Source organism: Coenobita brevimanus, chromosome 61 (assembly GCF_032717465.1).
Source record: "Coenobita brevimanus isolate Jiangsu-jjx chromosome 61, ASM3271746v2, whole genome shotgun sequence".
Taxonomy (NCBI): Eukaryota; Metazoa; Arthropoda; class Malacostraca; order Decapoda; family Coenobitidae; genus Coenobita; species Coenobita brevimanus.
Genome location: NC_137014.1, coordinates 26,719,225 through 26,863,403, shown reverse-complemented (window position 1 = coordinate 26,863,403; position 144,179 = coordinate 26,719,225). Strand labels below are relative to the sequence as shown.

The following is a 144,179-nucleotide window of genomic DNA, read 5'->3' as shown; positions in this document are numbered from 1 at the left end:
GCACACCTTGGCTGTAGCTGTGAACTTGCCCGGCGTACGGGGTACACCTATGGGGTGATCGGTGTCGCCCTTTCGCCGTGGCAAGGTACCGCCAGCGTGGTGTTCCTCCCGTAGTAGGAGACAAGCCGGAGTGAGGGGCACAGAGGCCGCACTCTCTCCAATACGGACTGATCCTACCTGCAGGGAATTCTCTACCCTGGTACGTGCCCCGGCCGGAGCCGAGTGTCTGCCCATACGGAAGACGACTAACGGGCGAACTGGTTCGCCCGTCCATTGTGGCTGGGTACCGACCCCGGGACGCCGCTTCCGTAATAGGGTAGTGCTACACGTATGGTAGCAGGGGCTCTTTACCCTGGTCCGTATTCTGGCCGTAGCCGAAGAACAGTAGGAGAGGGATGCACTAGGGCAACTCTCTCTCCCTGGTGTGTTTAGGCCGGAGCCTGGGGTCGCCTTCCCCTTTGCACACTCTGTTAGGCCGTAGCCTAGGTTTCTCTGTCTCTTTTTACTTTTGTTTAGGCCATAGCCTTGGGCCTCCTGCCCTTGGGCCTCCTGCCCTAGAGGGTGTAACAAAGCCGTCAATACGGTGTTACCTGGGACTGATTTAGTTTCAGTCCCACCCCTATTCTGTCGATCACTGCTCCGCCCGCACAGTAGTTCAATTCCCCTGATCACCTGGGGTTGGGGCACTTGCGGGGAATAGGGGCTCAGGGCCGTGATGCCCTGATGAACCTCTTGCCCGGGGTCACTAACCTCACCAATGTGTCCTCCTGGGGTGGTGGTGGGGTGGCGGCTCGGTGGTGGTGTGGGGGGTAGTGAGGTGGGAGGTCCTGCGGCGGGCACGGCGGGCATTTTAATTGTGCTATTCACTTTGACCCAGAACTATTGTCCAAACAGTATCTGAGTGATACTACTACCCATGATCTCAATACATGTCATAGAATTGTCTAGATTTCTGTTTTGTGACGTCTGCCTGTTCCACATCTAGAATTTGTCAATATATGTGTAAGGTTGTTGCCCTGAGTTTTTGTGGCCTGGCTCTCTCTTATTTGTTTAAGTTCCTGTCTAGAAAGGGAACCCCGCTGCACACTAGGCGTTCAAGGGACGGGAAGCGGACCCTTAAACACCTAGCATAACAAAGTTAATTACGAGTATATATCCTTCCTCCAATTTTTACTTAACGGAACCTTTACATTGCGATACCTCATTATCAATTTTATTGCTATCAGACGAATTTCTTCAGCTTAAGCTGGCCTTATAGTTATGAAGAATCTAATGAAAGCTATTTCCAATCCCTTCAGCTCAAAATATCTCTTCTCAGCTGAATAAAATCACCTGATGAGAGGGTTTACTAAAGTGGCATATGTTCGACTAGCAATAGCAAAATGATAGAGACTGATGATCAAAATGGCTTTACTTCTCATTATATTATTCTTCATATCTTTTAATATTATATTGTTCACGTGAATTTAATGTTTACCTGTCCATAGTTAACTGTTTATAAACACTTATTTATGCTGTGTTATGGGTTTGTCGACACCCCAGCTCTGATGTGAATACATTACCCATTTGGACGCACACATTGGCAACAGTCAAAAGATCTTGACAGTAGCCTTACAAATATAGCAAATTATTTACTAAAATTTATTATAAGACACCTGTACAAATACACAAAATATGACTAGATTTTCTGGAGTCCTTGTTTCCAGCCTCGAGATCTTCATAAGTAATCTTACTTGCGATATCAATGCAACGTCAAGCAACACAGGTTATGGAACAATGAAGGCAAACAATAAAATTATATACTATTTACATTAGTCATGCCCCAGAGGCCAGTTACGAGTGGATGACCGACCAAGAAATAGTTCAGATTTCTTCATATAACAGACTGGCTGTGTAATGGAGTACACTATAGGCATAGGTAGACTTGAAAATTATAAGCAGCAGTATATGCTTACAAGTGTTTAAAATGTTTCACTATTTCTTCTTAATAGTGTTACAATCCTATTTATGCATTTTTCTAAAAGGAATATCGTGTAATTCTTTCTGCTTGAGAGAAATTCTGGTTCAAAAATATTTTCATCTAAATATTGGAACGTTAATGTCTTATATGGTAGTTCTGGCGCTCAGTCCTACAGTGTGGTAGAGGTGGAAAAGAAGAACTTCTTTGAAAATCCAACATAATCAAGGCGAGGTGTGGCAGAGGGCACCAGACTGGTGTAGTGGGTGAAGAAGTGGCGGTACAGGTCACCAAACTCTTGATGGCCATGCTGCGCCAGAGTGTAACACAGGGACTTGGTAAAGGGAGTGCCATCCTTGCTGGGGTTGTACCATGTTAGTTCTCCGCTGTTGGAGTACAGACACACTGTATCTCTCAATGGTTCCTCCACCCTGCTGTCTTTACTTCTAGTGCATTTTGCTTCATCTTGTCTGTAGTAGCCGCAACAAAGGTCGAAGATAAACAACTTGGGCTTATTTCTGAGGCGTGAACACTGTGAATCTCTGAAGAGATTACAGAGCCAGTGTGAGTCCAACAGGCGGCCATCAGAGGTGAGAAACTGGTGGTCTGGGGTGCCATGACTGGCCACAATAAAGATGGCACAGCCGACACCATCTAGTTCCTCCATGTCCCTCACCTGGGACACCACCTGTCTGGTCTGTTGCTCTGTCAGATCCTGGTGGATGTGGCCACTGAACCCCATCTTTTTGAAGACGTTGGCTAGGTTGTGAGTCCCTGTCTGTGAACTGGGAAGGTGCAGGTCTGGCCGATCCGAAAAGGAAGTGTAGCTCAAGATGGTTACATAGCCACCACTCCCACCATAGATATCATCACCAACACTGTGCTTAACCACTGCTTCAGAGGATGGTTTCACTTGTAGCCGTAGTGACCCCACCTGCCGGAAACAGCCATTGCTACTGATGCTCCAGTAACTGTAACTTACACTGTTATCCTCTACAGTTTATGAGGAAGCTACTTATTGGCTAACTAAAGAGAGGCATATCATTCACTTAACACTTATGTTACTTACAAATTGTTACATTGGTACTGAAAAGCAATCAGTTGAACTTACATGGTGCCAGTAGAAGATTATTGAATTATTATGTGGTAGGACTGTGGCTCAATTTAAGTCACACTACTTACAGGCAACTGACTGAAGTGGCTTGTGTGTCCTTTGACAGTGGACGTTGTGGAGGGATTACTGGTTGTTGCCTGTGACTGCTGGTGAGACGGTGTCTTGGTGATGGACTGAAGGATATGCTCCCTGTGGAGAGTTGAGGCCAGTTGGCGGGCGGTGGTGACTCGCAGTTCCCTCACAAGTGCCCCTCCCACCACACGCCCACCATCCAAGTCAGGGTCAGCACCCACCTCCGCTAACTGCAACAACTTCTTCCTGTCCCACCGCAAAACAGCCTCAAACAGTGGCACACACAGCTTCACCAGAGAGTGACAAAAAAAAAAAAAAAAAAAAAAAAAGTCAGGCAAAGTGAAGAATGCAGTAACAATAAGCAGTCGTATGTGATCAAACTGTGCACCCAGGAATTTCTGGTACACTTGCACCCATAAAACAATATTCACATCCATAATAATATATAGTCAATGACCACCATACAATTAATTATTAAGATTGATTAATAATGTTTAATATGATGCGGCCAGTGGTGGTAGGTGTTGCCGGCTGGGTGGATATGAGTGGATGATAGTGTATGATGTCACGTACCCAGTGGTGGTAGGTGTTGCCGGCTGGGTCACGGGCCAAGGGGTCATTGTGGGGGTCGGCCAGCAAGACCCTCAGCACTTGTGTGTGGCCCCTCATGGCCGCCAGGTGGGCCGGGGTCAGGCCCGCCTTGTTTACGAGGTTGGGACTCAGCACCTGCAGCAGCCACTCCACTACCTCTGGCTGGTTGTTGGCTGCTGCCACATGTAGCAGTGTGCAGCCACTGCTGCCCCGGGTCACAGCCGGCCCTGTGTCCTGAACCAGCTGAGCCACCCTCTGCACATCACCCGCCTCCACTGATGCCCACAGTTCCACCTACCAAAACAACAACACTGTCACTGTGTGCCAACAGTGTTATCACACATATACACTGTATTTCTTGTACTGACATATGACAATATTGTGGCCTCTTTGTAACCCACATTCTGTATTTGTAGTTGCGTTAACACTTCTGTCAATGGCTCCTCAAATATCAAGAGTCATACGTCATACAATTATATTCGACCTGCTGTAATATTACTGCAGTGATGCAAGTACCATCACCGTCAATGTCGTTCGTCAGAGTAAGATAAGTTAATGTACGTTTTATGACATAATTTCATACCAATTGTTTGGCCAGATGAGAAGCAGCATGTCTGGCAGGGGAGGCTCTTGGAGGTGTGGAACGATTGGAGCTTCTTTGGGGCGTGGAACAGAGTCTTGGTGGAGTTTTGCGTCGCACTCCTCCACTGGATGTCAGGTCTGTGGCCAGTGCAATTGCTTGTACGGCAGGGCAGATGCGCGGGGTCATGATGCCACCTGATGAACCTGTCAGAAAACAAAGTCGTTAATTTCATAATCGTTGAATCATCAACAGAGACGATAAAAGCGCAATGGTATGCCACCAGATAAATGTTGTGTGTGTGTGTGTGTGTGTGTGTGTGTATGTGTGTGTGTGTGTGTGTATTAAAGTTAAGCACTGAAATAATTTCTCAGGTTGCTAGTTTCTTTACAGGAGCAAACATACCTTTGGGTGGTGATATCCTATATCGTTTATCGATGGTAAGTCGCGGTCTGGTGTGGGAAGAACTCGTGAAAGATCTGCTGACTTCAGTTGCTGAGCTGCCGACGTGGCTGAGTAATGTGTAGCAACACTGGCGTGTGGTCTGTGGGTCGTGGCTTCACTGACGAACAGCCGAGTACCTGTAGGATGCTTGACGAAAAAGTTTATGGCAAGGCTAATGGGTGAGCACGTCCCTCGCTGCAGCTGCTGTTGAGAGCGAGTGTGTGGAAGGAGGCGGCGGCCTTGCTTATATTGACACCACCACCACTACCACCACCACCAACCCGCTGCGTGATGTCACTATGACGTAGCCCGTGCGACACACACACACACACACACACACACACACACACACACACCCTCCTCGCCCGCTCCAACTTGTCGATTGTGACGTCACAAGATAAACAGACGCACGAACTCACTGCAGAGTACAGACCTGCTGCAGCTTGTATCCTGGCAGGGCGGAGCACATTATAAATTATTTGTGTGCTTAACTGCTTATGTGGATAATGCAAAGTTAATAGCCCTTAGAACGGCTCTACTTTTGATAGTTGACAGGAGGTGCCGATTGCCGATTCGCTGGTATAAACAAAAAAAGAAATTGGGGACGGAGATTTAGATCGTGAAAAGATGAAGGAAGTACCGATTAAGGAAAGACTGGTGACTGCGTTGTTGTTTTTCTTATGCTTCTCTTCTAGTTTCAAGCTGGCTCGTCTCCCACTTGTTGGTCTGTAGCCAATAGATCATACCAAGAGATCTGGTGGTGTCTGATTCTTCATGTCGTTACTTTGGTTTAAAATTATAAGAGTCTACACTCCGGGTTACCAGAAATCTATGAGAAAGAAATGATTTTTTAAGAAGCAGAAGAGACAGTCTTATATACTATATATATGAGAGAACGAATGCTGGACCAAGATGTAAGAATTTTCACTATGCTGACAAGACAACGCAAATTGTGACGTATCAAGGCAAATCTATAGGAATGATGGTAAGGAAAGTGGCAAACGAAATAACGGCTGCCTGCAGTCAATTTGAATAAAGCGGAAAATAAAAGTTAACATTAATTTACAGTAATTCCTAGCAGTGAGGTAAACTGAAGATATCGTTGATGGAAAAGTAACTGACTACACGACAGAAGGTACCATACTTGGACAGAAAATTAATGCTACAGGTGTATTAAATCACATATATACCATACAGAATACAGAAAGCAAGAGATGCTCTATCAAAGCTCCATATTGTTAAAGAATTACCCAAAATAAGTAAGTGTTATCTAATAAAATCATTAGTTGTGCCTGTACTGCATTACCCACCAGTACCACTGCATAAAGTAAAAAATTAAATAAATAAATAAATAGATAAATAAAGCTGCAAAGAATGCAAAATAAAGCCATAAGATTTGCTTTTAATGATCACTACCCACTTACTTGGACGACTTAAGAAATGCATATAGAAGGAAATATAAAAGCTATTAGTATTTTACTTCATGAGAGTCCAGTTAAAACAGCGATGGGATTACAAATAATAGACCCTGAACTTTGCCATATGATTCAGTTCGAAGGTCCATTAAAGCATACTTGATTTCCCAGATTTGTGACTGACAAAAGAGGAAACACCTCAACCTAAATGATTTTTATGGTGCAGGATAGCATGTTCAGAGATGAGTTTTAAGAGTAACTGAATGTGTGAATGTGAATCAGATGATTCTGAAGAGTGTGAGAAGACTGAATGATTTTAAGTGTGGAAGATGCAAGTACGTAAACAACGTAAATTACGTTGAGAGTATGAATGCGTGTCGGTGGGGCGTGACATACTAAAAAGATAACTGAAGTAATTCACCGGGTCGGTCAGGATCACTTCATGGTCGTGATCGTCAGCATTTTACCCTCCCGGAAGGGAGCTGAGAGCTCATATAGTCCGATCTAAGGGCAAGGCTGTGACCTTCACACACCCATACACCCGTCCCCTTACTCCAGGGTGACAGTAACCACCCACTTCGTCAGTGAAACTTTTCGCAACCTGAGCGAGGGACGAACTCCCGTCTACCAGATGGCAAGCGAGAACGTTCCCACTGCGCCAGCGAGCGGTGTACGTGAGTGCATGCTTAAACAATAAAGTGAATGGTGAGATATGGAGGAATGAAAGTGAGTAGTTGGTAAAAGGAAGGTGAATAAAAATGTATGTTGAATGACTAGAGACATTTTAAATTAAAAAAAGTAAATTAAGATGAAAAACAAAAATAAAAATAAAAGTAAAATAAAAAATCTGTCAATGTATATACAATGAAAATAATCAATATGTAAAACTCAAACCTGCAGTCAACATGCGTTAAGCCAGCCGGGAATGGTGATCCTCCTGCGGGTGTAATCAGTGTTAAAAATGCCTGAGCCTGATAGAGCGGCATTACATCGCAAATGCAGTTAAAGGGCGAGTGGGCAGTAAGGAAACATGGTTCAATGGTGAACAAACTGAGCAAAATGGTAAGGCCACCATCTTTTAAGACTTTGACTCTTCCACTTCTAACCATTTTTCATCCAATTAGTCTTCTTTCTCGCTGGTGAGGTGTGTTTAATCATCTCACCGATTTAGATTTTTTAGCGTGTGTATAGGTGTGCCACTGGGTCCAAGGGCCATTAAACTGGACGGAACTAGGCATGTTCAAAAGGTATTAAAGAGGAGAATCCCTGGGTTCGAACCTCTGATTTCTGTGACTATGAGTCGATAGGCAGAGGTCGGTACGCTAAATACTCCTCCAGGAAAACACCACGCACAGCAACCGTGGGATCTTGTTGTTTAAATATAATATTTACGGTATTGTAATTCGTAAATGTACGTCCTCCATTTTTTTACCATCTTCTTTACTGTAGCACATTGATATTTATTTTATTCCTGCTGCTTGCAGACGATTTTATTTTCCTGGTAGTGCAGGATTTATAAGTCTCTCCCATGCTGAATAAACTCATGTGTTCATACCAACAGGGCAAATTAAAAGACCTCATTTCAGCATCACCGTTCCCTTCTTTTAGACCCTCATATTCTGTATGTCTTCCTTCCACTTGATACCTCTAAACACATTGACTATGAGACATCGTCGTTCTTGTAAGCTTCCTATTATTTTATTTAGAGTACGAGATATTTTTCGAACTGAATAGTTAGAGGTATCCTTCTTTACCCCATTTCACTACTAGGAGGACTGTTCTTACTAAAGATGTCTGACGTTAACTAAGCCTACATAAGGCATTCCTGGGGTGAAGGGGTTAATTACATACCCTTCCTTCCCTTTTTACTTAATATAACCTTTTCATTACGATTCCTCATTATTAGTTTTGTTGCTGTCAGACGAATTTCTTCGGCTTAGGCTGGCCTTATAGTTGTGAAGAATCTACAGTAATAAAGGCTATTTCCAATCCCTTCAGTTCAAAATATCTCTCCTCAGCTGAATAAAATCACCTGATGCCACCAAAGTGGCATATATTCGACTGGCAGTAGCAAAAGGATATATCATTGTACTGATGTCAATGATGAGACGGATGATCCAAATGGCTTCACCTCTCGCTTTATCGTTCCTCAAGTCTTTTCAAATTATCTTAGTCACGTGAATTTAATGTCTACCTGTCCATATTTTACTATGTATATGAACTCATTATTGTTGTGTCATGGTTGTCAACATATCTGTGATGTGAATACATGATCCATTTGGACACACATATTGGCAACAGTCAAAAGATCTTGACAGCTGGCCTAAAAATATAGCAAATTATTTACTAGAATTTATTACAAGACATCTGTACAAATACACAAAATAAATATGACTAGATTTTCTGGAGTCCTCCAACACCTCCAGCCAGTTCACCACACCAGCAACACCAAAGTCTATCACCTCCAGTCACGGGGTCGTGACTTTTTCCCCGATGACGGTGGTAAAATGCTGGAATTAGTAACAGAGGGCACCACAACCCTAGGAGGAGCCTACGAAGGGGCGGACAGAGCGCGGCCTGACTCAGGGTGACAAGGACATAAGTCCACCCGGGCCGCGCACCCCTATGACCCAGAACTCGCCTACCGCCACCATAGCAGGAAACGGAGACTACCTTGCAGGCGAGCTGACCCTCGACAGGATCAGGGTGGAGCTATATCCTCAGCTCCAAGCAGCACCCCAGTGACGGCCAGCAGCCACACCCTTTGTGAGACAGCCAGTAGCCACTCAGCCCTTCAGGAGACGGCCAGTAGCCGCTCCCCTCTAAGAGCCACAGCCTATAGCCAGGTTCAGACAATGGCTTGTAGCCGTGCCCTTAAAAGGCCACGACCTGTAGCCAGGCCACACGGTAGGAGACGACCGGTAGCTGCTCCCCCGTCAGGTACTACTATACTCCTCTACAGGAACCAGCGATGGCTGGTAGCCACGCTGGGGAGAGAAGGGTAAGTCTCCTCTCCTCCTGTAGTTGCCTCAGAGGACAAGACACAGGCAATGACCGGTAGCCGCGCCTGTCGGCAGGAGATGGCCGGCAGCTGCTCCTCGTCGGCACGTCAGCCTCCACACAGGACTTCGGCGATGGCCAGTAGCCGGGCCGACAGGCAAGTGACAGCCAGTAGCCTGCATCCCCATCAGGGAGTCGGGCCCAGGCAATGGCCGGTAGCCGCACCTATGATGAAGGGACAGCCAGCAGCCGCCCTTGTTTCGTTGCCCATGGAAACCCAGCAACGGCCAGTAGCCACGCCAGGGAGGAGCACCAAAGCCACTCGCCCCCTGTGACTCCACTACGAGAGGGCGTTCTGCCATCAGACCAGCTGACAAGTGGGGGCGCAGATGACCCTGCTGTCCACCATGAACGAGGCAACCCTAAGGAGGAAGGTTTCAGCCCCGAGGACCCTTGGAGAGGCTCTGTTCTATCCCAAGAGTTATTCTCCACCCAGCTGGCTCTGAAGGGACCCTAACTGACGGACTCCGATGGAGGCTGACGCCACAGGCCACACCTGACGGGTTCCCTGACAACAGGACACCGCAGCCGATGGGCCCCTGAGGACGCCCCCAGGACCTCTGGGCGAGACCTCTCCCCACCGAGACGCAGGAGACACTCGTCCTCCGTCAGGCACCTGAGTGAGTGCTTTAGGAAACTCTTTGGCCCCAGTGCCGAGGGCCGTATTTCAGTTCCCAACCCCGACAGTGCAGGGCCCTTCGCTGCACGCAGCCCCAGACAAGAAAGGACACCTCTGTGAGTGATCCCGTGGCCGCGGGACACAGAGACCCCTGATGAAGCTCACCCCCTATCAGGAGTCTGGCTGTGAGCTCTCCCGCTGCCCACTGTCAATGCCGCCACCCTACCCAGTCCCGACAGTGAGTGATAATGAAAGTGCAGTGACAGTGAAAGAGTGACATAGCAGCGTGTTAAGATGTTTAGAGGGAAATTAAGTCAAAGATCTGCCAGTGATATAGTCACGGAAGTGTAGACCACCAGTGAAACAGTGACAGAGAGGAAAAGCCGAGCAGTGATTACAGGGACCTCAGTGAATGTGTACCTCGGCTCTAGTAATATAGTTCTTCCGCGATATTAGACCTAAAACCGAGCCACCCATCCTAATAACAGTGCAGATTTCCCCTAATGTGTCAGTGACTAATAGACGAGCTGTCGGTTCTGGGTAAACATGGCCAGTGCACTCTGCCATGTACTTAAAAACTTACGGTATATGTATCTTTTAATTTAATTTATCATTTGCACTGAACAAGACGTGATAACTTTAATTCCTTGCAGCTGGAGGGAAGGAGCCGCCATGTTGGCGATGACGTCAGCATTCACACTGCAGACGACGCTCCAATCCATCACACATTACTTTACCAGTAACAGAGATGATAGTTGTAACTACATGGCCACCATAGATCCAAACTACCCCCTTCAGGAATGTTGTGAAGGAATATTTTTCATGGTGTAAATGGGTGGTACCTGTTAGGTAAGTAAATTGTGGTGAAATCGACCAGAAGTAGCATACAGCTACACCATTCCCGAGCGGTGCTCGTACCTCATGAGGTGGGAAGTGTTAAATGTATGCCGTACATTATCAGTTGTATGAGTTTATGATGGTATTATGCTCATATTTAATATTTGACCTCTTCATTATTAGTTTTCTGAAGGAAAAAAAAAAAAACAGTTGCAGTGACTCAATTACAGTACTTCAGGAGAATGTGACGAAATACCGAATCGGCGGTCATTTACCGAATCAACACCGAATTGGCACTTTTTAATTGGTAAGTGTTATAAATTTGATCACCATAGAGGTTCATACTCACCTAATTATTTGAAATCTGGTCAAATTTTTATATTTAATTTTACTTTTTAAAAAATCCGAATTCACAGCGAAAACGAGCTAAAATTAGCGGAAGTGTTTCTCCTTTAGCTGAACATCTTGCCTTGGCAGACTTCTGCTTTGTATAAATATTAATTTAACATGCAAATGAATTTATTTGCACTTTAAATCAGTATCTGTGCAAAAATAGAAGTCTGTCAAGGCATGTTGGCGATCTAACCTTAGCACGTTTTCGCTCTGACTCCTAATATTCTATTAATAATTAAAGCACAGTTTTTTTTTACTGAATTTCAGATAATTAGGTGTGTATGAACCTATATGGTGAAGAATATAATATTTTCACAACAGTAAAGACTGCATTCCAGCACGGGGAACTTCCGACGAGCAGCCAGCCACCACTGTTTTCGTTTATTGTTATTGGCTAGTATACAGAGGAATAATTTCCCTACTGTGCTTTTGTCAGTGCATTTACACATTGGAACGAAACATTAGCAATTATTCCTCTTGTCACTGGACATTCTTAGAGGTCAGAAATAACCACTGTATCCTGGCTAAACGTTAACAAAGCAGACTATGCTGCTCCCTTCGTGTGAGTAGTGACGTTACGACCAATCACAGGCCGTTTCAGTGTCACGTGATTTTTCGGCTACTTTATTATTTTTTCATGTTTCTGCACATTTTTGTTAGAAATAATGGTTGACATAGTTATTTTCTGAGTATCTTTTACCCATACTTCTAACTTCAAAAAAATTTTGATCGGAAACTCGTCTATTCTCCTGCCCACCATCATAAGTGCTGTTCATTGGTTTAATGCTGTGTTTTTAAGGCGACTTCTCGTCGTAAAAACACTAGCTACTGAAGCGGGGTCCTCTTTCTAAACCGGACGTAAAGCACTAACAAAGGAACAGGACATAAAAACCAAGCAGTATACCGTATCACATCTATTACCTAGGTCCTACTCATAACAGTACACATAGAATGATATTTAGGATACAGAGACACAGAGATACAGAATTAACACTTGGCTTCGCAGAATAATCATATGCATTATCATTATTACACAGGGAGATTGCGAGTGTTCTTTAATAGGGTTCTCATGTCACTTGGAGGTAATATATAAATGGGGTTGTTCACTTTATGTTCTTTAATGGGATTCTTATGTCACTGGGAGGTAATATATAAATGGGGTTGTTCACTGTAAGAATACCGAGATTGAGAGTCTGGTTCAAGGATATTACTATAAAAGAGGTAGGGTGCGGATAGCGACACTCGACACTGTCACCTGGTCACGGAGACACGTACGCTTATCTTTCGACTCGCCCGCGCTCTAGACTCACAGAAAACTCCCTGGTTCCTTAATGTGGGGTGGGACTAAACCAATTTACAAAAATACACTTTCTGCCCTGATAGCACTAGATCCTAGTGGGCCACTGTTTAATATATTCTCCTGTGTAGGCACTGGCACTGTTCTCCTGGTTACTGTCACTGTCACTGTTTCCCCTTGTTTCCTGGGTATAGTACTGTCACTGTTGCACTTAGGATACAGGGAGGCTCTCCCGTCTGGGGACCTCGACCTGAGAGGCGGCCCTCGTGTTAGGACCGCGCCGGTGGGGTGCAGGGAGGCCCTGTGGTCTGGGGGCCTCGACCTGATAGGTGGCCCTCAGCACTGGGGCCGAACAACTGGAGCAGTTGGGCCTGTTTCCTCCGACTCCGGGGAGTGAGGGAGCCTGGATCGCCTTCGTCATGGGTTGTGGAGTCGGGCCTGGGCGTCCTGGGACTGCGGTTACCAAGGGGAAGAGGCGCCGTCAGGACTGGACTGCGGCAGCGTGTCCTTTGGGGCTCTGGCAGGAACAAGGAACTCCCGGGTGTGGGCGGTAGGTCCGATATCGGGCCTTGCCACCACTCTAATGTCTCATCTGGGACTATATTCTCGGATGGCGACAAAGAGCTCCCCGAAGGGAAAGAGGCTAGAGGAGGACTCACGTTGCCCGTGGTCTCTCAAGTGTGTCTGAAGGCCTGAGCCGGGGATCTCCTTCCCCTATTGCACACCTTGGCCGTAGCCGTGAACTTGCCCTGCGTACGGGGTACACCTATAGGGTGATCGGTGTCGCCCTTTCGCCGTGGCAAGGTACCGCCGGCGTGGTGTTCCTCCCGAGTAGGAGACAAGCCGGAGGGAGGGGCACAGAGGCCGCACTCTCTCCAGTACGGACTGATCCTACCTGCAGGGAATTCTCTACCCTGGTACGTGCCCCGGCCGGAGCCGAGTGTCTGCCGGTATGGAAGACGACTAACGGGCGAACTGGTTCGCCCGTCCGTTGCAGCTGGGTACCGACCCCGGGACGCCGCTTCCGTAATAGGGTAGTGCTACACGTACGGTAGCAGGGGCTCTTTACCCTGGTCCGTATTCTGGCCGTAGCCGAAGAACAGTAGGAGAGGGATGCACTAGGGCAACTCTCTCTCCCTGGTATGTTTAGGCCGGAGCCTGGGGTCGCCTTCCCCTTTGCACACTCTGTTAGGCCGTAGCCTAGGTTTGTCTGTCTCTTTTTACTTTTGTTTAGGCCTTAGCCTTGGGCCTCCTGCCCTTGGGCCTCCTGCCCTAGAGGGTGTAACAAAGCCGTTATTACGGTGTTACCTGGGACTGATTTAGTTTCAGTCCCACCCCTATTCTGTCGATCACTGCTCTGCCCGCACAGTAGTTCAGTTCCCCTTATCACCTGGGGTTGGGGCACTTGCGGGGAATAGGGGCTCAGGGCCGTGATGTCCTGATGACCCTCTTGCCCGGGGTCACTAACCTCACCAGTGTGTCCTCCTGGGGTGGTGGTGGGGTGGCGGCTCGGTGGTGGTGTGGGGGGTGGTGAGGTGGGAGGTCCTGCGGCGGGCACGGCGGGCATTTTACCACCCTCCGCGTTGTTGAAGTCACGGCCCCGTGACTGGAGGTGGTAGGTGGTGGAGGTAGCTGTCTGGTAGGCTGGGGTCAGGTGTTGGGTGAGACTGACCCAGTGAGTGGTGAACGGGTTGGGCTCCTGATGGGGGTTGAGCGTGAAGTGGAGGGAGGACGGATGGTTGGTCCAGCGTAGGAGGCGTAGCAGGTGGTCAGTGCCCTTGACTCTGGCTGGTGGGCGGCTGTATGGGTGCCAGCGGACTTTCGTCACCTTCATCTCGGGGAATGGTGCCTGGTGGGGAGATGAAATTTGAATGCTCGAGAGTGACGGGAGGTTGGTGGTTTTATTGGGGCTAATTTGGTGGAAGGAGCGTCGTCCTTTGGGGAATTAAGAATTGGGAAAGTTCCAACGTGCTTGGTGGAGGGGTAGGGTTATGGGGGAGGTGTTTGGGGGGGTATGTGGGGAGGGTGGGTTTTGGGGTGGATGTGTGATGGGTGGAGGTGTCGGTGTGTATCTTGCGGGCGGGCGTGAGAGGCGTCCTGATCTGGTGGTGGTAGTGGTTATGGTGGGTGTGGATGGTGAGGCTGGTTGTGTGCGTGGTGGTGGTGAGGGTGTGTGGGGGTGAGGGGGGGAATGGTTGGGGGTGCGGTGTGGCGCGTATAATGGGAGTGGTCATGAGGAAGGGTGGTGGTGGGTGTGGGGGTGGTGGAGTGGCGAGTGGTGTGGTTTTCGGGGGTGGGCGGTTGTGGTGATGTGGGCGGCATGGGTGAAGTGGGTTGGGAGGTGGTGGGTGGATGGGTGTTAGGTGGGTGAATTTCAGGTTGTGATGTAGTGGTGGTTTCAGCCTGTGGTGGTGGTGTGTCGGGGGGTGGGCTGGTTGCTGGTGAGTTTGAGGAAGGGGGTGAGAAGGAGTAGGAGTAGGAGCCTGGGGGGTGATTCTGAGAAAGGTAGGGGTGGCCAGGTGTGTGGGCCGGGGTGCAGGTAGGCTTAGTGCGGGGGTGGGCGGTGTCGGGTGGGTGGAAGGGGCGCACGTGGCGATTTCTGTATGTGCGGTGTTGTCCTTGTTGATCCACAGTGACTTGGTATGGGTTGGGTACTCGCACAATTTTGTAAAGTCCGTTGAATCGGGGGGAGGTCTTGGGTGGGGTAGGCAGGTTTGCGACAACAACAGACTGGCCAGGTGTGTGTGGGTTGGAATGGGTTGCGTTAGGTGCTAAGTCTTGTTGTGAATGCAGATGGTGGAGGCGGCGTTTGAGGTGGTGGAGAGGGTCGGTGGTGGAGGGTGGGGTGGGCGGTTGTAGGTGGTGGCGGAGTGGTAGGAGTAGGGGCGATTCTCCGAAAACTCTCTCGTGTGGAGTTATTCCATCTTCTTGTGGGCACGTATTTAAACCCCATTGTATGATCTTGACGTGTGCAGGCCAGTCTTCGTTTCCCGTTTGCATAATGCGTGTGCGGACCTGGTTCATAAGGGAGCGATGGCTTCTCTCGCAGATGCTGTTGCCCTGGGGCCAGTAGGGGGATGAGTGAGAGATGTTGTATCCGAATATGCTAGCTAGTTCTTCCCAGATTTTTCCCATAAATTCTGGAGGATTATCCGAATGAAGGGCCTGTGGGATCCCAAAATAAGGGAATACATGTCGGGTGAGGGCATCGGCGACTGATAGTGCGGTGTGATCCTTGGCGGGGCAGGCGATGATAAACTTAGAATATACATCTACGAAGGTAATTATGTACTTGTAGCCTGTTTTTGGTGTGAGAGGGCCGATGACGTCTAAGGAGAGTAGTTGCCACGGTTTTTGTGCTGTTAACTTTCCTGTAGGGCCTGGTGCTCGGGGGATGTCCTTTCCAAGGGCGCATGCTCGGCATGATTGTATGATCTTCTTTGCGATGGTGGATGGGTTTGGGGTCCAGTACATGTCGTTAAAGACTTGTAGCAGCTTCTTCGTTCCCAGGTGGATGCCGTTGTGGGCATGGAGGTGGAGCATGGTGTCGTGGGCAGTGGCTGGGCTAAGGACAATGTGTCCGTTAGGGTCGAAGAGATGTTCGCCGTGTGGATGGAGTTTAGTGAACGTGGTCTGTGGAATCCAGGTGGGGCATTGTTTGTTGTGCCACATTTGGACTAGGTCTGGTTCTGTCGTGATGGCGCTGATTGGGAGACGAGATAGGGCATCGGCGTTGGTGTGGAGTTTGCCTGATCGGTATGCGATTTCGAAGTCATACTCTTCGAGTGTCTCTCGCCAGCATATCAGTTGGGCATTGTTGGTGTTTGATTGCCGTAGCCATTGCAGGGATTGGTGATCTGTAATGACTATTACATGGGTGCCTGAGATGTAGGACCGAAAGTATTCTAGGGACCAGATGATCCCTAGGCACTCACGTTTGGTGGCCGCATAGTTGCGTTCTGCCGCATTCAGGGTGCGACTGGCACAGGCGAAGATGTGTTCTCTCCCATTTTGTACTTGTGCAAGGACAGCCCCTATGGCGATGAGGGACACGTCAGTATACAGGCGGAATGGGAGGTTGTAGTCTGGGAATGCGACTACTGGGGCGGTGGTTAACTTTGATTTGAGGGTGGTAAATGCTGTTTTCCTTGTTTTGGTCCACACGAAAGGCTCACCTTTTTTGTTAGATCGTGCAGGGGTTTGGCGATATCAGCGAACCCTTTGATGAACCGCCTATAGTATGATGTTAACCCCAGGAAGGCTCTGGTCTCATGTACGTCGCCGGGCAGGGGGATGTCTGAGATGGCTCGAAGTTTATCTGGGTCTGGTGAGATGCCTTCAGCGTTAATTAAGTGTCCCAGGAAAGACAATGATCTCTCTGCCAAGACGCACTTTGTTGGTTTCAATTTTAGCCCTGCTTGGCGTATGCGGTGAAACACTTGCTTGAGGCGATGAAGGTGGTCGGTCCAGGTACGACTAAAAACGATGAGGTCGTCGAGATACGCCAAGCAAGTCTCCCAGGTTAGTCCACTGATGACAGACTCCATCAAACGGGAGAATGTGGCAGGGGCGTTGCAGAGTCCAAAAGGGAGGACGTTGAATTCACAGTGTTTGCCATTCGATGTGGAGAAGGCGGTTTTGTGTTTGTCGTCGGGGTGTACAGGGACTTGCCAATAGCCCAACTGCAGGTCTAGGGTGGAGAACCATGTCGAGCCATGTAATGAGTCCAGTGAGTCGTCGATGCGGGGTAGGGGAGTTGCATCTTTGGCTGTGACATCGTTGACTCGGCGGTAGTCAACACAAAAAGCATTGTCCCATCTTTTTTTCTTACGAGTACCACCGGTGAGGACCATGGGCTAGTAGAGTTGGAGATTACGCCGGCATCTAGCATGTCCTGGACCTGCCGGTCTTCTTCTGCCCGTTGCTTTGGATTCTTTCGTCGTGATGGTTGGCAAATTGGAGGTCCGGTCGTGTGTATCTCATGGCTGAGATAGGTGGTATGGCCAAGGGCGGTTGGGCCAGAGGAGAATAGGTCTTGAAAATCCAGGAGTTGTCATAGGCTGTTGGTTTGGGCAGGGGATAGGTGTGATGGTAGGTCGGGGAGAGTGGGATGGTCTGGAGGTGGTGTTTGGCATGGTTCAGCTTCTTCTGTGTCGCCGATGATGAGTCCTCTGGTTAGGGTTAGTGGGGTAGTGGCGAGGTTGGCGATACGGATTTCGTGGGCATGTGGGGGGAGGAAGGTGGGACTTACTAAACAGGAAGAGAGTGGTCCGGTGGGGATGGATGGTGAGAAGAGGACGGAGGTATGAGAAGGTTTGTTTAGTTTTACCCAAGCTTCATGGTGGGGTGGAATAGTGATTGAGGAGGCGATAGTGGCAGGAAAAGATGGGGAGGGATGCAGATGATGTGTGGTGGGTGGTGGTGATGGGGTAGGGTAGTGTGAGGGGTTGGGTTGAGGTTAGGTGTGTGGGTGATTTGGGACAGGTGAGTGTTTGATGGTAGTGTGTGTTTGTGTAGTGTGTGAGGGGAGGTGTTCCTGATTTTTCTTCGGTGTTTTTTTTTTTCTTCTTCTTCTTTCTTGTTGACTGCTGCTTGGTTGGGATGGGCTGGACTGAAGTGGAGGCGGCGTTGATGGCAGTCAATGGTGGCATGTAGTTTCTGGAGGAGGTCCAGCCCTAAATATCCATCATACTGATTGCATGTCGAGTCGAATATGATGAATGGGTGGCTAGTGGATATTTGTTGGTGGGTGTGGGTTTGAAGGGCCCGAGTTTCCCCACGGATAGGCAGGGGGCCGTCCCCCGCGTCGACGAGGTTGGCTGAGGTGGGGAAAAGAGGGCCGAATGCACCAATGTGGCGGGAGTAGAAGTGGGAGCAGAGACACGATCTGGCTGCTCCCGTATCCACTAGTAGTCGTGCCTTGATCCCATTTAGCCAAATCTTGTTGTAAACTGGGGGTCTGTAGTTCTGTGAGGTGGCCCCCGCTACCGTGGGGAGGTGCGGGGGCGGGCCTAAAAATCCATCTGTTGTGGAGTGGTGTCGTCTTGGTCGTCATCGTCCGTTCCCGAGTAGTGTTGTGGCGGTGCGTCGTCTTCCGGGGCGTCGTCATCTAAGGAGGAGACTTTCTTGCGCCCTTGGTGAAAGGTTCTGTGCCTGCTAGCTTTAAGCTGTTCCCTAATGTCGTGCAGAGGGCAGGTGCGACTGCAAGCTGTGAATTCCCAGGGATTAATTGTGATGAGGTTTCCTTGCTCCCTGGGGTTTGGGCGCTTCTTCTGCGGGTAAGCTCTAGGGACTGTGGGAGACGGCTCAGTAGTTGGCTGGTGAGGCGGCAGCTAAGGTTTGGATGGGGGGTGTTGCTTTGTTGGAAAACGTGTCACCGCGTGGAGTGGCTGTGGTGTGGGGCGGGCGGCGAGCAGATGTCGGACGAGTTGCAGGTCATTTTCCATGTCCCCTGAGGGGTCGTAGATTGAGAAATGCTCCCTGACTATGCTGGGGAGGATCCTCAATAGAGCATTGAATGTATGTATATCCCGGGCATTTGTAGGTGCCTCGGGATAGGCAGCGCTGACGAGGCGCCGAGCCTGGGTGAATGTATCATCCAGGTTTCCGTCGTAGGTAAGGGTTGGGAGAGAGCGACAACTCGGCCTATTGATGGTGTAAAAGCCTGTCTCACGATTTGCAAGAATTGGTCCCATGAGAGTTCTGGGACGATTTTTGGTGCGACAGTAGTGATTATTTTACCCAGGTTAGGTAGTGTGACTGCGATCTTTTCTCTGTCTGAGTCGAACCCTATGTCTAGGAGGGGTTTGACCATGTCTAAATATACCTCTATGTCGCACTGGTCCGGGTTGTACCTCAGCAATTGGATATGTGGTTTGGCTGCCATTGCGTAAGTTTCCTTTCTTCGTTCCTCCGTGCTTTACTCGGATCCAGAACCACCGCTTGCCACCAGTGTAATGCTGTGTTTTTAAGGCGACTTCTCATCGTAAAAACACTAGCTACTGAAGCGGGGTCCTCTTTCTAGACCGGACGTAAAGCACTAACAAAGGAACAGGCCATAAAAACTAGGCAGTATACCGTATCACATCTATTACCTAGGTCCTACTCATAACAGTACACATAGAATGATATTTAGGATACAGAGACACAGAGATACAGAATTAACACTTGGCTTCACAGAATAATCATATGCATTATCATTATTACACAGGGAGATTGCGAGTATTCTTTAATAGGGTTCTCATGTCACTTGTATATAAATGGGGTTGTTCACTTTATGTTCTTTAATGGGATTCTTATGTCACTGGGAGGTAATATATAAATGGGGTTGTTCACAGTAAGAATACCGAGATTGAGAGTCTGGTTCAAGGTTATTACTATAAAAGAGGTAGGGTGCGGATAGCGACACTCGACACTGTCACCTGGTCACGGAGACACGTACGCTTATCTTTCGACTCGCCCGTGCTCTAGACTCACAGAAAACTCCCTGGTTCCTTAATGTGGGGAAGGACTAAACCAATTTACAAAAATACACTTTCTGCCCTGATAGCACTAGATCCTAGTGGGCCACTGTTTAATATATTCTCCTGTGTAGGCACTGGCACTGTTCTCCTGGTTACTGTCACTGTTTCCCCTTATTTCCTGGGTATAGTACTGTCACTGTTGCACTTAGGATACAGGGAGGCTTTCCCGTCTGGGGACCTCAACCTGAGAGGCGGCCCTCGTGTTAGGACCGCGCCGGTGGGGTGCAGGGAGGCCCTGTGGTCTGGGGGCCTCAACCTGATAGGTGGCCCTCAGGACTGGGGCCGAACAACCGGAGCAGTCGGGCCTGTTTCTTCCGACTCCGGGGAGTGAGGGAGCCTGGATCGCCTTCGTCGTGGGTTGTGGAGTCGGGCCTCTCCCAAGGGGGAGAGGCGCCGTCAGGACTGGACTGCGGCAGCGTCTCCTACGGGGCTCCGGCAGGAACAAGGAACTCCCGGGTGTGGGCGGTAGGTCCGATATCGGGCCTTGCCACCACTCTAATGTCTCATCCGGGACTATATTCCCGGATGGCGACGAAGGGCTCCCCGAAGGGAAAGAGGCTAGAGGAGGACTCACGTTGCCCGTGGTCTCTCGAGTGTGTCTGAAGGCCTGAGTCGGGGATCTCCTTCCCCTATTGCACACCTTGGCTGTAGCTGTGAACTTGCCCGGCGTACGGGGTACACCTATGGGGTGATCGGTGTCGCCCTTTCGCCGTGGCAAGGTACCGCCAGCGTGGTGTTCCTCCCGTAGTAGGAGACAAGCCGGAGTGAGGGGCACAGAGGCCGCACTCTCTCCAATACGGACTGATCCTACCTGCAGGGAATTCTCTACCCTGGTACGTGCCCCGGCCAGAGCCGAGTGTCTGCCCATACGGAAGACGACTAACGGGCGAACTGGTTCGCCCGTCCATTGTGGCTGGGTACCGACCCCGGGACGCCGCTTCCGTAATAGGGTAGTGCTACACGTATGGTAGCAGGGGCTCTTTACCCTGGTCCGTATTCTGGCCGTAGCCGAAGAACAGTAGGAGAGGGATGCACTAGGGCAACTCTCTCTCCCTGGTGTGTTTAGGCCGGAGCCTGGGGTCGCCTTCCCCTTTGCACACTCTGTTAGGCCGTAGCCTAGGTTTCTCTGTCTCTTTTTACTTTTGTTTAGGCCATAGCCTTGGGCCTCCTGCCCTTGGGCCTCCTGCCCTGGAGGGTGTAACAAAGCCGTCAATACGGTGTTACCTGGGACTGATTTAGTTTCAGTCCCACCCCTATTCTGTCGATCACTGCTCCGCCCGCACAGTAGTTCAATTCCCCTGATCACCTGGGGTTGGGGCACTTGCGGGGAATAGGGGCTCAGGGCCGTGATGCCCTGATGAACCTCTTGCCCGGGGTCACTAACCTCACCAATGTGTCCTCCTGGGGTGGTGGTGGGGTGGCGGCTCGGTGGTGGTGTGGGGGTAGTGAGGTGGGAGGTCCTGCGGCGGGCACGGCGGGCATTTTAATTGTGCTATTCACTTTGACCCAGAACTATTGTCCAAACAGTATCTGAGTGATACTACTACCCATGATCTCAATACATGTCATAGAATTGTCTAGATTTCTGTTTTGTGACGTCTGCCTGTTCCACATCTAGAATTTGTCAATATATGTGTAAGGTTGTTGCCCTGAGTTTTTGTGGCCTGGCTCTCTCTTATTTGTTTAAGTTCCTGTCTAGAAAGGGAACCCGCTGCACACTAGGCGTTCAAGGGACGGGAAGCGGACCCTTAAACACCTAGCATAACAAAGTTAATTACGAGTATATATCCTTCCTCCAATTTTTACTTAACGGAACCTTTACATTGCGATACCTCATTATCAATTTTATTGCTATCAGACGAATTTCTTCAGCTTAAGCTGGCCTTATAGTTATGAAGAATCTAATGAAAGCTATTTCCAATCCCTTCAGCTCAAAATATCTCTTCTCAGCTGAATAAAATCACCTGATGAGAGGGTTTACTAAAGTGGCATATGTTCGACTAGCAATAGCAAAATGATAGAGACTGATGATCAAAATGGCTTTACTTCTCATTATATTATTCTTCATATCTTTTAATATTATATTGTTCACGTGAATTTAATGTTTACCTGTCCATAGTTAACTGTTTATAAACACTTATTTATGCTGTGTTATGGGTTTGTCGACACCCCAGCTCTGATGTGAATACATTACCCATTTGGACGCACACATTGGCAACAGTCAAAAGATCTTGACAGTAGCCTTACAAATATAGCAAATTATTTACTAAAATTTATTATAAGACACCTGTACAAATACACAAAATATGACTAGATTTTCTGGAGTCCTTGTTTCCAGCCTCGAGATCTTCATAAGTAATCTTACTTGCGATATCAATGCAACGTCAAGCAACACAGGTTATGGAACAATGAAGGCAAACAATAAAATTATATACTATTTACATTAGTCATGCCCCAGAGGCCAGTTACGAGTGGATGACCGACCAAGAAATAGTTCAGATTTCTTCATATAACAGACTGGCTGTGTAATGGAGTACACTATAGGCATAGGTAGACTTGAAAATTATAAGCAGCAGTATATGCTTACAAGTGTTTAAAATGTTTCACTATTTCTTCTTAATAGTGTTACAATCCTATTTATGCATTTTTCTAAAAGGAATATCGTGTAATTCTTTCGCTTGAGAGAAATTCTGGTTCAAAAATATTTTCATCTAAATATTGGAACGTTAATGTCTTATATGGTAGTTCTGGCGCTCAGTCCTACAGTGTGGTAGAGGTGGAAAAGAAGAACTTCTTTGAAAATCCAACATAATCAAGGCGAGGTGTGGCAGAGGGCACCAGACTGGTGTAGTGGGTGAAGAAGTGGCGGTACAGGTCACCAAACTCTTGATGGCCATGCTGCGCCAGAGTGTAACACAGGGACTTGGTAAAGGGAGTGCCATCCTTGCTGGGGTTGTACCATGTTAGTTCTCCGCTGTTGGAGTACAGACACACTGTATCTCTCAATGGTTCCTCCACCCTGCTGTCTTTACCTCTAGTGCATTTTGCTTCATCTTGTCTGTAGTAGCCGCAACAAAGGTCGAAGATAAACAACTTGGGCTTATTTCTGAGGCGTGAACACTGTGAATCTCTGAAGAGATTACAGAGCCAGTGTGAGTCCAACAGGCGGCCATCAGAGGTGAGAAACTGGTGGTCTGGGGTGCCATGACTGGCCACAATAAAGATGGCACAGCCGACACCATCTAGTTCCTCCATGTCCCTCACCTGGGACACCACCTGTCTGGTCTGTTGCTCTGTCAGATCCTGGTGGATGTGGCCACTGAACCCCATCTTTTGAAGACGTTGGCTAGGTTGTGAGTCCCTGTCTGTGAACTGGGAAGGTGCAGGTCTGGCCGATCCGAAAAGGAAGTGTAGCTCAAGATGGTTACATAGCCACCACTCCCACCATAGATATCATCACCAACACTGTGCTTAACCACTGCTTCAGAGGATGGTTTCACTTGTAGCCGTAGTGACCCCACCTGCCGGAAACAGCCATTGCTACTGATGCTCCAGTAACTGTAACTTACACTGTTATCCTCTACAGTTTATGAGGAAGCTACTTATTGGCTAACTAAAGAGAGGCATATCATTCACTTAACACTTATGTTACTTACAAATTGTTACATTGGTACTGAAAAGCAATCAGTTGAACTTACATGGTGCCAGTAGAAGATTATTGAATTATTATGTGGTAGGACTGTGGCTCAATTTAAGTCACACTACTTACAGGCAACTGACTGAAGTGGCTTGTGTGTCCTTTGACAGTGGACGTTGTGGAGGGATTACTGGTTGTTGCCTGTGACTGCTGGTGAGACGGTGTCTTGGTGATGGACTGAAGGATATGCTCCCTGTGGAGAGTTGAGGCCAGTTGGCGGGCGGTGGTGACTCGCAGTTCCCTCACAAGTGCCCCTCCCACCACACGCCCACCATCCAAGTCAGGGTCAGCACCCACCTCCGCTAACTGCAACAACTTCTTCCTGTCCCACCGCAAAACAGCCTCAAACAGTGGCACACACAGCTTCACCAGAGAGTGACAAAAAAAAAAAAAAAAAAAAAAAAAGTCAGGCAAAGTGAAGAATGCAGTAACAATAAGCAGTCGTATGTGATCAAACTGTGCACCCAGGAATTTCTGGTACACTTGCACCCATAAAACAATATTCACATCCATAATAATATATAGTCAATGACCACCATACAATTAATTATTAAGATTGATTAATAATGTTTAATATGATGCGGCCAGTGGTGGTAGGTGTTGCCGGCTGGGTGGATATGAGTGGATGATAGTGTATGATGTCACGTACCCAGTGGTGGTAGGTGTTGCCGGCTGGGTCACGGGCCAAGGGGTCATTGTGGGGGTCGGCCAGCAAGACCCTCAGCACTTGTGTGTGGCCCCTCATGGCCGCCAGGTGGGCCGGGGTCAGGCCCGCCTTGTTTACGAGGTTGGGACTCAGCACCTGCAGCAGCCACTCCACTACCTCTGGCTGGTTGTTGGCTGCTGCCACATGTAGCAGTGTGCAGCCACTGCTGCTCCGGGTCACAGCCGGCCCTGTGTCCTGAACCAGCTGAGCCACCCTCTGCACATCACCCGCCTCCACTGATGCCCACAGTTCCACCTACCAAAACAACAACACTGTCACTGTGTGCCAACAGTGTTATCACACATATACACTGTATTTCTTGTACTGACATATGACAATATTGTGGCCTCTTTGTAACCCACATTCTGTATTTGTAGTTGCGTTAACACTTCTGTCAATGGCTCCTCAAATATCAAGAGTCATACGTCATACAATTATATTCGACCTGCTGTAATATTACTGCAGTGATGCAAGTACCATCACCGTCAATGTCGTTCGTCAGAGTAAGATAAGTTAATGTACGTTTTATGACATAATTTCATACCAATTGTTTGGCCAGATGAGAAGCAGCATGTCTGGCAGGGGAGGCTCTTGGAGGTGTGGAACGATTGGAGCTTCTTTGGGGCGTGGAACAGAGTCTTGGTGGAGTTTTGCGTCGCACTCCTCCACTGGATGTCAGGTCTGTGGCCAGTGCAATTGCTTGTACGGCAGGGCAGATGCGCGGGGTCATGATGCCACCTGATGAACCTGTCAGAAAACAAAGTCGTTAATTTCATAATCGTTGAATCATCAACAGAGACGATAAAAGCGCAATGGTATGCCACCAGATAAATGTTGTGTGTGTGTGTGTGTGTGTGTGTGTGTATGTGTGTGTGTGTGTGTATTAAAGTTAAGCACTGAAATAATTTCTCAGGTTGCTAGTTTCTTTACAGGAGCAAACATACCTTTGGGTGGTGATATCCTATATCGTTTATCGATGGTAAGTCGCGGTCTGGTGTGGGAAGAACTCGTGAAAGATCTGCTGACTTCAGTTGCTGAGCTGCCGACGTGGCTGAGTAATGTGTAGCAACACTGGCGTGTGGTCTGTGGGTCGTGGCTTCACTGACGAACAGCCGAGTACCTGTAGGATGCTTGACGAAAAAGTTTATGGCAAGGCTAATGGGTGAGCACGTCCCTCGCTGCAGCTGCTGTTGAGAGCGAGTGTGTGGAAGGAGGCGGCGGCCTTGCTTATATTGACACCACCACCACTACCACCACCACCAACCCGCTGCGTGATGTCACTATGACGTAGCCCGTGCGACACACACACACACACACACACACACACACACACCCTCCTCGCCCGCTCCAACTTGTCGATTGTGACGTCACAAGATAAACAGACGCACGAACTCACTGCAGAGTACAGACCTGCTGCAGCTTGTATCCTGGCAGGGCGGAGCACATTATAAATTATTTGTGTGCTTAACTGCTTATGTGGATAATGCAAAGTTAATAGCCCTTAGAACGGCTCTACTTTTGATAGTTGACAGGAGGTGCCGATTGCCGATTCGCTGGTATAAACAAAAAAAGAAATTGGGGACGGAGATTTAGATCGTGAAAAGATGAAGGAAGTACCGATTAAGGAAAGACTGGTGACTGCGTTGTTGTTTTTCTTATGCTTCTCTTCTAGTTTCAAGCTGGCTCGTCTCCCACTTGTTGGTCTGTAGCCAATAGATCATACCAAGAGATCTGGTGGTGTCTGATTCTTCATGTCGTTACTTTGGTTTAAAATTATAAGAGTCTACACTCTGGGTTACCAGAAATCTATGAGAAAGAAATGATTTTTTAAGAAGCAGAAGAGACAGTCTTATATACTATATATATGAGAGAACGAATGCTGGACCAAGATGTAAGAATTTTCACTATGCTGACAAGACAACGCAAATTATGACGTATCAAGGCAAATCTATAGGAATGATGGTAAGGAAAGTGGCAAACGAAATAACGGCTGCCTGCAGTCAATTTGAATAAAGCGGAAAATAAAAGTTAACATTAATTTACAGTAATTCCTAGCAGTGAGGTAAACTGAAGATATCGTTGATGGAAAAGTAACTGACTACACGACAGAAGGTACCATACTTGGACAGAAAATTAATGCTACAGGTGTATTAAATCACATATATACCATACAGAATACAGAAAGCAAGAGATGCTCTATCAAAGCTCCATATTGTTAAAGAATTACCCAAAATAAGTAAGTGTTATCTAATAAAATCATTAGTTGTGCCTGTACTGCATTACCCACCAGTACCACTGCATAAAGTAAAAAATTAAATAAATAAATAAATAGATAAATAAAGCTGCAAAGAATGCAAAATAAAGCCATAAGATTTGCTTTTAATGATCACTACCCACTTACTTGGACGACTTAAGAAATGCATATAGAAGGAAATATAAAAGCTATTAGTATTTTACTTCATGAGAGTCCAGTTAAAACAGCGATGGGATTACAAATAATAGACCCTGAACTTTGCCATATGATTCAGTTCGAAGGTCCATTAAAGCATACTTGATTTCCCAGATTTGTGACTGACAAAAGAGGAAACACCTCAACCTAAATGATTTTTATGGTGCAGGATAGCATGTTCAGAGATGAGTTTTAAGAGTAACTGAATGTGTGAATGTGAATCAGATGATTCTGAAGAGTGTGAGAAGACTGAATGATTTTAAGTGTGGAAGATGCAAGTACGTAAACAACGTAAATTACGTTGAAAGTATGAATGCGTGTCGGTGGGGCGTGACATACTAAAAGATAACTGAAGTAATTCACCGGGTCGGTCAGGATCACTTCATGGTCGTGATCGTCAGCATTTTACCCTCCCGGAAGGGAGCTGAGAGCTCATATAGTCCGATCTAAGGGCAAGGCTGTGACCTTCACACACCCATACACCCGTCCCCTTACTCCAGGGTGACAGTAACCACCCACTTCGTCAGTGAAACTTTTCGCAACCTGAGCGAGGGGCGAACTCCCGTCTACCAGATGGCAAGCGAGAACGTTCCCACTGCGCCAGCGAGCGGTGTACGTGAGTGCATGCTTAAACAATAAAGTGAATGGTGAGATATGGAGGAATGAAAGTGAGTAGTTGGTAAAAGGAAGGTGAATAAAAATGTATGTTGAATGACTAGAGACATTTTAAATTAAAAAAGTAAATTAAGATGAAAAACAAAAATAAAAATAAAAGTAAAATAAAAAATCTGTCAATGTATATACAATGAAAATAATCAATATGTAAAACTCAAACCTGCAGTCAACATGCGTTAAGCCAGCCGGGAATGGTGATCCTCCTGCGGGTGTAATCAGTGTTAAAAATGCCTGAGCCTGATAGAGCGGCATTACATCGCAAATGCAGTTAAAGGGCGAGTGGGCAGTAAGGAAACATGGTTCAATGGTGAACAAACTGAGCAAAATGGTAAGGCCACCATCTTTTAAGACTTTGACTCTTCCACTTCTAACCATTTTTCATCCAATTAGTCTTCTTTCTCGCTGGTGAGGTGTGTTTAATCATCTCACCGATTTAGATTTTTTAGCGTGTGTATAGGTGTGCCACTGGGTCCAAGGGCCATTAAACTGGACGGAACTAGGCATGTTCAAAAGGTATTAAAGAGGAGAATCCCTGGGTTCGAACCTCTGATTTCTGTGACTATGAGTCGATAGGCAGAGGTCGGTACGCTAAATACTCCTCCAGGAAAACACCACGCACAGCAACCGTGGGATCTTGTTGTTTAAATATAATATTTACGGTATTGTAATTCGTAAATGTACGTCCTCCATTTTTTTACCATCTTCTTTACTGTAGTACATTGATATTTATTTTATTCCTGCTGCTTGCAGACGATTTTATTTTCCTGGTAGTGCAGGATTTATAAGTCTCTCCCATGCTGAATAAACTCATGTGTTCATACCAACAGGGCAAATTAAAAGACCTCATTTCAGCATCACCGTTCCCTTCTTTTAGACCCTCATATTCTGTATGTCTTCCTTCCACTTGATACCTCTAAACACATTGACTATGAGACATCGTCGTTCTTGTAAGCTTCCTATTATTTTATTTAGAGTACGAGATATTTTTCGAACTGAATAGTTAGAGGTATCCTTCTTTACCCCATTTCACTACTAGGAGGACTGTTCTTACTAAAGATGTCTGACGTTAACTAAGCCTACATAAGGCATTCCTGGGGTGAAGGGGTTAATTACATACCCTTCCTTCCCTTTTTACTTAATATAACCTTTTCATTACGATTCCTCATTATTAGTTTTGTTGCTGTCAGACGAATTTCTTCGGCTTAGGCTGGCCTTATAGTTGTGAAGAATCTACAGTAATAAAGGCTATTTCCAATCCCTTCAGTTCAAAATATCTCTCCTCAGCTGAATAAAATCACCTGATGCCACCAAAGTGGCATATATTCGACTGGCAGTAGCAAAAGGATATATCATTGTACTGATGTCAATGATGAGACTGATGATCCAAATGGCTTCACCTCTCGCTTTATCGTTCCTCAAGTCTTTTCAAATTATCTTAGTCACGTGAATTTAATGTCTACCTGTCCATATTTTACTATGTATATGAACTCATTATTGTTGTGTCATGGTTGTCAACATATCTGTGATGTGAATACATGATCCATTTGGACACACATATTGGCAACAGTCAAAAGATCTTGACAGCTGGCCTAAAAATATAGCAAATTATTTACTAGAATTTATTACAAGACATCTGTACAAATACACAAAATAAATATGACTAGATTTTCTGGAGTCCTCCAACACCTCCAGCCAGTTCACCACACCAGCAACACCAAAGTCTATCACCTCCAGTCACGGGGTCGTGACTTTTTCCCCGATGACGGTGGTAAAATGATGGAATTAGTAACAGAGGGCACCACAACCCTAGGAGGAGCCTACGAAGGGGCGGACAGAGCGCGGCCTGACTCAGGGTGACAAGGACTTAAGTCCACCCGGGCCGCGCGCCCCTATGACCCAGAACTCGCCTACCGCCACCATAGCAGGAAAAGGAGACTACCTTGCAGGCGAGCTGACCCTCGACAGGATCAGGGTGGAGCTATATCCTCAGCTCCAAGCAGCACCCCAGCGACGGCCAGCAGCCGCACCCTTTGTGAGACAGCCAGTAGCCGCCCAGCCCTTCAGGAGACGGCCAGTAGCTGCTCCCCTCTAAGAGCCACAGCCTATAGCCGGGTTCAGACGATGGCTTGTAGCCGTGGCCTTAAAAGTCCACGGCCTGTAGCCAGGCCACACGGCAGGAAACGACCGGTAGCCGCTCCCCAGTCAGGTACTACTATACTCCTCTACAGGAACCAGCGATGGCCAGAACCCACGCCGGGGAGAGAAGGGTAAGTCTCCTCTCCTCCTGTAGTTGCCTCAGAGGACAAGACACAGGCAATGGCCGGTAGCTGTGCCTGTCGGCAGGAGACGGCCGGCAGCTGCTCCTCGTCGGCACGTCATCCTCCACACAGGCCTTCCGCGATGGCCAGTAGCCGCGCCGACAGGCAAGTGACGGCCAGTAGCCTGCATCCCCATCAGGGAGTCGGGCCCAGGCAATGGCCGGTAGCCGTACCTATGATGAAGGGACAGCCAGCAGCCGCCCTTGTTTCGTTGCCCATGGGAACCCAGCAACGGCCAGTAGCCACGCCGGGGAGGAGCACCAAAGCCACTCGCCCCCTGTGACTCCACTACGAGAGGGCGTTCTGCCATCAGACCAGCTGACAAGTGGGGGCGCAGATGACCCTGCTGTCCACCAAGAGCGAGGCAACCCTCAGGAGGAAGGTTTCAGCCCCAAGGACCCTTGGAGAGGCTCTGTTCTATTCCAAGAGTTATTCTCTGCCCAGCTGGCTCTGAAGGGACCCTAACTGACGGACTCCGATGGAGGCTGATGCCACAGGCCACACCTGACGGGTTCCCTGACAGCAGGACACCGCAGCCGATGGGCCTCCGAGGACGCCCCCAGGACCTCTGGGCGAGACCTCTCCCCACCGAGACGCAGGAGACACTCGTCCTCCTTCAGGCACCTGAGTGAGTGCTTTAGGAAACTCTTTGGCCCCAGTCCAGAGGGCCGTACTTCAGTTCCCAACCCCGACAGTGCAGGGCCCTTCGCTGCACGCAGCCCCAGACAAGAAAGGACACCCCTGTGAGTGATCCCATGGCCGCGGGACACAGAGACCCCTGACGAAGCTCAACCCCTATCAGGAGTCTGGCTGTGAGCTTTCCTGCTGCCCACTGCCAATGCCGCCACCCTACCCAGTCCCGACAGTGAGTGATAATGAAAGTGCAGTGACAGTGAAAGAGTGACATAGATACAGGGCAGCGTGTTAAGATGTTTAGAGGGAAATTGAGTCAAAGATCTCCCAGTGATATAGTCACGGAAGTGTAGACCACCAGTGAAACAGTGACAGAGAGGAAAAACCGAGCAGTGATTACAGGGACCTCAGTGAATGTGTACCTCGGCTCTAGTAACATAGTTCTTCTGTGATATTAGACCTAAAACCGAGCCACCCATCCTAATAACAGTGCAGATTTCCCCTAATGTGTCAGTGACTAATAGACGAGCTGTCGGTTCTGGGGAAACATGGCCATTGCACTCTGCCATGTACTTAAAAACTTACGTTATATGTATCTTTTTAATTTAATTTATCATTTGCACTGAACAAGACGTGATAACTTTAATTCCTTGCAGCTGGAGGGAAGGAGCCGCCATGTTGGCGATGACGTCAGCATTCACACTGCAGACGACGCTCCAATCCATCACACATTACTTTACCAGTAACAGAGATGATAGTTGTAACTACATGGCCACCATAGATCCAAACTACCCCCTTCAGGAATGTTGTGAAGGAATATTTTTCATGGTGTAAATGGGTGGTACCTGTTAGGTAAGTAAATTGTGGTGGAATCGACCAGAAGTAGCATACAGCTACACCATTCCCGAGCGGTGCTTGTACCTCATGAGGTGGGAAGTGTTAAATGTATGCCGTACAGTATCAGTTGTATGAGTTTATGATGGTATTATGCTCATATTTAATATTTGACCTCTTCATTATTAGTTTTCTGAAGGAAAAAAAAAAAAACAGTTGCAGTGACTCAACTACAGTACTTCAGGAGAATGTGACGAAATACCGAATCAGCGGTCATTTACCGAATCAACACCGAAATGGCACTTTTTAATTGGTAAGTGTTATAAATTTTATCACCATAGAGGTTCATAGTCACCTAATTATTCGAAATCTGGTCAAATTTTTGTATTTAATTTTACTTTTTAAAAAATCCAGATTCACAGCGAAAGCGACCTAAAATTAGCGAAAGTGTTTCTCCTTTAGCTGAACAGCTTGCCTTGGCAGACTTCTGCTTTGTATAAATATTAATTTAACATACAAATGCATTTATTTGCATTTTAAATCAGTATCTGTGTAATGCTGTGTTTTTAAGGCGACTTCTCGTCGTAAAAACACGAGCACTGGAACGGGGTCCTTTTACTAGACCGGATGTTATGCACTAACAAAGGAACAGGGCATAAAAAGAGACAGTATGCCTTATCACATCTATTGCTTAAGTTCTACTCATTACAGTGTACATACAACAATATTTGGCACATAATAGAACAGAGATACAATATTACACTCGTTTACATAGCCTGATCCAATATATATTAATACGTGGCACAGGGCAGTCGTGGATATGCTTTACTGTTACTTAGATGGAATATCACTTCACTGTGGTTGTCAGTTTGGATTAATTATCGTGTCACTGATGGACAATAATAAATGGGGGAGTCTCTCTTTGGTTCACTGTGATCGGGAGTCTGTGGCGGAGATATTACTATAATAGAGGTAGGGTGCGGATGGCGACATTCGACACTGTCACCAAGTCGCGGGGAAACACTTGACTTGCCTTTCGGCTCACTCACGCACCTACCTCTAGTTCCACAGAAAACTCCCCGTTTCCTCCCTGTAGAGGGGGACTGAACTGTTTAACACTTTGCACACGAATTTCTATGATACCACTGTTTAATATATCTTTTATTAGACACTGCCACTGTGCATTGGATCACTGTCACTGTATTCGGGGTCACTGTCACTGTCACTGTTTTACCCTTGTTTCTTGGGTTGTTAAGTCACTGGTACTTACTGTCAGGGAGGCTCCCTTGTTTGGGGCCTCGACCTGAGGGGCGGCTCCTTCCTAGGGCCGCGCTGGTGGGGTGCAGGGAGGCCCTGTGGTCTGGGGGCCTCGACCTGATCGGGGGCCCTCGGGGCTAGGGCCGAACAGCCGGAGGATTCGGGCCTGCTTCCTCTGCTTCCAGGGAGTGAGGGAGCCTGGGTCTCTGTCGTCGTGGACTGCGGTGCAAGGCCTGGGCGTCCTGGGACTGCGGGTGCTCAGGGGGAGAGGGGCCGTCAGCGCTGGGCTGCGGCAGCATCTCCTGTAGGGCTCCGACAGGGCTAAGGAACTCCTGGGTGTGGGCGGTAAGTCCGCTATCGGGCCTTGCCACCACTCTAACGCCTCCTCTTGGCCAAGAGGCTTGGATGGCGACAAAGGGCTCCCCGAAGGGAAAGAGGCTAAAGGGGGACTCACGCTCTTCGTGGTTCCCTGAGTGTGTTCATAGGGCTGAGTTGGGGCTCTACTTCCCCTAGTGTGGACTTTGGCTGGAGCCGTGACTTGCCCGGCGTGCGAGGGACACCTATAGGGTGATCGAGGTCGCCCTTTCGCCGAGGCAAGAGGCCGTCGACGTGGTGTTCCTCCCGCAGTAGGAGACAAGCCGGAGTGAGGGGCTCAAGAGCCGCACTCTCTCTAATACGGACAGATCCTACCGTCAGGGAATTCTCCACCCTGGTACGTGCCCCAGCCAAAGCTGAGTGTCTGCCCATACGGGAAACGACTAACGGAGAAACAGGATCACCCGTCTGCTCCGGCGAGAGGCCGGCCCCGAGTCGCCGCTTCCGTAATTGGGTAGCGCTACACGTACGGTAGCAGGGTCTCTCTACCTTGGACCGTATTCTGGCCGTAGCCAAAGTACAACTGGAGAGGGATGCACACAGACAATTCTCTCTCCTCAGCGTGTTAAGGCCGGAGCCTGGGGTCACCTTCCCCTTTACACACTCTGTCAGGCCGTAGCCTGTGTCTATTTCTCTTTCTCTCTTATGGCCGTAGCCTTGGGCCTCTTCCTGCTCTTGGGCCTCTTCCTGCCCTAGAGGGTGTAACAAGACCGTCAAGACGGTGTTACCTGGGACTGACCTCTTTTCAGTCCCACCCCTGGTCTGACGGTCACTACCCCGCCTGCACAGTAGTTCAGTTTGCCTGAACGCCTGGGGTTGGGGCACTTACGGGGAATAGGGGCTCAGGGTCGGGATGCCCCGATGACCCTCTTGCCTGAGGTCACTAACCTCACTGGTGTGTCCTCCTGGGGTGGTGGTGGGGTACCGGCTCGGCGGTGGTGTGGGGGGTGGTGAGGTGGGAGGTCCTGTGGCGGGCACGGCGGGCATTTTACCACCCTCCGCGTCGTTGAAGTCACGGCCCCGTGACTGGAGGTGGTAGGTGGTGGAGGTGGCTGTCTGGTAGGCCGGGGTAAGGTGTTGGGTGAAGCTGACCCAGTGCGTGGTGAATTGGTTGGGCTCCTGGTGGGGGCAGAGCGTGAAGTGGAGGGAGGACGGCTGGTTGGTCCGGCGTAGGAGGCGTAGCAGGTGGTCGGTGCCTCTGATTCTGGTTGGTGGGTGGTTGTGAGGTTGCCATCGGACCCTTGTCACCTTCATCTCGGGGAATGGTGCCTGGTGGGGAGATGAAATTTGATTGCTGGAGAGTGATGGGAGGTTGGTGCTTTTATTTGGGCTAATGTGGTGGGAGGAGCGTTGTCCTTTGGGGAATTGGGAGTTGGGAAAGTTCCAACGTGCTTGGTGGAGGGGTAGGGTTATGGGGGAGGTTTTGTGGGTGGGTGGGGATGGTGGATTTTGGGGTAGGTGTGTGCTGGGTGGAGGTGTCGGGGTGTATCTTGTGGGTGGGCATGAGAGTCGTCCCGATCTGGTAGTGGTCGTGGTTATGGTGGGTGTGGGTGGTGAGGCTGGTTGAGTGCGTGGTGGCGGTGAGGGTGTACGGTGGTGAGGTGGGGGGACGGTTGGTGGTGCGGTGTGACGTGTATAATGGGAGTGGTCATGGGGGAGGGCGGTGGTGGGTGTGGGGTTGGCGTGATTCTCGGGGGAGGTGGGCGGCTGTGGTGGAGAGGGCGGCCTGGGTGGGGTGGATTGAGGGGTGGTGGGTAGATGGGTGTTCGGTGGGTAAGTGTCTGGTTGTGAAGTAGGGGTGGTGGTATGTGGTTGCGGTGATGGTGTGTTGGGGGGAGGGCTGGTAGGCAGAGAGTTTGAGGAGGGGGGTGAGAAGGAGTAGTAGTAGGAGTCTGGGGGGTGAAGTTGAGGAAGGTCAGGGTGGCCAGGTGTGCGGGCCGGGGTGGAGGTAGGCTTAGTGCGGTGGTGGGTGGTGTCGGGTGGGTTGAAGGGGCGCACGTGGCGGTTTCTGTATGTGCGGTGTTGCCCCTGTTGATCCACGGTGACTTGATATGGATTAGGCACTCGCACAATTTTGTAAGGTCCATTGAATCGGGGGGAGGTCTTCGGTGGGGTAGGGAGGTTTGCAACCACCACAGATTGGCCAGGTGTGTATGGGTTGGAGTGGATTGTGTCAGGTGCTAGATCTTGCTTTGAGTGTAGGTGGTGGAGGCGCCGTTTGAGGTGGTGGAGAGGGTCGGTGTTGGAGGGTGGAGTGGGCGGTTGTAGGTGGTGGCGGAGGGGTAGGAGTAGGGGTGGTTCCCCGAACACTCTCTCGTGCGGGGTTATTCCATCTTCTCTTGGGCACGTATTTAACCCCCATTGTATGATCTTTACGTGTGCAGGCCAGTCTTCATTTCCCGTTTGCGTAATGCGCGTGCGGACTTGGTTCATCAGGGAGCGATGGCTTCTTTCGCATACGCTGTTGCCTTGGGGCCAGTAGGGAGATGAGTGGGAGATGTTGTATCCAAATATGTTGGCTAGTTCTTCCCAGATTTTCCCCGTAAATTCTGGGGCATTATCCGAATGGATGGCCTGTGGAATCCCAAAATAAGGGAAAACATGTCGGGTGAGGGCGTCGGCGACTGACGGTGCGGTGTGGTCCTTGGCGGGGCAGGCAATGATGAACTTAGAGTACACATCCACGAAGGTAATTATGTACTTGTAGCCTGATTTTGGTGTAAGGGGGCCGACGACGTCTAGGGAGAGTAGTTGCCACGGTTTTTGTGCTGTGACTTTTCCTGTAGGGCCTGGTGTTCGGGTGATGTCTTTGCCAAGAGCGCATGCTCGGCATGATTGTATGATCTTCTTTGCGATGGTGGATGGGTTAGGGGTCCAGTACATATCGTTAAAGATCTGTAGCAGCTTCTTAGTTCCTAGGTGGATGCCGTTGTGGGCATGGAGGTGGAGCATGGTGTCGTGGGCCATGGCTGGGCTGAGGACAATGTGTCCGTTCGAGTCAAAGAGATGTTCGCCATGTGGGTGGAGTTTGTTGAATGTGGTCTGTGGAATCCAAGTTGGGCGTTGTTTGTTAATCCACATTTTAACCAGGTCGGGTTCTTCTTTGATGGCGTTGATTGGGAGACGGGATAGGGCATCGGTGTTGGTGTGTAGCTTGCCTGGTCGGTATGCGATTTCGAAGTCATATTCTTCAAGGGTTTCTCGCCAGCGTATCAGTTGGGCATTGTTTGTATTTGACTGTCGTAGCCACTGTAGGGATTGGTGATCGGTAATGACTACTACGTGGGTGCCCGAGATGTAGGACTTGAAATATTCTAGGGACCAGATGATCCCTAGGCACTCACGCTTTGTGGCCGCGTAGTTCCGCTCTGCCGTGTTAAGGGTGCGACTGGCACAGGCGATGATGTGTTCTCTCCCATTTTGTACCTGCGCAAGGACAGCTCCTATGGCGATAAGGGACACATCGGTATACAGGCGGAATGGGAGATTGTAGTCTGGGAACGCGACTACTGGCGCGGTGGTTAATTTTGATTTGAGGGTGGTAAAGGCTGTTTGTCTTGTCTCAGTCCATAGAAAAGGCTCACCTTTTTTTGTTAGTTCGTGAAGGGGTTTTGCAATGTCAGCGAATCCTTTGACGAATCGCCTGTAATACGATGTTAACCCCAGGAAGGCTCTGACTTCGTGCACGTCGCGGGGGAGTGGGATGTCTGCGATGGCTCGAAGCTTATCTGGGTCTGGTGAGATGCCCTCGGCATTAATTAGATGTCCCAAAAAAGAAACTGATTTCTCTGCTAATACACATTTCGTAGGTTTCAGTTTAAGTCCTGCTTGGCGTATGCGGTGAAACACTTGCTTGAGGCGGTGAAGGTGGTCGGTCCATGTGCGACTGAAAACAATGACGTCGTCGAGGTATGCTAAGCAAGTCTCCCAAGTTAAACCGCTAAGGACGGACTCCATTAAACGGGAGAATGTGGCAGGGGCGTTGCAGAGTCCGAAAGGGAGGACATTGAACTCGTAATGTTTGCCATTGGATGTGGAGAAGGCGGTTTTGTGTTTGTCGTCGGGATGCACAGGGACTTGCCAGTACCCCGACTGCAGGTCTAAGGTGGAGAACCATGTTGAGCCATGTAAGGAGTCCAGTGAGTCGTCGATGCGTGGCAGGGGAGTGGCGTCTTTGATTGTGACATCATTTACTCGGCGGTAGTCAACACAGAAGCGCATTGTCCCGTCTTTTTTCTTACGAGTACCACCGGAGAGGACCATGGGCTAGTAGAGTTGGAGATTACGCCGGCATCTAGCATGTCCTGGACCTGCCGGTCTTCTTCCTCTCGTTGCTTAGGATTTTTCCGTCGTGATGGTTGGCGAATTGGAGGTCCTGTCGTGTGTATCTCATGGCTGAGATAGGTGGTATGGCCAAGGTCGGTCGGGCCTGAGGAGAATAGATCTTGAAAATCCAGGAGGAGTTGTCGGAGGCTGTTGGTTTGGGCTGGGGATAGGTGTGATGGTAGGGTGGGGAGAGTGGGTGGGTCTGGGGGCGGCGTTTGGCATGGTTCGGCTTCTTCAGTGTCGCCGATGATGAGTCCTCTTGGTAAGGTCAGTGGTGTGGTAGTGAGGTTGGCGACACGGATTTCTTGGGCATATGGTGGGAGGAAGGTAGGGCTTACTAGACAGGAAGAGAGTGGTCCGGTGGGGATGGATGGTGAGAAGAGAACGGAGGTATGGGAAGGTTTGTTAAGTTTTACCCAAGCTTCATGGTGTGGTGGAATGGTGATAGAGGAGGCGACAGTGGCTGGAAAAGATGGGGAGGGATGCAGATGATAAGTGGTGGGTGGTGGTGATGGGAGTCTAGTGGTATGAGGGGCTGGGTTGGGTTTAGGTGTGTCTGTGGTATGGGACAGGTGAGTGTCTGATGGTAGTGTGTGGGGGTGGGTGTTCTTGGTGTGCCTTCGATGTTTGTTTGTTTTTTTTTCTTCCTTATTCTTGACTGCTGGTTGGTTGTGGTGGGCTGGATTGAAGTGGAGGCGGCGTTGATGGCAGTCAATGGTGGCAGGTAATTTCTGGAGGAGGTCCAGCCCCAAATATCCATCATATTGACTGCATGTCGAGTCGAATATGATGAATGGGTGGCTAGTGGATATTTGTTGATGGGTGTGGGTCTGAAGGGCCCAAGTTTCCCCACGGATAGGCAGGGGGCCGTCCCCTGCGTCGACGAGGTTGGCTAAGGTGGGGAAGAGGGGGCCGAATGCACCCATGTGGCGGGAGTAGAAGTGGGAGTAGAGGCACGATCTGGCTGCTCCCATATCCACTAGTAGACGTGCCTTGACCCCGTTTAGCCAGATCTTGTCGTAAACAGGGGGTCTGTAGTTGTGTGAGGTGGCCCCCGCCACCGTGGGGAGGTGCGGGGGCGGGCCTAAAAATCCATCTGTTGTGGAGTGGTGTCCTCTTGGTCGTTGTCGTCTGTTCCCGAGAGGGCATGCGTCGGTGTGTCGTCTTCCTGGGCGGCGGCGTCTAAGGAGGAGACTTTCTTGCGCCCTTGTTGAAAGCTTCTGCGCCTGCTAGCTTTGAGCTGTTCCCTAATGTCGTGTAGAGGGCAGGTGCGGCTGCAAGCCGTGAATTCCCAGGGGTTAATGGTGATGAGGTTTCCTTGTTCCCTGGGGTTTGAGCGCTTCTTTTGGGGGTAAGCTCTAGGGACTGTGGGGGGCAGCTCAGCAGCTGGCTGATGAGGCGGCAGTTTAGGTTTGGAAGGGGGTTGTAAGGGGGTTGTGGCCTTGTAGGAAAACGTATCACCGGGAGGAGTGGCTGTGGTGTGGGGCGGGCAGCGAGCAGACGTCGGACGAGTTGTAGGTCATTTTCCATGTCCCCTGATGGGTCGTAGATTGAGAAATGCTCCCTGATTATGCTGGGAAGGATTCTCAATAGTGCATTGAATGAATGGATATCCCGGGCATTTGGTGGTGCCTCAGGATAGGCGGCGCTGACGAGGCGCCTAACCCGGGTGAATGTGTCATCCAGGTTTCCGTCGTAGGTGAGGGCGTCGAGTTGAGAAAGAGCGACAACTCGGCCTATTGATGGCGTGAAAGCCTGTCTCACTATTTGTGAGAATTGGTCCCATGACAGTTCTGGGACGATTTTTGGTGCGACACTAGTGATTATTTTACCCAAGTTAGGTAGAGTGACAGCGATCTTTTCTCTGTCTGAGTCGAACCCTATGTCCAGGAGGGGTTTGACTGTGTCCAAATATACGTCTATGTCGCACTGGTCTGGGTTGAACCTCGGCAATTGGATGTGCGGTTTAGCTGCCATTGTAAGTTCCCTTTCGTGTTCCTCCGTGCGTTACTCGGATCTAGAACCACCGCTTGCCACCAGTGTAATGCTGTGTTTTTAAGGCGACTTCTCGTCGTAAAAACACGAGCACTGGAACGGGGTCCTTTTACTAGACCGGATGTAATGCACTAACAAAGGAACAGGGCATAAAAAGAGATAGTACGGCGTATCACATCTATTGCTTAAGTTCTACTCATTACAGTGTACATACAACAATATTTGGCACATAATAGAACAGAGATACAATATTACACTCGTTTACATAGCCTGATCCAATATATATTAATACGTGGCACAGGGCAGTCGTGGATATGCTTTACTGTTACTTAGATGGAATATCACTTCACTGTGGTTGTCAGTTTGGATTAATTATCGTGTCATTGATGGACAATAATAAATGGGGGAGTCTCACTTTGGTTCACTGTGATCGGGAGTCTGTGGCGGAGATTTTACTATAATAGAGGTAGGGTGTGGATGGCGACATTCGACACTGTCACCAAGTCGCGGGGGATCACTTCACTTGCCTTTCGGCTCACTCACGCACCTACCTCTAGTTCCACAGAAAACTCCCCGTTTCCTCCCTGTAGAGGGGGACTGAACTGTTTAACACTTTGCACACGAATTTCTATGATACCACTGTTTAATATATCTTTTATTAGACACTGCCACTGTGCATTGGATCACTGTCACTGTATTCGGGGTCACTGTCACTGTCACTGTTTTACCCTTGTTTCTTGGGTTGTTAAGTCACTGGTACTTACTGTCAGGGAGGCTCCCTTGTTTGGGGCCTCGACCTGAGGGGCGGCTCCTTCCTAGGGCCGCGCTGGTGGGGTGCAGGGAGGCCCTGTGGTCTGGGGGCCTCGACCTGATCGGGGGCCCTCGGGGCTAGGGCCGAACAGCCGGAGGATTCGGGCCTGCTTCCTCTGCTTCCGGGGAGTGAGGGAGCCTGGGTCTCCATCGTCGTGGACTGCGGTGGAAGGCCTGGGCATCCTGGGACTGTGGGTGCTCAGGGGGAGAGGCGCCGTCAGGGCTGGGCTGCGGCAGCTTCTCCTGTAGGGCTCCGACAGGGCTAAGGAACTCCCGGGTGTGGGCGGTAAGTCCGCTATCGGGCCTTGCCACCACTCTAACGCCTCCTCTTGGCCAAGAGGCCTGGATGGCGACGAAGGGCTCCCCGAAGGGAAAGAGGCTAAAGGGGGACTCACGCTCTTCGTGGTTCCCTGACTGTGTTCATAGGGCTGAGTTGGGGCTCTACTTCCCCTAGTGTGGACTTTGGCTGGACCCGTGAACTTGCCCAGCGTGCGAGGGACACCTATAGGGTGATTGAGGCCACCCTTTCGCCGAGGCAAGAGGCCATCGACGTGGTGTTCCTCCCGCAGTAGGAGACAAGCCGGAGTGAGGGGCTCAAGAGCCGCACTCTCTCCAATACGAACAGATCCTACTGTCAGGGAATTCTCCACCCTGGTACATGCCCCAGCCGAAGCTGAGTCTCTGCCCGTACGGGAAATGACTAACGGAGAAACGGGATCACCCGTCTGCTCCGGCGGGAGGCCGGCCCCGAGTCACCGCTTCCGTAATTGGGTAGCGCTACACGTACGGTAGCAGGGTCTCTCTACCCTGGACCATATTCTGGCCGTAGCCAAAGTACAGCTGAAGAGGGATGCACACAGGCAACTCTCTCTCCTCAGCGTGTTAAGGCCGGAGCCTGGGGTCACCTTCCCCTTTACACACTCTGTCAGGCCGTAGCCTGTGTCTATTTCTCTTTCTCTCTTATGGCCGTAGCCTTGGGCCTCTTCCTGCCCTAGAGGGTGTAACAAGACCGTCAAGACGGTGTTACCTTGGACTGACCTCTTTTCAGTCCCACCCCTGGTCTGACGGTCACTACCCCGCCTGCACAGTAGTTCAGTTTGCCTGAACGCCTGGGGTTGGGGCACTTGCGGGGAATAGGGGCTCAGGGTCGGGATGCCCCGATGACCCTCTTGCCCGAGGTCACTAACCTCACCGGTGTGTCCTCCTGGGGTGGTGGTGGGGTGGCGGCTCGGCGGTGGTGTGGGGGGTGGTGAGGTGGGAGGTCCTGTGGCGGGCACGGCGGGCATATTAATCTGTGCAAAACAGAAGTCTGTCAAGGCATGTTGGCGATCTAAAGTAGAAATACCCGCTAACCTTAGCACGTTTTCGCTCTGACTCCTAATATTCTATTAATAATTAAAGCACAGTTTTTTTTTTTTTTTTTTTACTGAATTTCAGATAATTAGGTGTGTATGAACCTATATGGTGAAGAATATAATATTTTCACAACAGTAAAGACTGCATTCCAGCACGGGGAACTTCCGACGAGCAGCCAGCCACCACTGTTTACGTTTATTGTTATTGGCTAGTATACAGAGGAATAATTTCCCTACTGTGCTTTTGTCAGTGCATTTACACATTGGAACGAAACATTAGCAATTATTCCTCTTGTCACTGGACATTCTTAGAGGTCAGAAATAACCCTGGCTAAACGTTAACAAAGCAGACTATGCTGCTCCCTTAGTGTGAGTAGTGACGTCACGACCAATCACAGGCCGTTTCAGTGTCACATGATTTTTCGGCTACTTTATTATTTTTTCATGTTTCTGCACATTTTTGTTGGGAATAATGGTTGACATAGTTATTTTCTGAGTATCTTTTACCCATACAAGTATCTAACTTCAAAAAAATTTTGATCGGAAACTCGTCTATTCTCCTGCCCACCATCATAAGTGCTGTTCATTGTGCTATTCACTTTGACCCAGAACTATTGTCCAAACAGTATCTGCGTGATACTACTACCCATGATCTCAATACATGTCATAGAATTGTCTAGATTCCTGTTTTGTGACGTCTGCCTGTTCCACATCTAGAATTTGTCAATATATGTGTAAGGTTGTTACCCTGAGTTTTTGTGGCCTGGCTCTCTCTTATTTGTTTAAGTTCCTGTCTAGAAAGGGAACCCCGCTGCACACTAGGCGTTCAAGGGACGGGAAGCGGACCCTTAAACACCTAGCATAACAAAGTTAATTACGAGTATATATCCTTCCTCCAATTTTTACTTAACATAACCTTTACATTGCGATACCTCATTATCAATTTTGTTGCTATCAGACGAATTCTTCAGCTTAAGCTGGCCTTATAGTTATGAAGAATCTAATGAAAGCTATTTCCAATCCCTTCAGCTCAAAATATCTCTTCTCAGCTGAATAAAATCACCTGATGAGAGGGTTTACTAAAGTGGCATATATTCGACTAGCAATAGCAAAATGATAGAGACTGATGATCAAAATGGCTTTACTTCTCATTATATCATTCTTCATATCTTTTAATATTATATTGTTCACGTGAATTTAATGTTTACCTGTCCATAGTTAACTGTTTATAAACACTTATTTATGCTGCGTTATGGTTTTGTCGACACCCCAGCTCTGATGTGAATACATTACCCATTTGGACGCACACATTGGCAACAGTCAAAAGATCTTGACAGTAGGCTTACAAATATAGCAAATTATTTACTAAAATTTATTATAAGACACCTGTACAAATACACAAAATATGACTAGATTTTCTGGAGTCCTTGCTTCCAGCCTCGAGATCTTCATAAGTATTCTTACTTGCGATATCAATGCAACGTCAAGCAACACAGGGTATGGAACAATGAAGGCAAACAATAAAATTATATACTATTTACATTAGTCATGCCCCAGAGGCCAGTCACGAGTGGATGACCGACCAAGAAATAGTTCAGATTTCTTCATATAACAGACTGACTGTGTAATGGAGTACACTATAGGCATAGGTAGAGTTGAAAATTATAAGCAGCAGTATATGCTTACAATTGTTTAAAATGTTTCACTATTTCTTCTTAATAATGTTATAATCCTATTTATGCATTTTTCTAAAAGGAATATCGTGTAATTCTTTCGCTTGAGAGAAATTCTGGTTCAAAAATATTTTCATCTAAATATTGGAACGTTAATGTCTTATATGGTAGCTCTGGCGCTCAGTCCTACAGTGTGGTAGAGGTGGAAAAGAAGAACTTCTTTGAAAATCCAACATAATCAAGGCGAGGTGTGGCAGAGGGCACCAGACTGGTGTAGTGGGTGAAGAAGTGGCGGTACAGGTCACCAAACTCTTGATGGCCATGATGCGCCAAAGTGTAACACAGGGACTTGGTAAAGGGAGTGCCATCCTTGCTGGGGTTGTACCATGTTAGTTCTCCGCTGTTGGAGTACAGACACACTGTATCTCTCAGTGGTTCCTCCACCCTGCTGTCTTTACCTCTAGTGCATTTTGCTTCATCTTGTCTGTAGTAGCCGCAACAAAGGTCGAAGATAAACAACTTGGGCTTATTTCTGAGGCGTGAACACTGTGAATCCCTGAAGAGATTACAGAGCCAGTGTGAGTCCAACAGGCGGCCATCAGAGGTGAGAAACTGGTGGTCTGGGGTGCCATGACTGGCCACAATAAAGATGGCACAGCCGACACCATCTAGTTCCTCCATGTCCCTCACCTGGGACATCACCTGTCTGGTCTGTTGCTCTGTCAGATCCTGGTGGATGTGGCCGCTGAACCCCATCTTTTTGAAGACGTTGGCTAGGTTGTGAGTCCCTGTCTGTGAACTGGGAAGGTGCAGGTCTGGCCGATCCGAGAAGGAGGTGTAGCTCAAGATGGTTACATAGCCACCACTCCCACCATAGATATCATCACCAACACTGTGCTTAACCACTGCTTCAGAGGATGGTTTCACTTGTAGCCGTAGTGACCCCACCTGCCGGAAACAGCCATTGCTACTGATGCTCTAGTAACTGCAACTTTCACTGTTATCCTCTACAGTTTATGAGGAAGCTACTTATTGGCTAACTAAACAGAGGCATATCATTCACTTAACACTTATGTTACTTACAAATTGTTACATTGGTACTGAAAAGCAATCAGTTGAACACTTACATGGTGGCAGTAGAAGATTATTGAATTATTATGTGGTAGGACTGTGGCTCAATTTAAGTCACACTACTTACAGGCAACTGACTGAAGTGGCTTGTGTGTCCTTTGACGGTGGACGTTGTGGAGGGATTACTGGTTGTTGCCTGTGACTGCTGGTGAGACGGTGTCTTGGTGATGGACTGAAGGATATGCTCCCTGTGGAGAGTTGAGGCCAGTTGGCGGGCGGTGGTGACTCGCAGTTCCCTCACAAGTGCCCCTCCCACCACACGCCCACCATCCAAGTCAGGGTCAGCACCCACCTCCGCTAACTGCAACAACTTCTTCCTGTCCCACCGCAAAACAGCCTCAAACAGTGGCACACACAGCTTCACCACAGAGTGACAAAAAAAAAAAAAAAAAAAAAAATGTCAGGCAAAGCGAACAATGCAGTAACAATAAGCAGTCGTATGTGATCAAACTGTGCACCCAGGAATTTCTTGTACACTTGCACCCATAAAACAATATTCACATCCATAATAATATATAGTCAATGACCACCATACAATTAATTATTAAGATTGATTAATAATGTTTAATATGATGCGGCCAGTGGTGGTAGGTGTTGCCGGCTGGGTGGATATGAGTGGATGATAGTGTATGGTGTATTGTACCCAGTGGTAGTAGCTGTTGCCGGCTGGGTGGATATGAGTGGATGATAGTGTATGATGTGTTGTACCCAGTGGTAGTAGCTGTTGCCGGCTGGGTGGATATGAGTGGATGACAGTGTATGATGTGTCGTACCCAGTTATGGTAGGTGTTGCCAGCTGGGTGGATATGAGTGGATGATAGTGTATGGTGTCACATACCCAGTGGTGGTAGGTGTTGCCGGCTGGGTGGATATGAGTGGATGATAGTGTATGATGTCACGTACCCAGTGGTGGTAGGTGTTGCCGGCTGGGTCACGGGCCAAGGGGTCATTGTGGGCGTCGGCCAGCAGGACCCTCAGGACTTGTGTGTGGCCCCTCATGGCCGCCAGGTGGGCCGGGGTCAGGCCCGCCTTGTTTACGAGGTTGGGACTCAGCACCTGCAGCAGCCACTCCACTACCTCTGGCTGGTTGTTGGCTGCTGCCACATGTAGCAGTGTGCAGCCACTGCTGCCCCGGGTCACTGCCGGCCCTGTGTCCTGAACCAGCTGAGCCACCCTCTGCACATCACCCGCCTCCACTGATGCCCACAGTTCCACCTACCAAAACAACAACACTGTCACTGTGTGCCAACAGTGTTATCACACATATACACTGTATTTCTTGTACGGACATATGACAGTATTGTGGCCTCTTTGTAACCCACATTCTGTATTTGTAGTTGCGTTAACACTTCTTTGAATGGCTCCTCAAATATCAAGCAAGACTCATACGTCATACAATTATATTCGACCTGCTGTAATATTACTGCAGTGATGCAAGTACCATCACCGTCAATGTCGTTCGTCAGAGTAAGATAAGTTAATGTACGTTTTATGACATAATTTCTTACCAATTGTTTGGCCAGATGAGAAGCAGCATGTCTGGCAGGGGAGGCTCTTGGAGGTGTGGAACGATTGGAGCTTCTTTGGGGCGTGGAACAGAGTCTTGGTGGAGTTTTGCGTCGCACTCCTCCACTGGATGTCAGGTCTGTGGCCAGTGCAATTGCTTGTACGGCAGGGCAGATGCGCGGGGTCATGATGCCACCTGATGAACCTGTCAGAAAACAAAGTCGTTAATTTCATAATCGTTGAATCATCAACAGAGACGATAAAAGCGCAATGGTATGCCACCAGATAAATGTTGTGTGTGTGTGTGTGTGTGTGTGTGTGTGTGTGTGTGTGTATTAAAGTTAAGCACTGAAATAATTTCTCAGGTTGCTAGTTTCTTTACAGGAGCAAACATACCTTTGGGTGGTGATATCCTATATCGTTTATCGATGGTAAGTCGCGGTCTGGTGTGGGAAGAACTCGTGAAAGATCTGCTGACTTCAGTTGCTAAGCTGCCGACGTGGCTGAGTAATGTGTAGCAACACTGGCGTGTGGTCTGTGGGTCGTGGCTTCACTGACGAACAGCCGAGTAACTGTAGGATCCTTGATGAAAAAGTTTATGGCAAGGCTAATGGGTGAGCACGTCCCTCGCTGCAGCTGCTGTTGAGAGCGAGTGTGTGGAAGGAGGCGGCGGCCTTGCTTATATTGACACCACCACCACTACCAGCACCACCAACCCGCTGCGTGATGTCACTATGACGTAGCCCGTGCGACACACACACACACACACACACACACACACACACACACCCTCCTCGCTCGCTCCAACTTGTCGATTGTGACGTCACAAGATAAACAGACGCACGAACTCACTGCAGAGTACAGACCTGCTGCAGCTTGTATCCTGGCAGGGCGGAGCACATTATAACTTATTTGTGTGCTTAACTGCTTATGTGGATAATGCAAAGTTAATATCCCTTAGAACGGCTCTACTTTTGATAGTTGACAGGAGGTGCCGATTGCCGATTCGCTGGCATAAACAAAAAAAGAAATTGGGGACGGAGATTTAGATCGTGAAACGAAGAAGGAAGTACCGATTAAGGAAAGACTGGTGACTGCGTTGTTGTTTTTCTTATGCTTCTCTTCTAGTTTCAAGCTGGCTCGTCTCCCACTTGTTGGTCTGTAGCCAATAGATCATACCAAGAGATCTGGCGGTGTCTGATTCTTCATGTCGTTACTTTGGTTTAAAATTATAAGAGTCTACACTTTGGGTTACCAGAAATCTATGAGAAACAGATGATTTTTTAACAAGCAGAAGAGACAGTCTTATATACTATATATATGAGAGAACGAATGCTGGACCAGGATGTAAGAATTTTCACTATGCTGACAAGACAACGCAAATTGTGACGTATCAAGGCAAATCTATAGGAATGATGGTAAGGAAAGTGGCAAACGAAATAACGGCTGCCTGCAGTCAATTTGAATAAAGCGGAAAATAAAAGTTAACATTAATTTACAGTAATTCCTAGCAGTGAGGTAAACTGAAGATATCGTTGATGGAAAAGTAACTGACTACACGACAGAAGGTACCATACTTGGACAGAAAATTAATGCTACAGGTGTATTAAATCACATATATACCATACAGAATACAGAAAGCAAGAGATGCTCTATCAAAGCTCCATATTGTTAAAGAATTACCCAAAATAAGTAAGTGTTATCTAATAAAATCATTAGTTGTGCCTGTACTGCATTACCCACCAGTACCACTGCATAAAGTAAAAAATTAAATAAATAAATAAATAGATAAATAAAGCTGCAAAGAATGCAAAATAAAGCCATAAGATTTGCTTTTAATTATCACTACCCACTTACTTGGACGACTTAAGAAATGCATATAGAAGGAAATATAAAAGCTATTAGTATTTTACTTCATGAGAGTCCAGTTAAAACAGCGATGGGATTACAAATAATAGACCCTGAACTTTGCCATATGATTCAGTTCGAAGGTCCATTAAAGCATACTTGATTTCCCAGATTTGTGACTGACAAAAGAGGAAACACCTCAACCTAAATGATTTTTATGGTGCAGGATAGCATGTTCAGAGATGAGTTTTAAGAGTAACTGAATGTGTGAATGTGAATCAGATGATTCTGAAGAGTGTGAGAAGACTGAATGATTTTAAGTGTGGAAGATGCAAGTACGTAAACAACGTAAATTACGTTGAGAGTATGAATGCGTGTCGGTGGGGCGTGACATACTAAAAAGATAACTGAAGTAATTCACCGGGTCGGTCAGGATCACTTCATGGTCGTGATCGTCAGCATTTTACCCTCCCGGAAGGGAGCTGAGAGCTCATATAGTCCGATCTAAGGGCAAGGCTGTGACCTTCACACACCCATACACCCGTCCCCTTACTCCAGGGTGACAGTAACCACCCACTTCGTCAGTGAAACTTTTCGCAACCTGAGCGAGGGGCGAACTCCCGTCTACCAGATGGCAAGCGAGAACGTTCCCACTGCGCCAGCGAGCGGTGTACGTGAGTGCATGCTTAAACAATAAAGTGAATGGTGAGATATGGAGGAATGAAAGTGAGTAGTTGGTAAAAGGAAGGTGAATAAAAATGTATGTTGAATGACTAGAGACATTTTAAATTAAAAAAAGTAAATTAAGATGAAAAACAAAAATAAAAATAAAAGTAAAATAAAAAATCTGTCAATGTATATACAATGAAAATAATCAATATGTAAAACTCAAACCTGCAGTCAACATGCGTTAAGCCAGCCGGGAATGGTGATCCTCCTGCGGGTGTAATCAGTGTTAAAAATGCCTGAGCCTGATAGAGCGGCATTACATCGCAAATGCAGTTAAAGGGCGAGTGGGCAGTAAGGAAACATGGTTCAATGGTGAACAAACTGAGCAAAATGGTAAGGCCACCATCTTTTAAGACTTTGACTCTTCCACTTCTAACCATTTTTAATCTAATTAGTCTTCTTTCTCGCTGGTGAGGTGTGTTTAATCATCTCACCGATTTAGATTTTTTAGCGTGTGTATAGGTGTGCCACTGGGTCCAAGGGCCATTAAACTGGACGGAACTAGGCATGTTCAAAAGGTATTAAAGAGGAGAATCCCTGGGTTCGAACCTCTGATTTCTGTGACTATGAGTCGATAGGCAGAGGTCGGTACGCTAAATACTCCTCCAGGAAAACACCACGCACAGCAACCGTGGGATCTTGTTGTTTAAATATAATATTTACGGTATTGTAATTCGTAAATGTACGTCCTCCATTTTTTTACCATCTTCTTTACTGTAGTACATTGATATTTATTTTATTCCTGCTGCTTGCAGACGATTTTATTTTCCTGGTAGTGCAGGATTTATAAGTCTCTCCCATGCTGAATAAACTCATGTGTTCATACCAACAGGGCAAATTAAAAGACCTCATTTCAGCATCACCGTTCCCTTCTTTTAGACCCTCATATTCTGTATGTCTTCCTTCCACTTGATACCTCTAAACACATTGACTATGAGACATCGTCGTTCTTGTAAGCTTCCTATTATTTTATTTAGAGTACGAGATATTTTTCGAACTGAATAGTTAGAGGTATCCTTCTTTACCCCATTTCACTACTAGGAGGACTGTTCTTACTAAAGATGTCTGACGTTAACTAAGCCTACATAAGGCATTCCTGGGGTGAAGGGGTTAATTACATACCCTTCCTTCCCTTTTTACTTAATATAACCTTTTCATTACGATTCCTCATTATTAGTTTTGTTGCTGTCAGACGAATTTCTTCGGCTTAGGCTGGCCTTATAGTTGTGAAGAATCTACAGTAATAAAGGCTATTTCCAATCCCTTCAGTTCAAAATATCTCTCCTCAGCTGAATAAAATCACCTGATGCCACCAAAGTGGCATATATTCGACTGGCAGTAGCAAAAGGATATATCATTGTACTGATGTCAATGATGAGACTGATGATCCAAATGGCTTCACCTCTCGCTTTATCGTTCCTCAAGTCTTTTCAAATTATCTTAATCACGTGAATTTAATGTCTGCCTGTCCATATTTTACTATGTATATAAACTCATTATTGTTGTGTCATGGTTGTCAACATATCTGTGATGTGAATACATGATCCATTTGGACACACATATTGGCAACAGTCAAAAGATCTTGACAGCTGGCCTAAAAATATAGCAAATTATTTACTAGAATTTATTATAAGACATCTGTACAAATACACAAAATAAATATGACTAGATTTTCTGGAGTCCTCCAACACCTCCAGCCAGTTCACCACACCAGCAACACCAAAGTCTATCACCTCCAGTCACGGGGTCGTGACTTTTTCCCCGATGACGGTGGTAAAATGCTGGAATTAGTAACAGAGGGCACCACAACCCTAGGAGGAGCCTACGAAGGGGCGGACAGAGCGCGGCCTGACTCAGGGTGACAAGGACGTAAGTCCACCCGGGCCGCGCGCACCTATGACCCAGAACTCGCCTACCGCCACCATAGCAGGAAACGGACACTACCTTGCAGGCGAGCTGACCCTCGACAGGATCAGGGTGGAGCTATATCCTCAGCTCCAAGCAGCACCCCAGCGACGGCCAGCAGCTGCACCCTTTGTGAGACAGCCAGTAGCCGCTCAGCCCTTCAGGAGACGGCCAGTAGCCGCTCCCCTCTAAGAGCCACAGCCTATAGCCGGGTTCAGACAATGGCTTGTAGCCGTGCCCTTAAAAGTCCACGGCCTGTAGCCAGGCCACATGGCAGGAGACGATCGGTAGCCGCTCCCCCATCAGGTACTACTATACTCCTCTACAGGAACCAGCGATGGCCGGTAGCCGCGCTGGGGAGAGAAGGGTAAGTCTCCTCTCCTCCTGTAGTTGCCTCAGAGGACAAGACACAGGCAATGGCCGGTAGCCGCGCCTGTCGGCAGGAGACGGCCGGCAGCTGCTCCTCGTCGGCACGTCATCCTCCACACAGGACTTCGGCGATGGCCAGTAGCTGCACCGACAGGCAAGTGACGGCTAGTAGCCTGCATCCCCATCGGGGAGTCGGGCCCAGGCAATGGCCGGTAGCTGCACCTATGATGAAGGGACAGCCAGCAGCCGCCCTTGTTTTGTTGCCCATGGGAACCCAGCGACGGCCAGTAGCCACGCCGGGGAGGAGCACCAAAGCCACTCGCCCCCTGTGACTCCACTACGAGAGGGCGTTCTGCCATCAGACCAGCTGACAAGTGGGGGCGCAGATGACCCTGCTGTCCACCATGAGCGAGGCAACCCTCAGGAGGAAGGTTTCAGCCCCGAGGACCCTTGGAGAGGCCCTATTCTATCCCAAGAGTTATTCTCCGCCCAGCTGGCTCTGAAGGGACCCTAACTGACGGACTCCGATGGAGGCTGACGCCACAGGCCACACCTGACGGGTTCCCTGACAGCAGGACACCACAGCCGATGGGCCCCCAAGGACGCCGCCAGGACCTCTGGGCGAGACCTCTCCCCACCGAGATGCAGGAGAATCGTCCTCCGTCAGGCACCTGAGTGAGTGCTTTAGGAAACTCTTTGGCCCCAGTCCCGAGGGCTGTATTTCAGTTCCCAACCCCGACAGTGCAGGGCCCTTCGCTGCATGCAGTCCCAGACAAGAAAGGACACCCCTGTGAGTGATCCCGTGGCCGCAGGACACAGAGACCCCTGACGAAGCTCACCCCCTATCAGGAATCTGGCTGTGAGCTACCCACTGCCAATGCCGCCACCCTACCCAGTCACGACAGTGAGTGATATTGAAAGTGCAGTGACAGTGAAAGAGTGACATAGATACAGGGCAGCGTGTTAAGATGTTAGAGGGAAATTAAGTCAAAGATCTGCCAGTGATGTAGTCACGGAAGCGTAGACCACCAGTGAAACAGTGACAGAGAGGAAAAGCCGAGCAGTGATTACAGGGACCTCAGTGAATGTGTACCTCGGGTCTAGTAATGTAGTTCTTCCGCGATATTAGACCTAAAACCGAGCCACCCATCCTAATAACAGTGCAGATTTCCCCTAATGTGTCAGTGACTAATAGACGAGCTGTCGGTTCTGGGTAAACATGGCCAGTGCACTCTGCCATGTACTTAAAAACTTACGGTATATGTATCTTTTAATTTCATTTATCATTTGCACTGAACAGGACGTGATAACTTTAATTCTTTGCAACTGAAGGGAAGGAGCCTCCATGTTGGCGATGACGTCAGCATTCACACTGCAGACGACGCTCCAATCCATCACACATTACTTTATCAGTAACAGAGATGATAGTTGTAACTACATGGCCACCATAGATCCAAACTACCCCCTTCAGGAATGTTGTGAAGGAATATTTTTCATGGTGTAAATGGGTGGTACCTGTTAGGTAAGTAAATTGTGGTGAAATCGACCAGAAGTAGCATACAGCTACACCATTCCCGAGCGGTGCTCGTACCTCATGAGGTGGGAAGTGTTAAATGTATGCCGTACAGTATCAGTTGTATGAGTTTATGATGGTATTATGCTCATATTTAATATTTGACCTCTTCATTATTAGTTTTCTGAAGGAAAAAAAAAAAACAGTTTCAGTGACTCAACTACAGTACTTCAGGAGAATGTGACGAAATACCGAATCGGCGGTCATTTACCGAATCAACACCGAATTGGCACTTTTTAATTGGTAAGTGTTATAAATTTTATCACCATAGAGGTTCATACTCACCTAATTATTTGAAATCTGGTCAAATTTTTGTATTTAATTTTACTTTTTAAAAAATCCGGATTCACAGCGAAAGCAAGCTAAAATTAGCGGAAGTGTTTCTCCTTTAGCTGAACAGCTTGCATTGGCAGACTTCTGCTTTGAATAAATATTAATTTAACATACAAATGCATTTATTTGCACTTTAAATCAGTATCTGTGCAAAACAGAAGTCTGTCAAGGCATGTTGGCGATCTAAAGTAGAAATACCCGCTAACCTTAGCACGTTTTCGCTCTGACTCCTAATATTCTATTAATAATTAAAGCACAGTTTTTTTTTTTACTGAATTTCAGATAATTAGGTGTGTATGAATCTATATGGGGAAGAATATAATATTTTCACAACAGAAAAGACTGCATTCCAGCACGGGGAACTTCCGACGAGCAGCCAGCCACCACTGTTTTCGTTTATTGTTATTGGCTAGTATACAGAGGAATAATTTCCCTACTGTGCTTTTGTCAGTGCATTTACACATTGGAACGAAACATTAGCAATTATTCCTCTTGTCACTGGACATTCTTAGTGGTCAGAAATAACCACTGTATCCTGGCTAAACGTTAACAAAGCAGACTATGCTGCTCCCTTAGTGTGAGTAGTGGCGTCACGACCAATCACAGGCCGTTTCAGTGTCACGTGATTTTTCGGCTACTTTATCTATTATTTTTTCATGTTTCTGCACATTTTTGTTGGAAATAATGGTTGACATAGTTATTTTCTGAGTATCTTTTACCCATACAAGTATCTAACTTCAAAAAAATTTTGATCGGAAACTCGTCTATTCTCCTGCCCACCATCATAAGTGCTGTTCATTGTGCTATTCACTTTGACCCAGAACTATTGTCCAAACAGTATCTGCGTGATACTACTACCCATGATCTCAATACATGTCATAGAATTGTCTAGATTCCTGTTTTGTGACGTCTGCCTGTTCCACATCTAGAATTTGTCAATATATGTGTAAGGTTGTTGCCCTGAGTTTTTGTGGCCTGGCTCTCTCTTATTTGTTTAAGTTCCTGTCTAGAAAGGGAACCCCGCTGCACACTAGGCGTTCAAGGGACGGGAAGCAGACCCTTAAACACCTAGCATAACAAAGTTAATTACGAGTATATATCCTTCCTCCAATTTTTACTTAACGGAACCTTTACATTGCGATACCTCATTATCAATTTTATTGCTATCAGACGAATTTCTTCAGCTTAAGCTGGCCTTATAGTTATGAAGAATCTAATGAAAGCTATTTCCAATCCCTTCAGCTCAAAATATCTCTTCTCAGCTGAATAAAATCACCTGATGAGAGGGTTTACTAAAGTGGCATATGTTCGACTAGCAATAGCAAAATGATAGAGACTGATGATCAAAATGGCTTTACTTCTCATTATATTATTCTTCATATCTTTTAATATTATATTGTTCACGTGAATTTAATGTTTACCTGTCCATAGTTAACTGTTTATAAACACTTATTTATGCTGTGTTATGGTTTTGTCGACACCCCAGCTCTGATGTGAATACATTACCCATTTGGACGCACACATTGGCAACAGTCAAAAGATCTTGACAGTAGGCTTACAAATATAGCAAATTATTTACTAAAATTTATTATAAGACACCTGTACAAATACACAAAATATGACTAGATTTTCTGGAGTCCTTGCTTCCAGCCTCGAGATCTTCATAAGTAATCTTACTTGCGATATCAATGCAACGTCAAGCAACACAGGGTATGGAGCAATGAAGGCAAACAATAAAATTATATACTATTTACATTAGTCATGCCCCAGAGGCCAGTCACGAGTGGATGACCGACCAAGAAATAGTTCAGATTTCTTCATATAACAGACTGGCTGTGTAATGGAGTACACTATAGGCATAGGTAGAGTTGAAAATTATAAGCAGCAGTATATGCTTACAAGTGTTTAAAATGTTTCACTATTTCTTCTTAATAGTGTTATAATCCTATTTTTTCATTTTTCTAAAAGGAATATCGTGTAATTCTTTCGCTTGAGAGAAATTCTGGTTCAAAAATATTTTCATCTAAATATTGGAACGTTAATGTCTTATATGGTAGCTCTGGCGCTCAGTCCTGCAGTGTGGTAGAGGTGGAAAAGAAGAACTTCTTTGAAAATCCAACATAATCAAGGCAAGGTGTGGCAGAGGGCATCAGACTGGTGTAGCGGGTGAAGAAGTGGCGGTACAGGTCACCAAACTCTTGATGGCCGTGCTGCGCCAGAGTGTAACACAGGGACTTGGTAAAGGGAGTGCCATCCTTGCTGGGGTTGTGCCACGTTAGTTCTCTGCTGTTGGAGTACAGACACACTGTATCTCCCAGTGGTTCCTCCATCCTGCTGTCTTTACCTCTAGTGCATTTTGCTTCATCTTGTCTGTAGTAGCCGCAACAAAGATCGAAGATAAACAACTTGGGCTTATTTCTGAGGCGTGAACACTGTGAATCCCTGAAGAGATTACAGAGCCAGTGTGAGTCCAACAGGCGGCCATCAGAGATGAGAAACTGGTGGTCTGGGGTGCCATGACTGGCCACAATAAAGATGGCACAGCCGACACCATCTACTGTAGTTCCTCCATGTCCCTCACCTGGGACATCACCTGTCTGGTCTGTTGCTCTGTCAGATCCTGGTGGATGTGGCTGCTGAACCCCATCTTTTTGAAGACGTTGGCTAGGTTGTGAGTCCCTGTCTGTGAACTGGGAAGGTGCAGGTCTGGCCAATCCAAGAAGGAGGTGTAGCTCAAGATGGTTACATTGCCACCACTCCCACCATAGATATCATCACCAACACCGTGCTTAACCACTGCTTCAGAGGATGGTTTCACTTGTAGCCATAGCGACCCCACCTGCCGGAAACAGCCATTGCTACTGATGCTCTAGTAACTGCAACTGATACTGTTATCCTCTACAGTTTATGAGGAAGCTACTTATTGGCTAACTAAACAGAGGCATATCATTCACTTAACACTTATGTTACTTACAAATTGTTACATTGGTACTGAAAAGCAATCAGTTGAACACTTACATGGTGGCAGTAGAAGATTATTGAATTATTATGTGGTAGGACTGTGGAACAATTTAAGTCACACTACTTACAGGCAACTGACTGAAGTGGCTTGTGTGTCCTTTGACGGTGGACGTTGTGGAGGGATTACTGGTTGTTGCCTGTGACTGCTGGTGAGACGGTGTCTTGGTGATGGACTGAAGGATATGCTCCCTGTGGAGAGTTGAGGCCAGTTGGCGGGCGGTGGTGACTCGCAGTTCCCTCACAAGTGCCCCTCCCACCACACGCCCACCATCCAAGTCAGGGTCAGGACCCACCTCCGCTAACTGCAACAACTTCTTCCTGTCCCACCGCAAAACAGCCTCAAACAGTGGCACACACAGCTTCACCACAGGGTGACAAAAAAAAAAAAAAAATGTCAGGCAAAGCGAACAATGCAGTAACAATAAGCAGTCGTATGTGATCAAACTGTGCACCCAGGAATTTCTTGTACACTTGCACCCATAAAACAATATTCACATCCATAATAATATATAGTCAATGACCACCATACAATTAATTATTAAGATTGATTCATAATGTTTAATATGATGCAGCCAGTGGTGGTAGGTGTTGCCGGCTGGGTGGATATGAGTGGATGATAGTGTATGATGTGTTGTACCCAGTGGTAGTAGCTGTTGCCGGCTGGGTGGATATGAGTGGATGACAGTGTATGATGTGTCGTACCCAGTTATGGTAGGTGTTGCCAGCTGGGTGGATATGAGTGGATGATAGTGTATGGTGTCACATACCCAGTGGTGGTAGGTGTTGCCGGCTGGGTGGATATGAGTGGATGATAGTGTATGATGTCACGTACCCAGTGGTGGTAGGTGTTGCCGGCTGGGTCACGGGCCAAGGGGTCATTGTGGGCGTCGGCCAGCAGGACCCTCAGGACTTGTGTGTGGCCCCTCATGGCCGCCAGGTGGGCCGGGGTCAGGCCCGCCTTGTTTATGAGGTTGGGACTCAGCACCTGCAGCAGCCACTCCACTACCTCTGGCTGGTTGTTGGCTGCTGCCACATGTAGCAGTGTGCAGCCACTGCTGCCCCGGGTCACTGCCGGCCCTGTGTCCTGAACCAGCTGAGCCACCCTCTGCACATCACCCGCCTCCACTGATGCCCACAGTTCCACCTACCAAAACAACAACACTGTCACTGTGTGCCAACAGTGTTATCACACATATACACTGTATTTCTTGTTCTGACATATGACAGTATTGTGGCCTCTTTGTAACCCACATTCTGCATTTGTAGTTGCGTTAACACTTCTTTGAATGGCTCCTCAAATATCAAGCAAGACTCATACGTCATACAATTATATTCGACCTGCTGTAATATTACTGCAGTGATGCAAGTACCATCACCGTCAATGTCGTTCGTCAGAGTAAGATAAGTTAATGTAAGTTTTATGACATAATTTCTTACCAATTGTTTGGCCAGATGAGAAGCAGCATGTCTGGCAGGGGAGGCTCTTGGAGGTGTGGAACGATTGGAGCTTCTTTGGGGCGTGGAACAGAGTCTTGGTGGAGTTTTGCGTCGCACTCCTCCACTGGATGTCAGGTCTGTGGCCAGTGCAATTGCTTGGACGGCAGGGCAGATGCGCGGGGCCATAATGCCACCTGATGAACCTGTCAGAAAACAAAGTCGTTAATTTCAGAATCGTTGAATCATCAACAGAGACGATAGAAGCGCAATGGTATGCCACCAGATAAATGTTATGTGTGTGTGTGTGTGTGTGTGAGTGTGTGTGTGTTCTTACCTTACCTAATTGTTCTTACATAATTGTATCTTTACAGGAATGAGTCAAGCTCGTACTGTCCCGTGTCTTAAACCATATTTATCGTACATATCCTTAAATTTGTGAATTGTTTTGGCACACACTATTTCATTCGGTAGTGCATTCCATTGATCAATTGCTCTGTTTGGGAAACTGAATTTCCTTACATCTTTATCACCTCTCTTCTTATGCAGTTTTTTGCAGTGTCCTCATGCTGATGCTTCTCCGTGTGTTAAGTAATCATTTATGTCTATTTTCTCCTTTCCTGATATGCACTTATATAGCATTATCATGTCACCTCTTTTCCTTCTCTCCTGTAGTGTTGGTAGATTTAGTTTATTTAGTCTTTCTTCGTAGCTTAGGTCCCTTAAGCTTGGTATCCATCTTGTAGCGGCCCTTTGAACTTTTTCAATCTTGTCTATATGCTTTTTCAGATGAGGACTCCAGACTACTGATGCATATTCCAGGGTTGGTCTAATGAATGATGTTATTATCCTTCTTAGCATGTCTTCATTTATGTATGTGAATGCTATTCTCATATTTGCAAGCAGTGTATACATGTTCTGTACCTTCTCGCTGATGTGGTCAGCCGGAGATAGTCTATTATTGATAATCACACCTAGGTCTTTCTCTCTTTCTGATGTGTATAGGGTTTTATTTCCTAACTTATAATCCCAATCAGGTCTTTTTCCACTTTTACCAAACTTGATTACATGACACTTGTCCACATTGAATTCCATTTGCCATGTACTATTCCATTCATGAAGTTTATTTAATTCTTCTTGTAGCTCCCTACAATAGTCTGTGCTAGTAATTCTCCTTTGTATTTTTGCATCATCTGCAAACATATTCAGATAGCTCTCATTTCCAGTTTTACTGTTTATATCATTTATATACACTAAAAACATGATTGGTGCCAACACTGAACCCTGTGGTACTCCACTAGTCACTTCTTTCCATGATGAGTAGTTTCCTTTTAGTACTGTCCTCATCTCTCTTTTTATGAGAAAGTCTTGCATCCAACAAAACAGTTTGCCTCGAATTCCTCCTTGATGGTACAGTTCCCATAAAAGTCTTTGGTGTGGTACTGTGTCAAAAGTTTTCTTGAAATCTAAATAGATACTGTCCACCCATCCTTCCCTTTCCTGTATTGTGTTTGTTACTCTGTCATAGTAGCTCAACAGATTAGTAACACATGATTTTCCTTTTCTGAAACCAAACTGTCTTTCTGTTATCATACTGTGTTCTTCTAGATGATTAACCCAAGCTTTTCTTATAAGTTTTTCTAATACCTTGCTTACAACACTGGTCAGTGATACTGGTCGGTAGTTGAGAGGATTTTGTCTATTTCCTTTCTTGAATAAGGGGACAATATTTGCTTTTTTCCAAATATCAGGTAGTTTTCCTTGACTCAAGGATTTCTTGAAAATTAAAAATAATGGTTTACTTAACTCCTTTGCACATTCTCGTAACACCCAATATGAAATTTCATCAGGACCACTTGCTTTTCCTCTGTCTAATCTACTTAACTCCTCCTGTATTACTTTTTCTGCTATTTGTATATCTGGTAGTATGTGTGGACATGCATGTTCCGCATAGTCCCTCTCAAATTTTTTTTCTTCTGTAAAAACTAATTGGAAATTCTTATTTAGTGCTTCACAAATATCTTTCTCTTGTGTATAAGTGATTCCCTCGTCCGTAATGGATTGTATTATATCTTTTACTTTGGTTTTGCTTCTGATATAGCTGTAAAACAGCTTTGGTTGATCACTACTTTTAATTATTATATCCTCCTCAAACTGTTTTTGGGCTTCCCTCCTTATTCTTGTATAATCGTTTCTTGCCTGTTTGTAATTAATATACGCCCTTTCACTATTGTGTCTTCTGTATCTATTCCACAACAAATCTCTTCATTCTTTTGATTTTTTACATTCTGTATTGAACCATTTCTGTATTTTCGTATCTGCTTCTTTGTGCTGTGGGATGTACTTCTGGACTCCTATTTCATAAAATTCACAAAAACTTTTATATACAGCATTTAAATCTTGTCCTCTAAGCTCATTTTCCCAATCAACTTCTAAGAAATACTTCTTTAGGTCTTGATAATTTCCTTTTTTATAGTTTAGGCTCTTTTTGTAACTGTCATTGCTGTTTACTATGTCATATGCTATCCTGAAGTTATAATTTAGTACTGCATGATTGCTTTTGCTGAGTGGAGGGTGATATATTAGACTGTCAATATCATTTTCTTGCCTAGTAAATATTAGATCTAGCACTGAAGGCACATCAAGTCCTCTTTTTCTGGTGGTTTCCCTCACATGTTGCGTTAAGAAAAACTCTTGTACGAGATCCAGGAGCTTTTGGTCCCAACAGCTTTCTTGGCTAATTACATCTAGAGTATTCCAATTTATATTTGTATTGAAGTCCCCAGTTAGTATAATTCTTTCCGATTTCTCTTCCATTTTATGTAGCAATGATCTTATACTCTGAATTGTACTCTCTGCCAGGTCCTCATATTCGTCTCTTTCCCATGTGTTTGATCTGGGTGGCATGTACAAATTGGCAACAATTACTTTACCTTCAGATGTGTCGATCTCTACTGCAATCAGTTCTACTTGTGATGGTATATCTAGTTTTATTTCTTTGTCTTTTAGATTTTTCTTAGTTAATATTATAATTCCTCCTCCTTTTTTTAAATTTCTGTCTCTTCTCGATATATTGTATTCCTCTAAGTTTAGTATGTCATTGGATATCCTTGGTGTTAATTTTGTCTCAGTTAGGTATATTATTTGTGGTTCATTTTCTCTGACATAATCATTCATCTCTAGTAATTTAGATACCATTCCATCTACATTTGAGTACATCAACTTTATCATCTTGTTTATATACTTGTCATGACATGGTTCTACTAACTTCCTCCTTTTTCTTCCATCCTGTTTGTGTACCACTTTCGTACCTGCAATCGTATTACTTTGTAAAAAAAAAACATTTCTTCTCCTCTTCTGATCTTCCCTCAATATTTGTTTTTGCTTCCTCCCTTTTCTCTCTCAGTAATTCCAGTTCCTCTTGTGTTAGGCATCTTTTTATCCATACATTTTTGAACTCCTCTTTTTACATAAGATTCTTTGCATTTTTTAGTATCTCTTCCACAGTGTTTACACTCTGGAAAGTCACCTTTAGAGGTCTTGTCTTGCTTTTCTCATATTTCCCTAACCTTTTGTGTTCCTCTATGTCTTTACTACAGATTTCCTCTGATGAGCTTACTGAAGGAAGTATCAGAGGAAATCTGTAGTAAAGACATAGAGGAACACAAAAGGTTAGGGAAATATGAGAAAAGCAAGACAAGACCTCTAAAGGTGATTTTCCAGAGTGTAAACACTGTGGAAGAGATACTAAAAAATGCAAAGAATCTTATGGAAAAAGAGGAGTTCAAAAATGTATGGATAAAAAGATGCCTAACACAAGAGGAACTGGAATTACTGAAAGAGAAAAGGGAGGAAGCAAAAACAAAAAATGAGGGAAGATCAGAAGAGGAGAAGAATTTTTTTTACAAAGTAATAGGATTGCAGGTACGAAAGTGGTACACAAACAGGATGGAAGAAAAAGGAGGAAGGTAGTAGAACCATGTCATGATAAGTATATAAACAAGATGATAAAGTTGATGTACTCAAATGTGGATGGAATGGTATCTAAATTACTAGAGATGAAGGATTATGTCAGAGAAAATGAACCACAAATAATATGCCTAACTGAAACAAAATTAACACCAAGGATATCCAATGACATACTAAACTTAGAGGAATACAATATATGGAGAAGAGACAGAAATTAAAAAAAAGGAGGAGGAATTATAATATTAACTAAGAAAAATCTAAAAGTCAATGAAATAAAACTAGATATACCATCACAAGTAGAACTGATTGCAATAGAGATCAACACATCTGAAGGTAAAGTAATTGTAGCCAATTTGTAGGCTACATGCCACCCAGATCAAACACATGGGAAAGAGATGAATATGAGGACCTGGCAGAGAGTACAATTCAGAGTTTAAGATCATTACTACATAAAATGGAAGAGAAATCAGAAAGAATTATACTAACTGGGGACTTCAATACAAATATATATTGGAATACTCTAGATATAATTAGCCAAGAAAGCTGTTGGGACCAAAAGCTCCTGGATCTCGTACAAGAGTTTTTCTTAACGCAACATGTGAGGGAAACCACCAGAAAAAGAGGACTTGATGTACCTTCAGTGCTAGATCTAATATTTACTAGGCAAGAAAATGATATTGACAGTTTAATATATCACCCTCCACTCGGCAAAAGAGATCATGCAGTACTAAATTATAGCTTCAGGATAGCATATGACACAGTAAACAGCAATGACAGTTACAAAACGAGCCTAAACTATAAAAAGGGAAATTATCAAGACCTAAAGAAGTATTTCTTAGAAGTTGATTGGGAAAATGAGCTTAGAGGACAAGATTTAAATGCTGTATATAAAAAAATCTGTGAATTTTATGAAATAGGAGTCCAGAAGTACATCCCACAGCACAAAGAAGCAGATACGAAAATACAGAAATGGTTCAATACAGAATGTAAAAAATCAAAAGAAGAGATTTGTTGTGGAATAGATACAGAAGACATAATAGTGAAAGGGCGTATAATAATTACAAACAGGCAAGAAACGATTATACAAGAATAAGGAGGGAAGCCCAAAAACAGTTTGAGGAGGATATAATAAACAAAAGTAGTGATCAACCAAAGCTGTTTTACAGCTATATCAGAAGGAAAACCAAGTAAAAGATATAATACAATCAATTACGGACGAGGGAATCACTTATACACAAGAGAAGGATATTTGTGAAGCACTAAATAAGAATTTCCAATTAGTTTTTACAGAAGAAAAAAAATTTGAGAGGGACTATGCGGAACATGCATGTCCACACATACTACCAGATATACAAATAGCAGAAAAAGTAATACAGGAGGAGTTAAGTAGATTACACAAAGGAAAAGCAAGTGGTCCTGATGAAATTTCATGTTGGGTACTACGAGAATGTGCAAAGGAGTTAAGTAAACCATTATTTTTTATTTTCAAGAAATCCTTGAGTCAAGGTAAACTACCTGATATTTGGAAAAAAGCAAATATTGTTCCCTTATTCAAGAAAGGAAATAGACAAAATCCACTCAACTACCGACCAGTATCACTGCCCAGTGTTGTAAGCAAGGTATTAGAAAAGCTTGGGTAAATCATCTAGAAGAACACAGTATGATAACAGAAAGACAGTTTGGTTTCAGAAAAGGAAAATCATGTTTTACTAATCTGTTGAGCTACTATGGCAGAGTAACAAACACAATACAGGAAAGGGAAGGATGGGTGGAAAGTATCTATTTAGATCTCAAGAAAGCTTTTGACACAGTACCACACCAAAGACTTTTATGGAAACTGTACCATCAAGGAGGAATTCGAGGCAAACTGTTTTGTTGGATGCAAGACTTTCTCATAAAAGGAGAAATAAGAACAGTACTAAGAGGAAACTACTCATCATGGAAAGAAGTGACTAGTGGAGTACCACAGGGTTCAGTGCTGGCACCAATCATGTTTTTAGTGTATATAAATGATATAAACAGTAACACTGGAAATGAGAGCTATCTGAATATGTTTGCAGATGATGCAAAAATACAAAGGAGAATTACTAGCACAGACTCTTGTAGGGAGCTACAAGAAGAATTAAATAAACTTCATGAATGGAGTAGTACATGGCAAATGGAATTCAATGTGGACAAGTGTCATGTAATCAAGTTTGTTAAAAGTGGAAAAAGACCTGATTGGGATTATAAGTTAGGAAATAAAACCCTATACACATCAGAAAGAGAGAAAGACCTAGGTGTGATTATCAATAACAGACTATCTCCGGCTGACCACATCAGCGAGAAGGTACGGAACATGTATACACTGCTTGCAAATACGAGAATAGCATTCACATACATAAACGAAGACATGCTAAGAAGGATAACAACATCATTTATTAGAGCCACCCTGGAATATGCATCAGTAGTCTGGAGTCCTCATCTCAAAAAGCACATAGACAAGATTGAGAAAGTTCAAAGGGCCGCTACAAGATGGATACCAAGCTTAAGGGACCTAATCTACGAAGAAAGATCAAATAAACTGAATCTACCAACACTACAGGAGCGAAGGGACAGAGGTGACATGATAATGCTATATAAGTGCATATCAGGGAAGGAGAAAATAGACATAAATGATTACTTAACACATGGAGAAACATCAGCAAGAGGACACTGCAAAAAACTGCATAAGAAGAGAGGTGATAAAGACGTAAGGAAATTCAGTTTCCCAAACAGAGCAATTGATCAATGGAATGCACTACCGAATGAAATAGTGTGTGCCAAAACAATTAACAAATTTAAGGATATGTACGATAAATATGGTTTAAGACACGGGACAGTACGAGCTTGACTCATTCCTGTAAAGATACAATTAGGTAAGAACAATTAGGTAAGAACACCCTCCTCGCCCGCTCCAACTTGTCGATTGTGACGTCACAAGATAAACAGACGCACGAACTCACTGCAGAGTACAGACCTGCTGCTGCTTGTATCATGGCAGGGCGGAGCACATTATAACTTATTTGTGTGCTTAACTGCTTATGTGGATAATGCAAAGTTAATACCCCTTAGAACGGCTCTACTTTTGATAGTTGACAGGAGATTGCCGATTCGCTGGCATAAACAAAAAAAGAAATTGGGGACGGAGATTTAGATCGTGTTGATGAAGGAAGTACCTATTAAGGAAAGACTGGTGACTGCGTTGTTGTTTTTCTTATGCTTCTCTTCTAGTTTCAAGCTGGCTCGTCTCCCACTTGTTGGGCTGTAGCCAATAGATCATACCAAGAGATCTGGTGGTGTCTGATTCTTCATGTCGCTACTTTGGTAGTAGTTATTCACTGGGAGAATTTTTGTGTCTTCTTAATAAATATTTTATGCTCTGCTGTTGGTGATGTTCACCAGGGAAATCTGGGTTTCTTCCTCATAATTATATGTGATTGTCCTTTCATTAATTTGATTTATCTGCGCACAAATTTTTTTTATGTTTAATATATTTACAAACAAATACACATTGTCAACACACACACACACACACACACTTCCATCCATTTCTTCTATCGCATGCAATCTCACACATACTGTACTTGTGTTCTTGCTCAAAGATTTTTGTTTCTGTTTATATATGTGAAAAATGTTTAATAGTTCTGGTAAACAAATCGGGGCCCTCTTTCTGGGCACCAAAATGTGAAATATATTTGATGTATACAAGTCGGTATCCCAGCCGGGACACCGCTATGCAAGAATTTTCTGGTAAACAACTCGTAGGTCGTTACTCTTCCCTAAAGTTGTCTAAGTAAATCAAACAAGTCTCATAGAATTAGGCGAAACGTAACTTGAACTTAACTCACCTACAATAACTATTTCTCTTCTATCCCATAGCTAATCCCCCCTTGAATTGGCCAATTCGTAAAGGTTACTTAGCTAGTGAAGAGGAAGTGATCGTTAACCGATGACGATGAGGCTGCTTGGTATAGTTGCTTGAGCAAGCAAGCGTCCTTATGGTGCTTCTGTACAACCCAGCTTGAGAATGACTAGAAACAAAGTGCTAACTCCATGAGATCTAGGAGCAGAGTGAATGAACGCGGCAAGCCCCAGCTCTTCATCGAATTGTGGGTTGCCAACTCTTATTTAATTACAGTACTAAATACAGTTAAATTACATCATGATATGTACAGGGCAAATCTAACAAATTAATCTTAGTTTTACTTAAACTAAAGTTAGACCAAATATTCCCTTTAACTGTGTAAATATCTTAATTCCACATCTGCCTTAACAGGAGAATCTTTCCCTGCTTGCCACGTCACCTAACGCGCAGACGCAGTTTAGGTCAGTGGAAAATACCACATAATTACATGTATTTACAAAGTATAGTTGTCCACGGGGGTTAAATGCAGTAGCATTTAATTTATCAATAACAAGAATGATTAAAGAGAACGTAATTTCTGGGTTATTAAAACCGCTTGAACAATTAACAACGGTCTCAATTTTCCTCTGCCTTTAACCAGGTATAACTATGATAAAAATAGAGAGCGCAACTGCCCTGGGGGAAAATATTTCCCACAGTTTTGGGGCCGGCGGAAAATGATATGCTGTATCATGTAATATGACCCTTAGCCAAGAGTTCCCTCCATAGTTCTCGAGAACCCTGTGCTGCGGCCCTACTAGGTCGCGCCTCTTGACCCGTTTGATCTTCACCATTCTCTGGATCTGGAGTGGCTGCTAACTCAAGAGGTACCAGCTTTCAATAGTTTTTATACTGGTATGTCCCCTGCATTTTATTTTTACGAGTCTCAGCACCCCTTCAGAATCTGGGTGTGTGGAGATCACTTTAGCTAATGGCCACTGGGATCTTGGCTGTTCAGTCTTCACTAAGACCACATCTCCTATGTTAATAACTGATTTGTTGCTGGCAGCTTGAGCTCCACAAAACCTCTCACGCAGGCTCAAAAGATACTCTTCGCTCCAATGTCTATTCCAAGTATCCAGCACCCTTTTCAGATGTTGATATCCCTCCCGCAAATGTTGTCCTAAATCATTATTTTCTATGTCAGGATCATCAACTTCTTCCTGGATATCCACACAAGGCATCAGATGGAGCTTCCTGCCATATAACATGTGAGCCGGTGTTAAGGCCTCTAGCGAGTCGTTAGTATCATCTTGATAAGTCAGAGGTCTATTATTAACCCTGGCTTCAATTTCAGTTACTACTGTTCTTAAATCTTCTCTCGTGATCTTAGTTCTATGTAATGTTTTCCTCAGGCAGTTCTTGACAATACCAATCATTCTTTCGGTAAATCCATTTTGCCATGGAGCTCTTGGAGCTGTGAACTGCCAAATACAATTTCGGATTCCCAGCACCGACTTAACCTTTGGGTCGTTCATTAGGTTCAACAGTAAGGGTGCTGCTCCAACGAAATTAGTTCCGTTGTCGCTTATTAACTTGCCAGGACAAGACCTTCTAGCGGCAAATCTGCGAAAGACATTGAGGAATGTCTCTGAGCTTAGGTCTTCCGCTAATTCTAGATGGACTGCCCTTGTGTAGGCACAAGTAAATAAACAAATGTAAACTTTATGGGGAGTTTCCTCACCCGTAACAGTTATAGCCCCTGTGTAGTCCACTCCTGTTATATGGAAGGGCCGACTTATATTCACCCTATCCTTCGGTAGGGCTGGTGGTCCGGGGTAGATATAAGGTCGCTGCTCATACCTCCTACAAATGATGTAGTTTTGAGATATTTTTTAATAACCTGTCTACCCTTAGGAATCCAGTACCTTTCCCGAATTTGGGCTAAGGTCTGCGGTACACCTCCATGGAGAGTGGAATCATGGGCTTCCTTTATAATAAGTTGTACAAAGCATCCACTCTCAGGTAATAAAATGGGATGTTTGGTTTGGATGGGCAGGTCAGCCTTTACCAATCGGCCTCGACATCTTATCAGACTTTTTCCGTCTAAGAACAAGCCTAAATTCTTCATCAGCTTATTCCCTTTTCCAGTGTCTTGGCCTAAAAGTTTATATATTTCCCCGTAAGAATTTCTTTGTACCCTTTTCAGCCAGTATTTTAGGGGATCTAATTTCTGAAACCCCACCCTCTTACTAAAAAATTCAACAACCAATTTAGTAGTATTTAGAAGTTGTCTTATTGATGCGAATCGGCTGATGTCAATTACTTCTGGCTCAGGTACTATAGGATCCAAGTTCACTACACTAATCTCAGCAATACTGTACTGTTTCTGTTCAGGCCAGTCCTTAGTGAGTAACCATTTAGGACCTTTAAACCACAAGTTATCTTTGATCAGTCTCCTTACGGTCGAACCTCTCGAGAGCAGATTAGCTGGATTCTGTTTGGAGGACACATGCATGAATTTAAATTTGGAAGACAGCTCTATAATAGTCTTCACTCTATTACGGACGAAAGGAATTTTGCTGTCTTCCTTCCCTATCCAGTAAAGACAAATCTCACTGTCAGTCCATATGTAAATATCCTCAAACTGAGTATCAAGGGTAGTGGTTATATACCTGGCCAATTTAGTTCCTACTTCTATGGAAGCCAATTCCATTTGAGGTAGGATTCTTTCTTTAATTGGCGCAACTCTGGCTTTGGACATCATAATCTTACTATCCTCTCCTGTTGCGCAATAAGCTACTGCTCCATAGGCCCTTTGAGAAGCATCACAAAATATGTGTAAGTGCGACTTCTCATTACTGTTTATTTTCCTGGGAATACATATGCTTGATGTAGTTTCAAACTCCTTTCTAATCTGTTCCCATTGTTCCACATATGTCTCACCTAATTTAGTGTCCCAGTCTAACTTTTCTCGCCAAGCCTCCTGTACTAAACATTTGCCCCTAATAACTATAGGACTGACAAATCCTAATGGGTCAAATAGCTTGGAAACCTGACTTAACAAGGACCTCTTGGTGAGAGTGACATCAGAGAACTTAATTGGTTTCAAACTTATTACATCAGCTGTTGTATCCCAGTTAAGACCTGACACATTTTGAATTTTGGGAATGTCAGAATCTGGATAGTCCTCTTGTATTTTATTCCTCAAAAGCGGTGAATTTGTATTCCAGCTCTGTAACGGCAAATTTGCCTTCCCACATTCGGAATTGGCTACTTCATAAGCCTTCAAGGCTTCCGACTCTGTATCAGCAACACCTTGCAAATTATCCATATAAAAAGCCTGCCCTATTTCTGGACATTTGGCATTTTCAAAATGATGCTTTAAAGTGTTGCAAAGTTGGAAAGGACTAGCACAAGAGCCAAAGAGCACCGATCGGAAACAGTAAGTTTTCAATGGACTATCCTCATTTTGAGGATCATGAGGCCAGAGGAATTTTGTAAATTTCCTATCCTCATCTCTCAGTCCTATTCTGAGAAAAGCCTTACTAATGTCTGCTGTGTAAGCGTAAGGTTTCTCTCTAAATCTTAGTAACACATTCCCTAACTTCTCTGTTAGTGTAGGTCCAGAGTATAGGCAATCGTTCAAGCTAGCTGATCCCTTGGACGCTTTACTACTACAGTTGAATACTATCCTTATGGGAGTAGTTACTGAATCCTTGCTTACAGCATGATGTGGTAAGTAGTGTCCTTCTTTGTGGTTAACAGGGTATTCTACCTCTTCTATAAATTTATTCTTCAATTGATCCCTTATAATATTATCATATAGGGTCAGATGTTCTGGTTTATCTCTCAACTTTCTTAGCAGAGAATTTGACTGAGCTTTAGCTGCTTGGTAATCTGTCGGCAACTCTGAGTGGTTTAGTTTCCATGGTAATCCTACCCAATACTGTCCATCCTTAAATTCCACAGACTGATTATATAAATCCAAGGTTATCTTATCTTCAGGGATTGGTTCCTCAGAGTGTATACCTACACTATCTAGGTCCCACAGTTTGTGTACAGGTTCAATATTTTCATCCAACAAGTCATTTATCTGAGTAGGTTCTAATTCTGCACCTATTCTAGCTACCATCAATGACTGTGTGGGGGTAACATAGACTGAGTCTACTAGTTTGGCCTCTCCTTTAACTTGGTTTGGAAAAGGCAACTGACCCATAATAAGGTTACCTCCTGGACTCTTGAACAACTGTACCTTATTCCTTTTGAAAGTCCTATGTAGGAATCTTCCACAATAATCAGAACCAATTATCATTTTTATGGGACCCACAGTATCTGATTCCACATTCTGTTTAGCCAACTTTATCCCTGAGCTTTGTAGATGATCAGAGGTTTCCTTCAATCCCTTTATGTATATACTTGTCTCCATATTATCAAGCACAGCTGCTGTTATACGGCATTTATATCTGCCTAATTGTATTACAGGTCTAACTAAATCAAAAGACTGAGCTTTCTTAGTTGTTAAGAATCCTGTAATGGCTAGATTTACCTTGCCGATAACTGGTAACTTTAATTTCTCCACAATGTCTGCAGAAATGAAAGTTTTCTGAGCACCCGTATCAAACAGGGTACATACTAATTGGTTTCTATTCTCAAACAATACCTTCACATCTGCTGTTGGTACTGCAGCTGGCATTACTAATGGAGCATTCCCTTTTGCAATTGTCATATTGACGCTTGCAGGTTTAGGAACCTCAATTTTCATCCTAGGGCATAAAGCACTATGATGAAGATCTTTTTTGCATTTAAAGCAAAGATTTAATTTAGTCTTACAGTCCGCGGCAGTATGTTCGGAATTCATACAGATTATACAACACCCCAGTTCCTGAAGCTTTTCTACTCTAGAAGCATAATCAGGGTAGTGTTGACAAAATACACTGGAATGTTGCTCACCACAAAAGACACAAACTTTCCTGTCTTTTACCATGGAAGGTTTTATTTCCTTAATATCCTCAGCATGTCTATTCCTTATCTTTAATACTTTATCGTCGGCCTTTGTGGAGCTAAGGAAAGTACCTATCTCTTCTTTAGGCACATACTTAGTCTTCTTTGACTTAATTTTCCCAAGCAGTTGGTTAATGGGTTTTTTCTTTACTTCAGTCTTTTGTTTGACCTCAATAGTGTTTACTGCTCCTTGCAAATGTTTGCAGAGTTGCATCAAGCCTTCCTCAATCTCTTCACAGGAGAAATTATCCTTCTGGTACCTACCATACAAAGCATCCTTGGTTTTCGGTGGTAGCTTTAAGGACACAATTCTTGAAAGCACCCAATTTGATGTCTTAATATCTTTGTAAGTACCTAAGGCTTTTAAATTACAACTTAGTGCAATTCTAAATTTTTGCAAGGAATCAAAATCGTGCCTGGGCATGGGTAATTCTATTAGAGCCTTTAATAAATGATTTATAACTTGCTCCCTGTCTTCGTAATTTTGTCTAAGGATGGTCAAAGCCACCTCATAGTTATTTTCTTCTACTGGTAATTCTTTTATCAGTTGATATGGTGTTCCTTTGACCTGTCCTAACAAATACGTAAGTTTGGTGACTTTAGGGATATCCGTTCTATCGTGTACCAAATATTTGAACTGATCCCAGAAAGATTTCCAGTTCTGCTCTCCATCAAATTCCGGAAGCGTTATTTGTGGTAACACAGCTCTACTCTGCTGTGCCACAACTTGTGTTTCCGCGGCAGTGTCAGCTAATTCTGACTCTAGTGTCTTTACTACAGTTAAGTATTCTTCTAATTTGTCTTCAAACTTCGTAGTTTCTGACACTAAGAGTTCCTTATTCTCAGCCTAAACTATAGCCGCTTCTAAAGTTAAGTAACTTTCTGGGTACTTACTCCATCGATCTTTCAGGATATTTAGGAGACTATTTATTCTCTCCTTGGACAGAGGTATTTGGTCCAACGACTGGTTACAATCATTTATGGCTCTAGTTACCCATCCTGCCTTACTACTAGAAGATCTTTGCAATAAAGAAACAGACATGTTGACGGAGTTCTAATTTAATAATTTAATTATGAATTCCAACCACAATTTTACCTCAACTTAGTAATGATTTGATTATTTTAAATTTTGAAGAGGGTAGGGATTAAGTCCTCATTGTGCAAATTATCCCCTCTCCAAATTTCGTAATATTCATTACAGCTCAGCTAATTATTCTTTTAATTTTAAGGAGTGTAGGGATTAGGTCTATAACTTCAACCTATCCCCCAGGGTTATTGAACCTCTAGGGTTTTATTTCATCCCCACACTCAATTGCCAAAACACCCATATTCCCCGAGCTCAGAATTAATTACCTCAATACTCCATAGGCCCACCCATAGCTTGTACAGCATAGAACTCTCCTTTCTTATGTTCTACATAATTTATAAATTTCTGCAGAACCGCTTCCCTACCATGATGGTTCCAATGTATACCATCAGCTTTCAACATTGCTTGGAAGGGCTTGGCATTAAAATGTATGAAATCCCTTCCCTTCCTGGCCCATTGCAACTTTCGGTTTACAGCTCTGCTAATTAATTTATATGTTCCATAACAAACTGGAGAGCCATATGGCAGGTTCCTTGGCTCGAGGAGGGTTATGGCTACTGAGGATTTACAAGAGCCCTCTATGGCTCCTACCACTGCTAAAATATTCTCCACTACTTCATTGCAACCGAACGTAGTAGTAGCTATGCCCATTAAAAGCAACTTTAAACACATTCAGCGCTTCGGCACACATCGGTTTTCCTCACTCGGTCGGGGCACCTAAAATGTGAAAAATGTTTAATAGTTCTGGTAAACAAATCGGGGCCCTCTTTCTGGGCACCAAAATGTGAAATATATTTGATGTATACAAGTCGGTATCCCTGCCGGGACACCGCTATGCAAGAATTTTCTGGTAAACAACTCGTAGGTCGTTACTCTTCCCTAAAGTTGTCTAAGTAAATCAGACAAGTCTCATAGAGTTAGGCGAAACGTAACTTGAACTTAACTCACCTACAATAACTATTTCTCTTCTATCCCATAGCTAATCCCCCCTTGAATTGGTCAATTCGTAAAGGTTACTTAGCTAGTGAAGAGGAAGTGATCGTTAACCGATGACGATGAGGCTGCTTGGTATAGTTGCTTGAGCAAGCAAGCGTCCTTATGGTGCTTCTGTACAACCCAGCTTGAGAATGACTAGGAACAAAGTGCTAACTCCATGAGATCTAGGAGCAGAGTGAGTGAACGCGGCAAGCCCCAGCTCTTCATCGAATTGTGGGTTGCCAACTCTTATTTAATTACAGTACTAAATACAGTTATATTGCATCATGATATGTACAGGGCAAATCTAACAAATTAATCTTAGTTTTACTTAAACTAAAGTTAGACCAAATATTCCCTTTAACTGTGTAAATATCTTAATTCCACATCTGCCTTAACAGGAGAATCTTTCCCTGCTTGCCACGTCACCTAACGCGCAGACGCAGTTTAGGTCAGTGGAAAATACCACATAATTACATGTATTTACAAAGTATAGTTGTCCACGGGGGTTAAATGCAGTAGCATTTAATTTATCAATAACAAGAATGATTAAAGAGAACGTAATTTCTGGGTTATTAAAACCGCTTGAACAATTAACAACGGTCTCAATTTTCCTCTGCCTTTAACCAGGTATAACTATGATAAAAATAGAGAGCGCAACTGCCCTGGGGGAAAATATTTCCTACAATATACACCCCTTTCAGGCATGAGAATGATAAGTTTTAAGTGAATAACATTTCCCTGGGGAGGAAATGCTACGAAGCCCGTTATGCCACCCACAATACGGCCCTGAAGTCTATTTTATCTTACCAGTTTTAGGAAGTCGCATTCAGCTTAGTCTAAGAGCGCGTCCGCACCAAATGCTTGCTGGCGCGGGTGGGAGTTATGTATCATTGTAACCCATACAAGTGGTGGCAGTGGATGTGGGTGTGAGTTTTGTATCATTGTAACCCATACAAGTGGTGGCAGTGGATGTGGGTGTGAGTTTTGTATCATTGTAACCCATACAAGTGGTGGCAGTGGATGTGGGTGGGAGTTATGTATCATTGTAACCCATACAAGTGGTGGCAGTGGATGTGGGTGTGAGTTTTGTAGCATTGTAACCCATACAAGTGGTGGCAGTGGATGTGGGTGTGAGTTTTGTATCATTGTAACCCATACAAGTGGTGGCAGTGGGTGTAGGTGGGAGTTTTGTATCATTGTAACCCATACAAGTGGTGGCAGTGGGTGTGGGTGGGATTTCTATATCACCGTAGGCAATACAAGTGGCCGCACTGGACGTGGGTGGGAGTTCTGTATCATTGTAACCTATACAGCTTAGGGAAGAATCTTCTGAGCTAAAGGGTTAGATATAGTCTTTAATGACCATTTCACTATACTATTTTCACCTTAACCTGGTCCAAACTTCTGTCTTTTTGCAGATCATTTCACGTACTTAATGTCAGGCTTAGACAATAGTACGGCTCTCTGTCATTTAGATAACACTTCTTCTTGACTAGCATCATAATGTAGTGCCTGTGTCGTGTTATAACAACATTCAAGATGGAGAGATGGCAATTTTGGCCATTCAAGACGGAAAGATCTCAAACCAAGTCAGAGTAAAAGGGTACCGGTATAGTAGATAATTATCTTATTTAAGTTGAACCAATTTGTTTGCAGGTTGTATAAGGAAAAAGAAAAGCATGTCTTTGGACTGAAGGGGTAAAATGGTCAATTGAACTAGATATTAATTATATTAACACCTCAGTTTAGGGATGGTACCGCCGTTAGCATGTACTGCCTAGTATGAAAATCATACAACATAATCCTCAATTAGGCATACAAACTGAGCGACGCGAAATCATGGTTCTGGCTTCAATTTGGCCATGTGGAGAGTATGGAGAATGGGAGACTGAGTAGAAGAGTGAAGTGAAGAGGGAGAAGAAGAGTGGAGGACCAAGGATGAGATGGAGGGATGGAGTGCAGAGGTATATGAGAGAGGGATGTGTGATTTGGAGGAAGGACAGCCAAATGTCACAGGACAGGGTGACGTGCAGGCGATTTGTTTATGGCCACCTCTTACGGGATTAGAGCGTCTGGTAGTAGATAGATACTGTAGATAGATAGGTAGATAGATAAATTTCAATTTTCACAATAACTCACCTCAGCCCTCGGTCACTACACTCAAAGGCACTATATCTTTCTTGTTTTACAAGAGGATTTCATTTCTGCGCACATCATCATCATCATCATCATCATCATCATCATCATCATCATCATCACCACCACCATCATCATCATCATCATCATCATGATCATCATCATCATCACATCATCACCACCATCACTAGCATCATCACCATCATCATCACCACCACCACTAGCATCATCATCATCATCATCATCACTATCATCACCACCACCACTATCATCATCATCATCATCATCACCATCATCACCACCACCACTATCATCATCATCATCATCACATCATCACCACAACCACTATCATCATCATCATCATCATCATCACATCATCACCACCACCACTATCATCATCATCAACATCATCACATCATCACCACCACCACTATCATCATCATCATCATCATCATCACATCATCATCACCTCCACTATCATCATCATCATCATCATCACCATCATCACCTTTTTCCCCACCACAAGATGCAATAAGGTAGAGTCCAGAAACAAGGGAGGGAATGAAAGTGGAAGTATCACAGAGCATGCCTAGCGAAATATCCCTCGTAATCGTTCACTCATTATTCAAACACATTATTCAGGCACCTTATTTATTATTCAAGACCTCTAAATAGAAAGTCCACAGCCGCAGCCGCCAGAGTCCAATGCGCAGGCGCCAGAACACTGTCCATGCAGTTTTGAATTTCAAGTTGGGTTGTCACCAGCCATGACCACACACACACACACACACACACACACACACACACACACACACACACACACACACCTTCCCATCCGCTGTCTTGACACATACAGATAAGAAGCAAATAACAATATACATGTTCTTGTAAAATAAAAGCATGTTCTCTCCTGAATTTTTCCAAAGGACACGATAAGATGTGGAGGAGGGGTTGATGATGATGATGATGATGATGACAGTGGTAGTGGGGGTGATGATGATGATAGTGGTGGTGGGAGTGATGATAATGATGGTGGTGGTGGTGATGGTGAGAGAGAGAGAGAGAGAGAGAGAGAGAGAGAGAATGTTATTAAGAACATAAATTTTCCTTAGACATGAATGTTTTCTTTCTCTCTCTCTTTCTCTCGTCATCATCACCACGACCATCATCATCACCCCCACCACCACCACATCTTCATCATCACCATCATCATCATCATCAACCCTCCTCCACATCTCATCGTCTCATTTGGGAAAATTCAGGAAGAACATGCTTTCATTTTACCACCTCTCCTTCTCTAAACCTCACCTTCTCTTCCCAGCTGAGACTCAGCTGTCTGAAACAACTGATAGCAAACCCTTTTCTGTGTCCTTCTACTTTCACTATATTCTCTTCAAAGCCAAAGGTGGCTCTTGTGCATATTTACGCAACGACTTATCTTGCTCTCGTGTTCCTGAACTTGATTCTTCTGAATTCTTTACTCTCTGGCCTCGACTTTCCTGTCATTCTCTGACTAAATATATATGTGCTGTTTGGTTATCCCGTAATTCTACTGACTATGAAAAATTCTTCCACTATCTTACTTATACGATGGAACACATTCTATCCATTTCTCCTTTCTCTGGAATCTCCATTCTAGGAGATTTCAATGTTCACCACCACATTTTTTTTGAAATAACAGAACAGAGGAAGGAAAAACAAATGAATAAAAAATAATAATCCATACATCAGATTATTGGTGTCTTCTGTATATAAAATATCTGTAACAGTTAGACTTAAACAGCTGTTGGTTGAAGTTTGGAGGGAAACAACTCTGGGGAAGCAAGTTCCAAAGAGATGCAGTACGGGGAATGAAAGAATTCTGATAGGCAGAAGTTCTGCAATATGGCTGAGTGACATTCCAGTCAGGAGCGCTACCAGATGCCCGTGTAGCACGAGGGAAAGCCTGGAGAGGTGGCACCATGGACGCATCTTCGTCTGAGCATTTGCCATAAAAATATCTGTAAAATAATGCAAGGGAGGCAACATTCCTTCTTACTTGAAGGGGAGGTAGTTTATTTGTAATGGCAGGGTTCTTAATAATTCTAACAGCCTTGTTCTGAATTTTGTCTAATTGTTTTAATGCAACCTCTCCACACCCATTCCACAAAGGTGAGCAATATTCAAGCTGAGAGCGCACATGACTCTTATAGATTACAGCTAACTGCTCGTCAGTGAAGTTACGATCTCTGTACATTAGTCCAAGTTTCTTTGAGGAGGTTTTAGCATGTGATCTAACATGAGAGGTCCAGCTGAGGTCATTGGTAAGTGAGACGCCGAGAATTTCAATACTTTTGGAGATGGCAATATTAGTTGTACTGAAGGTAATATACGAATCTGGCAATATCTGTCTATTTGTTAATTGTATATATTTAGTTTTACTAGCATTAAATGAGACAAGGTTGTTTTGTCCCCATTCACTGATCGTAGATAGGTTTTGATTTATGGAGGTGGCTGTACTGAGTTGAGAGGTAGAGATTTTAGACTTTGTAAATGGGTGTCTGAGTGTGAATGAACTATGTAGTGTTGAGTCATCTGCATATGAGTGGATGGGATTGAGAGTGACAGATATGAGATCATTAATATGAACCAGGACCAGGGTTGGCGTCAGAACTAATCCATGTCACACGCCGGCGTTAATTAAGTGGAAATTGGAATATGCATCATCTGCTTTGGCTCTCCTCTCCATTCACTAATCCATCTGGTTAACAAGCCTACATCATTTCTATCCTTAATGACCTACAGCAGCGTGTACAGCACCCTACCCGTATCCCTGACCGCCTTGGAAAGAGTTCCAACATACCTGACCTCTTCCTTGCAACTAGTCCTTCTGCTTACACTTTTAATCTTTCCTTTCTGTTCGGCTCCTCCGATCACAACCTTATTACCTTAACCTGTCCTATCACTCCAGTATGACCTGTTGACCCTCCTAAGAGATGTCCTATTGTTCCAGTACGGCCTGTAGACCCTCCAAAGAGACGTCGACTGTGGCACTTTGGAGGTGCTGACTGTGAGGCTCTCAGGCTGTACTTCTTTGATTTTCCTTGGAATGATCATTGCTTCCATGGCCTGGAGCCATCTGAGTGTACCTTGCGCATGACGGAGGTCATTCTCTCGGGCATAGAAGCATACATTCCCCTTCTCATATCCTTTGACTAATGCAAGAAAGCCTTGGTTTAATCACTCTTGTTCTAATGCTGTCCACAAGGAGAGGGCCAACTAAATAAAAGGCACCAGAGCCAACTCACCCCTAAATCACATCTTTTTTATGTTTCTGCCCGGAATCATGCTAAGTCTGTTCTTTACTCTTCTAAAAATAATTTCATCTGTACCAAATGGTGTCAGCTCCCCAACTCGAATTCTTCCAACTCCTTCTGGCACCTTTCCAAAAACCTTTCTAACAACTTTACCTCATCATCCTTCCCTCCTCTTTTCTATTCTGATGGTTCTGCAGCCATTTCTTCTACTGATAAAGCAGATCTCTTTGCTCAGACTTTCTCCTCCAAATCCACCTTAAAGGATCCGGTGCTGTTCCTCCATCACTTCCCCCCTCTGACTTCCTCATGGCTGACATTATAATTTCTTCAGCTGATGTATTTTCTGCCATCAGTGGCCTCAATACTAACAAGACATACGGGCCTGACGGAGTCCCTCCTGTTGTCCTCAAGAACTGTGCTTCTGTGCTTACACCCTGCCTAGGTAAACTTTCGCCTTAGTCTATCAAATTGTACTTTTCTTTCTTGCTGGAAGTTTGCTCTCATTCAGCTAGTCCCAAAGAAGGGTGACCATTCGCAACCCTCTATCTATCATCTAATTGCTTTAACATCGTGTATCTCAAAAGATTTTGAGTCAATTCTTCATAGAGAAATTGTAAAGCATCTTTCCTCTTACCTTCTTTCTGATCATCAATATGGGTTCTGTCGGGCACGCTCTACTGACGATATTCACACCTACCTTTTAGATTCCGAGTCATCCTCCTTTTGGGACTTTGGCGAAAGCTTTGCCATTCCACTTGATATCTCAAAGGCTTCCGATCGAGTGTGGCATAAATCTTTAATTTCCAAACTGCCCTCTTACGGTTTCTATCCTTCTATCTGTGCCTTCATCTCTAGCTTCCTTTCTGGTCGTTCTATAGCAGCTATTGTAGATGGCCATCGTTCTTCTCCTAGATCTATCAAAAGTGGTGCTCTTCAGGGCTATGTCCTATTTCCAACTCTCTTCCTTTTATTCATCAATGACCTTCTAAGCTGTACATCTAACCCTATCCACTCATTCACTGATGACTTCACCCTTCATCATTCCATTCAGTTCCCGCAACGTCCATCTCAGCAGTTACTTCAACGAACAAAGGCTGAAGCCATGTCATGCCAAATGTCTGACTTGGCTCGTATCTCCGACTGGGGTAAAAATAATCTTGTTTTTAATGCATCAAAGACTCAATTCTTACCTATCAACCCGACAAAATCTTCTACAGGAGTACCCACGAAAGTTTAATAATATCCAGCTGAAACCTGCATCATCTTTGAACATGCTTGGGGTTTCATTCACTCGGGACTTTTCATGGAAAGATCATATTACATCTTTAGTAAAATTTGCTTCCAAGACATTAGGTGTGATAAGCCGACTACGTACCTTCTTTACCACTGCACAATAGTTGACTTTGTACACAGGTTTTATTTGCCCCTGTGTAAGGTACAACTCTCATATGTGGGAAGGCTCGCCACATACAGTTCTTCTCAATAGGGTGGAGTCAAAGGCTTTTCGTATCATTAACTCTCCTCTTCTTACTAGCTCCCTTCAACCTCTGTCTCTTTGCCGCACTGTTTCATCTTTATCTCTTTTCTGTTGCTTCAGTGGTCACTGCTCCTCTGAACTGTCTACTTGCATCCCTCCACCTCTACAACGGCCGTGTAGCACCCGTCGAGCAACAAACTCTCATCCCTTTCCTGTCTAATTCTGTAATGCAAGAGTTAGCCATTGCTCCCAGTCCTTCATTTATGCAACAGGTCAACTCTGGAACTGTCTACCTCTGTCTGTATCACCTGATTCCTATGATCTCCAGTCTTTTGAACACAGTGTGTCCAGGCATCTCGAAATGATCGTATCTTGAATTTGGCTTGCTATTGTATTGTCTTTTTTTTTTCTTTTTTTTATGGAAGGAACAGTTTTTGGGCTCCTGGCCATTGGTTCCTTCCTCCTAGCATTAAAAGAAAAAAATTATCATTAACATAACTCATCATTATTCTCATGATCAAAACAGTCACTCTCCTCATCATGATTACTGTCATCATCGACATTTTCTATCATCATCATTACTATCATCATCATCCTTTTTCGTCCTTTTGCAGCTTAATGCCCGTAGCTCAAAAGCAAAATAATATGCACGACCGTACATCCTCTCCATAGCACTTGTTCATGGTATTACAAATCTAAACTGGCGGCTAGGGTGGGGCTCGAAGCTCTGTACAGTGGTGCCACGTTTTCCATACTCTCTATGCCTCTCTCTCTCTCTCTCTCTCTCTCTCTCTCTCTCTCTCTCTGTCCTGGAGGGAGATGTGCATCACCCTGGGGATTTTTATTTCTTTTATGAGTGACTGTAATAAACTTATGCTTTCATTTCTTTTTTGTTTTTATTATATCTATAAAATACCGTGAATAATTATGACTGAGGGCAACACGACACCCCCAAGAGGAGCCTACGGAGGGGTGAACAGAGCACGGCCCAACCCTGGGCAACAAGGACATAGGTCTGCCTGGATTGCGCACCTCTATGACCCGGAACTCACCACCTGCGTGGCTCAATCGGTAGAGAGGTGGCCTGCCGTTCTAACGGACCTAGGTTCAAATCCCCACTGGGGCAGGGAACAGTTTAAGGATTTGAATTTCATTAAATCAGGCTTTACTGACCTACCAGAAGACCCACCGACATGTTGTATAAATACCCCCGCTAATACCAATACACCAGTCCTGTATGAGACAGCCCTAGCATGTATTCAATATGGACGATGGGTGTTAGCGCCGAAGTGGTGACATGTAGAGGTGTATGGTATGTAGGAGGACTGCTTGGCCTTGATAGCAGGCTGTGAAGCCTATGCCCAGAGTCGAACACAAAAAAAAAAAAAAAAGCAGGAAAAGGAGACTACCTTGCAGGCGAGCTGACCCTTGACAGGATCGGGGTGGAGCTATTACTATAGCTCCAGGCAGCACCTCAGCGAAGGCCGGTAGCCGCGTCCTTCTTGAGATGGCCTGCAGCCACTCACCCCTTCTTCAAGAGACGGCCAGTAGCTGCTTCTGCCGTTGTATTGAGACGGCCGGTAGCCGCTCCGAAGGTGCCCTTGAGACGGCCAGTAGCCACTCACCCCTCCTTCAGGAGATGGCCGGTAGCCACTCCCGCATTTGTCAGGAGACAGCTGGTAGCCGCTCTGAAGGTGTCCTTGAGACGGTCAGTAGCCGCTCACCCCTCCTTCAGGAGACAGCCGGTAGCTGCTCCCCCACACAGGCCAGGCCCCTAGAAGGCCAGAGCCAGTAGCTGGGCCCTACAGCAGGAGGCCGCCAGCAGCCACTCCTACGTCAGGTGCTGCCACACCCCCACGATGTGATATCCTCCAGGAGGAGGGTCCCAGTCCCGAGGACCTGTGGAGAGGCCCTGTGCTATCCCCAGGGTACTCCGCCCAGCCAGGTCCAGAGGGACCCTACATGATGGACTCCGATGACGACCGACACTGCAGCTTGCCCCTGACAGCGTCCCCCACGGCAGGAGGCCGCAGTCACCGAGTCCCTGCAGCAGCCCCCAGAACCCCCGGGCGAGGCCTTTCCCCACCCCGACGCCGACGATCCTCATCCTCCATCAGGCGCCTGAGTGCACGCTTCAGGGAGGTGTTTGGCCCCAGCCCTGAGGGCTGCAGTCCAACTACCAGTCCTGATAATGCAGGGCCCTTCGATGCCCCTAGCCCTGGACGAGAGAGGACGACCCTACGAGTGATCCCGTGGCCGCTAGATACAGAAGCCACTGGCGGGACTCAGCCCCCATCAGGAGTAGGGATGTGAGTCCTCCCGCCGCCTCACTAACCACGCCGCCCCACTGACAGTGAGTAACAGTGAATAGTGCAGTGACAGTGTGATAGTGACTAGAATATCGGGCAGGTGATATCCAAGAGAACATAAGTCCAAGGCCTAGTAATGTGTGATAATTAAGATCTGGGCAAACAGTGACACAGTGAGAGTAAGAAGAGAGATCTAATAAGAGTGCAGTGATTTCAGTAAATATTGGACTCGACCTTTACAGTGTAATTCCTCTGCATTACAAGACCAGTGTAATACTTGCCCAACCTAAGTACAGTTTCTGTTCTCCGCCAAGTGATAGTGAACTATTCCCCTGCCCGAAATACTGCAAACACTATTTATTGTGCCATTCACCTGCTATTCTGAATTAGTGACTAAATAGTATCCTGCGCAATACTACGATACTAATACATGATTTAAAATTCCCCAGATTCCTGTTGTTATGACATCTACCTGTTCCACAAATAGAATTAGTCAATACACATGTAAGGTTGTTGCCTTGAGTTTTTGTGTCCTGCCTCTCTCTTATTTGTCTAAGCTCCGGTCTAGAAAGAGAACCCAGCTGCACACTAGGCGTTCAAGGGACGGGAAGCTGACCCTTAAACACCTAGCATAACAATCTAATTATATTTAAAACTATTATTGTTTTGCATATAGCGCAAGATGACCTCGCTGGTGCTGCGCCATGATTTGTGTTCATTCAATCACTCTCTCCCTCCTTCCTTCCCTCCCTTCCTCCATCTCTCCCTCAGCTCGACAAAGCATTCAACACCACCCCTGGCCTGCCTTCCCTCTCTCTCTCTCTCTCTCTCTCTCTCTCTCTCTCTCTCTCTCTCTCTCTCTCGTCTATGGTATTTTAGGATACTTTTTGGTTATTTTCTTTTACGTTACATTGTACATGTTGTAAATTTGACTTTATTTCCACACCACCCAGGCGGTAAAAGTCTTGGTGCATTTTTTTTTATGAGGTGACCTGAGGAAGCTCTGGCCGGGTTAGACTGGGTCTGTGTGTGTTGCCGCTCACAAGGGTTTAATGTATTATTTTTTTTTTTACTAACAGACTGGCATATTCTTACTTATATTTGAAATGCGTGATTTACAGCATAGTGTCCCCAGAAACTCACCGACACCCTCACCCGGACCCCACGGAGTAGCCGCAGTCGAACCACGGGATGTCAGGTGACAACAACATAAGTCGGCCCAGGCCACGCGCCTCTATAGCACCCAGCCTCCGCACCGTCGCCCTAGCAGGAAGATGGCACTGACTTCAGGGAGTGGGACTGCCAGATCAGCTAGGGGTGGAGCTGTCTGTCTAGCTCCAACTAGCTCCCCTCAGGAGACAGCCAATAGCCGCTCCCGCCTTCTACAGGAAGGTACCTTCTCTTTAGGGATGGCCAATAGCCGCCCACCCCTCATAAGGGAACTGGTGTCTCACCGGCCTGAGGGTAACGAGGAGACGGCCAATAGCCGTTCCCACCTTTGTCAGAAGGTGTCCTTCCTGGGACAGCCGATAACCGCTCAACACCCCCTCCTGCAGGAGACGGCCGATAGCTGCTCCCTCCTTCTCCAGACGGCCAATAGCCGCTCCGAAGATGTTGTCCCCGAGACGGCCGATAGCTGCTCACTCCTCCGGCAGAAGGAGACGGCCGATAGCTGCCCCCGCCTTTGCCAGACGGCCGATAGCCGCTCCGAAGGTGCTGCTCTCAGGATGGCCGAAAGCCGCTCATTCCTCTGGCTGAAGGAGATGGCAAGAGGCCGCTCCCGCCTTTGCCAGACTACCGGTAGCTGCTCCGAAGGTGTTGCCTTAGAGACAGCCGATAGCCGCTCACTCCTCCGGCAGAAGGAGACTGCTGATAGCCGCTCCCGCCTTTGTCAGACGGCCGATAGCTGCTCCGAAGGTGTCCAGAGGCGTGCTGAGTCCCCCACTCAGGCCACGGCCAATAGCCGGGCCTTGGCATCCTATAGTTGCGCCCTTGGGCAGCCACGACCGATAGCAGGGCCCCACAGCCAGAGGGGTGCAAGAAGTGTCATCGCCCCAGCGTGAGACGAGAGCCCAGACCTCCAGCACTGAAGGACCCCAGAGAGGCCCTACAGCTTCCCCCGGCCTCTGCTTCCTACGCCTGGCCCTAGAGAAGACCCACCTGACAGACCCTAACTCAGGTCGGTGCCGCAGCCCTCCCTGATGGCGCCCCTTGACCCTGGGGGCCGCAGCCCTCGGTTACTCCAGGCCCTCCCCAGGACGCCCGGGCGTGATCTCTCCACGCCCCGATGGCGGAAGACCTTTACCTCCGGCCGAGACCTGAGCCAGAGATTCCTGGACCTGTTTGGCCCCAGTCCTGAGGGCCACACTCCTGTACCTAGCCAGGAGACTACGGGCCCCTTCACCACCTGTAGCCCTGGACGAGAGAGGACGCCCATGCAAGTCGTTCCGTGCCCTCTCGGCACGCCCTCCTTGGCGGTGCCCCTATTCCGGCAGAGTTGTCGCCAACGTGTCTCCCCGCCGCCCCCACTATATGAGTGAATTATGTTAAATGTGGTGTTGCCCCAGAATTAGTTAAGTGACTTATGCTAAGTGTGACGTTGCCCCAGAATTAGTGTAACAGTGATACAGTGACTTAATGTATGTTGAATATCGGGGCGAGTGAAATCACGGGCGGATGAATAAGGACGAGTGCAGAAACTAAGTTCTGGTGAATCAGACTCACGAGTGACGCCCTTGCAGAAAGTCAGTAAGACTACTACCCCGAGAGATTCTCTATAGTAAAATATACAAATGTCCTTTGCTACCAGGAAACAGTAGAGGAAAAGTGTTAATAATATTCTCCCGTTTGTATTACCGTAAACACAGTGAATTCCCAGTGTCCTCCACCCTCCCTTAAAGAATCCACTCCCTGCAGTCAGTGTGTATGTAAGAACCTGGACGAGAAATAGAATCAATTGTCAAAACCCCTTTTGCCCCAATATTACTATACCTCTGTTCTGACCCTCCGCGTGTCCCCCCTCGTCCCCTCCCCCCCGTGTGAGACTCACTCCCGTGCTCCCACCCGCACCGCAATCCTGTATTCCCTGTACACCTGTGCACTAAAATTACAGTGTTGGCATCAGTATCTGTTAAGCCAGTATCCTGCGAGATACTAATATCCTAGTTAAGGTTTTATTCTCTGTCACATACTGTGTTGTAATATCTGCTGCTTTTGTCCTGTGTCTGACTGTGGCAGTATACGTGTAAAGGTTATTGCCTGGAGTTTTTGTGTCCTGCCTCTCTTTATTGCACTAAGCCTCGGTCTCGAAAGAGGACCCCGCTACACGTTAGGTGTTCTAGTACTGAGGAGTCGGGCCTTTTTCACCTAGCGTCACAATATTCCTGCACATTATCTTATAATCATAAATGTGACATTATTACCCACCTCAGAAATACGGTAAAGGCCAATAAAAGTGACTACATTTTTATCATATTCTTGGGCCAATCTTTGTTACAACTCGGCGATCAAGATAGAGTGATGGCAGTTTTAGGCCAGTTACAGAGAGAGAGAGAGAGAGAGAGAGAGAGAGATGATGATGCTAGTCACGAAGAAGTTCTGTGTAAATGATGCGGAGACGTAGCATTATGTTAACAAGCCACTAAACTATGTGAAATAAACCGCAAAAGGAAGAATATCTGGGCCAAGTAAACGTGAAAGAACTATAGTACCTTCATACTGTATGGCCCTAGTCACAAAGAGGTGCTTTGGAAATGAGGCAAAGCAGTAGCCTAACTTACCCAACCACTGAGCTTCGTGAAATAAGCCGCAAAAGGACGAAAATCTGAGTTAAATAAAGGAGAGTAGACCTGTATAATGCTAGTCACGAGGAAGTGCTCGGGACAGCAAGAACAGCCGTAGCATCATCTTATCCATCCACTGAGCTTCCTGAAACAAGCCTCAAAAAGATGAAAATCTTGACCAAGTTATGGTGAAACAACTATAGGTTATCTCTGATTTTGTCCAAGACATCTGTAAACTAACTACCTTATCTGTGTCTTTATTTCATCTGGATTATTTTGGGCCATTGACGAAAATCTTGGCCAAGTTAAGGGGAAAGGACTGTAGGTTATATCGTATCCAGTTCCGGGATGTCTATAAAACAACGAGCTTATCTAATCTATGTCTTCAGTTAGAGTAAATTCTGCTTTTGACTGTTGTTGATTTGTCTCCGGATTTCTTATACTTTTCGTGTTTTTGGCAGTTATTTCATTGTCTGTTTTTTCTTTTTGTATTATATAGTGTTTTACGGTCAGTTCATTTTCTATATCTCTTTTCTTCGTTTTCTTCCAGTGCTTAATTTCTAATATTTTTCGATAATTGTTCTCCATGCACATTTTCTTAGCACTATTTATCACGTTCGAGAATCACAATGGCTGCAAAGCAATTCGAGGATCTACTAGAGCCAGCTGACTGCATTCTAAAAGACGCGGAATTAATATACTACTTGGATAAAGGATCCTTTGGACGGGTGGATCTGGTGTGGTTTAGGGGCGTCCTAGCCTGTAAGAAAAGTGGAAACGCCCGCGATACAGAAATGACAGACAGGTATCACCAAGAGGCGAGAATGATGCACGACTTACACGGACTGGGAGGGGCGCCTATGCTGTACTGTGTGGCCATTGATAAACCGATTATTATCATGGAATTCCTGGAGGGATTCAACTTGTCTAACTTTATTCTTGAGTTCGAAAGGGACAATGAGGCGTTTGTTTCAGCCATAAGGAGCCTTGGGAAGAAACTTTTGGAGATCCATGAGGCAGGGTACATACACGGAGACGTGCATATGGGCAATATAATAGTGCGGAGAACGAGTAGGGGTGAAATTGTGGCCAGGTTGGTTGATTTCGGCTTCTGCAGAACGATGGCTCCGGATCGGCTGAAGAAGGCGCAAATTACAGGCGATGCGACGGTTCTTGAAATATTTCTGTCTTTTGGCTGTCATCACAACTAAGATGCGGTGGAAATATATCAGAGATTTGGACTAGCATACGGTCACCAATTTAATTATCCTAACAATTGACTAAATATACCACAAGAATACGTTTCGTATTATTTATTTAAAAAAAATGGCTATACAAGTATACGGGACTAGATTTCTAAAGCGCTTGCCTACAGGTTCTCTAAAAGTTCATTAATGTATCTACAGGACCAGAACAGCCCAGGCAGCAGTTGACATTATTACCAAATACTGGTAAGTAGAAAAATAAATCATGATTAGTGTACCTGTCATGATTAAATGACTATTGATGATTTTTTTTTTTAAATCCTTGCAGGATGAGTGATGTTATTTAATGGATTATAATGCGCATAAGAGAGTCTGAACTTAGTCCTTCAGCAACAATATATTAGGTTATTTAATACGTGCAACAGTTTACTGTTTAATTATACAATTTGTTGCATGTTATGATATTAATGTATTTCTGTAAGAGTAAGCATCGAGTATTTAATTAAACAGAGAGAAAAGAATTACAATGCTAGTGCTAAAATTATAAGGAACTTAATTCTTTGCAACCAATGCCTAAGATGTCTCTAGTCAGTAGTTTCTGAAAACAGGCACCAGTGTAAACCGACAAACTATCTGTCTCTCTATCTATCTATTGCCAGACGCATCAATCCCGTTTGGGGTGGCCACAAACAAATCGCCTCCACGTCGCCCTGTCCCCCACCAATTCACTGCCCTGCTCCCAACTCACACCCCACTCTCTCATATACCTCTCCACCCTATCCCTTCATCTCATCCTCGGCCTTCCCCTCCCTCCTCCCCCCTCCACCTCACTCACATACACTCTCTTCGTCAGTCTTTCACCCTCCATCCTCTCCACATGGCCAAACCACCTCAGTGTGTTCCTCATAACGGTTCCTATCACATCCACATCAACACCACAACGCTTCTTTATATCCTCATTCGTCAGCCTGTCTCTCCATGTGACTCCACAGGCTCCTCTTAAATAACTCATTTCCACTGCTCTCACTCTTGACTTGTGTCCTTCCAACAACGCCCAAGCTTCACTCCATACGACAAACTACTGGAAGAAAAGAAGAACTTCTTTGATAATCCAACATAATCGAGGTGAGGTGTGGCAGAGGGCACCAGACTGGTGTAGTGGGTGAAGAAGTGGCGGTACAGGTCACCAAACTCTTGATGGCCATGATGCGCCAAAGTGTAACAAAGGGACTTGGTAAAGGGAGTGCCATCCTTGCTGGGGTTGTACCATGTTAGTTCTCCGCTGTTGGAGTACAGACACACTGTATCTCTCAGTGGTTCCTCCACCCTGCTGTCTTTACCTCTAGTGCATTTTGCTTCATCTTGTCTGTAGTAGCCGCAACAAAGGTCGAAGATAAACAACTTGGGCTTATTTCTGAGGCGTGAACACTGTGAATCCCTGAAGAGATTACAGAGCCAGCGTGAGTCCAGCAGGTGGCCATCAGAGGTTAGGAACTGATGGTCTGGGGTGCCATGACTGGCCACAATCAAGATGACAGGTCTGACCAATCCGAGAAGGAGGTGTAGCTCAAGATGGTTACATAGCCACCACTCCCACCATAGACATCATCACCAACACTGTGCTTAACCACTGCTTCAGAGGATGGTTTCACTTGTAGCCGTAGTGACCCCACCTGCCGGAAACACAGTCATTGCTACTGATGCTCCAGTAACTGCAGCTTATACTGCTATTCTCTACAGTTTATGAGGAAGCTATTTATTGGCTAACTAAATGGAGTCATATAATTCACTTAACACTTATGTTACCTACAGATTGTTATATTGGTACTGGAGAGCAGTCAATTGAATATTTAAGTGGTTGCAGTAAAAATCATTGAATAATTAAGTGGTAGGACTGTGACACATTTTAAAAGTCACACTACTTATAGGCAACTGGCTAAAGTGGCGTGTGTGTCCTTTGACATTGGAGGTTGTGAAGGGATTACTGGATGTTGCCTGTGACTGCTGGTGAGGTTGGGTCTTGGTGAAGCACTGAAGGATATAGTTCCTGTGGAGTGCTGAGGCCAGTTGGCGGGAGGTGGTGACTTGCAGTTCCCTCACAAGTGCCCCTCCAACCACACGCCCACCATCTAAGTCAGGGTCAGCACCCACCTCCACTAACTTTAACAATTTCTTCTTGTTCCACCGCACCACAGCCTCAAACAGTGGTAGACAAAGCTGCACATACAGAGAGAGAGAGTGGTTGTGTCATAAAGACTGAATAGTGCAGTAATATCTCTGTCTGCTGTATGCGACAAGACTCTGAATACATGACTTTCTCATTTACTTTCACAAGTGAAACTATGTACTCAACCAAATTACTGTTGACAGACAGTTTAGTCGTTGACTGTCAATCAACAAATAAGTAAAATTGGGTGAAGGTGCATAATGTGACTTAACCAATGGTGGTGGGTGCTGCCTGCTGGGTGGATATGAGTGGATGATAGTGTATGAAGTGACGTACACGTCGCCAGTGGTGGTAGGTGTTGCCGACTGGGTGAATGTGAGGGGATGACAGCATATTATGTGATGTAGCCAGTGGCAGTAGGTGTTGTTGGGTCTGTGGAGTTGAGTGGATGAAAGTGTTTGATGTGAGTAGCCAGTAGTAGCAGGTGTTGCCGGCTGAGTGGATGATAGAGTATGATGTGACGTACCCAGTGGTGGTAGGTGTTGCCAGCTGGGTCAAGGGCCAAGGGGTCCAAATGAGGGTCGGCCATCAGGACCCTTAATGCTTGTGTGTGACCCTTCATTGCAGCCAGATGGGCCAGGGTCAGGCCTGCCTTGTGCACGAGGTTGGGACTCAGCACCTGCAGCAGCCACTCCACTACCTCTGGCTGGTTGTTGGCTGTTGCCACATGTAGCAGTGTGCAGCCACTGCTGCTCCAGGTCACAGCCGGCCCTGTGTCTTGCACGAGCCCGTGCAACCCTCTGCACATCACCCGTCGCCACTGATGTCCATAGTTCCTCCTGCCAAAACAATACTGTCAGTGTATGCCAACAGTTCATAAGAACACATGCAGTGTGTTTCTCGTGCTGACACACAATGGTAATTTGGCCTCCTTATTAGCCACGTTTGACTCTTTGGTTCCTTAAGGTAACTACACCAGTGTCATGCTAATTCAGTAAGATGAACAAATTAAACTTACAAAAAACTCAGTTTCCTACCAATTGTTTGGCCAGTAGAGAGGCTGTGTCTCTGGCAGGGGAGGCTTTTGGCTTGGAATGATGGGAGTTTCTTGGTGGAGTGAAATGACTGTAGTTTCTCGGCGGCGTGGAGCAGAACCTTGGTGGAGTCTTGCATTGCACTCCACCATTGGATGTCAGGTTAGTGGGCAGTGCAATCGCCTGGAAGGAAGGACAGGTGCGGGGGGGCATGATGTCATCTGGTGAACCTGTAGGAGAAGAAAATAATTAATTTCTGAGTCGTCTCATGCTGACTGGGTACGATAACCAAGTAATATAATATAAGATTTAAAAAATATTATGGTAAGTGTGTGTGTGTGTATGTGTGTGTGTGTGTGTGTGTGTGTGTGTGTCATTACATTAAAAAGACCTAATACTGTCTCTTTGTTTGGTAGTATATTTAAAAGAACAATCAACCTACCTTTGTGTGGGGGGTGTTATTCGTTATCGCTTAACACTGGCAGGTCGTGGTCTGGCGTTCTGCAAGACTTATACACAAACAAACAAAAAAATCAGCTGGGTTTAGTTGCTGAGTATCGGTTGTCACTTAAAGAAGTAGAGTTTACTGTAGCTAACGATGTGGCTGGACACAGCAGTCACGTAACAGCTCAGTTGGTGGGTGAATCTGTGGATTAACGGACAGAGTGAGTAACTGTTTAGGTGGTTGTCTATGTGTGAGTTGGGGATGAATGTTGGGAAGTAGTAGATGAGGACGTCCATCGTTGCAGCTGCTGGTGAGGGCGAGTGTGTAGAGGGAGGCTGTTGTTGTTGTTGTCGTAGATTTTCCTCCCTTTCGGAGGACCGGGCCAAATATGGGCCCGCCAGAGTGAATCTTGACCATAGCAGGGCTCAAAGAGAGCTACTGTTGGGGTGGAATCATCCACCTATAGTGTGGTCACTAGTGAGAGGTTAACGAGGTGGAGGGTAAGTGGAGACAGTGTCAAGTAGGACTGTGGTTGAGGCAAGGGCGACGATCTCAGCAGCAGTGGCAAAGGGAGAGATCCTTCTTATAAGTCTGACATCCAAGGTGGAGCGGAGTGTGGCGGTGGAGGGGCAGTCAAGCAAGAAGTTGAGGAGTGGCCAGTCTGCAATTTCGTGACAGTGAGGGCACGGTTCAGGGGCAGTCCCTGCTATTTGAGAGTAACAAGGGTAGCCAAGCTGTAGGAGGCGTAATCGCACGACTAGCGAATTGGGCGTGTGAGGGGGAGTGTTCAGGGGCTCATAGTTTGTAGCCCTAGCATACCAGGTGGCGGAGCAAGAGCCCTCTGCTACATGTGTCTCATGGTCCCTTCGCGTGAGCTGTAGGATGGTACTGTTGACTCTGCGTTTCAGCAGCAAACGGCTCATTCTAAGGGGGAAGGTGACGGCAAGGTGGAGCATTGCAGAGCGAGCGGTGGTGTCAGCATGCTCATTGCCAGCGATGCCTACATGGCTCGGCAGCCAGTACAGGTGGATTACCCCTCCACTCTGAACAATGGAGTCAGCTACAGCTAGTATGGAGGTCAGCAGGTTCCCATTGTCAGTGAAGCGTCGCGCATGGAGACCGTGCAGAGATGAGAGCAAGTAAGTGTGGACAACCACACATTGGTGGCGGTGGAAGTGGGCGTGTCTTAAGGCACCTAGGATTGCCACAAGCTCTGTCTCATACACAGTGGCCCCGGAAGGGAGCCGCCAGGTTTTGACATGACCATCACTGACAAATGCAGCACCTGCAGATCCCTCAGCAGTAACGGACCCATCAGTGAAATATTCGACTGTTCCCGGGGTCCAGAGTGATGCCATCCTCCTCAGGCCATCCTGGCGTAGGAGGGCGGGCAGAGATGCTCTAGAGCAGGCAGCAGAGGGGGCAACACTCTGGATCGCGGGTGGCAGCCATGGAGGGGGAGGGGTGTAGGCAGGGTCGGGGAGGTCTGTGCCCCCGAGGAAGGCATCACTTGCTCCCAGGTCATGGATAATATTCGCAGTGATGTGTGCCCAGTCCTTGTTCGGGTGTGCGTCAGGAGGCCTCTCTAGGGTGCGTTGTAGAAGTGAAGAAACAGGTAAGTGAGGCCTGAGTTGGCAGAGCTAAGCAGAGACTGCTCTCAATCAACTCCAGATTCTGTGCTGAAGAGATGGGTAGCCACTTTCAACCCTAAGGTTCACAATTCGTGTTCAAGGAGGAGCTCCCACCATCACACGCAGTGCAGAGTTCTGCAGGACTTCTAGGGAGCGAGATTGTGCCCCAGAGAGCCCTGCAAGACAAATAGCACAGTAGTTGACGAGGGAATGTATGGCGTGTATGTAGAATGTCCTGAGGATGCGAAATGAGGCACCTAGGCTCCGGCTTGAGAGGGCTTTTAGCGCAGTGATTCTGGTAGCAGCGCGCTCCCGTAGGTACCGTACCTGGGTGGAAAAGGACAGCCGACTGTCAAACCAAACTCCCAAGTACTGATGGCTGCGAACAAGCTCAAGCTGGTGCCCCCCAAGGAAGAGTGGACGTTCAGGGGGTAGTAGGCCAAAGGGCATGAACTTGGTTTTACCGAGATTGATCTTGAGGCCGAGTTCGCAGCATCTGTCATGGGGGCGGTTAAGAGCAGTCGGGGCCCTTTCGTAGCAGTCCCTACGGGAGAAGACAAGCGCCAGGTCATTGGCATAGCAGAGGAGAGTGATACCTCTGCTTAAGTCGACTGACAGCAGACTCTCAATGAGAACATTGAACAGGAGAGGACTGAGCACACAGCCTTGAGGTGTTCCATTCACGTGTGGGTAGGAAAGGGAAAGCTGCCCCTGAAAGCGGACACTGGCAGCATGTCCAATGAAGAAGTTGTGAATCCATGAGAGGAGTCTCCCGCAGACACCCTTCTGTACAAGTGCCGCCAGTACTGCATCAGGATCAGCTAGCTCAAAGGCCTTCTCCAGATCAAGGAAGACAGCCATGCCTTGACCATTTCTCAACTCGCCCAGAAAAGAGGCAAGGCACTGCTGGGCACTTCTGCCAGGGAGGTAGGCGAAGAGCCGTGGGTGCAACGGGCCTAATTTCCAGGCAAGGCGAGAAAGGACAAGGCGTTCAGCAGTTTTTGCAATACAGCTGAGTAGCGAGATGGGCCGCATCGCAGCTGGATCGCGTGGCTTTGGGATGGGGTGAATTATGGTGGTCTTCCATGATCCAGGGAGACGTCCTTCCACCCACGTGTGGTTTACAAGGTCGAGGATATGAGCTCTTCCCCTCTGTCCTGATCGTGCAAAGGGGGAGTATGTTAGGCCGTCAGAGCCTGGGGCTGTCTTTCCTGCCATGGAGGGCCTCGTCCAGTTCCCTGTCAGTAAAGGGCTCATCGGTGTTGTCAGGGCGTGAGCAGGCAGCATTGACAGAGGCCCTTCGCGGGCCCCTGAGCTGTGTCTGCATGTCTCTGACTGACTGGGGAAGATTAGTGGGCAAGGTCCTCTCAGAGCAGTGGGAGGCAAGACAAATGGCCTCTCTGGCAGGATCAGGATGAGAGGGGGATTTGGGAGGACGGTTGTTGGAAACGCGTTTGATCCTCGTCCACATCTCCTTCAGGGAGAAGTGCGAATCGAGAGATCTACACCACCTTGTCCAAGCCTCGTCCTTCAAACGCCGTTTTTCATGCGAAGCATGGTGCGCTACTGCAGCCAGATATCTCCTGGTGGTGGAGGAAGGCCATCTCCGATAAGCCTTGCGAGCTGTGTTCAGCCGATGGTTCAGCTCCCGAACTCTCTCGTCGTAGAACCAATGGTCATTGACGAGAGAGGTGGGGGGCCTGGAGAAGGGAATGCTGTCTGCAGCAGCGCATCCGAGAATAAGGGCGACATGCTCGGTGTGATCCTCGAGGGAAGGCGGGGGAACAGAGTTTCTTAGTAGGGCCTCTACAGTTTGCTCGTACTCCTGCCAGCGAGCCATGCGAAGATCCCAGCAGGGGGGCAGTGGTGGGGGGGGGTATGATAGCCATCTGCAGTTCCATCACTGTAGCAGAGTGTTGCTGGTGAGGAAAGGATGCAGGGACCAAGTCGACACACTGGTGAGGGGCGAGGAGACAAGAGAGAGGTCCAGTCTCCCACCTCTGACATGGGTGGGTTCAGAGAGGTCATTCAGTAAGGTAACTCCCGCAATTTCCTCGAAGGTCACAGCGAGGTGCCGCCCAGACTCGTTGGCAGGGAGGGGCGAGGAGAGGACAGGGTGGTGAGCATTTAGGTCCGCACCGATGAAGGTGGATTCTGCCGCGGCAAGGGCCAGGATCTCACCCAGATCGAGTGCGCAGTCACGGCTCCTGTTTAAGTTAAAGACGTTGAGTGAGGCAGTGGCGAGCTGCAGGACAACACCCTGCACCTCAACACCATCTCCACAGTGCACAGAGGGGTTGTATTCGGCACAGGGGATGTGATCTCTAACAAGGATGGCACATCCCCGTGTGGTGCCCTGGATCTGGGGGAGAAAATGACCCCTGAAGCCACCAAGTCTGAAAGTGGAATCCCGGGGAAGGAGCATCTCCTGCAGGAGGATGACATGCACATCCTCCCTGGCAGCCACCCCTTGAAGGTGAGCGAGCTTGCTCCAAGCCCCTAGGCAGTTCCACTCCAAGTCCCGGAGGGGGGCAGTGGGGAGTCCAGTTGGGGAGGAGGATGGGGAGTGGCCTCCGGGGGGAGGCGGAGGGCGCGTCATTCTGCCTCTATCCCAGCCAAGGCAGGGGTTAACCCTGGCCTGGTGGGGGGCTAGACAGGAGGTTGAGGCGGAATGTGAAGTGAGAGAGACTGGGCAGTGGGGGTGGTTGTCACTAGGGGGGCTGAGGGAGTTGGCGGGGAGGATGAGGGGGGGTGTAACTCCTTCGCCGTGTTTTGAACAATGACATCCACTGTCTGCACCATGAGACTGGTGTCCAATTTTTGTCTCAGGGTATTCTCTAGGATTTTGGCGACGCCGATGGCAATCTCCCTCCCAATGATTCTCAGGTCTTCGAAGGTGAAGGACATTGGGGCAGAGTCTGTGGTGCGTGGAGTGGCTGGAGGCAGAGGGTGAGTTGGTGCAGGGGCTGGGGTTGGAGGAGGGAGGGGGGAGGTGGCTGCGGCAGAGACTGGTGTCTGTGGAGTGGGAAGGGCTGGGAAGGCCTCCGTTGTTAGCAGAGGGGGGGCTGGAGCCTCGGATGCCTTTTGTGTGCCCCAGATGAAAGTGCCTGGGGGGGCAGGGGTGGAGCTGAGACTCTGCTGATTCTGGACACAGGCAACTTGGTGGCAGTGGCCCTGATCCACTAGGGCTGTCCTTGAGGGGCACTTCGGGTGCCATGCATGGTGTCTGCCTGTGCAGTTGGGGCAGCGGGCTGTGACCTCCCGTCCTGCCTTGAACTTGGCAAGGCAGACGTCTGTGTCGTGGGACCCGCTGCACATGCCGCACACGACAGGCCTGTGACATGTGGCCTTGTGGTGGCCGAACCGGTGGCATCGGTAGCGCCACAGAGGTTCTGGTGTGAAGGGGCGGAGATGGAAAATGCCCCAGTTCCCCAGGTCCAGCTCTGACATCAGGGGACCACAGAGGGTCACAACCACCTGACGGGTCTCCTCCCGGTTCTTGGCCACTTGGCAGCGGTCGGCTGACTCCACTTGCGGATGGTTCAGGAGGAGAGCTGGGGGCCTGCTGCAAGGGTAGCCCATCACGACTGCCTTGGTGGTTTGCAGTCCTGGGGTGAGTCCAGTGATTTTTAAGGGGGAGGACTCGTCCTGTGCATATGAGTGGAGGAGATTGTAGGAGGCCTCCTCCAGAGGCACAAGAATGGACCTTCTGTCCTTGGCTATCCGGTTGGAACACCGGAGGCCAGGGAGTGCGACCTCGAGGGCTGCAACCACCTCGTAGCTGCAGCATTATCCCTGCTGGGCAGGGACTCGAAAGGCCAGGTGGGGTGAGGGAGGTGGGAGTCGTGTCGCCACTGTGACGGATGGTCGAGGTGCAGGAGGAGACCAGCAGGTGGCCTCGTTGCTTGGTGCAGGGGTGGAGGGGTTTCCCTGCTTGGGGCGTCTGGGTTTCTTTGTGACGAGGGTGAAGCCCTCGTCCTCAGAGGAAACAGTGGCGGTGGGTTCAGGGGCAGAGGAAGTGCTGGGGATAGGTTCTGGGGCAGCGTCCGGAGCGGTCTCCATACTCTCATGGACGCAAGCAGACTTGGAGGGACAAGAGGCAGGGGTGGTGGGAGAGGTGGTCGGAGGCTGGGTGGTGGGTGAGTCAGGGTTGTCACCAGACACGGGAGTGGAGGAGTCCCCACTATCGGAGTCAATACTTGAGCCTGAGGGGCGTCTCTCACGTTTGAGGCCCGAGGGGCGAGAGGCAGTGGTGGGGGTTTGCACAGGGCTAGGAGGTGGTGGAATGGCCGTGGCGGTGGTATGGCAATCGGGCTTGATGGGGGGGCCGCGATGCTTGAAGGAGGTGGTGGGGACAGCAGAGGTGGGAGGCTTCCCCATGCGCGTTTTAGTGGAGGTGGTGGCAAGGTGGGGCTTGGGTGCCTTGAGCCGAGGGTTGGGAGTCAGCCCGAGGGGCCGAGAGGGTTTAGACGCCTGCATGGCTTAGCACGGCAAAAAAAAAAAAAAAAAGTAATTAATTTAGTTCAATGTGTGCTCAGCCAGTCTGCTGGGCTGTTGTTAACAAGTCAGCTCACCAGTGAACAGATGAGCAGAATTGAAGTAAATTAATTATAATGGTATTCAATCTCCTTCCTCCTTGAGTGAATCTATCCTCGTGAACTAATTTGTTAAATAAATCAGCACACCTAGGCAGATCCACGCAAGGGAAAGCACACTAAATAAAGCACACAACGGTGGTGATATTTAGTTTAGAAAAACTAAGTTAGGGCAGTCACGGGACTAATTTGCAATGCAAGTTAATTCCTCAGACAGACCTAACTAGTTTGAATTAACTAAATATAAGACGGAGCAAGCGAAAGTGAATAAAATCAATCACACAACGGTAGTGATATTTAGTTTATAAAAACTAAATTAGGGTTGCCACAGAACCAATTTGGCGTCGGCCTGGCTTATATTGGCGCTTCATCACAGCCTCCGCCAACCTACTGTGTGACGTCACTGTGACGTAGCCCATGCGGTGCACAAACAAACGCACATACATACACCTTGCCCGTTCCAACTTGTTCAGTGTGACATTGCACGATAAACAGACGCGCGAACTTACACCAAGGTAACAGACTTGCTACAGTTTGTCTGTCTCTGTAGTCAGACTTCTTTCTCCTTGGTTCAGGAGGCTACCTAGCACCTCCTACACGCCAGTTTATTTCTGAATGTGGCACAGTAAAAGTGTGTTATTTGTGAAGTCTTTACGGACTGACAGGGTCATGATATTTGCAGTCTTCAGTCTGTTACTGTGTCATTGAAGAATGACTAGCGCCAGGCTGCTGATTTCCGTTCTTGCACCTTTTATTATCCAGGAAGGGCTTGGTTATGTTATGTTTGCTTAATTACTAATAGGTTAGTTTGTTAGTCAGCTAGGTTAGGTTACGTTAGGATAGGTTGTTAGGTTAGATTTAAAAATTGGTAGGATGATCATCCTAGAAAAGTCAAGTTTAGCACTTTGTGCAAAAGTAATATGCAGAACGGAAATATGCAAGTAGGGACTACTATAGGGGGTTACTCTGCTGCTACTTATATCAAGTGATCGAGGTCTCTCCTTGTTCAGCCTCGTTAGTCTTTTCCTACAAATTCGTCAAAATTGGGAGTGCATACAAAATATTAGCCTATTAATGCGGACTATGCAGCGTCGATCTCTCAGGAAAAGGTGTAACAAAGAGCTGTAATTAAAGCGCATTTTTGTGATTTTGTAACACCTGTTTTCATCGTAATTTGTTCTGCATGTTACACCTCATTATCCTCCTTTGTCTTCCTGATCCAAATTATGTATATATTAAAAAGGTGAACATAACACCTGAGGGAAATTTAAAGTGTAATGTGGCAAATAAATCGCTAAGAAATGGGTGTGACACACCCTCCTGAACAGCCTACGAAACAGGCATTAGAAAGTGGGAGGCTGTAAATCATATATCAGCGTGTGTTCAAAGTGTGTCTGATTCCTACTCGTCATAAATTTTTGGCCTGCCAATACCTTCATGCACTACGTTAATCCCTGCAGAACGATGGGGTCCTTTTGACTGTGTTTCCTCTCGAAGATGATTTTAGTCAACTACGTAAACGCTTGTCGTAGTGAGTGAGTCAGTAGCAACTGAAACACATTCAGTTCGAGGGATGTCCCCTGAGCTGAAGACAATAGTCAGGTGGTGACAAGAGTAAAACAATATAGGATAAGTGTAAGGTGGGAGGGGGAGATGATGTGGTAATGTGAGTGGTGTGGTGGTGTAGAGGTGTGGTGGTGTGATGGTGTGGTGGTGTGGTAATGTTTTAATGTGGTGCTATGGTGATTAAGTGGTGAGGTAGTGTGGTGGTATGGTGGTGTGCTAATGTGGTGGTGTGGTGATTAAGTGGTGTGGTAGCGTGGTGGTGTTGTGTTGTGGTGGCGTGGGAGTGTGGTGGGGTGGTGATATATGTGATGTGGTGATGTCAATAGTAATGTCAGTGGTAATGCGATTTGTGGTCTTGTGTGTGTGGTGGTAGTGTCATATTGTGTGTGATAGTATGACTGGTGTGACAATGTAGTAAGGAATGGTATGACAATGTAAGTGGCGAGGGAGTGGGAATAGCGTGGTAGTGTGAGTGGTGTGGTAGTGTGAGTGGCGAGGGAGTGGGAGTGATTTAGTAATATCAGTTGTGTGGTGGTGAGTGGAGTGGTAGTGTGAGTGGTGTGGTAGTGTGAGTGGTATGGTAGTGAGAGAAGTGTGGTAGTGTGAGTGATGTGGTAGTGTGAGTGGTGTGGTAGTGTGAGTGGTATGGTAGTGAGAGAAGTGTGGTAGTGTGAGTGGTATAGTAGTGAGAGAAGTGTGGTAGTGTGAGTGGTGTGATGTGAGTGGTGTGGTAGTGTGAGTGGCTTGGTAGAGTGAGATGGTAGTATGAGTGGTGTGGTAGTGTGAGTGGTGTGGTAGTGTGAGTGGTGTGGTAGTGTGCGAGGTGTGGTAGTGAGAGAGGTGTAGTAGTGTGAGTGGTGTGGTGGTGTGTTGTGGTAGTGTGAATGGTGTGGTAGTGTAAGTGGTGTGGTTGTGTGAGTGATGTGGTAATGTGAGTGGTGTGGTAGTGTGAGTGATGTGGTGGTGTAAGTGGTGTGGTGGTGTACATGGTGTGGTAGTGTGAGATGGGTGGTGGTGTGAGTGGTGTGGTAGTGTGAATGGTGTGGTAGTGTGAGTTGGGTGGTGGTGTGAGATGAATGGTGGTGTGAGTGGTGTGGTAGTGTGAGTGGTGTGGTAGTGAGTGGTGTGGAAGTGTGAGAGGTGTGGTAGTGTGAGAGGTGTGGTAGTGTGAGAGGTGTGGTAATGTAAGTGGTGGGAGTGGGGGCGGTGTGGCATTGTAAGTGGTGTGGTAGTACTAGTGGTTCTGTAGTATGTTCAGTGTGGTAGTATGTATATGAGTGGTATTATAGTGTAAATGGTGGGGTAGTGTGAGTGGTGTACTAGTATGAATGAAATGGTAGTATGAATGGTGTGGTAGTTTGAATGGTGTGGTAGTATGAATGGAGTGGTAGTTTGAATGGTGCGGTAGTATGAATGGAGTGGTAGTATGAATGGTGTAGGAGTGTAAATGGTATGGTAGTGTGAATGGTAAGTTACAATGAGTGATGGTAGTATGAGTGGAGTGGTGTGGTAGTATGAATGGTGTGGCAGTGTGAATGGTAAGATACAATGAGTGGTGCGGTAGTATGAATGCTGTGGTATTATACGCGGTGTGGTAGTATGAGTAGCTTGGTATAGTGTGTAGTGTGGTAGTATGAGTAGTGTGGTAGTATGAGTAGTGTGGCTGTATGAGTATGAGTGGTGTAATAGTATGAGTGATGAGGTAGTATAAATAGCATGGTAGCATGAATGCCGTTGTAGTATAAATAGTGTGGTAGCATTAATGGTGTGGTAGTATTAATGGTGTGGTATTATTAATGGTGTGGTAGTATTAATGGTGTGGTAGTATTAATGGTGTGGTAGTACAAATGGTGTGGCAGTATTAATGGTGTGGTAGCACAAATGGTGTGGTAGTATGAGTACTGTGGTAGTACAAATGGTGTGGTTGTATGAATGGTATGGTAGTGTGAATGGTGTGACAGTATTAATGGTTTGTAATATTAATGGTGTTGTAGTGTTAATGGTGTGGTAGTATTAATGGTGTAGTAGCATGAATGGTGTTGTAGTGATAATGGTGTTGTAGTGTTAATGGTGTGGCAGTATTAATGGTGTGGTAGTATTAATGGTGTGGTAGTATTAATGGTGTTGTAGTGATAATGGTGTGGTAGTATTAATGGTGTGGTAGTATTAATGGTGTGGTAGTATTAATGGTGTGGTAGTATTAATGGTGTGGTAGTATGAATGGTGTGGTAGTATGAATGGTGTGGTATTATTAATGGTGTGGTAGTGTTAATGGTTTGGTAGTATTAATGGTGTAGTAGCATGAATGGTGTGGTAGTATTAATGGTGTGGTAGTATTAATGGTGTGGTAGTGTTAATGGTGTGGTAGTATTAATGGTGTGGTAGTATGAATGGTGTGGTAGTACGAGTGCTGTGGTAGTATGAGTGCTGTGGTAGTGTTATTGGTGTGGTAGTGTTAATGGTGTGGTAGTATTAATGGTGTGGTAGTGTTAACGGTGTGGTAGTGTTAATAGTGTGGTAGTGTTAATAGTGTGGTAGTATTAATGGTGTGGTAGTATTAATGATGTGGTAGTGTTAATGGTGTGGTAGTGTTAATGGTGTGGTAGTATAAGTAGGCTACTGTGGTAGTACAAATGGTGTGGTAGTATTAATGGTGTGGTAGTACAAAATGGTATGGTAGTATGAGTAGTGTGGTAGTATTAATGGTGTGGTAGTATCAATTGTGTGGTAGTATTAATGGTGTGGTAATATGAATGGTGTGGTAGTACGAGTGCTGTGGTAGTATGAGTGCTGTGGTAGTATTAATGGTGTGGCAGTATTAATGCTGTGGTAGTATTAATGGTGTGGTAGTATTAATGGTGTGGTAGTGTTAATGGTGTGGTAGTGTTAATGGTGTGGTAGTGTTAATGGTGTGGTAGTATTAACTGTGTGGTAGTATGAGTAGGCTACTGTGGTAGTACAAATGGTGTGGTAGTATTAATGGTGTGGTAGTATTAATGGTGTGGTAGTATTAATGGTGTGGTAGTATTAATGGTGTGGTAGTATGAATGGTGTGATAGTACAAAATGGTATGGTAGTATGAGTAGTGTGTTAGTATTAATGATGTGGTAGTATGAGTACTGTGGTAGTATTAATAGTGTGGTAGTATGAGTGCTGTGGTAATACAAATAGTGTGGTAGTGTGAATGGTGTGGCAGTATTAATGGTGTGGTAGTATTAATGGTGTGGTAGTGTGAATGGTGTGGTAGTGTGAATGGTGTGGTATTGTGAATGGTGTGGCAGTATTAATGGTGTAGTAGTATGAGTACTGTGGTAGTATTGTGTTGTAGTATTAATGGTGTGGCAGTATTAATGGTGTGGTAGTGTGAATGGTGTGGTATTGTGAATGGTGTGGCAGTATTAATGGTGTGGTATTGTGAATGGTGTGGCAGTATTAATGGTGTGGTATTGTGAATGGTGTGGCAGTAATAATGGTGTAGTAGTATGAGTACTGTGGTAGTATTGTGTTGTAGTATTAATGGTGTGGCAGTATTAATGGTGTGGTAGTGTGAATGGTGTGACAGTAATAATGGTGTGGTACTATCAGTACTGTGCTAGTATTGTGTGGTAGTATAAATGGTGTGGCAGTATTAATGGTGTGGTAGTGTGAATGGTGTGGCAGTATTAATGGTGTGGTAGTGTGAATGGTGTGGCAGTATTAATGGTGTGGTAGTATGAGTACTGTGGTAGTATAAATGATGTGGTAATATTAATGGTGTGGTAGTGTGAATGGTGTGGCAGTAATAATGGTGTGGTAGTGTGAATGGCGTGGCAATAATAATAGTGTGGTAGTATGAGTACTGTGGTAGTATAAATGATGTGGTAATATTAATGGTGTGGTAGTATTAATGGTGTGGTAGTGTGAATGGTGTGGTAGTAATAATGATGTGGTAGTATGAGTACTGTGGTAGTATTGATGGTGTGGTAGCATAAATGGTGTGGCAGTAATAATGGTGTGGTAGTATGAGTACTGTGGTAGTGGTGTGGTAGTGTCCGTTGTGTGGCAGTGTGGCTGGCAGTGAGGTTATATAATGGGTACTCAGTCACTGTTATCCGGTCCTTGTCCGTGTGATAAGATGACCTACAGTAGATATCATTATATACTGTATACATATGGTTCATGTATTTAGTATTAATCGCTTCAGTACGATGGCGCCTCTTAGTCTTTGTTCTTGCCACCATTCTGGCCTAAGTGATACCTGTGGCGGTGTAGGGGTTAATGGAGGCTGTTTCTACCCCTCCAATACACAGGTCTGTCCTGAACTGTCTTACCTTCCACGTTAGCAACAAGAAAGCCAAACACAGCTTTCTATTGACTGAGTTAACGTGTGTGTGTGTGTGTGTGTGTGTGTGCGTGAAGCACTCCATGTCCTTTCTTCGATGTATCTTCATTCCAGTCTTTCAGCGGATCAATGACTTTGTTGCCGAGAGAGAGAGAGAGAGAGAGAGAGAGAGAGAGAGAGAGAAAGAGAGAGAGAGAGGAGAATTGCATGTCATCTTCGCGCCAACTTCATTCCTGTTTGAACGGATCAATAACTGGCCTGGCTGGTGTGTGTGTGTGTGTGTGTGTGTGTGTATGTGTGTGTGACGTCACTGGCCTGGCACACGTTGCATCTGGTGGCGCCCCTCGCTCAGCATATATAAGGTGCGGTGTGGCCGTGCCACCCAGTCCACGCGCTGCTCAGGTGCAGTGTAGTAACGCTGAGTGTCCTCCCTGGACAAGACACACGTGCTCTCACAATTGTCTTGGCCAGCTGCCCATCAGAACGCACAACCCGTTATTTATGCCACAGCCTCACTAACTCGAGGAATCTCAACTTGGATATTCTTCAACACACCAAGTTTCAGTTGCGTTGCACTCTTCATCCATCTGTACGTAATTGTGAGTTACAAGTAAACTTGTTGCTGCAGCAAAAACTGCCTACTTTTCCACTCGGTATGAATATCAGTTAAAATTGGTGTAGCAGAGAAGACAATTATATTGTTTAGTGCAGCATTTTGTTTCACAAGCCAATAACACATTTTTCTATAGCTTTCATTATAAGGGTGGTTGTAATGGAGACAGTGTATTCGGTTTATTTTAGTATCAAATAATAATCCACATACAAAGTACTGTTTATATAATGCTGCGGAGTTTCGTTATGTTTCTGAGATTATCAGTTGTTTGTCGTCAGGATATGCTGAAAGAAATGACTGATTCATGTTAAAAAATATTGATTTAACTAAATCGGTAATGTTAATAAGCTTGTTCCCTGACAGAGCGAGGTGATGATATAAGTGGAGGTGGCAGTGATGGTGAACGAAGCAACGGTGTCCAGCACACAGGTCAGTTGAAACAAACACTGAATTATAAACCTGTCTAGCCATACTGTTGCTGTGTGTGATCTGGAGGTATTCTTGTCCACACGTTGACTCACACTTTGTGGACTCGGCCACTGGTGATGTAACACTATGCTGTCTGTCCTCAGGTGTGTGAAGGTGAGGAGAGGCCCCAGGTCAGAGACAAAGATGGGTGTGGAATGGAGGCGGGGCTGGTGCAGGATCTGCTGGGGGGCACCGCAGGAGATCTGGGGGCCTCGGTGCGAAAGTTACGCCGATTGGTGTCCTGCGAGACACACAACAACAACAATGCCGAAGCAGTGATTCGAGGTGGTTGTTTGGGCAAGCTTGTGGCATTTCTGCAACAAGACGACGACAGTGAACTGCAGGTGACTTGTCCATTTCCAATGGTGCCAGCCTCATGATGCTTTTACCTACACCGCGTGAGTGTGTGTGTACTATTGGTAGCAGCAACCGTCCTTTCCACCAGTTGAGGTGCAATGCTCACCCATCCTTTCCTCTAGCTGAGGAGCAGTGTTCACTCATTCTCCCCAGCAGCTGAGGTGCAGTGCTCACTCACCCTTTCCACTAGCTGGGAAGCAGTGTTCACTCATCCTCCCCAGTAGCTGACGTGCAATGACCCATCCTTTCTATCAGTTTAGCACCACTGCTTTCACTTTCTTTCCATACATCTGACAGGTTTATAAAGCTCTTTTATTAACACCCATCTTCTCCCCTAGTTGTGATACAATGACTCACACTTCTGTTACTTGGATATGACCAGTGTGTGGAGGTATGTTAGCAATATCTCTCTGCTTACAGACTGGCCTCAGTCATAGTCATAAACACAGTGTTAGGATCTTGCTTCTGACAACTTCTTGAAATCAGCCATTTATAGCAGCGTTCTATCACACTCTGCATTCCAGGAAGTGTGACAAGCACTTTATGATTTTAGGGGTAATTCATAATCCTGAATACAAGACTCGGTCATACCTAACGTTTATCTATCTATCTATTGCCAGACACCTTAATCCCGTAAGGGGTGGCCGCAAACAAATCGCCTCCATGTCGCCCTGTCCCCTGCCATTTCACTGCCCTGCTCGCGGCTCACACCCCCTCTCTCATATACTTCATTCCATCTCTCCATCTCATCCTTGGCCTCCCCCTCCCTCTCCCCTCATCCACCTCACTCACATACATTCTCCTCGTAAGTCTCTCACTCTCCATCCTCTCCACACGGCCAAACCACCTCCGTGTGTTTCTCCTTACGCTTCCTATCACATCCACATCCACACCACAACGCTCCTCCACTTCCTCATTTGTCAATCTGTCTCTCCATGTGACTCCACATGCTCCTCTCAAATAACTCATTTCCACTGCTCTCACTCTTGACTTCTGTCCCTCCAACAGGGTCCAAGCTTCACTTCCATACGTTAGAGTTGGTATCATAATACTGTCATGTCATAAATTTTTCACTTCCATGCTCACTTCCCTGTTTCTTATCACTGCTTTCAAAGAACCAGCAACCTTTCTTCCTTGTTGTACCCTTTCAAGCACTTTACCCTCTAAATTTCCATCCTTACTCATCATACTACCCACGTACTTAAACGCACTCACATTTTGCATTTCCTCCTCTTCCAACTCACTGTACATTTACTGACTTCATTTCTTTCTAAGACCATAACTTTACTCTTCCGTACATTCACCTTTAGTTTCCGTTTTTTACACACTCCTCCAAACTCATCCACCAAGCCCTGCAGCTCCCCCTTGGCTTCACTTAACAACACAGCATCATCTGCAAACAACAATACAGGGAGTTTCCAAACACTGCCCTCTCTCACTAGGGCCACTCCAACATCCACTCCCCTACCTTGTATCTCTTTTATAACCCCATCCATATACAGACTGAACAACCATGGAGACATGACACATCCGCGTTTCAATCCAACCCTCAAATAGAAGAACTCACTCAGTTCACTGTCCACATGGATTGCAGCTTTAGCGCCCTCATACATACTCTTCACGGCATTCAGTAACTTCCCATCTACTCCATATATTCTTAACACTTTCCACAATCCTTGTCTATCCACCCTGTCATATGCTTTCTCCAAATCCATGAAGGCCGCATATAGCTTCTTACCCTTCTCGAGAAACTTTTCCACTAAAGATCTAAGAATGAATATTTGATCTACAGAATCTCTTCACTTCCTAAAACCTCCCTGTTCTTCTACAACTAATTCCTCTGTTATTTCTCTAACTCTGTCAATAAGTATCCTACCCCATACTTTCCTTTTCACACTGAGAAGACAAATTCTCCCATGATTACCACATACTTTTGTTTCCCCTATCCCTTTGTACAGGGGAATAATTATACGTGACTTCCAATCCTCTGGGACTCTGCCTTCCTCCCAGTCCAATCTGCACATCTTCCATATCCATTCTACTACTATCTTTCCCCCCATGCTTCACCATTTCACCACACACTCCGTCAATTCCTGGGGCTCTCCCCGTTTTAATTTTCTTCATTGCTTCCACAACTTCCATCCTACTGATTTCTTCCTCTCTTCTCACATCCCTCTGTCTCCCAGCCATTCCCCAGCCTCTTACACTCGCATTACTTTCATTCTCTATGTTCAACAGTTCTTTAAAGTGTTCTCTCCATCTGCTCACTTTTTCTCCCTTCTCCACCAGTAATCTACCATTTTTATATTTCACTCCCCAACTGACTTCTTTGGCACCCTGCCTAACTCTCTTTACTTCGTTCCAGAACATTTTCTTACATACCTTCCACATTACACTGAAATTCCTTTCAAATTCCTCATCCACTCTCTTCTTGCTCCCTACATAACGAAGGTTAAGGAAAATTAGACCTACAGTAAATTATATTACCCATATAAATCAGTTAGGAAGAAACTTGGGAAATGCATTACACAAAAGGTAAATTATGTCTAAGACTTACAGTAGTTTGAGAAATTTTTGGTGTCCGTTTTCCCTATGATTAGGTAATGAACGCAAGATTTTTTTTTTTTTTTTTACCTGAAGACTTAACCTATCATGGGAATAAAACTGTTGCATTGATATACTCTTCTGAAATAAATAATAAGATATATCGACTTACTTTGAATCCTGTTCTGACCAATGTTTTTGTTGTTTGTGCAGAACGAGTCAGCGTGGGTGTTGTGTAACGTGGCAGCCGGGTGCCCGAGTCACACCCAGGCGGTGCTGGATGCCGGGGCGCTCCCCGTCCTGGTCCGCCTCGTGGCCTCACAGTCTGCCAGTGTGCGGCTCTCCGCTGTCTGGGCCATCGTCAACATTTCTGGCTCTAGCTCGACCGCGAGAAACCTGGTGCTGGCTCACAGTGCCCTCACCCACCTCCTCCAGTGAGTCTACTCAACACACATATTACCCTATAACAGCAGTAATAGGTTTAAGTTCAGGTGTTTTTATGATTTTTGTAAACAAACTAGGCAGGTGCCATCTTTCTTATAATTTTCTGCAAGCGATTCTCAATTAATTTGCTCATTCATAGTCAGCAGATCTTCGATGCGCATTTCTTTGTAGAACTGATGCTTTAAATTTAACTAGTTTATAAATATTATATCAGACATGCAATGCTATTATTATTAATTCAGTAAGTCTGTATACTACATCACATTTTCATATTGGTGAAACATAGAATTATTTGAACTTATGAATAACCTGCTCACTTTGTGTCATACATTACAGTGACATCCTCTCCGCTTCTTAAAGCCATTTATTGAACGATTTATGACTTGCGTATATTAATCTGTGGAAATAGTGAGAAAATGTTGTGTTTCAGGGCATTAAAGGAAGACTGGCCTGTGTTGGTGCGGACAGCAACATGGGCCGTGCGCAATCTGTGTCGCACTGGACCTCCTGAGCCAGACTTCAACCAGCTGGCCTCCTGCTTGGCCCCACTGGCCCACCTCGTGTCCCACAGAGACCCCCACATCAGCAGTTATGCTTGCTGGGCTCTGGCAGACGTGGGCCTCCTCAATCCACGGCCTCTACTCAAGCACCTCCCCTCTCACTTCACTCACACACTCTCTCAGCTGCATCAGTGAGTTCTCAACACAATAACTAATTTAATGAAAAAAAAAAAAAACGTGTTTTTATGTTATTATTTTAAATCCAGTATCTTTTACTACAGAAGCTCGAACAAATTCCATAAATAATCTTGGAATATGGCCATAAGTAATTTCACCTCGTCTTCTTCACGACGCTACATTTATTCCTGTTCTTAGTTTTTTTTCTGAAAACTTACACAAATTTTCAAATTGATGGCATACGCAATGACTCAGTTTGCCTCAAATAATACAGTTCATTGTGCAGATGTTTGGTGATAACTATTATTGCAATTAACAAAGCTGGATTAAGCGAACATCATTATTTATTTACTCCAGACAAAATCCTCGGTCAGCGCTGCAAAAGCTGATGGATGTGTTGGGGAAGGTGGAGCTAATGAGTGACACATTAGCTATGGTAAGAATTTTTCTGATTGTGTCAAATGAAGTCATTATTTAATGCAAAGTAACAGTAGCCATAATTTTGTGTTTTTCTTTTTTACTTCTTGTCCAGGAAAAAAATGCTTTTAGTTAATGTCAACTTCTTTGTCCTCAGGTTGGTGAAAATAAAGAGACCCATGAGAACGACATTGTAATGAACGAGGATGATCCAGCCAGTCCCAGCCCAGTACTGCCAGCCAGTCCCACCCCAGTACTACCAGCCAGTCCCAGTCCAGTACTACCAGCCAGTCCCAGCCCAGTACTACCAGCCAGTCCCAGTCCAGTACTACCAGCCAGTCCCAGCCCAGTACTACCAGCCAGTCCCAGCCCAGTACTACCAGCCAGTCCCAGCCCAGTACTACCAGCCAGTCCCAGTCCAGTACTACCAGCCAGTCCCAGCCCAGTACTACCAGCCAGTCCCAGTCCAGTACTACCAGCCAGTCCCAGCCCAGTCCCACCAGCCAGTCCCAGCCCAGTCCCACCAGCCAGTCCCAGCCCAGTCCCACCAGCCAGTCCCAGCCCAGTCCCACCAGCCAGTCCCAGCCCAGTCCCACCAGCCAGTCCCAGCCCAGTCCCACCAGCCAGTCCCAGCCCAGTCCCACCAGCCAGTCCCAGCCCAGTCCCACCAGCCAGTCCCAGCCCAGTCCCACCAGCCAGTCCCAGCCCAGTCCCACCAGCCAGTCCCAGCCCAGTCCCACCAGCCAGTCCCACCCCAGTCCCACCAGCCAGTCCCACCCCAGTCCCACCAGCCAGTCCCAGCCTAGTCCCACCAGCCAGTCCCAGCCCAGTCCCACCAGCCAGTCCCAGCCCAGTCCCACCAGCCAGTCCCAGCCCAGTACTACCAGCCAGTCCCAGTCCACTCCCACCAGCCACTTTCAGTTCAGTCCTACCAGCCAGTCGTAGTCCAGTAGCATCATCTAGTCCCAGTCCAATCCCATTGGTCAGTCCCAATCCAGTCCCAACGGCCAGTCCCAGTCCAGTGGCACGAGGCGGTCCAGGTCCAATACCACAATCTTGTCCCAGTCCATTCTCAACAATCTGTTCCAGTCCAGTCCTTCCAAACAGTTCCAGTTCCACCAAGAGGAAGAGGAAGAGCCCCGCCTTTAGGGGGGTGTCCACTAGGAGCTCCCCCAAAAGGATGAGGGTGAGCGAAACAACACATTCGGCTGTGTCTTGCAAATCCTGGATAAGAACTCGAGCAAAAGCCACAAAACCACAGCTGCGAGTCCCCGGCCAGGCCTCTCACGGCAGCATACAGCACAAGGTATTGGGAACAACTACATTACATAATGTCTTAATAATGTTATTTTATATACACAATTATAATGAAGATCCTGGGGTATTGAGAGTTGCCTAGTGAGAGTGTTGATGATAACTCAGGTGGAACTGTGGGCATCAGTGGAGGCAGGTGATGTGCAGAGGGTGGCTCAGCTGGTTCAGGACACAGGGCCGGCAGTGACCCGGGGCAGCAGTGGCTGCACACTGCTACATGTGGCAGCAGCCAACAACCAGCCAGAGGTAGTGGAGTGGCTGCTGCAGGTGCTGAGTCCCAACCTCGTAAACAAGGCGGGCCTGACCCCGGCCCACCTGGCGGCCATGAGGGGCCACACACAAGTCCTGAGGGTCCTGCTGGCCGACCCCCACAATGACCCCTTGGCCCGTGACCCAGCCGGCAACACCTACCACCACTGGGTACGTGACATCATACACTATCATCCACTCATATCCACCCAGCCGGCAACACCTACCATAACTGGGTATGTGACACCATACACTATCATCCACTCATATCCACCCAGCCGGCAACACCTACCACCACTGGGCACGTCACATCATACACTACTCGTATCATCCACTCATATCCACCCAGCCGGCAACACCTACCACCACTGGGTACGTGACATGATAGACAATCTTCCACATGTACATACTCAGCAGACAACATCTGCATCACTGGCTACGTCATGTATTAAGACCTACATTCAAACTCTTGTCCCTCGTACGTCATCTGATACAATTGCATCTACTTTCATTAGTCCACCTCTTTCCTGGCACACGTATTATTTTATGAACGAGATTCATCTCCATATCTAATATATATATATATATATATATATATATATATATATATATATATATATATATATATATATATATATATATATATATATATATATGTGTGTGTGTGTGTGTGTGTGTATTCTGTATTGTATTGTGGTTAGGTGAATACTAAGCTTTAGCTCTGTTAAACTGTAATTGTGCTGCATGAGGTAAATGAAGTAATGGACGAGTATGTGCCATGTGATTTAGTACAGTGAAATGCATAGGCTAACTGAAGTACTGAGGTTGTGCGCTCTTCATTAGGTAAGGCATTGTGATGACTTGGTGTTTGAATCAAGTTACGTACTGACATAACCTGCAGTATGTGTAATTGCTGATTTTACGTGGCGTACAGTACTGAAATGACCTGCTGTGTGTGCCTAGTGAAGTACTGGGGTAACCTGCTGTATTGGTTAAGTGAAGTACCTACTGTAAGTGACCTGGTGTTCTTGGTGCTGCAGCTGGTGAAGCCGCTGTTTGAGGCTGTGCTGGAAGGTGATCTCAAACGCACCCGGTCGTTGCTGAGCGTGGGTGGTGACCCCGACATGGATGGTGGGCGGGTGGTGGGCGGGACATTGATGAGGGAGCTGCAGGTCACCACCGCCCGCCATTTGGCCACCACACTCCACCACAACCACATCCTTCGTTTGATGCACAAGGTGTGTCTCAACACAGCAGCATCACACTATTGTAGCACCTCATGTTGCTACTGCCACACCATATCATACCACACTACCATCTCTACCACAAGATTTTGCCTTTGCCACACCACACCATCCTACCACTTCATGTTGCCTCTGCCACATCATACCATACCACAATACCACCTCTACCACAAGATGTTGCCTTTCCCACTTCACACCATCCTACCACTTCATGTTGCCACTGCCACACCATACCATACCACACTACCACCTCTACCACAAGATTTTGCCTTTGCCATATCAAACCATCCTACCACTTCATGTTGCCACTGCCACACCATACCATACCATACTACCACCTCTACCACAAGATTTTGCCTTTGCCATATCAAACTATCCTATCACTTCATGTTGCCACTGCCACACCATACCATACCACAATACCACCTCTACCACAAGATGTTGCCTTTCCCACTTCACACCATCCTACCACTTCATGTTGCCACTGCCACACCATACCATGTCACACTACCACCTCTGCCAGAAGACACTGCCTTTGCCATATCGCGCCATCCTACCACTCCATGTTGCCACTGCCACACCATACCATACTACCACAAGATGTTGCCTTTCCCACACCACACCATCCTACCATTTCGTGTTACTACTACCACACCATATCATACGGATACTACCCCAACATGTTGCCACTGCTACACCACACCATCCTACCAACAAATGTTGTCGTTGCCACATGAGATCATCCTACCACAAGATGTCACTGTCACACCACACCAACACCTAGTGTTGCCTTTGGCATACGACACCATCCCACTATTATAAACGAGTATTGTCATTACCACACCACACCATCCTACCACCTAAGGTTGCCTTTGCCACATCAAATCATCCTACCATGAGGTGTCACTGTCACACCACATCAATACCTAATGTTGCCTTTGCCATACCACACCATCCAACCACAAAATACGAGCATTGCTATTGCCACAGCACACCATCTTTCCGCAACATATTGCCACTGCCACACCACACCAGTTTACCTCAACATATTGCCACTGCCACACCACACCATCCTACCACCAAATCCTGCCTTTATCACATCACATCATCGCACGACAACATGTTCTCACTGACACGCAACACCATCCAACCACGTCATGTGCCACTGCTGCACCACACCAGGTTACCACATGGTGTAACTGCCACATCACACCATCCAACCACCTAATGCTGCCCCTGCCACACAACACCATGGTACCACATGTTGCCACTGCCACACCACACCATCCAGCCATCTAATGATGTCACTACCACATCAAACTACCTTGCTACATGTCACTGCCACACCATACCATATATACTACCACAGTTTGTTATAACTACCACACCACACCATGCTACCACAATATGTCGCCGCTCTCACACCACACTATGCTACCACAGTTTGTTGTAACTGCCACATCACACCATGCAACCAGAATATGTAGACACTGCCACATCACACCATACTACCACAGTGTGAAGTCACTGCCACACAACACCATATATACTGCCACAGTTTGTTATAACTGCCACACCACACTATGCTACCAGAATACGTAGACACTGCCACACCACACCATACTACCACAGTTTGTTTTAACTACCACACCACACCATGGGACCACAGTATGTAGCCACTGCCACACCGCACCATGTTACCACAAAATGTAGTCACTGCCACACCACACCATCCTACCACAACATGTCACTGCCACACCACACCATCCTCCCACAACATGTCACTACCACACCACACCATCCTCCCACAACATGTCACTGCCACAGCACACCATGCTACCACAGTATGTAGCCACTGCCACACCGCACCATCCTACCACAAAATTTTGTCACTGCCACACTACACCATCCTCCCACATGTTGTCACTGCCACACCACAACATCCTACCACCTCAGGTGGTCACTGCTAGATGCGCACAATCCCATTCCAATAACTCATGTGGCCACACCATATTGCAGTACATCATCCAACCAACCCATGTGGCGATACCACACCACATTACACCACACCACCGTACCATATCATGTGGCAAAACCACACCACACCATCCTACCAACTCATGGCCACACTACTCGACATCATCCTACCAACGTACGTGGCCACACCAAACTACACCACACCATCCTACCAACTCATGTGGCCACACCACACCGTCGTACCAACTCACATATAACAATCGCCAACACATACATTCCCCTCCAGTCGTCCCCCACAGTACCACACAATTACTCTCCACAATACATCACACCACTGACATACCCAACATCATCCTGGTTGGTGATTTCAACGCCAAGGCGTCGGCCTGGCATGTAAACAACCCTGACACAGACAGAGAGCTGGTACTACAGTCCCAAACAGATCATCTTTTCATACTGAATAATCTCCATCAACATACCAATATCCCACGCCAAACCCTCTTCCTCCCATCATCCCCAGACATCAACTTTAGCTCTTCAAACCTCGCCCCCACAACATCCTGGAGAGTGGTCAAAACTCTTGGATCTGACCACCTCCCAATCATCATCACTACCAAAACCAGAATCGCCCCAGCTGGCCTCAGACACACATACACTAATTAAAAGAGAGCCAACTGGGAGGCCTCCACAACTGAAACAGAACAACATTTCGAAACATTAAACAGTACACCCATCACAAACATCAACACCGCTGCCACACTTTCAATACAACTATACAAACCGAAGACAAAAGACACATCCCTAGAGGCAACAGAAAGAGACACAACCCCAACTTCACACCAGAAATTCAAGGCCCCATCAGTCAACGGAACACACTACGATACTTCCCAACACCCCATACACAAGACACCGCACAACAAATACAAGAACTCAACACTGAAATAAACAATAAAATATCAGAACAGTAAACACTAAATTGGAATAGTTATCTCCAAATACTTGACCACAAAAGAAACACCAGCAAACTCTACAAAACACTAAACAGCGTCACACTCTCCAGCAACAACACTACACAATCACACGCTGCCATCACAGCAACAGACACCATACCTTCAATCAAACAACAAGCAAACTCTGTCATCAATCACTTTTCACATGTCAGCCATCTAAACCTCCATCGTGACGACCGACGTATCATCCGACGTAAGAGACAGTTCCCCACAGACCCAGACTTCGCACATTCCACTTAGAACCAGACGAAGCACATCATCAGCAACCTTAAGCACTCATCTGCCTGTGGACCAGACAACATAAGCAACATTCACATTAAACACCTTGGGTCATAAGGCATACAAGCACTAACCAACATATCAAACTAGAGCTACTCACACAACATAATACCCAGCATCTGGAAACATGGCATTATCATCACTATCCCTAAACTCAACAAGGATCCCACGTTACCCTCCTCACACCGTCCCATCATACTCCTCTGCACCCCCTCTAAAGTCACTGAATGACTGGTACTACAACTAGTTACACCACACAGCCCCCTAGCCCAATCACAACATGGCTTTAAGCCACTACACTCCACAAACACCCTTCTTACAGATCTTACCCAGAGAGTTTTTGATGGTATGAATTCAGCTAGGCCACCACACAGAACACTCCTAATCACACTAGACATTTGCAAAGCTTTTGATGCCATCCCCCGTCACAATTTCATAAATAAAATATTCAATACAAACCTGCACAATAACACAAAAAGATGGCTGGCAAACTACTTAGCAGGCAGATGTGCACATGTAACATTTGCAGGTCAGTCCTCGAACATCAGAAACTTAACAAATGGCGTCCCTCAAGGATCTGTTTTGTCCCCTACACTCTCTAAACTAAACATGCACAACATACCCACACCCCACACACCACAGATACACAGCTTCCTAGCAGATAACATAACACTTACATGTACGCACCAAAATGCAAACACAGCTGCACACATCCTCCAACCTTACCTCAACACACTGCACGAATGGTTCACCGCAAACAGGCTCAAAATAGCCCCAGCCAAATCTACCGTGACCCTTCTCACAAACTGGACAACAGAACACAATCACATTCCACGCCTCACCATAAAAAAACACTCCCCTACAACACACACACACACACACACACACACACACACACACACACACACACACACACACACACACACACACAATCCTTGGTGTAACAAACATCAATGTCTTTTAAAGAACACATCACAAATATTAAAAATAAAATGACACCAAGACTCAGTGCCTGAAGGTCACTTGCCCATACAACATTTGGACACAACAAAGAAACCACCACCACAGTATACAAACAATATATACGTTCAGTGATGAATTATGCAAGCCCTGCATGGGCTCCTAACCTCTCTAAAACACAGTATAACACTCTGCAGACCATACAGAACAAGGCCCTAAAAATAATCACAGGCCGCACAACTTCTACACCTACAGACCAAATGCATCAAGAAACTAAAGTCTTCAAAGTCAAGGATCACCTAGACATAAGAGGCACCCAAATTCTCACTGCAGCCTCCACAAACCCACAACATCCACTACACTACATGGCAGCACATCCACACACACCAAGGAACATCAAAACAACACCCAGTACACGATATCATATACAAACGCTGTCATCTCTCCTCTCTTGCCCGCCTCAGACCAGCATCCAGAAGCATATCCATACGCAAATCACTCGCCGCTCCATTCAGTTGCTTAAAGACAACACACAGCTGCAAGCACGGCCCCCTGACATCCACCCTTCTGAATCCTATCTCCTTTTTGAGGACAGAGTCCACCTGGCCAGGCTGAGATGTGGGCATCATCCAGCCCTCTTAAATTTACTAAAAGAGGCTGGATGACTCCTTCGCTGATGCCTGTCCATGATGTAACACAGCACCCCATACTATTTAGCACATTACGGAAGACTGCATTGCACACAATTACCTACGCCAACAACACAACATACATTCCCTGAGAGCTCTGTGGGAAAGCCCGGTCTCGGCCGTGACCTTCCTTAGGGACTCAGGGTTGTTCGGCCAGATTGCCTAGGGAACAACTACAACCACTACTAGCAACTCATGTGGCCACACCACACCATCCTACCAACTCACGTGGCCACACCACACCATCCTGCCACCTCACGTGGCCACACCACACCAACCTGCCACCTCATGTGGCCACACCACACCATCCTGCCACCTCACGTGGCCACGCCACACCATCCTGCCACCTCACGTGGCCACACCACACCATCCTCCCACCTCACGTGGCCACACCACACCAACCTACCACCTCACGTGGCCACACCACACCAACCTGCCACCTCACGTGGCCACACCACACCAACCTGCCACCTCACGTGGCCACACCACACCAACCTGCCACCTCACGTGGCCACACCACACCATTCTGCCACCTCATATGGCAACACCACACCAACCTGCTACCTCACGTGGCCACATCACAGCATCCTCCCACCTCACGTGCCCACACCACCGCATCCTGCCACCTCACGTGCCCACACCACACCATCCTGCCACCTCACGCTCCCATTGACACATCACACCAATGAAGCCACGCTGCTGTCAAGAGTGATGCCATTAACCCCTTCCCTACCGTGGTCATTTTTCATTTTATTCTTGACTGTCAAAAGTTTTATTCAGCTTTGGAGAATGTCGTAGTGCTGGACGGATTAATGACGACTGTTTCTAACGCCTCCAGCTTAAAGAAATATCTCGAAACCTGAATAAAATCGTCTGGATGTAAAAAGAAATAATAAAACTGACGTGACTTACCGATGGAGTTAATAAATAATGTTCTTTGATGCAAACTTTAATATTACCATTTCCTTTTCTTCTTGTTTATAGTCGTCATTAATCTGTTCATTTGAACATTTGCAGTTACAGAAGGAGGCGGTTGAGAAAAGCAACTCTTGCATCCAGGCAGATCAAGTCATGGCCTTTGGCAGCATCACGCAGTCGCCACTCACTCCACAGGTAAGTCCTCTCAGAACTTGTAGAATATGCACCCTGCAATGAGTGTATCTCTGTGCCAGTGAGTATCTGGATGAAAAAGAACAGAACTTTAACAGGGTTATCTGATGCAATGTGGCTAATCCTCTTGGAAAATTGATTCACATCATTCATATGCCGCACTGGGGAGATGTGGTTTGCTGAATGAAAGAAGTGATGTGTATTTTACCTGTTATCATCAAAATGTAAAGAGAGTTGATGAAATGCATTTGGTATAGAGACTCTGTAATAACAGGCACATCCTCAAAAATATGTTAATACTTTCGTCAATCCTGCTCTGCCTACAAGACACACCGGAGACAAGACCACTCAGAAAGCATACCTCCACCAAGTTTAACTTTTTTTTTTCGCTCAAACTTTGAACAGTTATTCCTCTAAGGGTCCTCATTCTTCCCAATCGGGTGGAATTTCATCCACAAGTTTTCCATACTGTTGACGATAAACAGACGGACAAACAAAACGGACTAATATACTGCGTCTTTGTCGAAGGTATTGATGTAATGTAGCTAAATTGCAAGGATTAAATTTGAAGTGTTATTTTCATCAATAAAGATAGCTATAGAACCACAAATCAAAACTAAAGGAGTTAATGCCGGTGCCATGACTTTTATAATACAAGATGCTCATAAATAATGATTTCATTGTTTATACAGGTAGCTGTACAAAGACAACGGATGCGAGATGTGTACAAGGTGAACAGTGCCTATGTGGCCATCCTGAGTTACTCCTCTTTCCAAATGCGGCCGGACCTGCACCTGCCCAGTTCACACACAGGAGCTCGCAGACTGGCCAGAGTCTTCGCCAACATGGGCTACACTGGCCATGTCCACTGGGACCTGACGGCGGAAAAAACCAAACAGGTGATGACCCAAGTCAGGAATATGGACAGACTGAGTCAGTATGACTGTGCCATCTTTATCGTGGCCAGTCATGGCACTCAGGACCAACATTTTCTAACCTCCGATGGCCACCTAATGGACACACAGTGGATGTGTAACTTCTTCAGGGAATCACAGTGTGTGCAGTTGAGAAATAAACCCAAATTATTCATCTTTGACCTTTCCTGTGACAACTACAGACAAGAAAAGAGAGAGGATCAGCCAGGTCAGAGAACCAGAGTGGTTGAACCTCTGAGTGACACACTGTGCCTTTACTCCAGTGGCGGAGAACTGACATGGCACAAGGTCAGCAAGTTGGGCACCGCTTTCACCAGGTCGCTGTGTCACACGCTGGTGCATCATGGCCATCAGGAGTTTCATGATCTATACCGACAGTTCCTCACCACCTACACCACCATGGCACCATCAGCCTCCCCTCACCTTCGTAACCTTGGTTTCAGAAAAAAATTCTGCTTCACATTCCCGTCCATCACTAAATAAGCCTTAGACTCGTAATTTGTGTCAGACTTCAGCCATGAGCTTCTTAATCTGAGACGAAGTCTTGAGGAGCACACAAGTGCTTCACAAGACTCAAAACACAGTGCACCAACTTTTTTTTGATGAAGCGTTCTGTAAAAGCACAGGAGAAACTTAAGATGCCGGGATCTCTTTTAGATTATGCTTGTAAGATTGATTCATATGGAAATCCTGAGAACAAATCAGTCATGATGATACCAATAACAGTGACTGCGATGTGCATGTTAGAGTATTTCTATGTCGTGGGTCATGATTATATGGCATGCAAGACGCAATTACAGACCCACGGATGGTCTTGGCTGTGAATATTCTTCAGTAGCAAAATGTACGGATACTTCCTCTGGCGGGATGTAAAGAAAGTTCAAATATTTAGATCGCCAGCAAACTGTTTCACAGCACTGCAAACGAAACAACAGTGATAGTCTACTATTTTAATGCATGTTTTAAGACTTTAAAAAAAGTATTCTCTGTAAAAGTTTTACATAGTACTTGTAATGGGCAGCCACAATTATAATATTACAGACAGTCACAGCAGACCAGTGTTTTCATAAGTTGTTTTGTGTGGTAGTTTAACGTTCATCTTGCCTGAGGATGTGGATTATACTGTAATAAAGGTTAAGATCCAGCGTGATATACGAACGTGTTTTATATCGGATACACAAGGAGCGGTTATATTAGTTCGATTCCTGTACACAGTGAAGTAGCTATAATATACCCATTAACAAGGTAGCCATAATCGAGTCTAAGTATTTAAGATATTCAGCAATCACTAAATCAGATACACAAAAGCGTGCACGTAATTCATATCACCGGCATTACAGCAGTAAACTTATAGATAGTTTAAGTCGTGGAAGAGCAATATTGCCAGGTCTACAGAAATATCTGTATTTCTACAGATATTTTGATGTTCATCCAGAAAAAACAGATTTTTAGGCAAAATTTACAGAAATTTTGGAAGTCTACAGAAAAATTTACAGAAATCTGACAGGATTATTGAAAACGGTCAAAATACACGTGAATCGTGGTTTTAATCGATGTGAGACTAAATATACTAAATATTAGTACACAGTCTTTGACTCGAGGTAGTGACTGATATGAATAATGAGTACCGGAAGAGGAATTGAAAAAAAAAAAAAAATAATAGAGTCGAGTGTCGTCTTTTTGAAACGTGGAAAAGTAAAGAGAACTTTATTTTTTATTTTTATCATATAGTACTTGCAAAGGTATTAATCACCAAATATCTAATATATATTTACTGATTGAATTTTTGTTTCCCTAGCTGTTCTATTGATTGAGACTCACAGGTATTTATATTCTGAGGTATACATTAAAATTATCACGGTTATTAGTCACAAAATACCTACTTTATGTTTACAGATTTTTATTTTTTGTCCGTAGATTGTGTATTGATTGAGATATATACGTTGAAATTATAATGGGTTTGTCACGAAATATTTGGATTTTTTTTTTGGCTCCATAAATTTTGTAATGATTAAGATATTCACAGGCAAAGTGTCATATTTTGTTTTGCATATTAAAATTATCTTGCGTTTATAAAGTCCTATCATTCGTAATCACCATTATTTGTGTATTTCCTTGTCATGATGGTCACTTTTGGTATAAAGAAATTTTCCTAAATCTACAGAAATTTTCTGACCGAAACTACAGATATTTTAGGGCTGGCACCTGGCAACACTGTGGGAGAGACAGACCAGTGACCACTACAGTTATATTTGAGTTTTGGGAACCAAGGAGGATCTTGCTTGTGTTCTTCCCGTTCTCCATTTTCTCAAGGGCATGGAAGTACTTGACAGCTCTCTGACACATGTTATAGACTGCCACTGTGATGATAAGAATTTTTATCCCACCGGTATTCACCAGTGTAATGATAGTGATATTTATATTCTTACCTGTTGTTGATACTGATCAACTCATCCATGGATAATGCAAGTGGTACTCGACTTAGTATAGTAGATGGTAAATATTTAAAAGAAAGAACTGTGGTAGCGTTTGTAGTTTTTGGCCGAGTTTAGATTTAGTCAGTACCACGGGTGGTCGTCGTTCCCTCAGCGAAGGAATCTTGAATTGGAAGGGGAGTGAATTTGGCTTGAGGACATAATTTCCTTGATTAGGTACACTAATAAAGAAAAGAAAATGATATATACTTTACTTTAATAATTCTGTTAATTCCCACAAAACATTTTTAATTACATGACCCTTTTTAGTATGAGAGAAGATTGTATATGTTACCAAGGCTTTTGGGTGATCATTCCTCTAACATTATTACCAGACGAAAACAATTTGGTACACGCGAGGCATGGAGTTGTTGTACTTTACTTTCTTTTTGGCCGTTACTCTTGGGCTCAACAATAGCCTCAAGACAGGGACATTTTTTTACGGGCATGAATTGTCTGTTCGGGCTGGCATAGCCTCGAACCAATAAGAATGATTATTTGTGTTCATCTTTCACCCATATAATATATTCTCCTCATGTAATTTTCTAGAATCCCACACCAAGTCAGTATTATTTACAGTTCATAATCAACAATGCTATATAGTCACTAGAAATACACAATCTCTCGGGCTTGTCTAGCCTCGAGGAATAATTAAAAAAAAAGAAATATAATCACCAAGGATACCCAATCACTCGGGCTTGTTTAGCCTCGAGGTACAACTCAAATATCACATTATTGCTCACAACCACTAAGTTCCCTTCCACGCTCCTGATTTTTCTAACATATTAATATTAAAGAAAGAGAACGGTTAATGAATTTGAATTTCACCTTTCCGTTATAAGATCACTTCACTTTTAAATTTCTATTCCTTATCTACAAAAAAAAAAGAAGTTCACTTGATAGGATCAATAATTCCATATCAACTACTTTCGGTTTGTAAAATAATTCGTGGGTAGTGTAAGTGTGTATGTAAGAGTCTACGGGCAATACCACGAGAAGGCCTCGTGCACCCTTTGACGTCGCCGGTGTCTGGGGACTGAACGAACGTCCATTAGATACATCTGGGGCTCGAGTGACTACGTTAAACTCGCAACAATATTACTTCATATAGTCCATAATAAGTAAGGATTAAACAAAGAAAAAGAGGGAGAGGAAGAAGAAATGTGGACGGCTCACCTGAACGAACGTCCATTAGATACGACATCTGAGGCTCGAGTGAGCTCGTCGGGCGCTAGCGACGCCAACTGCTAAATCAAATGAGGTGGTGTTTTTGAAATATGGTGGGTTTCAATTCTCTTTACAATTTATTTAGCAGTGTACCCATGACGCCAGGACTTTTGATTGAATTGGGGAAAATTTGGGATTTATTCCTTAATTTAGATACTGATTCTATCACTATCTCAATTTGAATCTGAGAGCAGCTCATGCCATCTAGTGACGGCCAAGATAAACGGGACTTTAAATCCTCACAAATGACATTATTTAGGCCTTTTGGACTGCTAATCTTACATATTCGGGTTCTAGCAGCTTCATTAGCAAACATTTCACAACTAGGTTACAGAAAGAATTGTATATTCATCATTATTCTGTTTAAGGTTTAAACTCGGCGCCCAATGACAAGAAAAGTTGGCGCATCTGTTATTCACCAGACGGGGAATTCCCATAGCTCAACATCCACAATTACATCACCCATTGCATCGATACAGAGATACATACATGTAAAAATAGCTAACCCTACATTAATCATGAATATATGAATTACTACTTAGAGTAGGAACTTATAAACTAATATTCAGGTTACACCCTATCTAACTTAAAATTACAGTACTACTAAACACATACATGAATATCAAATGTGTGGCACTACACAGTGGTGTTACGGTATTTAATAAAAGAAAAAATATTCTATATGGTGGAACTGCTAAATTCTTCTTTGGGTGACTTTGGGGTTCCATCTGCCTAAAAAAGGAAAGTTTGATTTCATTTTTTCATTTGAAAACACTGTAAAAAGCTTTTCATTTTTACAATCTCGACGGTGAAGAAAACATGGCATTGTCAGAATCAATTATTATTATAACACCATAGTTCAGCCTTCTGTTTTAAAAGCACGAGTTTGACTAATAACTGGTAACACATCGGAGAGACATTTTTCAAAACGGGAAGCACGGTTCAGAGAAGGTGTCTGCTATAGTGAGGCTGTAATTTATTAATTTTTTTTTGGGGGGTGGGGGCAAATTTTCCCACTTACATTCAACCTCTTTCATCTTCCTGGCATTGTATTTGAAATGCGTGGTGTATAGCATAGTGCCCCCGGAAACGAGATGCGTGGTGTACAGCATAGTGCCCCCGGAAACGCACCGACACCCCTACCCGGATCCCACGGAGTAGCTGCAGCTGAACCACGGGATGCCATGCGACAACGGCATAAGTCAGCCCAAGCCGTGTCCCCCTATAGCACCCAGCCATCGCACTGTCGCCCTAGCAGGAAGAGGACACAACCTTCGGGGAGTGGGACTGCCAGATCAGCTGGGGTGGAGCTGCTCATTCAGCTCCAGACCGCGCCCCTCAGCAGATGGCGTACTGCCGCTCCCGCCTTCGCCAGACGGCCGATTGCCGCTCCGAAGGTGCTTCCCCCGAGTTGGCCTGTTGCCACTCCTCCCTCCGGCAGAAGGAGACAGCCTACTGCCGCTCCCGCCTTCGTCAGACGGCCGATTGCTGTTCCAAAGGTGTCAAGAGGCACGCTGATACCCCCACTCAGGCCACGGCCAATTGCCGGGCCTTGGCACCTCATAGTTGCGCCCTTGGGCAGCCACAGCCAATTGCCGGGCCCCACGGCCAAAGAGAGGTGTCGATAGTGTCATCACCCCAGCGTGAGACAAGAGCCCGGACCTCCAGTATCGGAGAACCCCAGCAAGGCCTTACGGCTTCCCCTGGCCTCTGCTCCCTACGCCTGGCCCTGGAGAAGACCCACCTGACGGACCCTACTTCAGGTCGGTGCTGCAGCCCCTCCCTGACGGCGCCCCTCGACTCTGGGGACCGCACCCCTCAGTCACTCCAGACCCTCCCCAGGACGCCCGGGCGTGATCTCTTCACGCCCACAAGGTGGCATAAGACCTCCACCTCCGGCCGAGACCTGAGCCAGAGATTTCCGGACCTGTTCGGCCCCAGTCCTGAGGGCCACACCCCCAAACCTAGCCCGGAGACTGCGGGCTCCTTCACCATCTGCAGTCCTGGATGCGAGAGAACGTCCCTGCCAGTCATCCCATGCCCTCTCGGCACGCCCTTCCTTGGCGGTGCCCCTGTCCCTGCAGAGTTGTCGCTGGCGTATCTCCCCGCCGCCCCCACTATATGAGTGAATCATGTTAAGTGTGGTGTTGCTCCAGAACTAGTGAATTGACTTATGTTAAGTGTGACGTTGCCCCAGAATTAGTGTAACAGTGATACAGTGACTTAATGTATGTTGAATTTGTGGCCACCCCAAACGGGATTGAGGCGTCTGGCAATAGATAGATAGAATATCGGGGCGAGTGAAATCACGGGTGGATGAGTAAGGACGAGTGCAGAAACTAAGTTCTGGTGAATCAGACTCACGAGTGACGCCCTTGCAGAAAACCAGTAAGACTACTCCCCCGAGAAATCCTCTGTAGTAAAATACACCCATGTCCTTTGTTACAAGGAAACAGTAGAGAAAGTGTTAATAATATTCTCCCGCTTGTATTACCATAAACACAGTGAATTCCCAGTGTCCTCCACTCTCTCTCTTTAAGAATCTCCTCCCAGCAGCTAGCGTGAACTTAAACGAGGAATAGAATCAATTGTCAAAACCCCTTTGCTATTACAAAATACTAAGTTTGAATTAATAATACTTGCTCTCTCCCAATATTACTATAACTCCGTTCTGAACCGACGCGAGTCACTCCCCTCCCCCCCCCCGTGTGAGACTCACTCCCTGTGCTCCCACGCGTACCTGTATTCCCTGTACACCTGTGCGCTAGAATTACTGTGTTGGCATTGGTATCAGTTAAGCCAGTATCCTGCGAGATACTAATATCCTAGTTAAGGTTTTATTTCTTTGCCATATACTGTGTTGTAATATCCACTGTTTTTGTCCTGTGTCTGACTTTGGTAATATACGTGTAAAGGATATTGCCTGGAGATTTTGTGTCTTACCTCTCTTTATTGCACTAAGCTCCAGTCTCGAAAGAGGACCCTGCTACACGTTAGGTGTTCTACGACCGAGAAGTCGGGCCTTTTTCACCTAGCATTACAGTATTGTGTTGTCAGGCCGGATATAGTACAGTCAAGACTGCATAGCTGTATTTAGTTTATAAAGTAAATTAAGGTCTTTCTTTCGATTGCAATCCTTTCTGTTATGCGGGATGTTTTTAGTCCGACCTCACCCTAAAAACGCCGGCGACTGAGCGGGGTCCTCTTTCCGGACCGGAGTTAAAGCACCAAGAAAGGAACAGGGCATAAAAACTCGGCAGTACACCTTAACACATCTATTGCACTTATTCAATACACCTTACACTATAGGAACAGAGACACTAGATATGGTATGAACAGGAAGACAGAGCAGGTTTACTAACACACTATACACAAAGGAATGTCAAGGGCAGAATTCCTACATATGTTACAAGTTAACAATCACTAGAGTATGGCAACGGTATTATGAATAGTGAATAATTGTCATTTGGTGTTCTAGACAAGATGCACAGTATATAGTTGGAACAACGGGCCTAGTTGGCTTATATTTGCATATATCTGTTCTAGCACGCGGCACATCTTCAGGGATTATCACTTTGCTGTGGCAACACTGTTATACTGGTTTCTGATCTTCTCTCCGCTGACTTAATTTCTCTACGTTCAATCACTTTATATATATATATATATGTTCTCTGGCCCTGATTCACTGTCTTGAGGTTCGTCACTATAGTGTGTCATTTCACATTAATTCCCACACTGTTTTCCTGTCACTGTCTCAGAGGTTTGCACTTATACTTTACGGGCGAGATACGTTGAGATCGCTATGAGTACCCGGTACCTGGGTTAGCAAAGGTGGCGCCCAGGCGTGGGAGGTGGGTATTCCAGGGGAGCCCTCCTGCAGGAGACAGGGGATCGCCCACAGGGGCGTCGTCTCCCGGACTTCTTTCGTCCGGGGGGTGCAGGGAGGCCCTTCACTCTGGGGGCCTCGACCCTGTGAGAGGCCCTTGTGTAGGAGCCTCGTCGGTGGGGTGCAGGGAGGCCCACCAGTCTGGGGGCCTCGACCCGGTAGGTGGCCCTCGGGGCTGGGGCCAAACAGTTCTAGGAGCCGGGCCTGCCGCCTCTTGCTCCTGGCGGAGGGCCGTGGGGGAGTGGGGCCCAGACAGCCCTGCTCAGGGGCATGCTGACCAGCACTGGAGGTCCGGGTGCTGCAGTCGCCTATAGGGCAAGGCGCCGTCAGGAGGGAACTGTGGTACCTCTTCCTTGGGGTGTCCGTCAGAGGCGGGGTTCATCCAGGGGTTGGCTGCAAGGCCGGTACAGGACCGCTCCACCACTCTAGGAACGGCAGCACCTCCAGAGAACCACACTTGGAGGGAGAGAGAGAAGGGCGTCCCACGCAGCCGAGAGGTAGGGGGCCGGCCACGCAAGGGACCATCCCCTCCGGGAGAACCCTAGGAGCTGTAGATGAAGGGCGTACGATGGCTGCTCCTTCCCCCACACGTACGATGGCCTTGTTGGGGGTTCCACAGCTCCTGAGGGTAGCAGCTGAAGGGCGTACGATGGCCGCTCCTTCACCCACACGTACGATGGCCGTGTTGGCGGTGCTGCTCCCAAAGGAGTAAGAGGCAGATGAGGGGCGTACGATGGCCGTGTCCACGGTTCTGCCTGCCCGATGGGAAGTAACTGAAGGGCGTATGATGGCCAATCCTTCCCCCACACGTACAATGGCCATGTTGGCGGTGTTGCTCCCGTAGGAGGAGGAGGAAGTGGATGAGGGGCGTACAATGGCCGCTCCCTCCCCGACACGTATGATGACCGTGTTCGCGGTTCCACTTCTCCTTCCTTTGCCTGTCAGTGTGCGCTCAATACCTACTGTACCAAGGCCATCTCCAGATAGGTCTGTAACCGAAAGGCATACGATGGCCGCTCCTTCCCCCACACGTACGATGGCCATGTTGGCGATGTTACTGGGGGAAACAACTGAGCAGTGTACGATGGCTGCTACCTCCCCGGTACGTACGATGGCCGTATCCATGGTGTTGCTTGGGACTGTTTCTGGAGCAGTCCCACCTCAAACACGGTGAAGGCTGCCCCGCTTGCAGGGTCGTTCCCACTTCCTGCATGGTCGCTGTTGGGTTGGTTCCGCGGAAGAGGGACCCAAGGGAGGGACGCCCCGGCGCCCTTCTTGCTCCTGCCCAGGCTTACCTTGCCCTGGCCTGCCATGGTGTCCTCGTGGGGTGGTGGTGGGGCTGCAAGTTGGGAGTGGGGGGGGGGTCCAGTGGCGGCTGCGGTGCATATTTTACCACCCTCCGTGGTCAAGAAGTCATGGCCCCGTGCCTGGAGGTGGTAGGTGGTGGTGGTGGGCGTCTAGTGAGCCAGTTGGATGTGCTGGAGGAGGTTTGTCCAGTGGTACATGGCGATGTATGGCTCCTGGTAGGGGTTGAGGGTGAGTCGGAGCGATGACGGCTGCGTGGTGTAGTGTAGGATGCGTAGGAGTTGCTGGGTCCCCCGTAGTCTGACAGGTGAGGGATCTCGTGGGCGCCATTGGATGCGGTCAATTCGCATCTCAGGAGGTGGTAGTCGGGGCAGAGGTAGAGGCTGTATGCTGGCGAGGAGGAGGGGATGGGTCTTTTATGTGGGAGGATATGGTGGGAGGAGCACTGTCCTTTGGGGAATTGGGACTTGGGGAGTTTCCACCATGCTTGATGGATGGGGAGCGTGATGGTGGTGGTGTTGGGGGCATGGGTGGTATGTTTTGGGGAGTGTGAGGTAGTAGGAGAAGTGGGGGTGGGTGTAGGGGTGTATCTTGAGGGTGGGCGTGAAAGGCGTCCTGATCTGGTGGTAGTGGTGGTGAGGGTGGGTGTTGGTGGTGAAGGGGGGGAGACACATGGTGGCAGGGGCGTTCTAATTTGGTCAGAGGTGGTTGTGGGTGGGGGTGCTGGGTGACGTGTGTAGTGAGAATGGTTGGTGGGCGGGGGGGGGGGCCGGAGTGGGTGCGTGGGCAGTGTTGTTGGCAGGTGGAGTGTGTACACGTGGTGGGCTAGTGGATGTTGTGGTGCATGGAGGGGTGTGGGAGGGGTGTAGTGGTGGTGGTGGTGGTGGGTCGGGTGTATTCCATCTGGCAATGGGGTGTGGGGTGGGTGGTGGGTGCCGTAGGTGGTGGTGGAGAGTGGCGTGGTGGGGATGGTGCTGTGGGCGTGAGGGAATCATGAGAAGGTGGAGGTGGTGAGGGGTCAAAATCGGGGAGAGTTGGTGGTGGGTCGGGTGTCGGTGCATGGGGCAGCAGGGTGGTGGTGGGTGAGGCGGAGGGGGGGGGTGAGAAGGAATAGGTATATGAATCATGGGGGTGATTCTCGGAAGACGCCGAGGCAGGTGGTGCGTGGCAGGTGTGTGGTGCGCGGGTGAGTGTGGGTTCATTGTTGGAGGGGCAGAAGGGATGCACCTGTCTGTTACAGTATGTGCGTTTTTGGCCATGGTGGCTGATAGTGACTTGGTAGGGATTGGGGATGTAGGTGATAGTGAAGGGACCGTCGAATCGGGACGAGGTTTTGCTGGGGATTGGCAAACGTGCCACAACGACGGAATCGCCTATCTTGTAGGGGTTGGAGGGGAGTGTGTTTGGTTGTAGATCCTGTTGGGCTTGGAGGGGGTGGAGGCATTTTTTCAGGTGGTGCAGGGGGTCAGTGGTGAAGGGTGGGGTGGGTGGCTGGAGGTGTTGACGGAGGGGTAAGAGGAGTGGGGCTTCCCCGAAAACTCGCTCGTGGGGTGTTATGCTGTCGTCTCTGGGGCATGTGTTGAGGCCCCATTGTATGATTATAACGTGGGCCGGCCAATCATCGTTGCCTGTTTGCACAATTCTGGTTCTGACTTGGTTTAGGAGGGATCTATGATTCTCTTGCAGACACTGTTTCCCTGCGGCCAGGATGGAGAGGAGCGGGAAATATGGTAGTCAAAGATTGTTGCGAGTTCCTCCCAGATTTTACCTGTGAATTCGGAGGCGTTATCTGAATGTAGGGCTTGAGGAATCCCGAAGTAGGGAAAGACGTGGCGGACTAATGCGTCGGTGACTGTGACGGCGTTGTGGTCTTTAGCGGGGCAGGCGATGATGAACTTGGAATAAACAACGAAAGTGATGATGTATTTGTATCCCGCTTTGGGTGCGAGAGGGCCAACGACATCAACTGAGAGCACTCGCCATGGTTTTTGAGCCGTGAGTTTCCCCGAAGGTCCAGGCATGCATGTGATATCTATCCCCAAGGCACAGGCTCGGCATGCTTGAATGATGTTTTTGGCGATGTTGGAGGGGTTTGGTGTCCAATATATGTCGTTGAAGATTTGCAGCAGTTTTTTTGTGCCGAGGTAAATGCCATTGTAGGCGTGAAGGTGGAGCATGGCATCATGTGCAGTGATGGGGTCGAGGATGATATGGCCGTCAGGGTTGAACAGTTGATCGCCTTGCTGGTATAGTTTGGCGAAGGTAAGTGGTGGGATCCAGGAGGGGCATTGTTTGTTCCGCGACATTTGCAATAGGTAGGTGTCGGGTCGAATCGCTCCGATGGGGAGGCAGGAAAGGGCATCGGCATTGGTGTTTAATTTTCATGGCTGGTAGGATATTTCGAAATCGTACTCCTCCAGAGCCTCTTGCCAATGAATGAGTTGGGCGTTGGTAGTGTTAGATTGTCGTAGCCATTGGAGTGATTGGTGGTCTGTAATAATGAATACGTGGGTGCCAGAGATGTATGAACGGAAATAGTCCAATGCCCAGATGATGCCAAGGCACTCTCGCTTGGTGGCAGCGTAATTCCATTTGGCCTGATTGAGGGTGCGGCTGGCACAGGTGATGATGTGTTCGCGGCCGTTTTGTACCTGAGCTAGTACAGCCCCTATGGCAATGAGGGAGACGTCGGTATAAAGGCAGAAGGGGAGGCTGTAGTCCGGGAAGGCTACGATGGGGGCTGAAATGAGTTTTGATTTGAGGGTGGTGAATGCTGTTTTCCTCGCATCCATCCAGATGAATGGTTCGCCCTTTGTTGTGAGGTCATGTAGGGGTTTGGCAATGTCCACGAAGCCTTTGACAAAACGTCAGTAGTAAGAAGTGAGGCCTAGGAAGGCCCGTGTTTCGTGAACATCTCTGGGTAGAGGGAGGTCGGCAATGGCGTGGAGTTTGTCGGATCGGGAGATATGCCCTCGGCTCCGATCACGTGCCTTAGGAAGGAGACGGATCTCTCGGCCAGGACGCATTTGGATGGTTTTAGTTTAAGTCCGGCCTGGCGTATGTGGAGGAAGACTTGTTTGAGGCGGAGGAGGTGGTCTGCCCAAGTATGGTTGAATACGATGATGTCATTGAGATCTGCCAGGCAGATTTCCCAGGTAAGGCCGCTCAGGACTGACTCCATGAGATGGGAGAATGTTGCTGGGGCATTGCAGAGTCCAAAGGGGGGGATGTTGAACTCGTAATGTTTGCCGTTTGAGGTTGAGAAGGCCGTTTTTTGTTTGTCCTCTGGGTGGATGGGGACCTGCCAATAACCCGATTGCAGGTCGAGGGTGGAAAACCACGATGAGCCGTGTAATGAGTCAAGGGAATCGTCAATTCAGGGTAGGGGTGTGGCGTCCTTGGTGGTAACATCATTGAGCTTGTGGTAGTCAACACAGAACTGCATAGTGTCATCCTTTTTTCTAACCAGCACGACAGGGAAGGACCATGGGCTGGTGGAGTTAGAAATAACGCCAGCATTGAGCATGTCCTGGACCTGCCGGTCTTCCTCTGCTCACTGATTGGAGTTTTTGTGGCGTGAGGGTTGACGGATGGGTGGGCCGGTGGTGTGGATCTCGTGATTGAGGTAGGTAGTGTGGCCGATGTCTGGTGGGCTTGATGAAAAAAGGTCTTGAAAATCCAGGAGTAACTGTCGGAGGCTGTTTGTTTGGCTGGGGGAGACGTGGGAAGACAGAGTAGGTAGAGTGGGAGGGGTGGAGGGAGGGGAATCGCAGGGTTCTGCTTCCTCCATATTGCCTACGATTAAACCTTGTGGCAGGGTAAGTGGTGTGGGGGCAAGGTTTGCGATACAGACTGCACGGACATGGGGGGAGGGGAGGAAAGTTGGGGATACTAAACAGGATGAGAGGGGTCCGGTGGGTAGGGCTGGGGAGAAGAGGACGGAGTTACCGGAGGGTCGGTTGAGTTGTAGCCAAGCCTCATGGTGAGGAGGAATGGTGATAGCTGAAGCGATGGTAGCGGGAAAAGTTGGAGGTGAAGGTGGAACAGGTAAGGGAGAGGGTGAGGGGTGGGGGTGAGGAGGTGAGGTGTGAGGTGACAGGGTTGGTGGGTTGCATGTGCAGAGTGTTTGGGAGGAATGAGTTGTGGATGATGATAGTGTGTGTGTGTGTGTGTGTGTGTGTGTGTGTGGCGTGAAGGGTTATGTTGTTGTTGTTGTTTTTTTGGGGTGTTGGGGGCTGGACAGAAGTGGAGGTGGCATTGGTGGCAGTCTATGGTGGTGTGCAGCTTTTGTAGGAGGTCCAGCCCGAGGTACCAGTCGTACGCATGGCAGGTGGAGTCAAAGACGATGAAGGGGTGTGTGGTGGAAGCATGTTGGTGTGTTTCAGTCCGCAGGGCCCGTGTTTCTCCACGGATAGGCAGGGGGCAATCCACCGCGTCTATGAGGTTGGCTGAGGAGAAGAGAAAGGGGCTAAAGACAGAGCTGTGGCGGGAGTAAAAGTGTGAGTACAGGCATGACCTGGCAGCTCCAGTGTCCACCTGTAGCCTTGCCTTGACCCCATTCAGGCGTATTTTGTCATAGACTGGGGGTCTGTACTTGTGGGAAGTGGCCCCCGCCACCATGGGGAGGTGGGGGAGCGGACCTAAAAATCCATCTGCTGAGTGTGATCTTCCTTGTCGGGTTCCTTGTCACCTGGCTCTGCGTACATTATGGGTGGGGCATCATCGTGTGAGGCATCGTCCTCCAGGGAGGATACCTTTCTGCGCCCTTGTGTGAAGGGCCTGCGTCGGCTGGCTTTCAGTTGTTCCCTGATGTCATGCAGGGGGCAGGTGCGACTGCAGGCCGGAAATTCCCAGGGGCTGATTGAAATGAGATTGTGGTTTTCCCTGAGGTTAGGACGTTTCTTCAGGGGGTGGGCCCTGGGGACGGTGAGGGATGGCTCCATGGAATGCTGGGTGGGTGTCGTCCTAGGTTTGGGTGGTGGAGCCTTGTTGGTGGGGAATTTGCTAACAGCGTGGATAGGCTGGGGCGTGGGGTGGGCAGCAAGGAGACATCGTACGAGTTGTAGATCTCGATCCATGTTGCCAGAGGGATCATGGATCATAAAATGCTTCCTAACTGTGCTTGGGAGGATTCTCAGCAGGGTATTAAATGTGTGTTGATCCCGGGTGGCTGCAGTTGCTTCAGGATAGGTGATGGTGACGAGTCGCCGTGCCTGGACGAAAGTGTTATCTAGGCAACCGTCATAGGTGAGGGCGTCAAGTTGTGACAGGGCGACAACTGTGCCCAGTTAAGGCGTGGCGGCCTGTTTCACAATGTGTGAGAATTCATCCCATGTCAATTCCGGGACGATTTTTGAGGCAAGACTTGCAACTACTTTGCCCAAGTTGGGTAGTGTGACTGCTATTTTCTCTCTGTCAGTGTCAAACCCGATATCTAAGAGAGGTTTAACCATATCTAAGTAGACGTCAATGTCATATTATTCGGGAATGAACTCTGGCAATTGGATGTGAGGTTTGGCTGCCATTGTGTAAGTTTCCCTTATTGTGTTCCTCCATGCTTTAATCGGATCCAGAACCACCACTGGCCACCAGTGTTATGCGGGATGTTTTTAGTCCGACCTCTCGTCCTAAAAACGCCCGTGACTGAGCGGGGTCCTCTTTCTGGACCGGAGTTAAAGCACCAAGAAAGGAACAGGGCATAAAAACTCGGCAGTACACCTTAACACATCTATTGCACTTATTCAATACACCTTACAATATAGGAACAGAGAGACACTAGATATGGTATGAACAGGAAGACAGAGCAGGTTTACTAACACACTATACACACAGGAATGTCAAGGGCAGAATTCATACATATGTTACAAGTTAACAATCACTAGAGTATGGCAACAGTATTATGAAGTGAATAATTGTCATTTGGTGTTCTAGACAAGATGCACAGTATATAGTTGGAACAACAGGCCTAGTTGGCTTATATTTGCATATATCTGTTCTAGCACGCGGCACATCTTCAGGGATTATCACTTTGCTGCGGCGTCACTGTTATACTGGTTTCTGATCTTCTTTCCACTGAATTAGTTTCTCTACATTCAATCACTTTATATACAGTATATATGTTCTCTGGCTCTGATTCACTGTCTTGAGGTTTGTCACTATAGTGTGTCACTTCACATTAATTTCTGCACTGTTTTACTGTCACTGTCTCAGAGGTTTGCACTTATACTCTATGGGTGAGATGCGTTGAGATCACCATGAGTACCTGGTACCTGGGTTAGCAGAGGTGGCGTCCGGGTGTGGGAGGTGGGTCCTCCAGGAGAGCCCTCCTGCAGGAGACAGGGGATCGCCTGCAGGGGCGTTGTCTCCCGGACTTCCTTCATCCAGGGGGTGCAGGGAGGCCCTTCACTCTGGGGGCCTCGACCTTGTAAGAGGCCCTTGTGTAGGAGCCTCGTTGGTGGGGCGCAGGGAGGCCCTCTGATCTGGGGGCCTCGACCTGGTAGGTGGCCCTTGGGGCTGGGGCCAAGCAGTTCTAGGAGCCGGGCCTGCCGCCTCTTGCTCCTGGCAGAGGGCTGTGGGGGAGTGGGGCCCAGATAGCCCTGCTCAGGGGCCTGCTGACAAGCACTGGAGGTCCGGGTGCTGCAGTCACCTATAGGGCAAGGCGCCATCAGAAGGGAACTGCAGTACCTCTTCCTTCAGGCGTCCGTCAGGGGCCGGGGTCGTCCAGGGGTTGGCTGCAAGGCCGGTACAGGACTGCTCCACCACTCTAGGAATGGCAGCACCTCCGGAGAACCACACCTGGAGGGAGAGAGAGAAGGGCGTCCCACACAGGTGAGAGGTAGGGGGGCGACCGCACAAGTGACCTTCCCCTCCGGGAGAACCCTAGGAGCTGTAGATGAAGGGCGTACAATGGCCGCTCCTTCCCCCACACATACGATGGCTGTGTGGGCGGTTCCACAGCTCCCAAGGGTAGCAGCTGAAGGGCGTACGATGGCTGTGTTGGCGGTGCTGCTCCCGAAGGAATAAGAGGCAGATGAGGGGTGTACGATGGCCGCTCCCTCCCCAGCACATACGATGACCGTGTCCGCGGTTCTGTCTGCCCGATGGGAAGTAACTGAAGGGCGTACGATGGCTGCTCCTTCCTCCACACGTACGATGGCCGTGTTGGCGGTGTTACTCCCGTAGGAGGAGAAATGGATGAGGGGCGTACGATGGCCGCTCCCTCCCCAACACGTACGATGGCCGTGTTCACAGTTCCACTTCTCCTTCCTTTGCCTGTTCATGTGCGCTCAATAGCTACTCCACCAAGGCCATCTCCAGACAGGTCTGTAACCGAAAGGCGTACGATGGCCGCTCCTTCCCCCACACGTACGATGGCCATGTTGGCGGTATTACAGGGGGAAACAACTGAGAGGCAGACGATGGCCGCTCCTTCCCCGGTACGTACGATGGCCGTATCCATGGTGTTGCTTGGGACTGTTTCTGGAGCAGTCCCACCCCGAACCTGGTGAAGGCTGCCCCGCTTGCAGGGTCGTTCCCTCTTCCTGCGTGGTCGCCATTGGGTTGGTTCCACTGAAGAGGGACCCAAGGTGGGGGTGCCCCGGCGCCCTTCTTGCTCTGGTCCAAGCTTACCTTGCCCTGGCCTGCCGTGGTGTCCTCCTGGGGTGGTGGTGGGGCTCCGAGTTGGGAGTGGGGTGGGGGGTGGTGGGGTGGTTGGTCCAGCGGCAGCGGCGGTGCGTATTTTACTTTCATATTGATTACTGAGGATAAGGAGTCTCTTTACATTAACCTGTACACAGGGCCAGTCTTTATACTTCTCTTCAGCGTCCACAAATAAGTATATTTCAAGAGAATACCTAAAGCAATACTCTGCATTAAAGAGTCAAAGTCCCGATAGAAAGAGAGACTGGACAGCCACCATGTTGGTGCAGCGAATGGATGTTTGCTGGGTTTCACTCAAGTTCGTATAAAGATCAGTGATCCCTGCTAGATAACATCAGGTCATTAATTATTGTTCATATTTTATGGCGCATTTTCGAACATTTGTTATTCTATGCATACAAAGTGGTGCTTTCTTGATACATAAAGCTGTATAAATGAGATTTTCCTCTCTGTATCAGCTAGGTTTATTTCTACGCATATAAAGGTCAGCAAGTGAGTTGCCAGACGACGCTAGATCGATTAACACCGGCATTTATTTATTTTGCACCCGGTTTTAAAGATTGACTTGGTTTTGTTTTAATTTAAAAGAAAGTTTTTGATAACCATAATTGCGGTAAAGTGGTTTCCATCAGGGTGTTATCTAGGCTTACCTCTCTATGTGGATCACTGTATCTTCTCTCTCTCTCTCTCTCTCTCTCTCTCTCTCTCTCTCTCTCTCTCTCGTTATGCACCGTATTCTGCACTCCCTTGGGCACAGATACGGGCACGAGCCTTGGGTTCTTTCATTCTGGGCCGGCCTAAAGCGTGCAAACAAGGGATGGGGCTCGAACACGGGCTGACCAGTTCCACACGTATATTACCTTATATACAAAGCACAGCAGATCTTTCACACTAGTCCATGGACGACGCTATATGTGGTACAAGTCTGGGTCTAGGACACAACAATATACACATACATATATCACCAACACAGGATAACACAGCACTACCTATCTATATATCACAAACACAGTATATCACACAACACGGCATATAATACAGACAAGATGTATATTGCACAGGAGAACAGCACGATCTGCGACCTAGATAAGGTATGCTGCACAACACTAAGATATATCACAATAAGGTATATCGCACGAATCTTTGTACATGTTATGATAGGTGTTTAAGGGTCAGCTTCCCCTCCCTTGAACGCCTAGTGTGCAGCTGGGTTCTCTTTCTAGACCGGAGCTTAGACAAATAAGAGAGATGCAGGGCACAAAAACTCAGGGCAACAGCCTTGCACGTATATTGGTAAATTCTGATGTGGAACATGTAGATGTCAGAACAGGAATCTAGACAATCAAATAACATGTACTGAGATCGGGAGTAGCAGTATCTCGCAGGATACTGTTGAGACAATAGTTCAGGATAAAAGTGTATAGTACAATGAACAACATTTAAGGTGTTGGACAGGGGAATCAGTCACTGTAGCTTTGAGGGTAATTTACACTGTGGTTGGAATAGGTAGCGTGGCCATAGATCTTACTGTCGTGGATGTATTATATCACTAGAGCCGAGTTACACACTTGCGGTAATCGCTGTGATCATTGATTGGCTTCTCTTGCCCTGTCACCGTTTCACTGTTAGTTTACACTCCCGGTCCTGTGACACTGATAGATTTTGGGCTTAGTTTCCCTCTAGTATTCTGACAAGGCTCACTGTTTCACTGTTTTTCTATACTTCCGGTATTAAAACACTGATAGAATTTGGGCCTAGTTTCCCTCTGGTATGCTAACACACTGCCCGATGTCTATGTCACTGTTTCACTGTCACTGCACTTCCACTGTCACTCAGTGTCGGGGCTGGGTAGGGTGGCGGCGTTGGCGGAGGGTAGCCGGAGAGCTCACAGCCCGGCTCCTGAAGGGGGCTGAGCTCTGCCTGGGGCCTCCGTATCCTGCGGCCACAGGATCACTCATAGGGGCATCCTCTTTCATCCGGGGCTGCATGCAACGAAGGGCCCCACACTGTCGGGGCTGGAAACTGGGGTCCGGCCCTCGGGACTGGGGACAAAGAGTTTCCTGAAGCGCTCACTCAGGCGCCTGACGGAGGATGAGTGTCGTCTGCGTCGGGGTGGGGAGAGGTCTCACCCGGGGTCCTGGGGGTGGCCTCGGGGGCCCTTTGGCTGCAATCTCCCTGCTGTCTGGGATGCTGTCAGGAGTGGGCTGCGGCATCAGCCTCCATCAGAGTCAGTCAGGTAGGGTCCCTCTGGAGCCGGCTGTGCAGAGAATAGCCCTGGAGATAGTACAGGGCCTCGCCACGGATCCTCGAGGCTGAGGCCTTCCTCCTGAAGGTTGCCTCGCTGGTGGTGGACAGAAGGGTCGTCTGCACCCCCGCCGGTCGGCAGGTCTGATGGCAGAAAGCCCTCTTGTAATAGAGTCACAGGGGACAAGGGGCTTTGGTGCTTCTCCCTGGCATGGCTGCCAGCTGTCGCTGGGTTCCCGTGGGCAATGAAACGAGGGCGGCTGCAGACCGTCCCTTCATCGTAGGCGCAGCTACTGGCCAATGCATGAGCTTGACTCTGTGACAGAGATACAGGTGAAATGCGGCTACCAGCCGTCACTTGCCTGTCAGTGCGGCTACCGGCATTCGCCTGAGCCCCGTATGGAGGACGACGTGCCAACAAGGAGAGGCTACAGGCCGTCTCCTGCAGATGGGCGCGGCTACTGGCCATCGCCTGTGTCTTGTCCTCTGAGGCAACTACAGGAGGAGAAGGGACGTACCCTTCTCTCCCCATGTGGCTACCGGCTGTCGCTGGTTCCTGTAGGCCATAGCCTACCATGGGGCCTTGGTACAGGCTATGGCCTTTTAAGGGCATGGCTACCGGCTGTCTCCTGAACCTGGCTACAGGCTGTGACTCTTAAGGGGGAGCAGCTACAGGCCGTTTCCTGCAGGGCAGAGCAAGTACAGGCTGTCTCTGGGAAGCCTTCTGAGCAGCTACAGGCCGTTTCTGGGAAGTCGGAGTGGCTACAGGCTCTCTCACAAAGGGCGCGGCTACTGGCCGTTGCTGAGGTGCTGCTTGGAGCTAAGGAAGTAGCTCCACCCCGATCCTGTTGAGGGTCAGCTTGCCCACAAGGTAGTCTCCGTTTCCTGCTATGGTGGCGGCGGGCAAGTTCTGGGTCATAGGGGTGCATGGCCCGGGTGGACTTACATCCCTGTCACCCAGAGTCGGACCGCGCTCTGTCTACCCCTCCGTAGGTTTCTCCTGGGGGTGTTGTGATGCCCTCGGTGACTATACCCAGCATTTTAGTACAGATATATATATATATACCAAAGGGATGAATATTCCACAGGACTAAGACACTGTAAACCACTACTATTATATGACACAGGGGTAGCAATATAACGATAGGGGAACGGGCAAGACATGTAGGGGCCACAGATATTACACAGTGACATGGATATTACATACGGGATGTAAGGTCACACAGGGGTGCTGGCCAATTCACCATGGATCACAAACGGGGCAATACAAGGGAGAATAGAGAACACTACACAGGTGTCGAGCATGAATACTGCACAGGGTATACAGAGGCCCAGGATGGAGGACACGTTGGTGGGAGGTTATTATAGTACACAGGGGCATGACACTGGACTAGGGGAGTAGGGGTCCACACAGGGTTAGTATCATTGGGGATTGTATGGGATTCTTGCACAGTGTAGGTTGGGTTCCTGGCGGGTGCTAGGGGCGCGCCCAGGGCTATGGCGCAGGTAGACATAGGTGATAGCCTGGTGTGGAAGAAGGGGCATCAGGGATGCATTCTCTATAGAGGCATAGGTCTCAGGCGGTGCATTTAGGAGTCTGAGTCAAGCTGGAGGGCAGTGTGGTGGGTGGCCCATTCATGGTGGGGGACCTGGGAGTGTGCTGGACCTCTGGACTGGGGCCAAACAGGGCTAAGAGGTACATGGCACAACACCTGCCCTTGGCTGTAGTGGGAGTCCTGGGGATGGGTCCTGGCTGGTTAGGGCCCAGGGGCAGCTGCAGAGTACCCCTCGATGTCTGGAGGCTGCAGTCTCGCCAGGAGGAAGAGGCAGTCAGGGGTTGGCTGTGGCCACTCACCCTGGGGGAGTCCGTCAGCTGCTGGGGGCAGCGAGGGCTGGGCTGCGGGGACAGGACACCTAGGCTCATGGTGGGTCCATCCCAGGTACTCTCCGACGGAAGCCCTGTTGGGGAGCAGTCTCCACCCTTTGTAGAGGAGGGGAAGCAGGAGGGGCATCTCACTTTGCCTCTGGAGGGGTGGGCTAAGCAAGAAATGGCGCCCTAGTAAGGAGCCTCCACGGTAATGGAGGAGGGATGAGCAGTGGCTTGTTCTTCAACTTGGCAGGCCTGACTGTCCTTGCTGAAGCTCCACTACGGGGCAGAGGAAAGAGGTCCGGAGGACACTCCTTCTGCCTGGTAGGTCTGGGGGATGCTATCAGGCTCCCTCCTGGGGTAGTGGTCGAGGGAGATCCAGTAGACACTCCCTTGGGCTGATAGGTCCAGAGGACACTGCCGGGAAACCACTCGTCCTAGGGACAGTTGGAGGGGAAAGCCCTCCAGGCTTTCTGGCTTCTGCTGTAGGTCTGGTGGACTCTACCGCCCTCCTGCTGTCGGGGGGAAAGTGCAGCTGGGGTACGACCGGTGGTCTCTTCCCTGGTGGCAGATCCAGTGGACACTACCACAGGTCTGCTGTCCTCCTGGGGAATGCAGGCGAAGGTCGTCTTGCTGACGGTTCTAGATGCCTGCTTCTGAGGGTGGGTGGCAGGAGGAGATCCAGTGGACACTCCTCCTATAGTAGATCCATTGGACACTACTGTGCCGCTGCTCCCCTAGGGTACAGTAGGACTGTGAGCTTTGGTGGCTGCTCCTCCTCTTGAGGAGGCAGGTCCGGTGGACACTGCTACCAAGGCCTACTTGGGACTGTCAAAGGGCAAGTCCCACCCCGATTCTGGCAAGCACTCTCCCTGTCAGAGGGTAATGCACGCAGTTGGTGCACTTTCTGGGGGTCCGGTTGCATGGAAGAGGGGTATAAGGTCACGGGGGAGATGAGTCGTTGTGACATGGGACGCCGACACGCCTCCCCATCGGCTCCTCTTGGAGTGGGGGTCGCCCCCCTATGTCCTTCTCCTGGGGTGGTGGTGTTGTGATCGCACCGCCGGGTGGGTATTTCATATATTCATTAGAGAGAGAGAGAGAGGGAGGGAATATTGCGCTTGGAGATAACTGAGAAGATAATTCTAGGGAATTATAATGTGAAGACAGTCTGAATCATCCATCCATCATCCAGTCCTACATTGCCCCATGAGGAGCGTAGGAGCCCTGGGCTAGGCAGTTGGTCCCGACATTTAAGATGAGAGTGACCAGCCTCACTTATCCCTGAGTGGCACTACATGAGCAATCAATCCTAACCACCCCTTGGATATAAACCTTCACCGGCTCAATCCGATTGGAGCGCAATAATTACCCACTAAACCACCAGGTGCCAAAATTTGGTTATATGGTTACCACCCAGCGTAGTAAATGGGTTCCTGGTGCACAGGAAACCATTTGGCTTGTCACTCAGTGTAGAGTCACCCACAGGCTGAAGGACGTGGAAAGAATGAAGGAAAGAAAGATAGAAGAGGAAGTGTAAAGGCACTCGTAGGCAGAAGGACAAGGAAAGAATGAAGGAAAGAAAGACAGAAGAGAATGGAAGGAAAGAAGGATGGAGAGGAAGGGCAGACACCCGAGAGCAGCACTACATCGAGTGAGTGGATGGTGAGCGCCCCCACCTACCACATACAATCTGAAACATAGTGATAAAATTGAATTAACTTTGAGTATGTAAGTAAAACATAATACTCTAGATATCTAAGAAAGGATAAACAACATGGAAATTAATGTTGATATTTAATACTAATGCGAGGATTTCTTAAGAGATTTAAAAAAAATATTCAATAGCTCTAAAATAGAGAAAAAAAGTGAATGAGAATCCCGAGAAACGAATCATCAATGGAAGGGTTTGAGCAATCGTATCAGTCCGAGTAAGCAGACCAATAAAATCAAACAAAAAAAATAAGCAAATTAAACACATAAGTAAACAAATGAACACTCATGGAGTGCAACACCTGCGCCCCCAGCAATTGGTCTAAAGGCTGAACATTTACATTTGCCCTGTGACCTTGACCTTCGCAGATTGCTCTCAAAATCAAATCCCTTCATCCTCGTTGTATCCTGACTCTCTCATTTACTTTGGGCTAAATTAGATCACAACTGTTTAGGTTGGCCTTGCCGTGTTATCTTGTCCATTGACCTCTCCCTGTGACCTTGACATTTAACTGACTGTTTTCAACATATGTGTCTTCGATTCTTGCTCACCGTGAACCATTCCACAAAGTTTGATATAAATCTGATAACAACTTTAGTTGACCTTGCCATATGACTTTGACCTTTGATGTATCGACCCTTAATTCTTTTACCAACTTTGGTCCAGATCAAATAAAAAATGTTTCATTTATTATCATTTAACACATGGGTCGAGCTTAGACCTTCCCCCGTAACTTTAACAGACTGTTCTTAACACTGAATAACCTCGTTCTTGCCATAACCTGAACAATTCCACCAAGTCCGAAATAGATCAAATTAAAACTGTTTATGTTGCCTCTCCCTAGTGACTTTCCTTTGGCCTTGACCTTTGGGTGATAGTTATCAAAATCTATGGTCCTTTCACCGCAAGAAGTCCGTTCAGGGTGGGGCCCACCTGGTGAATCACCTCTAGCGATGCTGCCAAATCAACCGTAGTACATGCCTCTCTCTCTCTTATTTCCCATCTATGTGCTATTTGAAATTGTTTTTTATATTCTGTATATAATAAAGGAAGCTATATAGTACACCGAGTATCAATTTTTAGAATTATAACAACGATTTAAATGAATTCTATGACACGTGGCAGGGCTTTTTTCCCATGTTGCCATGCCGAGGTCAGCGAGGGACCCAGGGTCAGAGAGAGGATTAGGCCTACAGGGGAAACCTCTTAAAAATAAAACGCGCCTAGGTGGTGTGGAAAAAAGTTGAAAATAAATAATAAATATACTGTATATTAGGACTCCATATTATAATTACAAATCATAATAGATAGATAGATAAATAGATAGATAGACAGCTCTATGCGAGCCTGGGAATGGGAAATGATCTTGCAAGTTACACTGAGGAAAAGCTGACGACAGATTACGAAGTGGCCAGTAAGGAGATGATGCAGGTAGTTGTCAGCAATCCACCGGTGAACAAAGCCTTGTTGACCATACACACACATACACACATACTCACACACAGGCTTCTAGAACTTTCCAATCACAAGGAACACACGTGATACGTCTCCTGTTTCACCAGAATTTAGGAAAGAGAAGTCAGAAGGAAACTAGCCATAGAACAGACAGGTCGCAGGGAGAAGGGCTTAGCAACTTGAGAGAGAGACAGAGAGAGCGAGACAGAGAGATAGCTAGCGGGACTCTACTTTATACTTCGCTCTGTGTGAGAGACTTGTTAATATTTCCAAGACAAATAAAAATAGTCCCATACTATTCTTTACCTCTCCTGTCACTACATGACAAATGGGAAAGAAGAATATCTACTCACAAAGCTACTCAGGTATAACAACCACTCGTCCACAAGTCTAATATATATAACTTCTCTACAAGTAACTACAAAGTCTTTTATGACATTTGGTAGCAGCAAACGTATACGAACCTCGTCTACGAATCAACATTGAATTCCTACAAAATATCAAGATTGAAAACAAGAATTCCTCTCACAACCAACAACTCACAAATAGCTCCTGACAGTTCTCTCCAACCCCCCCTCCGTCTCCCCGATCATCATGCTGATGCAGAGGTGAAGAGGTCACAGGACGCCTTGCAAGTAGTTTAACAATATATTGATACAAACAATCTTGCAACTTCTACGACGAACCAGCGAACTACAACCATCTACAATCAACTACAAGTAACAACTCTACGAGTCGTCTGTATAATCTTCTACACGCACCTACAAGTAGCGGCAGTCTTCATCCTACAACGAGTAAATCACAAGAGAAAAGGACCGAGAAAACATTGACAAAGAAAAACGGAACAAACAAACGAAGAGAGAGACACGACTCATAACCACCAGACCTCACCCTCCTCTCTCTGCTACATCCACCCAACTTCCACTGCTGACGCAGGAGTCAAGAGGTCAAGACGACGAAGCAAATACCAAGTCCATATTCACAACTCATCTTACTCACTCATCTTCACTCAAGTTACTCATCGCTACTCATTTACTCACCACAGCTACCAGTGTGGGAGGCCAACGTCACCATGTGCTGAGATGACATCACAACGCGAGTCTGCCATGCCAAGCAACGTGTGACTGACACCAGGCACCTCTCACCCACTACTCATTACTCATTATTCACATAGCTCCTACTCATACTCATTTATTTTCACAGTTAAGTTGGAAATTCGACGTTCTATGCTGAGGTTTGCCTGGGACAGCTGTTAACCACCACAAGCACCAGGCCATGGAATTTCCTGAGTAATATCATCCATCAACACACCACTAGAATTATCAAGAGATCTTCAATCAAACCTGTATTTTTCTTCTGAGATCGACTTTTGTATCGACACACATCTGTATCAAGTGGGTAAAATTATACTTACTCATTTCTTCTCAGTGCTAAAATTAGCTATATTCAACTTTTTTTTTTTTTTTACTTATTTCCATATATACACTCATACACTCACTATCTATCATTTATTTCAACTTATTTACTCATCTATTTTGTTAGGACATAAATAAACAAGAGGCGTATTTCATAACACCATATCTTAATGACAGGAATATTTTCGCCACCACCCACGTTAATACCAGATGACACACAATGTGCCACAACAACAGACTCACAATTAAGAGAGCACCAAGGCAACACACCAGATGACACACAAATTGCCACAACAACAGACTCACAATTAAGAGAGCCTCAAGGCAACCCACCCCTTGTACAAACCTCACCACACACTAAAGATCAAGAAACAAATACGGCAGTTTCAGATGATGAGTGGGAAATCCCCTCTGACGTAGCAAGTGCGGACTTTGTCGCTGACTGGCACACGTATGCCAATATACTTAACAGGGTTCACCGGTCCGGTCGTACATATTCCACCATTCCCTCACACAACGATAAACACGTCCAAGTTGAATTAACAGAGCAAACAGTAAAAATGAATCAAGAAACAAATACCGCTGATCTAACAACCACACCTCACGTGTTTGTGTATCACGAGGATAAAACTGCCCCAAAGTTCTCTGGCACAGACAAAGATCGCATTGATGTCATTTCATTAGTCAGTCAGTGCAAACAAATGTTCATCAAGCGCCACATACTAGATGAACAAGAGAAAATTGCTATTTTTTCATCTTGCATAAGCCAGGAAAGATGTCCAGCGAGCAACTTGCTTCGCTCAGACAAGCTCCATCGTGCTAGGACATATGATGAATTTAAAACTGAATTTTTGAAGGAATTTTCTGGAGGTATGAACTTCTTGCCAAGTATGATTCCAGAATTACATAAAATTGTAGATCTTGTAAGGGAGCACACTACAAACCATGTGCTCAGTGAAATAACTGCTGATGTCTCCACAATCAAGAGAACATTGCTAGTTACTTTGGAAATTCTAATTGGATAACAGATGATGGAAAGATGTCCCCAAACCTCGTCGTGGACATCATTGGTTATGTAGCTGCCTTGTGTAAATTACCTGATAGGACCCTTAAGATCGCCAAGACGGTCACGTACACCCCAGGAATGTGCCTAGACTTAATGAACGAGGTAGAGATGCAGTGCAGTAAAGCAGGTATGGTCGACACACATGCACATTCTGGTAGAATGAGGGTACCTGAGACAGTATCAGCTGTGAAAACATCTACACCGACCCCAAACAGAGAACAAAATTGATCGCGACCAGAAATCAGGCAGACCAAACAACCAAACATGACAAGGCCTCGTTCACAGACGCCTTCCTACAGGCAGTTTCATGAGTTTTCGCGCAGCCCGAGCAGGTCTCGCGCCATAAACAACACTTCTTATGGGAAATCACCTCGTAGGTCACAGTCAAGGGATAGGTCCAGTCTATGTCATTATTGTGCAAAACCAGGACACACAAGGTATGAATGCTTTATCAAGGCAAAAGAGGACAAACAAAAGACACAAGGATTTGGTCCTTACTGTAGGCATCATAGATACCAAGGGCACTGGACCAGTGATTGCAAAACAGTAGAAAAAATTGTGTCTATGTTCAAATCGGGGGAAGACCAAGTCATGACAAAAAACGAACAAACGTAAAGAAAAACAAGGCTAAACTTCACATAGGAGGCATGTTGGGAAATGAGTGTATCTTGATACCAGCTGTATGTGAGGATCAAAACGTTTCCTTATTTTTAGATACAGGCTCTCCAGTGAACTTAATAACACATGAAGAACTAAATAGAATTCTTAAAAATAAAAAGAAAGTAACTTTTCTGGATGAAGCTGATTTAGATTTATACCCAGTAGATGGACAAGAGATTACAGTGAAGGGTATGATAAG

At 46.8% G+C, this 144,179-nt stretch overlaps 6 protein-coding genes and 2 pseudogenes across 6 annotated transcripts; 3 read left to right on the top strand and 5 right to left on the bottom strand.

Annotated features, from left to right (window-relative positions):
- Positions 1–2,129: 2,129 nt before the first annotated feature.
- LOC145403722 (uncharacterized) lies at positions 2,130–5,534 on the bottom strand. The gene is made up of 6 exons (XM_080275402.1): positions 5,505–5,534; positions 4,720–4,858; positions 4,318–4,520; positions 3,717–4,028; positions 3,199–3,430; positions 2,130–2,950 (listed from the first exon to the last, which is right to left on the bottom strand). The coding sequence occupies exons 1-6, from the start codon at positions 5,532–5,534 to the stop codon at positions 2,130–2,132; spliced, it is 1,737 nt and encodes a 578-aa protein (XP_080131528.1).
- A 16,520-nt stretch (positions 5,535–22,054) lies between these two features.
- LOC145403721 (uncharacterized) lies at positions 22,055–26,058 on the bottom strand (annotated as a pseudogene).
- Positions 26,059–42,727: 16,669 nt separating this feature from the next.
- LOC145403720 (uncharacterized) lies at positions 42,728–50,678 on the bottom strand. Its single transcript, XM_080275401.1, has 5 exons — positions 50,558–50,678; positions 45,645–45,847; positions 45,040–45,351; positions 44,204–44,494; positions 42,728–43,953 (listed from the first exon to the last, which is right to left on the bottom strand). Exons 1-5 carry the CDS (start codon positions 50,676–50,678, stop codon positions 43,192–43,194), a joined length of 1,689 nt encoding a protein of 562 aa, XP_080131527.1. The 3' UTR covers positions 42,728–43,191.
- Positions 50,679–54,465: 3,787 nt separating this feature from the next.
- On the bottom strand, positions 54,466–77,905 carry LOC145403719 (uncharacterized; annotated as a pseudogene).
- A 7,481-nt stretch (positions 77,906–85,386) lies between these two features.
- LOC145403718 (serine/threonine-protein kinase PAK 5-like) lies at positions 85,387–85,968 on the top strand. Its single transcript, XM_080275400.1, has one exon. The coding sequence runs from the start codon at positions 85,387–85,389 to the stop codon at positions 85,966–85,968; it is 582 nt and encodes a 193-aa protein (XP_080131526.1).
- Positions 85,969–90,093: 4,125 nt separating this feature from the next.
- Positions 90,094–92,274, bottom strand: LOC145403717 (uncharacterized). Its single transcript, XM_080275399.1, has 2 exons — positions 91,354–92,274; positions 90,094–91,248 (listed from the first exon to the last, which is right to left on the bottom strand). Exons 1-2 carry the CDS (start codon positions 92,272–92,274, stop codon positions 90,094–90,096), a joined length of 2,076 nt encoding a protein of 691 aa, XP_080131525.1.
- A 10,456-nt stretch (positions 92,275–102,730) lies between these two features.
- On the top strand, positions 102,731–107,438 carry LOC145403716 (uncharacterized). The gene is made up of 5 exons (XM_080275398.1): positions 102,731–102,763; positions 102,907–103,146; positions 105,917–106,137; positions 106,578–106,838; positions 107,399–107,438. Exons 1-5 carry the CDS (start codon positions 102,731–102,733, stop codon positions 107,436–107,438), a joined length of 795 nt encoding a protein of 264 aa, XP_080131524.1.
- Positions 107,439–108,228: 790 nt separating this feature from the next.
- On the top strand, positions 108,229–119,316 carry LOC145403715 (uncharacterized). Its single transcript, XM_080275397.1, has 5 exons — positions 108,229–108,547; positions 108,664–108,975; positions 109,845–110,042; positions 115,981–116,076; positions 116,766–119,316. The coding sequence occupies exons 1-5, from the start codon at positions 108,422–108,424 to the stop codon at positions 117,489–117,491; spliced, it is 1,458 nt and encodes a 485-aa protein (XP_080131523.1). The 5' UTR covers positions 108,229–108,421; the 3' UTR covers positions 117,492–119,316.
- Positions 119,317–144,179: the final 24,863 nt, after the last annotated feature.

Coding starts and splice junctions, on each gene's coding strand:
- LOC145403722 (XM_080275402.1), bottom strand. CDS start 5,534: ATGAAGAATCAGACACCACCAGATCTCTTG. Junction 4,521..4,719: donor TAGGATATCACCACCCAAAG/GTATGTTTGCTC, acceptor GTTTTCTGACAG/GTTCATCAGGTGGCATCATG. Junction 4,029..4,317: donor CTCATCTGGCCAAACAATTG/GTATGAAATTAT, acceptor TTGTTTTGGTAG/GTGGAACTGTGGGCATCAGT.
- LOC145403720 (XM_080275401.1), bottom strand. CDS start 50,678: ATGGGGATGCAGGCTACTAGCCGTCACTTGCCTGTCGGTGCAGCTACT. Junction 45,352..45,644: donor CTCATCTGGCCAAACAATTG/GTAAGAAATTAT, acceptor TTGTTTTGGTAG/GTGGAACTGTGGGCATCAGT. Junction 44,495..45,039: donor GCAACACCTACCACCACTGG/GTACGTGACATC, acceptor TCTGTGGTGAAG/CTGTGTGTGCCACTGTTTGA.
- LOC145403718 (XM_080275400.1), top strand. CDS start 85,387: ATGGCTGCAAAGCAATTCGAGGATCTACTAGAGCCAGCTGACTGCATT.
- LOC145403717 (XM_080275399.1), bottom strand. CDS start 92,274: ATGCGGCCCATCTCGCTACTCAGCTGTATTGCAAAAACTGCTGAACGC. Junction 91,249..91,353: donor ACTCTGCACTGCGTGTGATG/GTGGGAGCTCCT, acceptor GTCTCTGCTTAG/CTCTGCCAACTCAGGCCTCA.
- LOC145403716 (XM_080275398.1), top strand. CDS start 102,731: ATGGTGAACGAAGCAACGGTGTCCAGCACACAG. Junction 102,764..102,906: donor CAACGGTGTCCAGCACACAG/GTCAGTTGAAAC, acceptor GTCTGTCCTCAG/GTGTGTGAAGGTGAGGAGAG. Junction 106,839..107,398: donor ACACTCTCTCAGCTGCATCA/GTGAGTTCTCAA, acceptor CTTTGTCCTCAG/GTTGGTGAAAATAAAGAGAC.
- LOC145403715 (XM_080275397.1), top strand. CDS start 108,422: ATGAGGGTGAGCGAAACAACACATTCGGCTGTGTCTTGCAAATCCTGG. Junction 110,043..115,980: donor TCCTTCGTTTGATGCACAAG/GTGTGTCTCAAC, acceptor GAACATTTGCAG/TTACAGAAGGAGGCGGTTGA. Junction 116,077..116,765: donor AGTCGCCACTCACTCCACAG/GTAAGTCCTCTC, acceptor TTGTTTATACAG/GTAGCTGTACAAAGACAACG.